The 144,179-nt window shown below is 43.4% G+C and overlaps 2 long non-coding RNA genes across 2 annotated transcripts; one reads left to right on the forward strand and one right to left on the reverse strand.

Moving 5' to 3' along the window:
• Positions 1-7,982: 7,982 nt before the first annotated feature.
• LOC125117534 (uncharacterized) lies at positions 7,983-87,655 on the reverse strand. Its single transcript, XR_007132646.1, has 5 exons — positions 87,171-87,655; positions 31,220-31,315; positions 25,404-25,506; positions 21,404-21,595; positions 7,983-9,337 (listed from the first exon to the last, which is right to left on the reverse strand). It is a non-coding gene; the product is annotated as an uncharacterized LOC125117534 (long non-coding RNA).
• On the forward strand, positions 77,465-80,516 carry LOC125117535 (uncharacterized). Its single transcript, XR_007132647.1, has 3 exons — positions 77,465-77,538; positions 77,842-78,036; positions 78,762-80,516. It is a non-coding gene; the product is annotated as an uncharacterized LOC125117535 (long non-coding RNA).
• Positions 87,656-144,179: the final 56,524 nt, after the last annotated feature.

A 144,179-nucleotide genomic window follows, 5' to 3' on the forward strand; every position in this document is an offset into this window, starting at 1 on the left:
AGGAGATGGGCAGAGTTCCTCTGTGAGGCCACTTCCCCGAGAGTCACCTGTGGTGAGAAATCAATGGAGGATGTGATTCCCAAGGCTCTGGACCAGACTCTAAATTGGACAATGCAATGAAATGAATGGGAATGTTCCACGGAAAGATGACCCTACCTGGGCGGGGCTGGGCTAAAAGCAGACGGGGACTATGTCCTGTTTACAGAGCTAGTTTAAAATGCTCGACACTGAGGGTAAGGGGTGGCTCTGACTTGCTTTATTGACCAGACAATAGGAAATTGTCTCCCACTCCCTGGGAGAATGGAGATTACCCACCAGTCAACTGTGGGTGACTTGGGGAACCAGCTCTGTCATCGGGAAGCTCCACTGGAAGTTATGTGGCAGAGATGACTTGGGGCCAATTACTTGTGGACTCGGCAACAGTAATAACCATGGCAGCCCACTGTGCTCCAGACGGCACTGCAAACACTTTGCATCCATCCTCTTGTTCACGCCTTACATTAACTACAATTGACATGAAGTGGGCATTACTCTTCCACACATAACACTTGGTGAGACTGTGGCTTGCCCGAGTCATCCAGCTGGAGAGGTGGAGCTGGGACTGAAATTCAGACTGTCTATCTCTGAGGTCAAGGGGCTCAACACACTGCATCATGTGCCAGAAAGGCGCAAGGAAGGATTGTGAAGGTACAATACAATCTCAGAATCAGTTACTTTCTAGGAGAAATAATTTATTTTGTTCTGTTGCTTTTTTCCTTTCATAACTGGCCCTAGTTTTATAGTGTAGTGTTTTGGAGATATTGCACATAGGGAGCCAGTTATCACCAAAAAGCAGTGCCTGCTTCTGCCCACTTCCACGGAGGTTCTGACTGCCCTTGGAATTGCCTGTGCTGGGAAGAGCTTCACACTGAGAACAGAGCATTAAGAGCAGATTTGAGCTCGGACGCATTTTCCCCAGGTCCATCATTACCTTTGCCCACGAGGGTTGGAATAGATGGGAGGCACTTGGTTGGTTACTTAGTTCATTGCAATGTCTCCCCAAAGATAATGAATTCTTCTCAACAACAATAAACAAAGTGTCTCTGAATCAATAATGAGGAACTCATGATACCACATGGTTATGAGAACAGTGGAAGATTCATAATTATTTTCTCTGCAACGAGTACAAAACTGGAAATTCAAATGGCAATAATGATTGGGCCTGACATTTATTGAGTACTCAACCTGGTCCAGCCACTGCTGTAAATCCTTCATGGGAAATGGCAGCGCCTTCCATTCTTAGAGCAACTCGGTGAAGTGGTGCTTTTGTACGTCTTATTTCTGCTCATATTTTATTGTCTGGAATGAGTCACATGGCACAGGAGCTTTAAGGGAGGCTCACGCTGAGCGGCTGGTGTCTAGATAAAACTCTGGGCGTTATGTTATTATAATAAAGAGGAAGAATGAATTGGGGGGACAGGGACCAGTCTCTGTTTCAACCACACGTGAGCAAATGAACTTATTCTTGGGGTGGGCCAAGAAAAGAAGCCTTTCTTATCCTTCCTTCCAACTAGTTTTCTAGAAGATGGATTCTGAGGAACATGATTTCACAGAAGTTCCTGATTTCACTGAGGTGCTGGGTACTCTGGGTAGATAGGAAAGGGCAAGAGAGAAAAATGAACAAGCTTAAGCACTGCCTCTTCTGTAAAGCTTTTTCCTTTGGGCAGAACCAATGCTTTTGTGCAGAAGCTTTCTGTAAAGCTTGGTCTTTGCCTGGTTCTGGAAGCTATAGAAGTTGTTCACCTGTTTACTCAACAAATACTTCTGAAAGCTTTGGATGAACCAGACTCTGAGCCTCCAAAGACACACAAGACAAACAAGGTGCTTGCTACTGCGGAGTTTATGTTCTGTTTGGAGGAGACAGTGATGAACAAGTAAACAAGAGGTAGATACTGTGCATTAAGAATAGAAATTAAAATATGTAAAACCCAGTGGCTTGGAATAACAAGGATTTATTTTTCTTTATTACTAGCTACATATTTTGGTGACCCAAAATGAAAATGTATGGCCCCTTATTTCAAAAAAAAATATTAAGAACTTCAAACCACTGAACCAAGCATGAGCCCTTCTATGCAAGGGGCAGGGAGAGAGTCTGGCCTGCGGGAGCCCATTGAGCCAGAACCAACGTCTACGAAGTCTGTAAACTTCATCAGGGAGGAGTCACAAAGCAGCTGTTCTAGGAGCATGGTGTGGAGTCAATACCGCTTTCACGGGCTTCCCTGACTCTGGCATTTTAAAGCCTAATCCAGTGGCTCCAGTTATCATCTCCTCCTTTTCTCTGTGCAAGATGCAGAAAGTCTGATCGGAGGTATTTCTGCCCTAGGGGTGATTACACAGCAGCCTGGGATGTAGTGCCCTGTGGCAGTAGCTAGACTCATAGCAGTCGACTTGGCCCTATGGACATTGGGGGCTGGGCAAGTCTGTTGGGCGGGGCTGAGTTGGACGATGGAGGATGGTTACCAGTATCCCTGGCCTTCACTCACTAGATACTAGTGGCATCTCTCCAACCATGACAACAAAATGGCTCCAGATGTTGCCAGTGTTGCTTGGAGAGCTGGAAGCTGAGAAGCACTCATCCTTCCTAACCCCTTCAGCTACAGTATACTAACACTGATAAGTACAGATAAACACATATTAAATATTTTTCCAGGTACTCTGCTGAGAGTTATTTGGATTATTATAATTCCAAAAAAAAAAAAATCTATGTGGAGGGTTCTATTTATTTCCCGTTTTAACAGCAGAAGAAACCAAGGCATGCAGCTCTATCTTTCTAGTCCTAAGGATGTCAAGTATATTCTAGGTGAATTTTAACCCCACCATCCAGAAAGTTCAGAGCATCTGCCCAGTAATTGGCCTGTTATCTTTGGAAAAATTGACATTGGGTCCCTGACTGTTTACTATATTTTACAAACACTTACTATGTGCCAGGTGCTGACACAAGCATCTTCCCAGTGTTAATTCAACTCTTATGACAACACAACAGGGTGGGTCTTACTATCACCTCCTTTTTATGGATAAGGAAATGGAAGCACAGAGTGGTTGAGCAATTCGCTTGAGGCCACACAGCTAATTAACAGCAGAGCCAGGGCTCAAACCCTGACAGTCTGCGTCCAGCTCTTATCCAGCCCACTATGCCTGCAGCCTGGTAGCAGCCGAGGCCGGTTGTGCTGTTGAGTTTGGGGGAATATCCAGGGGCCATGAGGAAGCCAGGAAAGGGGGTGGTAGCTGGGTCCCTGGAACTCATCACAATGTATAATGTGTGGACAGAAGACTCTTCACAGATGGCCTTAGGGTTCAACATGAGGGCACTAGAATCCCTTCTCAGGTGCCCTTCCTGCTCTCAGGTCCCTGTGGCTCCCAATGACCTTGGAGCGTTGATCAGGTTTACGGGGAGCTCTGTAGTCAGAGAGAGGAAGCTGTGGTTCTAATTCCATCCCACTGGTCTTTTGTCCAGATGAAGGCAAGGCTGCCCATGTTACAGCATCGCCAGGGAGCTCTCCATGACGAGAAAGGCAACACTTTCTCCATTATTACCTCTATCGGGTCAGAAAGAAGAAAAGCCCAGAAAAGTCCTGCTGGGCATTGTTCTCAGAACCGAGGAATAGTAAAGCCTCCTGTGGGCACAAAGCCAAGCCAGGAGGTGGGAAGGTGGACACATGGGTATGGGCTTGAGCAGGCTGGACAGAAAGACAGACGAGGTGGGCAGGAGGCCAGAACGGGCCAGTGACCGCAGGGCTTAACGAACATCAGGAGAAGCAAAACATTCATAGCACAGCCTCCAGAGGGGCAGGATGGGGCGATGACAAGGAGACTGGCAGTGGCCGTATCAGAGTAGACCCAAAGGGCCGCCTTCCCAGCTTGGGGTGACCCGGGAAGGGGCGCTTCAACACTGACCTGACCTTTGACCCAAACCTGAGCCAAACTTTCAGCAGCCCGAAAAGAAGACATTTTCAGATCGCCATGCCATTCTCTCCAGACTTCTACTCCCTGCCCAGTCCTGTGAGAGTTCAGTTGTCTTAGAATACAACTCAGAGGCGCCATCTGCGAGCCTGCTGGAGTGGGCCCGACAGGAAGCAGGGAAGAGTAAACAATCCATGAGGTCTCTCCTCTCCGGAGCTTCTCACTGTGGTTTCCAGACTGCACGGGTCTGAAGAGGCAAACGGCTGGGCGTCCTGGGCTTCCTCACGGTGTCCCCCAGAGCCTCCCAGGGCTGGGGTCAGGGGAGGGTTACACACACAACATCCAGCCTGGCTCACCAGGATGCCCGAGCAATTTGTTAAAAAGGTAAAAAAAAAATCATTCCTCTAACAAATACATATTGAGAAAGGCTCTGTTTCAGACAGGAAGCTGGGGGTGGACGGAAGGCTGGTAGATTGAGCAAATAAGAATGACAAAGCTTTTGCCCCATCCCAAGGGCTCCCAGCCCTGAACACTAGCCCCTCCGGGGAGTAAGGCTTCTTCCCTAATGTCTGGTAGGTACAGAAAGCCAGCTGCCTGTGGCAGGAAACCTCTCTGAAATCAGAGTTATTCACTCCAATTATCTCCCCACGCGAGAGTCAGTTACCCCAGTGGGTGCCCCACCTGAGTGGATGTTCCGACAGGTGTTTCCTTGAGCCCAGGAAAGAAGAGGAGGGAACAGAGGCAGGAAGTCCCTGCCTAGAAGACGGGCCATTGTCTCTGTGGTTCTTTGCAGCCTAAGCTGTACGTTCACACGTGGAGGATCTCATTGGCTCATTATGACAACCTCACGTTGAGAGAGAGCAGAGCCCGAGGCGTTACCCACGCGAGAAAGACGATGCCAAATAATAAAACCTCCCATCTACTGAATGCTTGCAATTGTGGGGCATTGGGCCAAGGAGTCTTTGACTAGTCACTGTTTAATATTCACAGTGACCCTATGAAGAAAACACCTTTTTCTTCATTGTGTTGATAAGGAAAAGAAAGCTCAGAGAAGTTGGGTGATTTACTCAAGGTCGCACAGCTAGTTGGTTCCAGAGCCAGGATCTGAACCTGGGTCTGACTGACTCTAAGCCTTTGTTCAAAGGCACTGAAACCTGTCTGCAAGGCAGGCGTAACTTCCTGAAGGTAGACGTCAGGAGGATCAGCATCCGGGGCTCCTGCGTCCTACTCCATGATTCCTCCCTCTGCCCATAGTTGCCTTGAGTGGGTGGCTTCCAGCTTCTCTCGTCCAGACAGGGACAGCTTCCTTTCTGTGCACACTAATGAGCTCTCTAAGCCCAGGCAGTGGCCTCGGGTGCCAGATTAGGGCCGCTGAGGGACTCAGTGGGGAACTTGGGCTCTCCTGCTTGTTTTGGGAAGGCATCAACTCTGGACCACCCAAACTGCCTTTTAGCCGGGGCTGCACTTGGGAACTCTGACATGGAGTTGGCAGCTTTCCCGCTCCTTCTCTACCTCCTGATAACTCCCCTGGGCCAAATCTTCAAGTACCTTAAGCCTCTCAAAGCTCCAAGACCAGTGCACTCCCGGGGCTGACAACACAGCCCTCAACCAGGGATGTGCAGTTTACCCCATTCAGTTAAGCGACAGCTCTAGCAGCCTGACTTAAAACAGTGGTGCCTGCCCTCTCCTTCCTGGTCCACCCAGCCTCACTTGGTTTCCACAAGGACTGCCCAGCGAGGCCAGCAATGAACTTCCAGCCTGCAACATCTCATGTTGGTGTTACTGCTGGGTGCAGATGGGAGGGAGAGGGTGAGGCTCATTGGGTGGCTTTAGAATCAGACAGGTCTGGCTCTGAATCTCACATATGCTGCTTAAGGAGCTGTAGGACCTTAGGAAAAGCTCATTTCTCAGCATGTTGGAGTGTCCTTATCTGTACAACGGGGCTGATCCCACCTCCTTTCAGGGCTTATATGGATTAAAGGCACGGTGCATGCCAAGATTCCTAGAGCAGGGCCTGGCACATAACAGGCCCTCCAGGGATATGAAGGCCTGCCCTCCACTCCTGCATGCTCATATTCCACCTCTTCCTGCTGCTTCTGCTCTCTTTGCTGCATGGAGCCCTTAGGGCTGATCATGCCACATGTGCAGGCAGAGGGATGAAACATTTATAATCAGTGCTCCTGGTGGCTCAGCGACAGAGGCCAATAGGGCAACTTCTCTACACGGAAAGTACAGGCACTGGAGATGTTCCCGCCAGACCCTGGACCGTGCTTTCAGGCTCACCGTGAATTTCTCCCATTTGTGGTTCCCACTAGTGCTGTGTGTATCCCTACCCCACGCCTTGGCATTCTGTTCTTTTTCCCTCTTCATCGGGAACAGCTTCCCTTCCAACCTTTGTCTAAAACCCATTAAGTCTTCTCACTGAAGCCCTTTCTTAGCTTCTTTGGAGGTTAGCCTTATAAATGAGAACCGTGGCTCCTGCCTAGAACCCCCAACTAGAAGGAGTTCATCCTGGACAGCACTGATTATGAGACGTTGTCCCAGTCTTGGAGGATGGTTATTTGTCTTGTCCTGCTCTCTTTGGAAAACTGTAAATTCTACGAAGGCAACTATTTATCAACTCTATCCTATAGGACACGGTCTAGGCCAGGGTTTCTCCGTCTCTCAGTGCTGTGGACTTTGGGGCTGGATAATTCTTTGTTGGGAGGTTTTCTGTTCATTGCAGAATGTTTAGCAGCATTCCTGGCCTCTATCCACCCATGGGATGCCAGTACCACTCCACCTTCCAATTGACAACCAAAAATGTCTCCAGACTTCACCAGATGTATCTAGGAGGAGTTCCCAATCCCTTTGTTGGGAACCACTCTTCTAGATTCTTACTATCTTTTAAAATATTTTATAAAAATTGCAAGCATACATAAAAATAGAAAGAAAGAAGGGCATGTGGTAATTACTGCACACCTCCACCACTCCTCTTCAATAACTATTAATATCATGCAAAACTTGTTTCATCTACCACCACATACTATTTTTCTGGAGTATTTTATTTATTTATTTATTGTCTTTTTTTGTCCTTTTAGGGCTGCACCCTCGGCATATGGAAGATCGCAGGAGGCTAGAGGTCTAATCAGAGCTGTAACCACCAGCCTACGCCACAGCCACAGCAACGCCAGATCCAAGCGGCATCTGCAACCTACATTACAGCTCGTGGCAACACCGGATCCTTGACCTGCTGAGCAAGGCCAGGGATTGAACCCAAAACCTCATGGTTCCTAGTAGGATTATTTCCGATACACCACAATGGGAACTCCTATTTTATTTATTTATTTTTTTGTCTTTTTAGGGCCACACCTGAGGCATAAGGAAGTTCCCAGGCTAGGGGTTGAATCAGAGCTACAGCTGCCAGCCTTCGCCACAGCCACTGCAACGCAAGATCCAAGCCACATCTGCAACCTACACCACAGCTCTGGCGTATTTTGTCTTTTTTTTTCTTTTTTCTTTTTCTTTTTTTTTTCTCTGCTATTTCTTGGGCCACTCCCTCGGCATATGGAGGTTCCCAGGCTGGGGGGGTCGAATCAGAGCTGTAGCTGCCAGCCTACACCAGAGCCATAGCTACACCAGATCGGAGCTGCGTCTACGACCTACACCACAGCTCAGGGCAACGTCAGATCCTTAACCCACTGAGCAAGGCCAGGGATCGAACCCACAACCTCATGGTTCCTAGTCGGATTCGTTAACCACTGTGCCATGACGGGAACTCCAGCTCTGGCGTATTTTAAAGCAAATCTCAGGCAACGTGTCATTCACTTCCTAAACACTTAGGTATATATCTAAAAGAAAAAGACTTAAAATTATCATAATAGCATCACATCTAACAAGATTAATACTTGTTCCTTAATATTCTCTAATAATCAACTGATGTTCAGATTTCTATGATTGCCTCAAATCACAGACCTTTTTTCTTACAATTTGTTGGTTTGAATCAGGATTAAATAAGGCCATGCGACACATTCAAATTTCTTTTTATTTATCTTTCCCATGCCTTTACTTTTTATGAATAATTAATACATATTTTTAATTACTAAAATTGAGAGGTGCTGAACAAATTTTGAGGCAAAGGAAACAGATTTTTGTTGCTAAAATTTGGGATGGAGTTTTCCTCCCTGATGGTGCGAAACATAACCACCCTCGTGACCGTCAGTGTGGGTTTAGTTCTGCTCCAAGTCGCCATCGACACACTCCTTGTCGAAACATCATTTACTTCATGCATTTATAAATAAATACATTCATTGCGTTTTTAAGTGTATTTGCAATGTTCGGAAATTAAACTGAACACCCTCCCATGGGGAGAGTGATGCTTTGTATAACTCAGAGAAGAAACATGATCTCCTCCGTTGTTTTCTCTCTTTGGTCTTCCAGTCCAAAGTCAAGTGGAAATGGAGAGGCATCTCCTAGGGATAGTGCTTGCTTCTCTAATGACCAGGAAAGTCAGATATTTAAAGCAATTGCTTGATGCCTTTGATCAGTGGTGTACTCATGTTTAAGCATATGTTTCCAGACTTTAGATAATGACTTTCTCTTTGTGTTTACAAGATTATTTCTACAGCAAAATAAGAGTACAATTTATTTTTCTCTGCAAAAGTAACCTCAGGGTGATAGGAAAAATTATATATCTATCATGTTGCTTTGCTGTTTGCTTGCTGAAGCTGCAATTTGTTTTCCTTTCTTGAAATGTTTGCTTTCCTTATGAAATAGAGAATATTGGAGATATATTATGTATGCATCTGCTCTGTGCATATATTCTTGCCCTTGGGTAAAAATCTAGTGTCCATGGAAGAATATGGCATTTGATTGAAAGCCAGCGAGCCTGGTAGTTTTCCAACAGTTACAATTCATGGTTCTGCTTGAAGCAAATACCTCCAACTGTGGATAATGGACCTTCCTTGAGAATCTGAGACAAGTTACTGGTTAATGTCTCTGAAACAGCCTGTTAAGACTGTTACTACAAATTAGAGTCTGGATCATTCCGAAACCCAAATAGACTTCTTTCATCTTCCAGATGGCCGTCTGATTGGGAGCTGGGCAGGATCACGTTTCAGGTTGTGACTTAATGATTCAGGACAATATTTATGGTTATTACTTGACAGAGGGCAGTGAGGAAAATTAAAGCCCAGCCCCATGTTTCATTTATGACAAAAAAACAAATTCATGACAGGGCTGTAGATTAGAGATGGCATCTCCAAGCTCCAGGCAAAACCCAGCACCATTCTGAGATGACCACTTGACCAGTACAGCTTGGTTTGGCAGGCAGGTCCCAATGTCAAAACTTCAGTTGATGCATTACGTCTGGAAATGACCACTTAAATCTTTAAACAGAAATCTTGGGAAAGGTGTAGCTCTGAGTGAGAGATTTCAGAGGAGACAAATAATGCAATTACATTCTTTGCTGGTAGGAAGACTACATGCAGCTGAAACAGGATGTTTGGGGGCACATTTTAAACTTTATTATTATGGGTGGTAACGTCAATAGGAGAAAAAATAATTATGCCTGCCAAGTGCAGCCATTATGTTTATGTCGTGTGTAATTTCTGCATTAACTTTTCTTTCTAAAACATGCTGTACCTGATATAATATTTATCTCTTACATTACCCAGAATTTTAGGAATTGCATAATTGGGTGCTACAGGGAAGAGAAAGACAAGATGGGAAAGACATGGTAAAGGGATAAATAAAGCTCGAGTCAGCTAATGAAAGTGTAGATTGTCTGAAAGAGAAGCCAGGAGAAAGTTTATCTTGCTCCATTAATCCTCTACCCACTCTGTGAAATGAGAATGCACATATTGTTCTAGGGGGAAAAAAAGAGACAGAGAAAACTAAACCATATGCCATTAATACATTTGACCAACTGTGACATTTTTTAAATAAGGTTTTAACTGGTTTTATTACACCAACTGCGTAATTTCAAAATGACTCCATCATCTATTATATCTATTATAAACAAGTACTTTGTTTAACCAAGCCCATAATAACCTTCACAGACAGAAAAAACTTGGGATTTGAGAAAACCAAATCCTCTGATTGTTTAGATAAAGGGAAAGAGATTCTTTGGCTAGAAATAGAAAAAGGAACGTGATCTTGAAAAACATTTAATTTATCACACTATTCCCAATAACTTGGTATTTCTTCTATGATGCGTGGGAGTGGCTTTCCAGTGTCTGAAGTCCACCCCGCGTCAAGTGCACACAGTCTTCGTTCCACACTCACAGGCTGGCTCCCAAAGGGTCGAGAGCAAAGCAGGGCTGGGTGAACACCCCTGGGACGGAGTTGCCAGAGAACGCGTGGTCAGGTGATGTGAACAGGAGTCCCTACCTCCTCTTTGGGCCTCTGCCTGGTCAGCTCAGATCACGGGCCACTGCTGCTGGCAGGTGGACCGGAGGGCAGAACAGGAAGAGTCTCCCTGCCTTGACACATCCTATAAGGAGCATGCAACTCTCTCCTGGGTTCAAAGAAAAGGCTTCAGCTGCCTGAATATTTCTTAGCTGGTGGCTTTTCTTCCTCTTGAAATGGTCTTTTAACTCATTGCTATGCTCATCATTTTTTTTTAACTTCTTTTTTTTGGGGGGGGGGGGGCGTGGCATATAGAAGTTCCCAGGCTAGAAGTTCCCAGGCTAGGGGTCGAATCGGACCTACAGCTGCTGGCCACAGCCACAGCCACAGCCACGCCAGATGAGAGCCGTGTTTGTGATCTACACCACAGTGAGGCCAGGGATTGAACCTGTGTCCTCATGGATACTAGTCGGGTTCCTTACTACTGAGCTTCAGTGGGAACTCCCTGCTCATCATATTTAGTTCCTTCTAAGCACTCGGCTTTGTCCCTGCCTTCTGGAGAAGCTCAGGCTCTTTGATCTTGCAAGATCACAGTGTGCTATGTGTAGCTTTTGTTTTCCTTGGTGTATGGTTATTCATGGTGAGTGAGGCCACAGTTGGCTCCTTTCCGTCAGCGCTGGTGTCATTTTGCACTGCTCCTTGGGGAACCCTGGGGGCTTGCACCACGGCTCAGGTGGATGGATCAAGCTAGGTTCACTCCTTGCTTCTATCTTCTATTTGACTGGAGGACCTAACCTAACCCTCTGAGCCTCCAGCTTCATCTGTAAAATGGGAACAGTAATTCCAGCTTCACAGGGTTGCAAGGATGGCATAAAATCACGTCCGAGATGTAGGAAAGCACTCCCTAGTTGAAAGGTTGACCCCTGATCTCCACCGAAGGAAAAACCATCCCATCAGGAATATCATACCATCTGTGCCTCATACCACGCAGGTACAGCAGGAACCATCAACCCCAGGCTATAGGATCAGTGCTCCAGGGTCCTGTAATCTCCTTCCCAGAGCCAACACCCCATGATACACCCCTCTTCTGACGTGACCTTGCATTTCTAGGTTCATCACTGTCAGTCGTGCAACACCCTTATATTGTTGTTTGATATTGTTGGAGTCACAAATATTGTCAAACTGAAATTGACCTAATTTGCCTTCTGGGCCAATGCTTCCACTTTCCAAGTGAACTCCAGGAGGCCCAGGAGGTTGTGTGACTTGCTATGGACACAGAGAGCTACCTGCTGGATGAGCTCCGTCTCCAGACACAGGCCAGCAGTTTCCCTACCTGAGTCTTAAGGTTTTGTTTCACTTCTGTGTTTTCATTTGCGATTCCTACCCAGGCCTCCACCCCTCGCACCCCTGCCCCCACCCTTCAGATTTAAAGTTCCTTGCAGGCACATCTGCTTGCAGGCTGTCCTGCATTTGAAGAGGGGTAATCAATGGAAACTTGCTCAGCTGGGCTAGTTGAGGGAAAGAGGAATTCCTGGACAGGTCAGCAAACAAACGTTTTATCAAGTAGCCTCCCCTTCAGTTTCACAGACATATTGATCTGAAAAGCAATGGCCAAAATGTTCAAGTCGGTATCCCGAGCCAATGGCCGCTGAACTCCTTCCCCTGGGAGTGCAGTGTCCTTGGGAGCGTGGCAGTCAGCGTGTGTGAGGGCTGCACACTGAGAACATTACTTAGGGCGCTTCGGTGTCTTCTCTACCTGTGATGACCAGGACCGATTTCTAACAGGTTACCTCTGTGCTCAAATTCCACCAAGCAGCAGCTCCTAACCTGGTTAACTTCTGGGCGTGCTGGCAGGGGATGAAGGTGCAAAACTCAATGGAAGCATCGCACACATGCAGTGAGAGGAGGATGCAGGCGGACCAGAGGCCAGCCGGCCAATTAGGGGAGAAGTGAAGCAGATGACACCTGACACTGGGTGGAGGAGGCAGGGGGTTTCAAATACGTATCAGATTCCGTTTTCACCAAGAGGTCAGCTTTAATCAAGTTCCCAGTGTAAATATTACCCATATAAACCAAATAGCGGAGGTTAAATGGCCACTCTTGGGGTCAGTTACTCTTGGTCAAGCTGGAAGATTTCACTTCGAATGGACCAGTTGGAATACACCTGGAGGGCCTCCGTGCCTGACCACGAAACCTGAGCCCACACGGACTCCTCTGGCTGTGGATGGCAGGCAGAGCAGTGTGAGCGTGGCGGGGCTGGTCTTTCAGCTCCCTGGTGGAAAACCAGATGCATTGGGGCCCAGGGTTTCCATAAACACAGGGGGCTGGGGTTTCTCTGTGGCTGAGAATCAAAGTGAAGGTTTGCTGCATGAGATGCAGCCTGCTCACTGCCGTCCCCAGAGAGGGGCACCTGGGGGTCCCGGGAGGGGACCCTTCTCCTACTTGGTTCTGGAAGCTGTGGTCCTTGATGAATCTTCAGGCATCCTGTTATAAGCTGGGCTACGAGATGTCTTATGAGATCTGGCTAGAGAGACAGGGCCACTGTACCAAACTAGAGGCAAGTCTGCCCTCTAAGTGGGGTCAACATAATTCTCATCATCTGGCATTTTTGTGCGTGTGCTCAAAGGTGCTTACTGCCCCTTTGCTTTCGTCTGGCTGTGTGGGGCGACAGGCCTGCAGCATCATTTGTCTCTGTCTCCTGCTGTGCCTGCTGCTCAGGCCCCAAGACCCTGGTCCTCAGCCCTCTGACGCACACTTCCTTGCCTTCGTGGAGTTCACAGTCTTCCAAAGAGAACAGGGCAAGCAGACAAACAGCTCCCTCACAAGCACTCCTCAGAGTCAGTGCTCTCCAGGAGGGATGGGAAGGGGGTGAACTCCTTTTAGCTCAGGGGTTCAGAAAAGGTGATTTTATACCTCAATGAATTTTATTACACTTAGAGTTGTACAGTGATCATCACAACCCAATTTTGCTTTTATTACTAGTTTAGAACACGATACTACAAAAAAGACGCTGACAAAGATCTTCACTGAGAAGGCACTTTGATGGGTTGAGTTTTAGACAAGGATCGGAGGGGAGAGTGAGCCTGACAAAGAGAATAAAGAGCAGAGAATGCCAGCGGGTGGCGAGGGGGAGACATGCAGCACTAGTGGGAAGCATGAATGGGGGGAATCCATGATGAGCCTGGAAATGCGGACGAGGGGTGGAGAGGGAGGTCTCCAGGCTGAGCAGAGGGGTTGGTGCTTGAGCTTTCTGTGTAGAGAAGTTTCCCTGCTGGCCTGTCTCCGAGCCACCAGGAGAGCTGCTTATAAATGATCCCTTTCATTCCCTCTGCAAGTGGATGTGGTGTGATCAGCCCCCTGAGGACTCCATGCAGGAGAGAGACAGTCAGAAATTCTCTGCTGCCTGAGCCCTGTGCTCTATTTTTTAAAGCGAAATGTATCAGGTACCTTTCTTTCACGGCACCCAATGAAGAAGGAAATCCTCGCTCGAGTCATTTTTTGTTCTTGCAAAGTGCTGATCATTACGCTACTTAGGAGCCTCACTGCATTTAACTCTCACAGCTATCCCACAAGGCAGATCTCATTCCCCATTTTCAGATGGGAAGACTGAGGCAGGGAGAGGTTAAATACCTTGCCCAAGGCCATACGGTGAGAGATACAGGGCTTGACTCAAATCTATTTGACATCAGTCTGTTCCTAACCATGACTCATGCTGCTTCCTTTTTTTTTTTTTTTTTGCTTTTTTGCTTTTTAGGGTCACACCTGCGGCATGTGGAAGTTCCCAGGCTGGGTTGAGTTGGAGCTACAGTTTTCTGTCTATGCCACAGCCAGAGCAATGCAGGATCCAAGCTGAATCTGCGACCTACACCACGGTTCACAGCAATGCCGGATCCTTAACCAGGTTCTGGGTGAACAGTCTTCTATTTGCTTGCCTTAGCCCTTTCTTCCAAAAATGGGCTTTTAATCAGAGCGGTGGAAAGATCCCCATGTATTTTCCCCCTGGAGGTACATCTAAGTGAGAACAGCACGGAGCAGCAGTGTGGCAGGCTGGCTAACTCGGCAGGATGCTGAAGCAAGTTTCATGTATACTCCCCCAGGATGCTCTGCAGCCTCCAGGGATGGATCATGTGACTCTCCGGGTGGGCGTGTCGCTCCTCGCTGAACCCGACATCCAGGAAGGGAGCGTGGGACCCATCCCTTTAGGGTAGCTTTGCGCCTCGTCTAGTTCAACAGCAACGGCAAGGGCAGTGCAAGGCTGCTGCCTGTGAAATGCACCTCTTGTCATCTTTATGGGCACGTCAGGCCATAAACCCCGCAGACGGGTGACTGGAATAACCACATGATCTCTTTCAAGGCAAAAAGGAGAGGAGGGTGAACACCGAGAAAGATGGATGTGCAAAAGCGCTAGTCTAAATAAACAATCTACAGAAATTTGCATTTGCGTGGGAGCATTGTTATAAGATGTGGACTTCATTAAAGAGAGGCTGGAGATGTACCTTAGGAGGGTCTGTCACGTGTGATTTCTGATCCTCTGGCTCCCTTGTCTCTTGAAAGTCAAATCCTGTACATGGAATATTTGCCTTGTCTAAATAACGCAGCAAAACCACCTGAAGTGAAAAACTGCTGGAATCTATAATTGGTAAATACTCTACAGACTGTGTAACTAACAGGGATTAAAGGTGTACATTCACAGGTACGATGTCCAGGGGGCTTAGGAACAGATGTGTCCTGGGGAGATGTCTTGGGAAAATGATACAAAGAGGGAATTCTGGTTAAGAACTAATGTAATTCACGGATCCCAAAGGAAAAGGGAGCAAAGAATAATCACGAGAGAGCTAAAAAAGTCCTTCATTGAAACATGGGAGGGAAGAGTTGCTCTATTCTCTCTCAACCCGTGAGTGAATAAAGAGAATGGCCTTCAACAACCACATATGGGGTTTAGGTTAAAAGAGCGGCAAGCCTTCCTTTCCGACGGTTGCTTCGTGCAGGCTGTCATCTGTTCAGGTGTGAAATAGAGGAAAAAAGCGTACGATGGCTTGGGACTCTTTCAGGAGAAGAAAGAAGGAAAAAGATGTGCTGAAGGTATTCCCAACAGAACCATGTTGTGCAACGGCCCCTGGAGGTAAAACTGAAGGACAGCGGTCCAGAGTCTCACTTTCCACGGTCAGCTGAGTGACCCTGGGAAGTTGCACGGCTGCTCAGGACTTTCCTGTCCTCGTCCGTAAGACTGGAGTGTTGAACTGGAAATTATCGAAGGTTGTTTCCAGTTCTAATAATGTGCGGGTTTGAGGTTCCTACGGCGAGAAACAGTATGTTGTGGTTTGCCTAGGATGGTCCTGATTTATGCCCATTGTCCCGGCATAAGTATTCATGAAGCACATTTTCTCTCTCCAAGTATCCTGGTTTAGACGGTAACTGAGTGACCCTACCTACAGCAGTTAATGTAACAATTCCCCTCGATATTCACTTAGCTTGTTTCCCACAGTACAGGTATTAATTAAAAATGCAAGGGAAATAGTTGGCCAAACAACTATCTCTTTTTACTCCTAGAAGCAAACGATGGTATTAATAAGAGCTCTTGTTTTTTGAGGTGACCACCTGCCTGGCCTTCTTGCCTAGGGCTTTCTAAGCATTAGCTAGTGTCGTTCTCGCTACAACTCCAGGAGTTGGATGCTACTCATTTCTCCTTTACGTTAGGGAGCATTGAAGAGAGTGTGATAACTTGCCCCAGTCAGAGTCTGAACTTAGGTGTCTCTGACTCCCAGAACAAGCATTTAAGCCTTCTGTCATGCTGCTTGTAGTACAATGCATTTAACTAACAGCCACAGTATGCCAGCCCCCACGCCCGACCCCACAGTGTCTTGACTGGTTTTAGCAGCCCATCTTCTTGGATGTGAACGTGCAAGTTTTGCAAGTTCAAACCATTCCATGTGACCTTGAGATTTACAGATGGAAATCTTCTAAAATCACTGTGACTTCCTATGAACAACATTTTTTGCTTTCCAAAAGAGAAATTCAGACCCCCTGGGTCACTGTGAAGGAGTCTTTGGAGCACCACCCTTTTTGATACTTACTAAACAAGGCCTGCCCAGAGATTATGGGCAAATTGTGATGTTGATTAAACCATGATGTTCCTGCTACCCAGCAAGGCAAACGGTTGAGTGATAAAAGCAGTCCCGTGTTCTAAAGCCATTTCCACAGCAAAAGAGGGTCTGAGCAAAATAAATGATTTGAATGCAAGACATAAACAACCAAACAGGCTGGCAAATGAGACCAGTAATGAGGCATCTGGGACACCAGTTCTGCTCCTGATGACTTTCAGGGCCAGCCTTGATGCCTTTCAGATTTTCAAAGAAAAATAAACTGGTGACAAAAGAACAGCAGCTGTGGGCACAATAAGGAAATTAGTTGGAGCAGATTTGTAATTAAGCATTGAAAATGGATCGGTATGATCCATCTTTGCATATGAGTACCTTTCGCTTTGTGCCTCTTTTCAAAATTCCTTTTTTTTTTGAAATAAACACACACTTCAGCTTCAGTCATGCATGTCCCGATGTGGGCTATTAGCTAAAGCTATTACCTTTTCTGGGGAAAACAAGAAATTAGCTCACAAGAAACACAGAACCCCATGAAGTAAAATAACATTGACTTTGGGTTCCCACTTCGTTTTTACTTTTGTCATTTTATAACTTTGGAAAGACAAAAGAGTTGTCTGCATTCAAAAGATTGTGTATTTATGTGTAATCAATGGAGGGTGCAGGGTCCTGAGGCATCGTGAGGACAATTAATTTTCATTTCTCAATGCAAGATGAGAATGAAATTTTATGATCTCCACGACTGTCTTGACATCATGTAACAATGGCATCGTAGATAAATAAAGCTTAGGCTCCAAAGATACTGTTGTACACTGAAGGGTTTTTTTATTATTATTTAAAGAGCATTATTTTGTGTGGAATGAACCCGAGTGTTAAATCTATTGATTATGCCTTCTAGGCTAGAGATGGCACCCCTCCCATGATCATGCTTCGTTCCTCCCACCTCTACGAGCCCCATTCAGATACCCTAGTGGGTGTCACAGCTGAGATTCCAGGCAGCTATTAGAGGGGGACAGACCTAGGCCCTTCTGGAACTGGAAATTAGCGTATTTCTCAGAGGATCCTTCTTCCTGGTCCACCCTGGAGAGCTCGCTCCCTTCCTCTTGCCTCCTGGATCCCAGCCCTTCTTGGCGTAAATCACTCTGAGCCCAGAGAAACGTCGGAGGAGCGGGTCAGCCCCAGGTGTCCTGAATTAGTAAGCCCACTGGCTCCCCCGGGGGGCTGGCCAGACCCTCTGAGCTTTGACAGCAGTGAAATGTGACAAGAAAGTAAATATCCTAGTGCCCCACTTATCCGGAGGTCAGGCGCCCCTCAATCTGCCCCTCAATCTGGAACTCGGTGGAGACGCAGGAAGGAAGCAAAACAGGCTGGAAGCAGCGGAAACACCAGTCACAAAGCAATGCACTTTAACTCTGTCTAATTGACTCTTAATTAACACACACGCCTAACAGGCCCATTTGTGTAGTCTCCCAGCCCACAGCGGAGTCAGAGCAGAAAATGAGAGGGGGACAAGGAAGGAGGGAAGAGAGACCAGTAGTGATCGCGCTGAAGTCGGGGAGAAATGATGGCAAACCGCCTGACAGCAAAGGGAGAGAGAAAAACAAGCCCCTAAAAGGCGGCCTCAGAATTAGCAAAATCAGCAATGCACAGCCCGGCGGGTCAAAGAGCGCGGCGCAGCTGCTCCCAACACCACGGTTCCCTTCAACGGCAAAGACGACCGCACGTGCCAAGGGGAGAGCCTGGCCCCTGCGCCACGGAGGCCTTGGCCACGCACCCACCTGCCCTCTCCTGGGTTCTCCACCCCTAGAGTGCTTGGAAATGTCCTGGGGACCTTGCTGTTACGGCAGACCTGGGAAATTCCTCAGCCTAGGACTCTGCATTTCCAGGAGGCCCCACCCACGGGGATGGTGACTCAGAATCACACTTTCAGCAACATCTCCAGCTCCTTCGCCACACTGGGCGATGGCTCAGGCGAACTGTTTATTGTTCTGGGTCTTGCTGCTTCTGTGAAAGAAGAGGTCTAGGGCATCACCGGCTGAGAGCATCTCCTAATTTTATGATTAACTCCCAAGCGGCTGCTGAGGGGCCAAGAAAGGGTCCAGCAGGATGACAGACGGAGGGCTTTTTTTCAAAAAGGAGGCCTCCCAAAATGTGCTCTGGATTCCTAACCTGTTTTCACTGCACACCTCATTAGTAAAAATTTGAAGGGTGCTCACTTTCAGCAGATGTGTATTTTTATTTATTTCTAATTTATGCGTGTGCTACTAAACTCGTATATCATTTACATCATAAAACATAGTCAGATAAAAGTGAAATGAGATGTCTAATATTTTCTTCACATACCTCCCTTTTTAGGAATTTCAGATAGATTTTAGAACAAATCCTATTCAAGATCCAGTAGAATGTAAAATATTTTGAGTGACTTTATTTGTCACTGTATTCTGAAGGTCACAATTCCTGGCTTGTGGTCTAGGATTGTTTTTGAGTGAATAAATGAATGAATGAAAGTATGTCTTGGGACTTGAAGTGGCTAAGCTTTGGTTATCAGGAGTATTCATCTATATGGAATATTTTTTCCTTCCATGGTAGTCAACATGTGATTGAATATAAAACATAAAGAGTAAAGTTGAGAAGCAGCTTTCATATTTAAGGAAATCGCCTGTTAGAATTTAGGGAGTATGGTCAATATTTATGAAGCTCAGAAAACCCTCTCTGGAGCAGGGGAATGACTCATAGTTCATGAAAAGGTAAAAGCACTGGTTGTTCGGTCACGGGTATGCATTAAATACCATATGTGTGCATGAAGGATTGTGTGTGTGTGTGTGTGTGTGTGTGCATGTATCTACCTGTGTGTTGAAGATATTCTTTAGGAAGTAGTGGAGATTCCCTCTTCCAGGTACCAGCTCTGTCAGATGCCATTTATTTACATTTTTTTTTTTTTGGTTTGTGGACACAAGGCAATATTTTAAAAATTATTTTAAAAATTAATATACTAGAACTTTATGCAAAGACATTTAAAATCTTATTGCTTACACAAAACATAGTTGCAGTTTGTCATATGAAGAGTCACTTTGCAAAGTCCAGAGGTGTATACCTTTAGCATTGTTTGTCAAAGTGATCAAGGCTGAGTCACAGCGTTTGCCTGTTCGGCATTGGCATGACAATCTCATAGTTATAAGAATCGCTGGTACCTGCTAAGATTGTGGGAAAGAATTTTCTTGGTAAGGAGAAAGCAGACTCATCTCTGAAAAAATCTGAAAGGTGGTGGATGCCTACTTCACTTAGTCTAGCCCTTCTCACACTTTCTGGTCTTAGAGCCCCTTTACATTCTTAAAAATTATTGATGACTGAGAGAGCTTACGTTTATCTGGATCATACTTATAAATATTAACCATATTGGACATAAAAATGGAGAAAGTTTTAAAATACAAGAATACATATTCCATTTGTTAGCCAACAGAACAATGAAAATAGCCTTTAGGAAACCACACTGTCAACTCAAGAGAATAAAAGTGAAAAACAAAAATAAATTTTTGGTATTATTACGAAAACACTTTTCATCGGATGAACCCACAGGAAGGGTCTCCAGAATCCCTAGGGCCCCTGAACTGCACTTTGTGAACCACTGATTCAGTGGATTCTAGCGGCAAAAACCTGACCGTGTCCACTCCTGCAAGAAGCTGTCAACCATGATGTAAGAGTGACATCTGGCTAGTGAAGACTGAGGAATTTCACTTGGATGGAGGCCCTGCTAATGACAGCTGGTGGCCCATCAAATTATGACGGAGCATACAATGGCGTGCTGAATCTGGAGGATGCAGTATTTATAAGAACAACCTTTCACCTCTGAAATATTTGGAACTGGTGACCTTGTCTTTTTGACATGATCCTTGACACAATGACCCATGTTCCTGTGAATTCTTTGCTGTGGCCATCTCTGGAAATCATTAGCTTCTGGCTGTGGGTGAGGTTTGCTGAAGGGTAGTTGCTCCAGAGCCCAGTCCTCGAGTTTCAATAGTGATGTTTCTTTGAACTGAGATCCCTCCATTTCAGCAGGAATTTTCTGCTATGTCAGAAACAGGGTAGAAGAGGTAGCTCTTCTCCTGGGCAAATATTGACCATTTTATTAATTAAAGTTTAGCTATCTAAGTACACAAATATTTTTTGAACAAATGAAATCTGAATCATGAAATCAACTGAATGTATTAACCATGGTCTTGGAAGGACAGATCTTTTCTTAGGGCAAAAATGGAGGGAGAATCTTCTCTCTTTGTTCCAGTGAGAGAAGGGAGTGGGATGGATTCATTCTTGATAGAGATAGGGTGTCCATCATTTGGAGATGAATTAGGAAATGGGTATTGTTACGTGTACAATACCAATATGAGGCCCCGAGTTCAAAAAACAAGAAAAAAGGTGATTAAGGTGCTAAAACATAGAATGTTTTCCTTTCTTCCACCAGTCTCTCATGGTATTTTTTATTTGCTGTCTGATGTCATTTTTGGGTACATAAAAATAAAAATTTTACATTATTAGCATGAATTATACCACTCACCTTTATGTTGTGGAATGCCAGTTTTAAATGCAAATATAAAAGCATTTAACTTGGGTGCAGATCACTGTAATTAAGTAATTTGATTTCATAGCACATACATGCATATGAATTTAATTCTTACCAGAACACTGGAAGCATTTGACAAAACTAACTCAATTGGCGCACATTCCACCACACTTGGAAAGCAGATGCCTCCCGTAACACGCTTACCTTGTACTCGCGTTGAGTCTTCTAACCTCCCACATGTGGTGGGTCCACCAGGATGCTATACTCGTGGGGCAATCCCAGAGCTCCATGTGAATGTGGCAGCAAGCAACAGGGACACCCCTCACTGAGCATATCTCTTACGTCACATGCTCCCTTGTCCCACTGGATCTCTCAAGTTCAAGGATAAAATTTTGCAGAGTTTTAAGACAGTGACAGCTGCAATTTAACCAAGCACAGCGCTCTTCTAAGTATGGGGTCCTGTCCAACTGCACAGGTCACTTACCCAAGAAGCTGTCTGACTTGGCGGTGATGCTCTTGTGCTGACAGTGGAGGCTCCTTCTGGCCCCAAGGACCTGCTCTTGGGTCACGGTGTGTGCACATCTCTCTCAAAGGTGGGACGTCCAGGTCCCGTGGGAGGACACTCTTCGCACAGAGCCAGGGAAGCTGGACAGCAGCAGCAGGAGCCCAAGATGATCTGTTGGGGTTCACAAAGAAAATGCTTGAGTTCCTTTTTCTATTTGCTATTTAATCTCATTCTCTAAACAGTTTCTGTGTGGTGTGTATGTGTTCTCAGAATGCTAAAACTTATCCTCGGAGTACTACAGGTCTGTAATTTATAAGCACATTAACATACACTGGGGTGTGCGGGCAGCGGTGTTTTATTGAAGGGAGTACTTGAAAAACCAATTGAGGGGTAGCACCCCAGAAGACAGCAGAAGGAATGAGTCAAAGAGGAGTGTCTGGGAACTGGGCAGATGCCCATTTTAATTACTTAGTAACGACTTCTTGAGAGAAGAGACTGAGCAGAAAGTGGAGCCAGGATACAGCACCCTGCCTGGGGTCAGTCTGCACCCTGACCCCCTTCCCCTGATATGGGATTATCAGAGCCATATAAGCTTCAGCCAGACAGGTGGGACTTGCATTGGTGGAAGCCCCTTAACTTCAAGGGGGAGAATTTAAGTTGTGTCCATGGAGGAGAGCCAAGGATAAAGTCAGGGCATCACTGGCTCCTGCTGGACTCCCAGGAACAAGACTGAAAATTCGAAGCAAAACGAGAGAAGCCAAGTCAGTAATAATACTTTATTGGGTTTTAGGCCATTGAACTCCCTATGAAGTGAGTCTTGCTCTTCCCATCTTACAGATGAAGAAGCCGAGGTTCAGAAGAAGGCTGTGACGCCCAGAGCCTGTCCTGGGTAGAAGTGGGTATGTGGTCCGTGGGGAGGACTGCTTGAGTCCAAGTCTAGAGATCAAATGCCGTGGCTGAGATGTTGGCCAGCACCCTGTTCAGAGTAAGCTCAATTGCCTAAAAGGGATTCAAGGGCTCAAACCATAATCCCTGGTTTTAGAAATGAGTGAACACAATCTTCAGCCACTGGACTAGAAATTATTGACTCAATTTCTCTTTCAAAGCAAGCTCAAGGATATTAAGAATCACGTTATAATGATCCCTTTAGTATCTATGATATCCCTGAAAGGTAACCAAGCTGCTTCATCTCGTCTTCGTCTCTCTGCAGAGCTAAGGAGCAAGGGCAAGGTCTTCCCGCAGGACTGAGAAAGACGATGTCCGACTCCAGACCCGGGCGCCGGCTCTGACACGGTGCTGCGAACAAGGCAGCTCCGCACCGCCTTTCCACTTCTTGTTTTACCTCATTTGGTTACACCACACGAGCTCAGTGCTTGCAACTTCCACCTCCTTATCTTGAACATCATGTACTGTTCCAGCTCCCAGCCAGCCACCCAGAAAGGAAGCATTTTGTTCTTTCAGACAGAGGCCCTGGCCAGCCCAGGGCCACATTGTTGAGAAGCTCTGTAAGTAACATTATCTCTGCTGCATTAAAAAGGTCTAGAGTTGGAAAATGTACAGTGTCAGAGTTTAACAGTCATCTCTGGTCGGCTTACTTCAAACTCAAGCATGAAAAGAAAAACTACAGAAGCAAGAGAGGGAGGGTAATGACAAGAAAGAGAGAGAAAGACAGAGACCGAGACAGACAGATGGAATCATGCTCATGCCTCTTCGCCTGTCCATTCTGAGTTTTCCTAAACCTAATTATAACTTAACAAATCAATATATCAGGCCTCAATCTATTTCATACTTGGACACCTAAGTGGTGCTAGTTCTTAGTGGTAGTCAATCAACAGTCAAATTGCTACCATGTGCTCGTCATTTTTAATATCTCTTGAGATATGTTTATAGTCATCTTCTCTTTTCTTTTGTAATTTTGATAACATGGTGAAGCATTTCATAAAATATGTAGATGTTTCAGCAAATGCATTCCTTGGGCTGGAAAAAAAAAAAAAGGAAATTTGCCCAGGAAGTTCTCAGTCGTAGGTTTTTATTTCTTTCAGGCTTCTGGTTTCTTGGAACCTATGCTTTAAACTAACTGTTTGCTTTCGATTTACATGGAGGAGGAGAACAATTGAGAAGTTCTAAATTCAATGGGTAAAAAATGTTCCAGGGGGTGAAAAAATATAAAGAAACGTGATAAGGAAAAATGCCTGAATCTATTCTACCTAAAAAGTCGTACTGGGAATGAAATTGTGAGTTGGGCAGAAACAATTGTGTGAAACCCCATGTTCATTTTTTCTATTGTAGGAAAATTTAAAATATGTGTTCAATTCTGGACCACCAGGAGTCATGGAAAGTTCATGGAAGGTCTCCAAAAAACATTCCGGCTTACTCATCTTTCACAGGTATATTTACACATGCATGAAGCATAAGTAAGACTGAAAATACATAAGGTTTCAAATAATAGTTTTACTCTGAGATCTTGATTCTGAAATGACTAGAAAGCTGCCTAGCTTAACTCTTCCTCCACCTGTTCAGCTCTGATCCTCTCCCCAGCCTAGAGATGGGGCTGTTTCTCGTCCTGACAGCCAGCGAGTGCTTCATTGGAATTCCTCTCTCTCGTCATCTCCTTTGCCTCCCTAGCTTTGTACCTTCTTGGTCTTCCACAGACAGTCTCTGAGGGGGAGAAGTGTCCCAGCAGTAATAATAGCTGTTGTTTTCTCGGCGCTTACCCTGAGCTTTTTCTGTTTGCCTTGGTCTAAACTCTTTAGGTGTAGTGCTCTTCACCACGACCTTGCCAGGGAGGTTCTGTTAATATCCCCATTTTAAAGTTGAGAAAACGACATCATAGGGGAGGTAACTTGCCCAAGGATGTACAGTTTGTCCAAGGTACAGCGATATTTCAAACCAGACAGGCTGCTTCTAAAGTACATGCTCACGGCCAAAGAGTCCACACACACCCCTCACCCTGGTGAAAAGGGGGCAGGAATATAAAGGGGGTGGGAAAGTAATGACTTGAAGGAGGGCACCAGAGAGGCGTATGGGCTGGAAAGGATCTGTTCCTTGATCCAGATGCTGGTTCCAAGCATCTTGTGAAAATTTGTGGAGCTGGATATGTATGCATGTTAGGTATGTGTTTGACGTAAAACATGCATCAAAAAAGAAAAAAAAGGAGAGCAAAAAAAATAAAGACCTAAGGCACATACATATGACACCAAAATGGGAAACTGAATAGCCACTGGCCTTAAATAATCTTGTTGAAAACACCTCTAACTGGGGGAATTGGTCTCATGAGCAGGTGGCCAGGTGGGGGGGTCTGGATTTGAGCGGAGGTCTCACTCCTGGGTAACTTTGGGATGAACACTTGATCTCTGTCCCTATCTCAGTTTATTCATCTGCAAAGGCGGGATAGCTTATGCCTATTTGCAGGGTGTGATTAAATGATCTACTTTACACAAAGACTTAGAGATAATCTCCTCTCCTTCAATGCCAAAGCGACTACAGTGACTGGGGTGCTCCCAGCAGGTACAGGGCAAGGAGCGCTGGGCCTCACAGCTAGCCACCACGACTCTTCTTTCTAAACAGATAACGTGTAGGTATGTATGTATTTATTTATTTGGTCTTTTTTTTGGGGGGGGGGCACACGTGCGGCATGTGGACGTTCCCAGGCTAGGGGTCAAGTCGGAGCTGTAGCCGGCGGCCTGTGCCACAGCCGCAGCAATACAGGGCTCCTTAACCCACTATGTGAGGCCAGGGATTGAACCTGTGTCCTCATGGATGATGGTCTGGTATATTAACCACTGAGCCATGAGGGGAATTCCAAGTGTAGGTATTTAAAAGCCATTTTGTTGGCTGGGTCGAGGTGTGTTGCTTCTCCAGGTAAAAAGCTCTTTCCTTCACAACAAATTGTTTGACCAGATCCAAGGTTAGCCAGCCTGACACGAATAAGTCCACTGCCTTCCTCTTGTTCAGACAGTGCAGACATGGCAAAGAGTACCTTTTCCTGTTCCTCATGTAAATCTGTGTTCCAAACGTCACATGCCGAAGGGGAAGTGAACAGGTCTGTCTTATTCTCCAGCATTTATGATGAAGGCTGAATTCTAGGGAGAAGCAAATGAGGAAAAGAAGAAGTTAAGTCTCTTGGAGGATATGACTGTTACGGTGTCTGCCCATTGGCCTGATGTATTTTAAACCTGTAACGTCTGAAATCTCCGTTCCCTTCTTTTGGACCCTCCATCACATGAAGCTGACCCACAGGTGTTTACAAGATTCCTACTCTGTGTAGCCCTTCGTCCTGTCCATCCACGCCTGACGTCCAGCCCTTCCCCACAAAGGCCCATTCTAATTTCGCCGATGGTCGGCTCCACTTGCCACAATCCTGTCAAGGCAGACAAATGAAACATGTCAGGAGACATGTGGAAGAAAAGAGTTACTGATTTACTGTGGAACTTTTTATGGATAAGAGTTATTTCTCTTGGCCTGGTACCTGCTCTTGAAGCTTGATCACATTTCAAGGTACTGCAGCCATTTACTCAAATATTCTAGGTCCTCAGATGTTAGGGTGCACGTGTCTGTTTGTGTGCGTGCATGTCTGAATGTGGTTGGAAAGCCACAGCAAGGCTGTTGATTGCAAAGCAGGAACAAAGGGGAAAAGTCAAGGCTCCCTCCCACCCTCACCTCTAATGATTATCAGCATCATTGCGGCTCTTTTGTTTGGGAAAAGGACTTAGGGTCACTTTGCAATGAAAAAAAAGTCTTTAGTGTGCACAAGTTTGAAAACATTGTCCTATTTATTTGGAGAAGTATACAGAAAGCTCTTTTCCCCTCTAGTTTGGTTTGCAAATAGAATGTTTTTGTGTCTATCTCCGTGGTGTCGTGCTTTACTGAAAAAAAAAGACCGAGTGGTATGGGAAGGTCAGATTTGGGGGCGATGATTCTCCCTCTAGCTTTTCAGATGTCACAACCAGATGAAGGATAATTTAAGGAGCACAGAGCCGGGTGATGGGTCTTGCAGAGCTGCCTGTCTGTTGGACCTGGAGGAAAGCTTATCCCCAGCAAGGTAATTTATGACAGAAGACGATCTTGGCTCCCTGCAGGCAGCACAACCTAGGTTCTGCGAAGAACTTCGGCTTTATTGAGAGAGCTGTAAGGCTGGAGACGAGATAAGTTATGGCTTTCCAGTGGCTTTCCCCTTTCTCCTTTTCCTTGTTGGGGTTGTTATTTATTATTTGTGGGTAGGGACGAGAGGGTTCACTTTGCCAACTTTTGAACCTTCTCTAGATTCATGGCTCTGAATTTCGAACTGTCCCTGAACTTTCCTGCTCTCAAGTTCCTGTTCTCTCAGCCCTCTGCAGTGTCCTGCTGTGAATGGAGAAAACTCTAAAAGGCTTATTTTAAAAGGCTGAAGTATTTTCTTAAACATCAAATAGCACTTAAAAAAAAAAGCAACCTATTATGATGAGTCAAGTGTAAATGAATTGAAAACACATGCTTCAAATCTCCCCCAGTGTATGCGGCAGGTTCGTGGCTGAATTACTATTCGGCTTTCTTGGATTCAAAGTTGATATAAAATGATGGGACAAGAGATGAGCCCAGACACATTAGTTCTTTTGGTTTCTACTGCTTCGTTCTTTATTTAATATAAAATGGCCTTGGGTTGCGCTCTGAAAGCTGGAGAGAAGAGGAAAGAGTGGGAGATTTTTATAAGCAGCTTTTGCCAAGTGAGAACTCTATTAGGAAATAGGGCATTTTGGCTAAAGAATTAAATTCTTGATTTAATGGCTGTAACATTAGGAGGTAGAACTCGCTTTGAAATCTGGGCAGCTTTGCTCCCACTACGTTGGAGCCCTTCTCGTCACCTTCACGCCTGCAGCTCATTTGGCGCTTGCTTCCCAAGCTTCAAGTCCTGTCCTTAAGAACCCTGAGAGGTTATTTGGGTCTAGTACTTTCTACGGCCAGTCACCTTAAATATGCCTTTCTGAAAGGGAGCCCTGCGGGTGCACAGTCAGCTCTGCAAAGGCAGCCTGGGATGAACCAGAGGAAATTCTCAGAAGTCCTGCTCTTCCTTGTGGTCCCTGTGTTCAGGGGTGTCCAGGGCTGCTTCAACCTCAGGAGACCAACGTGGGAGCAGAGCAGGCTTCTGGGAGTGCACGTACCCGTATGCGGCCAAGTTTACGAACTGTCTGCCCAGCGAATGTCTTGGCAGCTGGACAACAAACGCACATCTGATGCCTGTGGGAAGACACCCTGCAATGTGTGTTTGTGAGAGAAGCCGCGAGGCCACAAACCAGACAGAACCACAAAAGAACGTTTACTTTTGCGGCTCGCATTCCCCGTCGTACTTTTGGGAAAACTACTTGCCATGTTCTATGCATCTGCTCGGTTTCCCCACTTGACAAGAAAGCTGGGCTCGCCACTTGCCGCCTCCCTGCGGGCTGGAGGTAGGGCGATTGGGAGAACTCCTAGAGAGCTCAGGGGTCCCCGGGGCAACATCGAGCACCCACGCAAAGCGCCGAGCACCAGCGGGACAGACCCTCAGAGGGAAACGCAGGTACATTTCGCCACCCACTCCAAACATGCGTTCGACTCCCGCGTGGAGAGGGAAACGCAGTTGTTGAGTTACTTTGAGATGACGGAATGCGCCGAAAAGAAACTGCCAGCAAAACCCCTTTGCCCGGCCTGGCCCCGAGGTCCCGCTGCCAGCGGGGATTATCTAAAGCGGGTGTCCTTAGAGAACGCAGGAATTCTCTTCCACCACAGACTGTTGAAACCTTCCCATGCCACTGTTCTAAAAGCTGCAGAGAATTAAAAACAGAAGCTTTCTGGAGGAAGAGAGGGTCCTTTGGGGGCACTTTGTTCGCTTTGGTTTCTACCCCCTCCCTGGAATATACAGGAAAAACTGGGAGAAGTCGGCGCTCTGAGCCCAGACCTTCGCAGAGACGAAACCCCCTCACGCCGACGCGGAGGGTGAGGAACGCTTTCTGGGTTCTGGTTTTATAATCACTTCTGTTTATAGTAGGAAAGAAATAGCCCCCTTCTTGAATTCAGCAATGTAGTCTTTTCTTAATGGTTCCCCTCCTTATACAAACACTATAGGGCCTAGTCCTTCAATAGGTTATTATTGCGCAGCTAATGTGAAATTCAGACCAACGCTGTCAGTTGAATGGGGTGACTGTCACCCAGTGTAAGAGTGCCATTCAGGCAGAGGAAGTGGCAACTGCAAACGGTGGCCACCAGAGTCAAAACAGTGGCTGGAATGGGTGGGGAGCATAATGGCTCCTGAAAGTTCACGAGAGGGTATGAAGGATTTGCCGGGTATTTTGGAGCCACTGGTTTCTGGAGCCCTGATTTAAGTCCCTGAGGTCCTGAGAAAATGAGGAGGAGGAAAGATGTTGGATCTCAGGGGAGTCTTTAGCTGTTGTCTCTCTCACACACACAGACACACACAGACACACACAGCAGTACGACTTATTTCCTGAGCTCAAATTATATAAAACACCAGAACTACACCAGGAAAAGAAGAATTCCAAGTGTCCCCCAAAACTGTCTGAAAGAAAGAGGCTTTTGGTTGGTTGGTTGTTTAATCAGGGATCCTAGTGGGTTGTCTGACCCTGGGACTTTCAGCCTTTTCTCAGAAATCCCTGTGGAGAAAGGGACCCACAAAGCACGTAAATCAATGCACAGATTCTGAACACACTGGCTTAAGCGGGGGTTCACCGTGCCCTCCCTGCCTTGGCTCAGCAGCAGAGCAGAGGCTCCCCTTGGTTTCCTTCTTCCTCAGTCCCTGCCTGGCACTGGGGATGTTGTGTGGCCCCTGGCACGACGCTCTGGTGGCCCTGCTGAGGGAGGGCCCGTTTTCCCGCCTAGGGGCAGAACGCTGAGCTGGATCTCTCTGCGCCCAGCGGAGGCCTGTGCAATGTACAAGATGCCGAGTGGCTAGAGCTTAGCTACCTTACCTACACTCCCAGAGGAAAATGTCTTTTGTCTTTCTGCAGTGAAAGAGGGATTATGAGAAATGTCCCCCCTCGCCTTACCCCACAAGGGCGACATGAAAATGGAAAAGTTAATGTTTTTGATGGGCGCTGTCGTACGCAGGTGACAGACAAAGCAACACGATGTCTATTGCTACGGTTCCTGCCATGTCCCAGGGTGCTACTGCTGTCTCTTTCTCACATCACAGGGGTAAGGATGGTCCCCTGTGGAAAAGCCAATGGTGCAGACTGCAGATGAGAAAATTCATGGGGCCACACAAGACAAATTTCAAATTAGTTTCCTTGGGCGCTGGTCATGCTTCATTCCCACATGAGGAAAATCTGTGAATTCAGCTACCTTGAAAATAATGGAATGGGCATGGAAGGGCTGGGACAGACCTAAATATTTTAATTAATATTTCAAGAAATGCAAAACGTAGCTAGCTCATGAATATTTGATTTATGTAGCCCTGTGCTATGGTAGCCATGGGCCGCATGTGGCTAGTAAAACATCTGAAATGCGGCTCGTCTGAGTCAAGATGTGCTGTAAGTGCAGAACATACACTGGGTTTGAAGACAGAATTTGAGAAAGACTGTAAAATACCTTACCAATACTTCTTCCATCTGATTTAATGTTGCAATAATATTTTGCCCGTGTTCATTTGAACATTTCACTAAAATTAATTGTACGTGATTTCTTTTTTAAAGTGGTATTTGAAGGTGGCAGCTCCCCTGCAGTGCTTTTCAGAAAACTAAAAATGTCATATCTGGCCACAATTGTGGCTTGCATTATATTTCTACTGGACAGCCCTGGTATAGGCTTTGTGAACGGACAGTGTGCGAACTGCTGTCTGGAATTCAGTATCTCCTGCCCAATCTACAGTGTCAGGGACGGGAGAGGCCTGGAAGGACTGGTGTTACAATGTTGCCGGGAATGACCGTGAAGCGCTTTAAACGGATGAGACAAGTAACAGCATGTCCTGTGTGATGCACTATTGTGGTCATCCACCTTTCACTGCTCTTAAATTTCTTTCTAATTCTGAATTTGTAGACCACTGATAATAGTGAAAATGCTTCCTACCTGTAAAAAAGCAAAGTAATTGGGTCTGGTATAATGTACCAGATCACTGCCGTATGGATAGAGCCTTTTGCATTTCTGTGTAAATTCATCTCAGCATTCCTTATAATCCATGTATGTGTGGTTTCCCGAATTCTTTGACCCTGTGGTAACACCCGACTTGTTGGCTAATTAATGAGGTAACAAAATCTTTGACACGAGTTCATTGTAGATTTGCAGCAGAGTTATAATTTATCTTCTTAAACAATACTAGAGGGTTTAGGAGTTCACGGTGGTTAAGATGAACCCTTCCCTGTCCTTCCCACCTCCTTCAATCCCCAGCCACGCCTGGGATTGAAGCAGTAGAAGCAGAAGGTCCCAGCAGTAGAAGTACTTCTGAAAACCCGAGATGGGGTCTGGAGTGCATTTTTCTATAGGAAGTATTTTACCTGAGGTTCGATTGCCACTTAAACACTACTCACATATGCAGCAAGCTGACCTGTGGATTGTTTTGAATTTTGTGAGCCAGCCAGGGAATCCACCCAGTGGAACATTTGATTCTAAGAGATGTGCTGAGTTCCAAATAACAGAAGAGAAACCTAGGATGTAACTCATTCGTAAGGCGTACGCTGCGGATATTGATCAAGCAACCATAAAGGCCTCAAGTTTAATGGCAAAAAACATACTTGAAAAAAAGTGGGTTGTTCCAGACTTTTTTGCCCACCCTCCCTTTTTTCTTTCTTAACTTAAATAAACATTTTAAAAATAGTTCTGTTTTTATTTTACCTTGTCATTTTCCCCAGAGGAAGGGCCTTTCTTCAAAGCACTGTGTGACCAGATGGGGCAGGCACATCAGTATTTATTTCATATTTCCACTTACTCCTGTGAATAGAATGAATTTTAGTAAATATGAGAAAATAAAAATACAAAATAAGTAATTTCATGCACACTCCTTTTTTTGAAAACTTGCAAATACAGCACTTAAGATCTATATGCTTTGCTTTTATTCTTTTTTTAAAAAAGAAGTTAGCTTTTATTAGCAGAAAGATCATTAAATTTTGTGAGTATTGGCCTCTAGCATTTAAATTTTTACAGAACATGTGAAAGTTTACTAGTCTTTCACCAGCAGAGATGTATGATTTTTATATATCTGTAATTCTGAAAATGAAACATTCACTCTACAAATGCACAACAGTCCACTTATAAATTTTATGTTTTGTGGGCTATTTTCTTATATAAAGCAGCCACTTTGGAGACTAGATTTAAAGTACAGTATACAATATTCTTAGCTATATAATCTGCCTGTATATAATTATTTTCTTTTTTGATTCTTTAGGACATAACACGAGGGGGCTTTGTGGCATAAAGTCCTCGACCTCGGTATTTTAACATTATAATTCACTTGGTGATGTTATTGAGGAAACCAAAATATGCCTTTTTATAATTTTCAACTGTTTGAAATTAATTTTGAAGTTTAACTTGACTATAAGATGCTTTTGATTTTTTATATTAAGAAACTGTCTTGAGAATTGTTAACAAAGAAGAGTATGAATTTATGCAAATATTTATTTCTGATTAAGATAATATCTCTTTTTAAAAAGTGAATTTAATTAAATAAAAGCTTTTGATAAAATTTGAAAATCTTCATGTGTTTTTAACGTATCTTATAAAAGAGTTGTGGTGTATCAATTCTCAGTAAAATGGGGATGAAACAGTAGCATATTAAATCTTCCATCATTATTCAAAAGTAATAGAATACTGTACTTTAAAAATAAAACGAAGATTTCCATCGTATGAAGAATTTCTTTCTTGTGGAAGAGCTTTGGTCCTGACCCATTTTCCATAAAAAGGAGTTACTATATTTTTCGGCTCTTTCTTTATCTAGGATTTCTCTAATTGGTATTTTCTCTCGGGTTGATTTTTCTCTCAGGTTGTTTCTTATCTAAGAAGGAGATCTGTTGCAGTGATGACTGCCTGTTACATAAACAGATGAAAACATACAGACTCTTTTCTGGAAAGCAAGGGGTTGGGGAATCTTTTCCGGAAAGCAGTTTTATTTTTTTTAACTTGACAATATTGAAAGATTAATAAAAGGATGATGTCTTTATCATCTGCTGTCTTTTCAGGACTAAAAAGGTTTGGAAACAAATATTTACTATCTATCACAAATGATCGTACTATTTATCAACGCTATTAGTCACATAAATAATATCACATACTGTTTATAACACACGGTTTCCTATGTCAAGAGATTCTCTATTGCTAACATCCATTAATCATGCGAAAAATAACTAAGAAAGGGGTAAATTCAGAAGATACTTCAGATATTGGCATATGGAATCCATGCAATCCATAAAATGCCTGGAAATAGCTGGACAAAATCTGGTATTTATTTTTATCCTGGAAGAGGAATCTTCATCAGAATTTCAAAAGTCTTCTTGACCATCTCCCTCTGGAAAAGGCTCCGAATGCTTGGCTGCAGGACTGCTAAGCCTAGCTGCTTGTCGCTGTAACATCTAGGTGAAAACGAAGATTTGATTTGATTTGATTTTGTCTTTTTAGGGCTGCGCCATGGCACATAGAGGTTCCCAGGCTAGGGCTCAAATTGGAGAGGTAGCTTCTGGCTACACCACAGCCACAGCAACATCAGATCCTTAACCCACTGAGTGAGGCCAGGGATCAAACCCATGTCCTTATGAATACTAGTCAAGTTTGTTAACTGCTGAGCCATGATGGGAATGCCCAGAAAAGGAAGATTTTAATGAACGGCTAATTGGTTTGTCCATGTGATGCCCAACGCAATCCAGACTACGATTTTCATAGTTTTGACGGTGTATGACTTTAAGGAGACAGAGTTAAACAACAGACTTCTTTTCTCCAAGTGTAAGGGTGTCTTTCTTTTGCCTATCATACCTTCTTACCTCCTGTCTCCTGGCCCTTTTTACTTTCTCCCTCTGAATTAACCAAAGAAATCCTCATGATACTCCCGATTTACAGAGACATAGATAATTCTGACTCTATGGGTAGAAATGCAGTACTGTGATCCGTTTACGAATGTAATCAATATATGTTCATAAAGTGAGACTATGTCTGCAATACGTTATTAAAGGAATACTGTGCTGTCAATATGGGCTCTTATTAATTTAGAAACTCGGGACTGCAGTATTTCTAACAATAATGGGAGGAGAAAGTGATGAATCATTACAATCTGCCACGACGAAGACAATATTGTCCAAGCTTAAGTTTGCTGGTGCCGCTCTGGGAGTTTATCCACAATTGATTCCAATTTTTCATTCTTCAAAGGTCTTCCCATATCCTTAAATAAAAGCAGAGTTAAACCTGCAGGCAAGCAGAAGTTGGAGGCAATCGCAAAGTAACTTCTAAATAACGAGCATCTTGCCAGGAAAATGCGTGTGAGCTCCAAGGAAAGGGCGTTTGAAGAGATACGAGATGGAAGGAGGATTTTCTCTGACACAATTTTGAGTTCTTGACAGCAATTTCTCCCTGTTTATAAAGCATATAGAACTACATTCAAGAAGAGAGGAAGTTTTGGAGACATAACTGGAAAAAGAAATCTGCAGATAAGGAAGTTATTCAAACTAGATCATTTCTTATCTCAATATTTTCTGTATCCACATGAGGAATAACTCATGCGAAAAACAAACCTTTTCCAGATGCTTTGGTGAATTTGCTATTTTTTTTCCTCTATAGATAATTAACTTTCAATTAGGGCTTTCCAATTTTAAAAGCATGTAACATTTCATTTTGACAATAATCCTTTAAATAAAGTTGCTATAATAATAACAATAATACTTGCTCCTGTTACTATGCTGCTTTTTATATTGTTTTCTGGTTAAAAGAAACATTTTATTCTAAGTGGGTCAATATTTTAAAATACTGACATGTTTTCCCCTTGCAGTCCCATCCCTTTTAAAAAAATGATCTTATTTTTTCCATTATAGTTGGTTTACAGTGTTCTGTCAATTTTCTACTGTACAGAAAAGTGACCCAGTTATACCTACATATATACATCCTTTTTCTCACTGATTTTTATAAGTAAAAATGCTCAGATTCTTTTTGAAACCATTCAATAATAGGTGGAGTAGGAATTTTTTTATTTTTTTGTTTGTTTTTGTCTTTAGGAGTAGGAGTTTTTAAAGACAAACTACCAAACTCAAATTCCATGCTTTCCTCCCTCCTTTTGGAAGGACAATGGGATAGAATACAACATGCATATTTTAATAAATTGTATTTGCTTTTTGTAAGAGCTTGGAGGAATGTAATATGTCATTTTGTATATTCTTAAAAATCTTTTGTTCAAATTTAAAGGACTTTTATGTTTATAGACTTATACAACATTTGCACTGTTTTGAAGTATTTGAGGAGGAAATAAAACTTTTGACTATGAAAATAAACTCACATCGTCAGGCCAGGAGTTCGTACCAACCAAAACATCTTCACCAGTGCTCTACGCCCTGTTGACGGTATTTCTGAAAGTTGGCGATTGGAAGAAGTGGACTGAGCTGTGAATCTATGCCATCCATCTAGGGTACACCAAGGCGCCCTTCTTCCTCCTGTCACTTCCTTCTACGCCCCACTCAGTGTCTTCAGCAGCACATGGCAATTCAGCCTGGGCCGTTAAACTTTGGTTCATAACGTGGACACTCATCGCCCCTCTTCTACAAATCGAAGAGGTGAAGCAAAGAGTTGTTATCAGACATCTACAGCAGCTCAAGGGAGGATGTCGGTATCTTCCCACGAGCTGTGCAGTTGTTTCAGATGGCTTTGTAAGAGCGCCGCTCGGCTAAATTCAAAGACGAACATCAGAAAGAAGAATATTTGCAGCCGTTTTTATCTCAAAGACTGAGCTCCTTTTCCGACACGGAATGGCTCCTCACTTATACATGGTTATTTTTCAACAACAGATGGGCCTATAAGTGAAAAGAGACCTCCTCATTTGGCTGGTGGCACGTGGACGTCTTCACATTTACGTGCAGTTCTGACTGTTGTGAAGGGACCACATGACATTAATGCAATTTCCTCTTTAATGTGCCACCGTGCCATCAGCCTTGATGTTCAGGCATCCACATTTAAGAGGCAGCCTCCATCAGACCAGCATGAGTGCCATGGAGCTTTGTGGAGATTTGCCAAAACAACAGGCCAGCACTTGGGAGAGGGTAAGGATGATGTGATTTCAATTTCATTCCATCTGTCCCCAGATTTCTTTCATTACCAAGCTGGTCACTGCTTGGAGAACAGTCAGAACTCCAGGGCTCTGGAATGCTCAGCATAAGTTGAAAGGAGCGGGCATTCCTGTGAACCCCATGGCTAGTTGTTGCCATGGGGAAGTGGGCAGAGACTGCTGGCCTCCATTAAGGCATGTATTGAAAAAAGTCCTAATGGAAGCAGTGATAAGGCTTCAGGAGCTGGCTTTTTGTCTGAGAGGCTGGGCAAGAGACGTCAGATAGCTCCGCGGGCAAGAGAGAAAATACAGGCAACCAAGGAACAGGGAGCAGAGATGTGCTGGCATTCTTTATTCTTAAGAGAAAAGCCTGACTCCTTATTGTCAAATTGTAACCACCCCCCAGCCTCTTTCTCCAGGACTATCCCACCATTCCAATAAGAACTAAACCATGAAAAAATTCACTTGGCCAGTGAATCCGAGATTCTTTTTTAATGGCGGATTATTTTACACAAATTCTTGAATGATTATTTTCTGTGCTCCCAGGCAATCTAGATTAATTAAGACAATAAAGGTCTGGAAGCTCTAAAATGTTGGTTCAATTCCCAACTCTGACACAAAGAAGCTAAATGACTTGCCAGAGAATATGCAGAAAAATCAACAACAATATTCCTATTTGCAAAATAAGGTTGGGGTGCCACTGGGACGCTATGTGGCATTTTTAAAGATCGTGTTCCAAGTGCTAATTATTCACCAGTTGGTTTTCCAGATCCTGCCTCTTGATATCAGGAAGTTGATTGCTAACAGGATGATATTGGTTTAACTTTTAAATGTGAGTTTCGGAAGTATAACTTTTCAAAGTCATAAGAGAACTAGAATATTAGAAGTAGGAAAAAAACTTAGGCAAGAATCGTGGTATCTCAACTCGATCACTTTACAGGCCCAGAGAGGTTAGTGACCTGGCCAAGGCCACAGAGGGGGTTAGTGACAAACCAGGACAAAAACCCTGGCTTTGTCTTTGATCAGCATCATGATCCGTAAACCATATTGCTTCTTGTATGCCTGCTCTCTGTGATGATTCTGGGGAAAGGACGTCTCATGACATGGGTTTTTCATGGCTCGAGATGGGTGATTTGGGGGCAACGTGAGAGGGCACTTTTTGATACAGCTGCTTCCCCACCATGTCCACCTCTCACGCCCAGATGACAGAATTGCTAGGATCTCCATCAGTCGCAGGAGTCTTTGAAGGCATGAAATAAACACAGCCTGACAACTTTGTTCCCGTGTTGTGACCTGTTCACCTCCCTGCCACTTCCAACTTGACTTCTCTCTGAGTAGCCTCCATGTTATTCAAGTCAGCAGGATTTTCCGAAATCAGGCATCTTGTGCTGGGGCTGCCAGGAGGAAGGGCTGTGCGGCTGGCATGTGTGGCTCTGAGCTCTTTAAACTCTCAGGGTGTGAGACTGGCATGCAAGGTGCTGAGGCCACTCTGAAGGTCACTTCCAAGTTGTTCTTAACCACTTCATATCTAGGAATCGCTATGGTCCCCACTCTGATACATACTATTTCTTAAAGCACTCTGAAGTCTACTTAATTCTGGAATGTTCCCATAGACAGCTTTAACAAAAGCATGGATAACCCCTTAAAAAAAGTAAAAAAGTAAATCCAACATCTTACTGTGAATGACACTAACAATTCCACATCAAATTCATTTTAAAATGCCTGTTTGTACACGAATGTTTACAGCTGCATTTTTCTTAGCTGTCAAGTGAAAGCAACCTAATGCCTGTCAGCTGACAACTGGGAGGAACAAAGGGGGTCTATCTAGACGACGGAATATTCGCCAACAACACAAAGTACTGTACCCGCTGAAATGTGGATGAACCACAACAAGTTTATGCCAAGTCAGAGGAGCCAGGCAAGAAAAAAAATCACCTACTGTATAATTCCATTTATAGAAATGTCCAGAAAAGGCAACTCTATAGAAGGCCCAAAGCAGATCTGCGATTGCTGAGGGCTGGAGGTGGGAATGTGGAGTGACTGCAAATGGACACAGGGTTTCTTTTGTGTTGATGAGATAATTTTCAAAGTACGTTGTGGTTGCATAACTCCAAAAATTTACTAAAACCATTGAATTATAAACTCTGAGTGAATTTTATTGTATGAAAATTATACATCGGTAAAGCTGTTAAAACGAACATGCAACAGACGCCCCAGCTCTTAGCATGGAGGACATCTTTGGAATGGAGGGATGTCTGGGGTGGTTGGGCCCCCGGACTGATTAGCATTAGATTTCCCTAAACCCAACACTCATAGAGAGCCAGCCACCTTCAAATCAGGGCAGGAAACCTTGACATGATGCAACAATTTACAAAATCAACTGGCTGCCCTTGTGAGGTGAAGTCTGACAAGAGCCTCGGTTCAGGGACAAATACACTCAAAGGGAAAAGCCCGTGGCAGTGGCAACAATTTGGATCTGCAATTAAGACACTTAAAGTGTTTAGGGCTGACAAGGAGTTAAAGTAAATGTTGCTTCAGTTGTAAAGTTTTCAAAGCCCTAACTTGGCAAAAGCTCTTGCACAACTACAGGATTTTATTTATTTATGCATGGCTATTGTTTTTAAAATATTCTTTTTTTTTTTTTTTTTTTCCAGAAAATTTCCCAGCTAGCACTGGGACCCTTAGCAGGGGAGACTGAAAACAGGTCTGAATAATGCATTCAAGATAATTTCAAAAAATCACCCTTTAACGAGTACCATATTCCCTCCAATTTTCCCTTGCATATGATTCACCACTTTGCAAGTACGGATGTATAAAGAATGCATTGAATGTGGCAAAAGTTGAAGATAGCCCCTGCGGATAAGACCTAATGGACACCATCCTGAAATAATACATACAGCTCAGCCTCTAGACATGTGTCTTCAATTTAAAATAATTCAGCAATCATGTTCAACCAGAACCTGATTACACAAAATGGGACTTTTCAACTCCCAGACTTGGATCGAATTTTGAGGCCACAAAAAAAGGGGGGAGATAATATGTGCCATGTTTATATACTCCAGATACTGTGATTAAATGATCCACACACAGATTTAACTGTTTCTTTGAGCTTATCAAGGCACTTGTTACCATTTTCTATCTATAAATATTTGCCTCGCCTTTATGAGAACTGTGTGAAAGTCCTGAGCTGAGATGCAAAGGAAGGAAGCTGAAAAATCAGTTGGGTTCCTCTGTCAGAATGTTTTAGTTTCTAAAGCACCGAACCAGGCCTCGTTGTCCATTTTCCGTGGAGGCCCAGGGGTGTAACCACAGCACCGCTTTCGGGGGGCACTGGGAAGCCCAGCACATAGTGTCTGCTGTGGTCTCTAGAAGAGGCTCCATTCCCCTTGGATCTTTTGTTTTATTTTTACTTATTTTTAAATGGAAGTAGAGTTGATTTACAATATCGTGTGAGTTTCAGGCTTGGAGCAAAGTGATTCAGTTATGCAGCATATAAAATAGATAAGCAACAAGGGTATAGTACATAACACAGGGAACAATACCTAAAATCTCGTAATAACCTGTAATGGAAAACAGCTTTAATAGTCTTTCCTTGGATCTTTTACTTTGTTGAGGGCTGCCTCTCTTCCCCGCCTTATAACTATGGCTGGTCTCCTTTCTCACCGGCAAGTTGGATTGTGCCTGTATGATGATTTCTGAGATGCTGAGAAGTCCCAAGTCCTTTTCTTTTGATAGACTGCCCAATACTGGAACTGCTACCATTACTAGGTATTTATTACTTCCAATTCCTTTGACCAGAATAAATAGTGGATATAAAAGTGCTTGGTGAATCCCAAGCAATAATTTTTAGTGATAAGATTGCCAGATAAAATACAAACACCCAATTCAACTCAAAATTCGTATAAGCAAATAATTTTAGAATGCGTATGTTCCAAGTGTTACATCTGACATGGACTTACTCCAAAATTATTTGTTGTCTAACTGAAATTCAGATACAGCCAGGTACCATGTACTTTTATTTGCTAAATCAGGCACCTTTCCTAGTGTCCACCAATGTGCAAGTATATGGGTAAGGGATCTCTTGGCTGGGATGGTGAGAAAATTATGTTGCAACATAGCCACCTCCATTTCACTGGAGGTGAATAATTCCCCCAAATTATTAAAGGCTCAATCCCTAGGATTTGAGGGTCTGAAAATCAGTCTTCATAAACCTGGGCATACTAGAAATACAGGTTTTTGTTTGTGTGTGGTATTTTTCAATAAGATGAACATATTTAGAATGGGTGACTTTCTTTTTAAATTAGTAATACTTCTACTTTTTCTTTTGTTTACAGGTCTTAGGGGTATTTTATGAGTTAAAAGATGTGGGACCATTTTGGGTACTTGCTGAGGGAAGAGTTCCTGTTACTTTGGACTCTGACTTCTGGGTCTGAATTGAGGGTGGAGACAGGGAGTGACAGGCAAACTGGTGGAGGGTGTGCTGGGTAGGGGCTGCCCGTGGTGTTGGGGCATCTACAAACTGGTTTGTCTCAAGAAATCTCTTGCTAAAAATAAAACCGAAAATTTGCTAGTGATTCACACATAGCCCCATAAGTTAGAGTGGATTTAATATAATCTTTTTACTAACTTCCCTTTTAATCTCTTGCACACCAAGTAGGAGAGAAAGGTAGCTTGAAAGTCAAGGTTCTGAGAATTCAGGTAAATTGACTAAGCCCCAGCCTTCCGTCATTCATGTGACTCTCAGCTGTCACATGTGCTGGGGCAAAGGTTAGGTGGAAATGCATTCTCTCAGACAATACATCCTAGAGGGAAACCTCAGAGCTGAATTTTCTCAGCACTCTGAGATATCATTTCCTTATTGTGGGGGCCCCCCAGTTTCTTTCCGTTATTACACTTACATACTCAAGAAGAGAAGCTATCTTTTCCTTTCGTTCTCCTTCTTCCATGCTACAGCAAAAGTTATTTTTTAGGATCTACAAGAATTTTTTTTTCTTTCTTTTTTTTTTTTTTTTTTGTCGTTTTAGGGCCACACCCATGGTGTAAGGAAGTTCCCAGGCTAGGGATTGAAAGTGCATCCTCATGGATACTAGTTGGGTTTGCTAACCACCGAGCCACGACGGGAACTCCAAAGATGAAGAATCTTGAAGGCAATTCAAAGGTTTGGGAGGGGCTGAGTGGGGAAGAAAAAGGGCAGCTCATCATGGAAGGAGAATGGGGGTAAACGCAATAATGACAGGACCTACATTTGGGTGGAACGCAATGATAGCAGTTATATGAGGCCTGGAAATTTTGGCTGATTGTAAAACTTTCAAAATACATGGTCCCTGCCATCCCACAGGCAATGGCAGTTAGTCTTTAAAAGCAATGGAAGGGCGGCTTTGGGACACTGTTTGGGGGCCCACCTGCGGTCTTTTTCTCTAACGGAGCCAAATTTCTGAGGAAGGGGGAAGCAGCCTTCATTTTGCTATACTGAAAGGTTAGTGTGATGCTGTGGTGTGATGTGGCTCTCATGTAGATGTCCCTGGGTCGTGGTTAGAGGACTCATTTCATCCTTATCTGAGCATTCATAGTTTACAGGCTCTCCCCTCCCGTTTAAACTGTAAATCTCTTGAAGGCAAAAATAATATCCCATGGTTTCTGCCCTCCAACAGCACTTTGCAATGTATCACAGCGACTCTATAAAAGTTTGGATGGATAAAACACCAGAAGAATTTTCTTTGCTTGATTAAAAATATATCTAACTAGTTTCTACTGGCATATAGGTAAGACATCCTAAGAAACAGTCTCCTAAAATTATGGCTTAACAATGGATCAAGAATCAATTTCCAAATGAGTTTTTTGGTATAAAACACCACCACCCTCTCCACATACACTATGGCAATAAAAAAAAAATCACCTGTGAATTCAAAAAACTACAGAATAACAACAGATAATCCATATAAAGTTATGATATGTTTTCAAGGCCAGGGAGACTATGAATAAATGAAACACACAGATCACCTTCAAAAGCTGATGATAGTGAAAAGGCTGCTGGTTTGTAAGTTTTATTTTGCATATTCTTTCTTCTTCTTCTTCTTTTTTTTTTTTGTCTTTTTGCCATTTCTTGGGCCACTCCTGCAGCATATGGAGGTTCCCAGGCTAGGGGTCGAATCGGAGCTGTAGCCGCCGGCCTACGCCAGAGCCACAGCAACGCGGGATCCGAGCCGTGTCTGCAACCAACACCACAGCTCACGGCAACGTGGATCGTTAACCCACTGAGCAAGGGCAGGGACCGAACCCGCAACCTCATGGTTCCTAGTCGGATTCGTTAACTGCTGCGCCACGATGGGAACTCCTGCATATTCCTTCTTTTGGTGAAATCAGAGAGGCCTTGGATAATGTGGTATTCCATAAAATCTAAAAAGCCATTGATTGTAAGATGTGGAACTGTTTTTGGTGCCACTAAGAAAGAGAAAATAGCAGTACCGTGGCAATATCCTGAATTCGGACATTAAAATGCTAAAAAAGGCATGTCTCACAATCTGTGAAATACAGGTAATTCTGCCTAATGCTTGGCCCAGAGCTTTGCACAATGTAGCTGTCAAAAAATATTTGTTGAATGAGTGAGTAAATAAAAAAATGAATGTGTAAAATAAATGAGTAAGAGCAGATGACAGGCATCAAGTCCTTGGGTTTATGGTGCTTAGAATCAGTCTCTGAGGACAGTGGACCAGACCTCTTCGTGAGGTTTTAAGTAATCACCGAGAAAAATCAGAAGACTTCTCTCTGTAAAAATAAAGCAAAACACAAACAAAAACTAGGTTGCAGACTGCATCCTGCCAATCTACCCCTGGAGGAGTTGAGGCCTCATGTGTTTTTCAAATACGAAGAGTGAGGTTTTCATCCGCATTGTCCCTGTCGAAGGGATTTCCCCCTGAACCATCAAATAAGAGACTCTCTGTACAGGAATCCCACTGCAGGGTGTAAGAATGTGTGCACGAGTGTGTACAGGTTAAGGAAGGCAGGTAGATATAAACATGCAACAGAGGTAAAAAATCCCTAAAGAATGCTTGCCGAGTTTAACGCAGACATCAGAAAGCAGCACACATTCCTGACCGGTCCCACAGACCTCAGAACTGCTGCTTGCAACTCTGTGTCTCCTGTCCGTGATACATATGGGCAGCCCTCGAAAATACAGCCGACTCTGTTCAACAGAGCTGGTCAGACTGCCGCAGGTAAGTCATTCCCGGATCGGAACTCCACGTACACATAATCTCCTGAGCATCTGCAAAGTCTAAGGGCACAGAGTGACGGATCTGGAATACTGATATCACTCCCTAGCCTGTCCTATTTGAGTTTTTTCCCCCACCAGCAATGAAGATGCGTTCTCTGATATGGACCTCCTTAGGACTTGGCTTTTAGTTCTTTTCAGGGCTCCTGCAGGAGAACCAAGAAGCCATTTCACTTAAGAGCAGAATTCTCACTGTTCTGGAACAATGACCTGACTTCTGAAATACTCTTTTATTCTTCTATGCTTGTGCTATCTTCAGGAGACTACTGCAGGAACCTCACTATTTTCATCCAGCAGCGTGTCAGCCAAGGCCAGAGCCGAGGAATACGATCTTTGTTGGGCTCCGTAAGGACAGGATTAAATTAAAGGACTGAATCACCATACATGCTTCCCGCGGGTATCTCTCAAAGGCCTGGCACAGGTTTCTGATGTTTATCAAGTGACTGACTGAGTGAATGATGTTGCGGGTACATACCTCTTGGTACCACAGTGCGGCAATTAGGATTTTCAAGCATATCTAAATTTTTGTTTTCAGAACTGAAGACTGTGGATAAGCACTGTGCAAGAAAAGGGATTCAAGTTTGAAAAATAGTGAGGCATGATGAATTTTACAGAAGTTTTCAAATACTTTTGCTCATGTTTCTCCTGAAGGAATTTCAGAACTGTATACTTGCTACACTTTTAAGTTGGCATCTAAATTTTTTCATCACAAATTGTAACAGTTATAAAGAACATAATTTCAGACATGTTTTAAATACTGACAATAAAAAAAACTTTTAAATGTGTCCACAGAATCTAGGTACCACAGCAATTTGATACCCATCTTATCACGTTTTTAAAATATTAAAGCTCTTGCAATTTTACATTTATTTCGATAAATGTATTATTTATTTTTTACTTGCCCTCTGTAACCTCATCCTAATGGAATTATTTTTATGCTTAAAAGTCTAGTTATTGAACATTTTATTTCACTTCTTTGCAACAAAAATATGTGTATCATTTGAAACAAATATTTTTGTATTGTGCCTTTAATGCCCTACATTCTAAAATTCTACTGTAGATGTTTAACAAATAACTATCTATTATAAACTTTGGTTATTTTATTAAACAGGAAAGTAAAGGTTACTGACTGTTTACCTCTTAATGAGATGAAATAAGCTTTTTGCTCAAATCAGAATGCAAATAATGTTCTTACATGGCAATTACATGGTTCTATCTCTTGAGTCTCTTTCAGTCTTTAAATCTCAGTTTCCTTCTCTCTCTTTCCACCCCTCCTTTCCAATTTATTAAGGATATCAGGGCCCCTTACTCTCAACTTCCTACGGTAAATTATTAGTTAAATCTAGAAGCTTGATCAAATTCAAGTTCAACTTTTTGATGATACTATTATATTTAAACCAATAATACTTCATTCATGCACCTTTTTTAGGATTTTAAAATTTATTTATTTATTTTTTGCTTTTAAGGGCCACACCCATGGCAAAGGGTCAAATCAGAGCTACAGCTGCTGGTCTACGCTGAAGCCACAGCAACGTAAGATCCCAGCTGCATCTGAGACCTATACCACAGCTCATGGTAAGGCCAGATCTTTAACCCACTGATCAAGGCCAGGGATCAAACCTGCGTCCTCATGGATATTAGTCAGATTGGTTAACCGCTGAGCCATGATGGGAACTCCAGGCTTTTTAAATTTATATCTGTATCTGCCTTTCTATCCAAGCTACAAAGATGGGTAAGCAAACATCATCATACCAAAAGGATGGGAGATAATGACATTCGATAAGATTGAACTGGGTGATGGGCCAGGAAGGATGCTGTTTAGAACTCAAGGAATTCACTGGGGTCTGCCCCCAAACTTCCCGATGATGGGGAACTGAGGCGACCCGGTAAAGGCGAGCCCATCAAGCTCTCGGATCATCCCGGACCAAAGGTTTGGTGATGCCATCAGATAAGGAACCTCTCAGGGTCGGGGGGTTGCTGACAAAAGACAGGGGGACTGTGGTCGGGGTGGTGGAAGAGGCAGCTGTGACTGCCAAGCTGGGCTTCCTGACCAACTACGGAAGTGAGCATTGAGGAGGAATCCTATATTCTGCTTCCGTCTGTACACATGCCCGAGTCTGAGAAGTGAAGAAGCGGAAAAGGACTTTTCACAGCACAATGAATGGTGGCACTGCCATCCCCAGCCCCATGGGAGAGCAGTGCTGTTGGTGGGAGTGGCATATAAAACATACTTGGGTGAATATGGGCTCATGTACTTGAACCTCCTCAACAGCTTGAAGGTTGGACATTCTGTTGTCCTAAATGCACACATCTCCCAAGACAAGCACGGATTTTCATTCTCGTACAACTGAACCCCTTAAGAAGAGCAAACATTTCCCTGGATACTCTATCTCCATGGGTTCCCCAAGTCATATTGCTTGGTTCTTTTCTCCACACATTCTTCCTTCTCTTTGGATCTCTGGTGGCTATTCCCTAAGTTTTCAAGAGACAATTTGAAGATTACTATTTTAATAAGACTTGCTATGTTTTTAGCCCAGAGTCCTTGATCTCCTGCTAGTTTTTCCTTTTAACATTTTAAAAATCCATTCCTGGGGCATAGGGAAGGAGATTGGCTGCAAAGGGCCCTGATGCATGTTTTTGGAGTGATGAAAATATTTTTATCTGCACCACAGTGATGGTTCCAAAACTATATGCATTTGTCAAAACTAATCCAATTGTACTTTATTATATGTAAATTATACCTTAATAAATCTTGACATTTTAAAAAGCTTAAAAAAAATAAATAAAAATCCATTCCCCTAATTGCACGAGAGATCACAGAACCTACAGACTATATCGACGTGTGGATATACAAACTAAATACATTTTTCAGCTGTGTGGATAAAATGTTTTGTAGCAAGAGGAAGATAAAGAATTGAGAGTGAAAAGGGAGATGGCATTATGAAGAGAGTGAAGTGAAAGGAGACAGAAGAAATACATAATTATAACCAGCAGATGACCATTATTCCTTAAATCCATTTCCTTCACAGACACTTGAATGAATTCTATTTCTGACTTCATGGGAAGGGCTGAGTTTCCTGCGACCTCAGCAGACCACTGCCGTGGTATTTCCAGCATTCTGGTCAGGTCAAGGACAGACATTTAGGAGGGCCAACCGATAGTTCTAACTTAAAATGCTCAAGACTAGCTGTCTCACACTGTCTGGAATTCTTCACCATATTGGCCTCACTGCCTGAAATTCCATGATAGGAAATTACCCCTTGGAGTAATTAGCATCCTGTTGTATAACGAGAGATGTATTGCAGTGACGTCTCACAGCTGCCCATGCCTTCCCTCCCACTATGAGCTGAGACCCAGCGCCAGAAGGGTGGAAAAGTGGAGGTAATTTGGAGTATGATCACTTCCTGTGAGGCCATGTCAGGACTAGGCCCACTGTGGGCTGTGGTAGAACATGAAAACCCTGTGTGGAAAGCAAGGTTCTGATAAAGAAGCTGCTAGTGAGTTCCCGTTGTGGCTCAGTGGTTAATGAACACAACTGGTATCCATGAGGACTCAGGTTCGATCCCTGGCCTTGCTCCGTGGGTTAAGGTTCCAGCGTTGCTGTGAGCTGTGGTGTAGGTCACAGATGCAGCTCAGATCTGGCATCGCTGTGGCTGTGGCTGTGGCTGGCAGCTGCAGCTTCGATTCCACCCCTAACCTGGGAACCTCCAAGTGGCACAGGTGCGGCCCAAAAAAACAAAAAAAACGAAAAAGAAAGGAAAAAAGAAAAAAGAAGAAGCTGCTGAATAGACAGAGGTCTCTGCAATCTGACAGGGCTCAGCCCCACCAGCTCTAGGCAGAGGTTCTGGACCGGAGGGTTGAGGGCGTGGAACTTCTTCTCAGTGAGGTGAGACAGAGGTTGCTTAGCTTTTGAATGAGCTAATTAAATAAAACAAGTAAACCAAGAATCTAGTAAAATGCCAGAAAGTTGAGGACACTGAAATCTAGTATCAGAGACTTTCTCAATATGACAAGCACTATTATTTCATAGAAGAAAGGATACTTCTTGACTTTTCTTTTTGCCCTTGATATAAATTAAGAGAAAGAGCTTATAGTTGTTGAATAAATGACATTTCTTTCGAGAAAGAACATTCAAAAATTTATAATCTCTCTCTCTCCACACACAGGTGTTCACTCACACGCACACAACACGCACGCGCGCGCACGCGCAATATCATTGTCCTTATTTTCCTGGGTCCATGAAAGGTTCATTGCGAACTGGCATTTGAAATAACTGGCTTAGAGAATACAGTTATCACTTATAGTTTCTGAATATATTCCATGATCTGATGTATAAGTATGTTGGAATTATGCATATGAAATATATCTCATATATAATATTTAGGTACTATCTTGCAGGAGTTTCCTTATTAAAACCACTATTGCCTCTTAACACGGTCATACCACAAAACGTTACATATGTCACCAAAGAAAAACATGGCTCATTATTCAATACGAAACTCCCAGTGTTCACAGTATTTGATTCACAATATCCTGAAGCTGTTTCAGTATTGCAGGGATGTGAGGTTCAGACGCAACTGAGGAAGGGAACAACGGCAGCTGCAAACCCTATTGTACCTGGCTCACATGAATCCAGAGAGTTCCTGCGTAAGCAACTGCTGTGTGGACTGAACATATGCACTTCAGCTCCTCTTGTCATTTGCCAGCAGGCTCCCTATGTAAGAGCCCGTACATTTGGTTCGAGTGCCACCTAACCCAGGGAGTGGTATCTGGCCCTTTCTTTGCATATTTTCCTCCCGCCTTGATTCATGTCTGGGCCGTCAGGGAGCTATTGCTCTGTTGTCCATCACTTGAACCCTGGGTGGTGAATATAACATCAGAAAATGGAATAGGACAAAAAAAGAATGTATATATGTATGTGTGACTGGGTCACCTTGCTGTACAGTAGACTGTACTGTACAGTAGACTGTCACCTTACTGACAGAACACTATAAACCAGCTACGATGGGAAAAAAAATCATTTAAAAATTAAAAAAAAAAAAGAAAGAAAATGGGATAGGACAGAGCTCAGCCGGGAAGATAAGAAAGTTTGAGTTGGCATAATAACCCGTTGGCTGCCAATAACTCCAAAGTGCATCCTCACCTCCAAGAGCCCTCATGGGAAAGAAACTCTTGCTTCTTCTTGACAGTAAAAGCAGAAGTCACTTTCCAGCTCATGGGCTCTGATATTACCACCCGCCCAGTTCTTAACTGCAATGAGATGTTCTAATTTTCCAGGCCTGGGTCGCATGCCTTCTCCCGGAGCCAAGAGAATCTCCCCAGAAGAAAACCACAGTTGTGCCCTGGGAAGGGTGGATGCCTCTCAGTAGCCAAACCATAGTCCTCAATACACCTGGTGTTTGGCCAATCACTGGGCGGTCGGGCTGAGCCTCAGGTTGGACTACATCGTGGTTGCAGCCAAGATTAAAAGGCGTAAGTGCCAGGCCGGGAGGAGACCAGTGCATGATTCTAGGTCTCTAAGAACAGACGGCATCTACACACCAGTCTCAGATGGCACAGCGGCCACTTGGGGCAAGAGGAGCATGAGGGCGTGGAGAAGATCCGGGCCCTTGCCTTGTGTCTGGTCCCCTATAGCTTGCGGATCCACCCTGCGGCAGAGCTGGGCGTGTGACTGCGCTGTCCCGCGTGGTGCCGTGGGAGATAGCGGGGTCCCTTCCTGGGGGGGCATCTGCAGTACAGCGGCTGGGAGTGTGCCTGAGGGTCATGGACGCTCGGCTTAAGCAGAACCGAGGAGCGTATGCTGAGTCCGGAACAGGTGAAGCTAGTCCCACCAAGGCGATAAGCCAGTGCAGGCTGTGCGGACTTGGCAGAGAGGGCTCCAGGCCCAGGGCCCATTCTTCCATGGCTGAGCAGGGACTGTGCAGAAGACAGCCTTTCCCAACACTGGGCTATATTTTGGGGAGTGGCTGAAACGATGCTGAGAAAGTCAGGAGGGCAGGATCGTAGAGGGCCTTATGTTGCAAAGCAAAGAGTTTGGGGCCCTGTTTTATAAGCAAAGGGGCAGCTTAAAGAGGTCTTAGAACAGAGGAAGAGAATGGTCTAATGGGAATTCTTAAGGAAAGCTACCTGGGTTTAAATCCTAGCTCTGCTGTTTGGTACTGTGTGACCTTGGACAAGTTACTTAACCTCTCTGTGCCTCAGTTTCCTCATATGAAAGGAGAATGACAGCAACAAGTCCTCGTTTATGAGTCCTTTATGAGGATTTCATGAGATAACATGTAAAATGCTTAGAACAGTGCCTGCCTCTATGTGACAGTGTTGTTTTACTGGAAGAAATTTAAGGTATAACATGATACGACTAGCTGCTTGACAAGCCATTTCATGTTTCTGAGCCTCAGTTTCTTCCTGTACTAAATGAAGAGATGAAGTCAGATGCTCTAGGTCTGCGATGCAGTGACAGACTTGCATTTGAACTTTAAAATGGGCCTCGGGCCTTACCCCACCCATTTAAAGGCAGGAGACTGACAGCCTAAATGGAACCAAAGCTCTTTAAGCAAAAAGAGCTCACTTGACTGTCAAGTGTAATCCAGAGAACTCCCCTGAGAATCCATCTTCCAATTCTCAGGGGGGAAAAAAAGGCAAAGCTGCCGGATAGCTTTTGAAGTTATACAAACCAGATCTCCCCCGCCCTCTGTTCGAGTATCTCAAGGCCAAATGAATTCTCAATGTCAGCAGAATTTCACATGCTATACAAAAGCACATCACTGAAACACGGGGAAAAGAGAGGAACAACATAAACTGAGCATCCCTCCTCGCCCTGGCCAGCTGAAGTGGGGCCATACTTAGCTAGTCAAGGCCTGACCGTGGTCACTGGGCCACATCACCCATGGGAGGCGTCCAGTTAGACCAGCACATCTGTGAGGCAGAAATACAGTACCCGACGAAAGGGAGGGACAAGGGACGATTGTGAGAGGCTGTGACACAGGCTCAGCAAGTGTGGGATGAAAAGAAGAGGCGCTCGCAGAAGCAGGGCCAGCACTGGTTTCGAGCAAGGACAGGAAATGGGGGCGCCACCCTCCAAAGCGTCACCACGGCATCTGGGCCGAGCTGTTGTTTCTCTTTGAGCCCGAATTACAAAGGACTGTGAATTATACGAGGAAAATGGTCTGGGCCCGTCCCTTAGCGGATGGGAAAACCATGGTGGCAAATGAAGTGAGCAGGCTGCCTCGTGGGAAAGAAGCTTCTGTGCCTTTGGTCCTTGACGCTTCGCGAGACTGCGCGGCGCAGAAATGCCAGGACCACCGTGTGGAGGTTTTTCCCTCGTGAACAAAACCACCATTAAAGACAACAACCTTCTTCACTTTCGCAGACTCTTCAGAGGCAGATTTCCTTTTCCAAGACGTTGCCAACTGGTTTCAGTTCTCGGAGGCTTGGGTTGGAGTAGGTGTGAGACGAGGCCCTGGGCACCCCGAGCTATCTCACGGCCTCAAGAGGGTTTGACACTGGGCACAGACCAAACAGTGAAAAGGAGCAGAAAACCAGCCATCCCAGGAGTGACGCCCGCTCCCCTCCTCCAGGAGGCATGCTGGCCCAAACGAGAGGTTGCTGTTGAGACCAGCACTAACCCCAGTGGCTTGGAGGGGTCCAGTTAAGGATGGAGCCCTGGGAGCTCCAAGCAGCCAGCGCAGCACAAACTCAGAGAGACGAGCCCTCACCAAGCAGCCATAGGGAAGCAGAGAGGGAGCTCCCTGAAATCACTGTCCCCTGATCAGCAGGTTTCTGGGGAGCCAGCCAGAGTTTCCATAAACCTAGACTTTTGGACTTTTGCAAACCATTTCCCTAGACTTGTATCCTAGGGGGCGTCACATCCAACAGACAGATACTCAAAATCACAGTCATCATGGTAACAACTGTAACAATGATGATGATAATACCAGCTATAATCATAAATACAAGCATAATAAAAGCTAATACTTATTTAATGCTTCCTACGTGCCCACCACTGTGTGAAATACTTTACATGCATTTTCTCATTTAATCCTCCAATGAGACTTGGAGGTAGATACTGTTATCAGCTTCATTTGAGAGGTGGTGAAACCATACTGCAGGGAAGAGAAATGTCTTGCAAAGGTCACAGTGACAGACTGACTGCCGGAGTGGTCACAGTTCTCCACTCTTCCCAGTATCCTCACTTTGGAGCAGGACTTTGCTGATTTTGGCTTGCCTTGTGGCTTGCTTTTGGCCAACAGAAATGAGGCTTTGCTGACAGTATATCAGTTCTGAGCCTGGACCTCTGACACTTGCACTTTCTCTTAGAAACCTGCTGGGCTGTCATGTGAACAACCCGGACTAGCCTGCTAGAGGATGAAGGACCACACAGAGCAGAGAGAGAGAGAAACTGTCCCGACTGAGCCCATCCTAGACCATCCAGTTTCCCGCAGACACTTGAGCGTCCAGATGCACCCAGGTGAGCCTAGCCTGGATTAGCAGAACCACCAAACTGATCTGTTGACCAGTGAGCAATAACAAGTGGTGGTTGTTTTAAGCTACCACATTGGGGGCGGGTGCTGTTACACAGCAGTTAATAACTGAAACCATGACCCAGGTGACGCTGGCATTCAAAACATGGTTTCTTTAGTCCAAAGTCCTTTGCCTGTTAGCTTGTAATATCTAATGACGCACTCCCATCTCACTCACCAGCATCATCTTCTCCAATCCCGCCTTTCTCCTCCCAGGAGCTTCCAGGAGCAGACACGTCTGCTTGCCCACTAACATGCATTTGCTGGCAAATGCCAAGTTGGGATCCCGATCCAACTCGAGGGGTTGACTGAACAAGCCAGCAATGGCAGCTGCAATCTCTTCACTGGCCACTGAACAGGAGTGAACACAGGACCCACTCCTGACTATGAGATAGGAGCGTGGGTACTGTTCGTCTTTTGAATTTCCTCTTTTGTTCAAGTCAGTTTTTTTTTTTTTTTAAACTAGTAGCCAGAAACATCCTAAAGGATAGAGTTCCAATCATCCGCTGAAAGGATCCAGCCGTCTGGTTGTTGAGTCCTTCATTCCTACCAAAACCAAACTAAGAGCCTTTTATTCCCAGAGTAACCAAACCAACAATTCAGAGGACAGTGAAGGTGATTCCCAGGAGAGAGACTCTAACTTCTTGGAGCTCTGTATTTATGTCCCATATTTACTTCTTCCCACTGACTGCAGTGATAAGTAGCTTCTCTGGGACTCAGAGCTGGATGACCCCAGGATGGGGCTAAAGGCAGAAGACTTTGGGAAAGTTCTGGGGAGCATGACTGAAGCATGGCCAGAGGTCCAAGGAGACAGACGTTCAATCAGTGCATGTTTTGGGGGGTATTGTCTCTTCAGTCGGTCCCAACTTTTCCTTCCCATTTCTCTACTCCTAGGAACGCATGGTATGTGCTTTATTTAGAGATGACAGTCAAAGTATTTAACAATTGCTATGCTCAGATGCAGACTAATCAAAACAGGGCCACTGCAATGCTAGGTCTGGTCTTGGCAGCCCTTGCTTTGGGATCATGGGGAAGGTGTGGGTGAAGGAAATGCTTAAGGAGAGATTAGGGCAGAAAGGGTAAGGGAGTGGATAGTGGGGGGCAGGAGGAAGGGTGGTCAGGACGGTGAATGTTTACTGGTTTGGACTTTAAAAAATTTAATGCAAATTGTAACAACTTGTTCAGCCATACACGGCATACCAGACTGTCCTACCATAATGCACACCACATTCTATGTGCATCTGTCTGCCCCGCCAGCTTGCGCACCCCAGAGGCCAGAGGCACTGTGACACCCATTTGCATATCCCCAGCACTTTGCATAATCCCCAGTGCACACGCCATCTCAACACAGTTGGATGACTTGAATAGAATCAGCAATATAAACCGCCAGACTCATTCTCCTCATCTAGTCCAGATTCTGAATGAAGAGGAATCTGACTAGTCACAGACATTTTCCTCTGAAACAACGATTTCTCCGGAGCAGAGTTATGGAGAGTTAAGGTGAACTCTGACGTGCTGACCTCCTTCGCCCTGCGAGAGCTCAAGATTAAACAGTCTCATTGAGGACAGCAGATGGCAGAGGGACGCGGAGGAAAGAGCAGCCCCTGTGCCTTGTAGGCCTGGAAGCCTGCTGTGCCTGAAGCTTCTGGGCTGCCAGCATCAGGAGTGATTCCACAGCTCTCATTTGACTGAGAAAGAGAGGAAAATGCTGCCTCGCACACCCTCGCCCTGGAGAACTCCTAAAAGAAACCTGGAATCCCAGGGCTTGGACGCTGTCTGCTTCTTTGAGGCCCTGTTGTATCCTATTCATCTTTCCTTCCCTCAATACCAAGCCTGGCCCGGGGCTCAGCGGCCAACTGCGGAGAGTGAGGGAATGAGCGAGTGAGCGAGGAAATGAATGAATAAGTGAGGCACCTCCTTTGGGCCACAGAACATAAAATGCACTTGGGCGTCACATTAATTTGGATTCACACACAGGCTTTGTCATTTAATGGCTACCGATTCTGGTAAACTCCGTAACTTCTGTTTCTGTTTTTCATGTACAAACAGGTAAAATAAAACCAACATCAAGGGCTCACAACTCATGTAAAGCGCCTCACAGAACACCCGGAAGTGTTCAACAAATTGTAACTCCTCCATCTTTTCTGGCTTCATTTTCTTTTCTTTACCTCATTTTTTTTGCTTTATTGTTGTTGTTATTATTAAACTATGCAGAGATAGACCCGCCTCGTTTGAGTATCTTCACCTATACAACATCCAGATGAGTCAGCATATAAGTGGTCTTTGGGAAGAGTCTTAGTTGTCTACCATTTATTTCACTGGCAGGCACTAAGCGGGAAGACGGATTTGAAACAAGCCTGTGAGAGAATGTACCGTCCAAATACTACGGGTGCCAACCTTAGTTTACCTTCTTCCTCATCTTTACTGAGCACTCACAGGGTGCCAGGCACAGGGCAAAGCTCCTTATGATCCTCATTCCTAATCTCTGCCTCGGCTGGGAGGGTGGATCCCGAGGTCATCTTTACTTTGTAGATGAGGAAACTGAGGTTCAGAGAGGTTAAATGACAGGTCAAGGGAATGCAAGTAGCAGATGCAGTGTCATAAACACAATGTCGTCTCCCAACATCCCTCCCTCCCTCCTCTCGGGTGTAGCATACTTTTGCTTTTGGCACATCAGCTCCATCCTTAACTCCAGCGAGTGACTCTAACTGGATTACATCAACCACAGTAATCCTACACCTTATGCACAGTGATTGGCTCAGATAAACCTGACTGGAGCCAATCAGTGCAGAGTGTTCCTCCAGCCAATCATATTGAAGTGACTGGTTCTCCTTCACTGGACAGGGAAACGGGTTTTCCTTCCCTTCTGGACCTAATGAGGAAGTCCTGATTGCAGTCTGCAGCCGCCAGGAGCCCCTGGAACAACCAACTCAGAAGTCTGCTCTGCCTCTGGTCCAAAACGAGCCATTAAACTTCCTTTCCTGGAGTTCCCGTCGTGGCGCAGTGGTTAACGAATCCGACTAGAACCATGAGGTTGCGGGTTCGGTCCCTGCCCTTGCTCAGTGGGCGTTGCCGTGAGCTGTGATGTAGGTTGCAGATGTGGCTCGGATCCCGCGTTGCTGTGGCTCTGGCATAGGCTGGTGGCTACAGCTCCGATTCGCCCCCTAGTCTGGGAATCTCCATATGCCACGGGAGCGGCCCAAGAAATAGCTAAGAAAACAAACAAACAAACAAAATTTCCTTTCCTGCTAAACTATTTTTTTGGGTCCTTTTTTTGGCGGGGATGGGGGGGCTACACCCTCAGCATATGGAAGTTCCCAGGCCAGGGGTTGAATCGGAGCTGCAGCTGCCGGCCTACACCACAGCCGCAGAAATGCGGGATCAGAGCCGCATCTGTGACCTATGCCACAGCTCAGGGCAACCCTGGATCCTTAACCCACTGACCAAGGCCAGGGATCAAACCCATGTCCCCATGGATACTAGTCAGGTTTGTTACCACCAAGCCATAATGGGAACTCCAATGCTAAACCATTTGAATTACCTTTTCTGTTACTTGCAATGAAAAGCAAATGATAGAGCAAGAATCAAACCCAGATCTGTCTGACCCATGACTGGTGGGTATCCCTATGTGACAGTGCTTTTACTTCTCTAGCTGATGGTCTTGAAACTCACACCTTTAACAACAGCCTGGGGCATCCCGGCGTCTCAGCCCCTTTGAGACGTTTCTGGGGAAGTTCGTTCTCTGGCTGGAAGGATGATGCCCCAGGAAGTCACCGGGGGGCACTTAGGATCACTCTTTCAAGAGTGATTGGAGGCCAGCTGAACAAAGCTGATGGCTATTTCTACATACGTAGTAACGAAAACCTCCTCTTGGATGACTCCAGCCAGGGAAGGCTTTAGAGAAGTACAGACTTCAGTGGGACCAGAAAAGCAAACCGACAGCTACAGCGGCTGCATATCAGGCCTTGACATATTGAACGTGTAAAAATGCTAACCTTCTCCAACTGCAATCGAATTTGTCCAAGTGCTTAGAAAGAACACTGAATTTATCGGAGCTTAAAGTGCAAAATATTAAAAAATAAATCACTGCTAGTGAAATCCTAGTGCTATCAGGAGATCCATTTGAAGAGACTTAGCAGTCAATCTGAGGCACATTTATCAAGCTTTGAAATCATGGAGGCGGTTCTGTTCTACTGAGCTTCCCGATAGCCAGCCCAAGAGGATCGTAGAATTTAAGGGTCAGCTGAAAACTGACAACTAGCAATCAGATCATTGGAAATATTAATAAGAATGTTTAAAGAGATAAAAGAAAATTCCAGTCCCAATAGCTGAGATCAAGAGGATGAGTTCTCTTTGCTTTCTCTTTTCCTGGGGGCACCCACGGAGGGGATTGCTCTTGGTTTCCACCTACAGAACGAATGAGTCACGCCCAAGTTTCTATCAAATATGAAGTCCATTTCCAGACCTGGGATTCAGATGAATCTGTAATAGCTTAGAATCTTCTGCATTGGGTCTCAGCCTCCTTAGCTGCCTGTAATTGACGGATCCAATGTTGACCTCACCGAGAAGTAGCCAACCTTCCTGCTTACCTAATGTGACCCTTGCAGAGAACTGGGCATCTTAAATTCTGACTGGTCCATTTCTCTGATAGACCTCCAGCCTCAAAAAAGCCTGATGTGTGGTGTCACACTCAGGGGCCTTCTCTACAGCCTTGTCTGTTTCCCCTGGGCTTCCCCAAGTACAGAGTACCAGGCCCCTTTTATCTCCCAACTGGCCTATACTATATCAGAGGGGAGGCCCTGACTCATTTGTGTTAACCTTTTTTTTTTTTTGGCTTTTTCTTTTTAGGGCCACACCTGCGGCATGTGGAGGTTTCCAGGCTAGGGGTCAAATCAGAGCTTCAGCAGCTAGCCTACATCACAGCCACAGCCACACAGGATCCAAGCCGTGTCTGTGATTTATACCACAACTCACAGCAATGCTGGATCCTTAACCCACTGAGCGAAGCCAGGGATCGAACCCACATCCTCATGAATCCCAGTCCAGTTTGTTAACTGCTGAGCCACAAAGGAAACTCCAACCTCTTTTTTTTTTTTTTAAATGAGGAATTATAGCATAATGACTTATTTAAAAAGCAATGCTTCTCAAACTATCTATGGTAAAACCAGTATTTAATACTTTCAATCTATCACAGAATGAAATGCAGGCTCCCTGTGCAGACTAGCATCTAGCTTGTACCATGTGTGACTCACAATGCAAATCGGACATCCCTGAGCTTATCCATACTTTTTTTTTTGTAAGATATACCCACTGATATGCACTTGGATGCCATGGCAATGTCAAGTTTTAAAAAATGTCAACACTTCCTTTCAGTTTCTGCACTTATCTTCTTGCAGACTGCTTCAGTCTGTTCACATCTGCACTTGGCACTTGTGAGAAACATTTGTTTACAGCAATGGTTCTCAAAATGTGGTCCCTGGACCAGCAACATCAATAGCACCTGGGAACCTGCTAGAAATGAAAATTCTTAGGCTCCCTCCCAGACTTAAGGACTTAGAAACTCCGAGGATAGAGCTCAGAAACCTTTTTTTTTTTTTTGCTTTTTAGAGTTACACCTGTGGCATATGGAGGTTCCCAGGCTAGGGGTTGAATTGGAGCTGCAGCTGCTGGCCTACACCATAGCTACAGCAATGCCAGATCCAAGCCACACCTGTAACCTACACCACAGCTCATGGCAACGCTGGAACCTTAACCCACTGAGCAGGGCTGGGGATCGAACCTGCATCCCCATGGATACTAGTTGGGTTTGTTACCCCTGAGCCACAACAGGAACTCTGAAAATCTTGACTTTTACAGCTCTCTGGGTGATTGTGTGGTTGTGTGCCAGGCTGAGAGCCTCTGCTCAAGCAGGTGGATGGCAGAAAAGAGCCCTTATAGGCATGTATGTTAGGAGACTTCTGCTAGAGCTTTCGGTATCATTCAAAGGAGACATTTCTGTCTGTCTTAGTGACTACTGAGCTCAGTTTTTAAGAGTTTTGAAATGTAAATGCCCTGAAGTCAATGAGGAGTGCAATTCCACAGAAATATATGCTCAACTTAACCAAGCCCATAATTTGGGTTTCCAAAGTTAATTGTTCAGAGATTTAAGAGAAAGTGATCATTTTACAGCGACTCCTCACCCCACTCCCATATTTTGTACAAATTGTCAGCAACACTTCAATAGCACACACACACAGATGCTCAGAAGGAATCAAGGGGTGGCAGGAAGATGAGCCACTGAGCAAGGCCAGGGACCGAACCCACAACCTCATGGTTCCTAGTCGGATTCGTTTCCGCTGTGCCACGACAGGAACTCTGATTATTTTTTTCTTTTTTGGCCACACCTGGAACATATGAAAGTTCCTAGGCCAGGGATCAAATCTGAGCCACAGCTGCAGCAATGCTGGATCCCTAACCCACCACGCCCGGCCAGGGATCAAACTCATGCTGTCACAAAGACAATACAGTACCTTTTACGCACTGCGCCATAATTAATAATAATTAGTATTATTAATAATAATATTTTTATTATTAATACTTAAGCACTGCCATGTTTGCTAGTCCCATGAGCGTAATTGGTAAGATGGCTCTATTACAAGGTAAAAGCTGTTCAGACAGGATTTGTCAAATAGAAATAGGAAATATAAGCAAGCACAACCATATAGCGTTAAAAAAAAAAAAAATCAGAGGAAAGTAAAAACATCAATCAAATGGTTTGTGTACAGAGGACCAAAGCGCTGGACTGATGGATTCACAGAAACTAAGTTTTTGTCTAAAACTTCCTGGGCACAGTGCTAAGATAACTCAACGATTTGAGCAGTTCTTCCCCCCGTCAAATGAATGGACAACCTGGAGGATCTGTCTGTAATGCTGCCTCCAACACGGCGCCTTGTCTCCTTTAGGAAGGTCTTTAGTCACACACCACCTCTACCTGACGGAGAACGAAAGTTCTGTGGCAACCTAAACAGAAGGAGGCCTAGAAGTAGCAATAAGGAAGTTCCAGGGCTGGAACCTCTTTATGACCCAGGCCAGCTCATTCTGGAGAAAGTGATGGACTTTTCTAAAATAAAATTTTAAAACATAACCTTCAAATTTTAAAGGGTGACTTGGGTTTAAATGTGAACTCTCTCTCTTTAGCCTTAGGGTAAGATGGGAATAATAACACAATCTGCCTCATAAGCACCTTTCTTTTTTCTTTTCTTTTTTTTTTTGGCTGTGCCTGAGCCATAGAGAAATGCCCAGGCCAGGGATCAAACCCACACCACAGCAGTGACCTAAGCCACAACAGTGGCAACGCCAGATCCTTAACCCACCATGCTACCAGGGAACTCCTCATAGGCTTTTTTTTTTTTTAACAGATTAAATAAGATAGAACATATAAAGCACTTATTGGCATTTAATTATTATTAGCTATTATTATTATTAAGCATAGAGCTTTTCTTGGTTTGGCCAACATCTCCTTGGTGTTTGATACATGTGTTAATAGCCAAAGGCAGAGATTAGATGCAGAATGCCAAACTCGTCACTCCAGCGCTGAGCTTATATTACACTTTATGAGCTGGCTGGAAAGGAAATGATGCTTTTCCCACCCAAAGCTTATCATCCCTAGAAATATTCCAACTGATGGCCATGAAGCAAAAAAGCCATAGTAATAAAAATAACATCAGCCTCTAAAAGAGGGACAAACTAAAGAGAATTTTTAACTCATGCCTGCCAAGTTTTTCCTTATTTGGAAATAGCCCATATGAAATTCTAGAACCCTCTACAGGTCACTCACAGTCTGTCCATTAGCTTTCCTGTTTTCTGTCTTCTTGTCTACTTACGTCAACCCTTCTTAATATTTAAGAACTTTTCAGGAAATTCAGTTTTTAAAAGACAGCAAGGGAGCTTTGAATTGGCAAAAGCTTCACATATCAGAAGTGATACTAATCTAAAGAAACACACCATTATCTTAGTAATTTCCAATTGTTCCTGGAAGCATTTTACTGCAGAGACCACTGCCAGCTATTAAGTAGAGGAGACTCGTTTTGGTTGCCAGAATTAGCTGAAATTAAGATCCTTTGACATCTTCTTACAGAAAAAAGTCAGGTTCAGTACAAACAATTCGGAATTTAATAGATTGTGACAGGTTATAAAATTCTATGCATTTGAAAGAAAAGCTTTGCTGGTGGAATAATGTGTTTCTAATTTACACATAATAGGCCCATGAAACTATGACTAGAAGGACATTAAAGTAATGAGGAAATTCCAGTTGTAGACACCTTCTGGAGAGATCTTAAAGATTCTGATTGGGGCAGTCGTTTTCCCGACTACCTTCTGCAGCTAAGGCCAGAATGAAGGTGGCCAGGACAAAGACAGAGACTGGAAGAACAATGGGTCTTTCTTCCTCTAGAGGGTAGGAAAAGCCTTTTGGGAATAGCTGCTCAACCCCGAGCTGGAGGATTTTATCAACCTAAATAAATGCTAAATCTACTCAATACCCACCAAGAGCCAAGCACTGGGTGCCTGTCCACGAATGGGAAAAGAATCCCCAATCACAGGGGCAAAAAGAAAAGCAATATGATTTTTGCGGACCCAATTCCTCCCCAATAAAGAAGAATTCTACTTCGCCTCCATCCTTTGTCCCCCGAGCTGTCCAATCAAGCCCTCTTTTCCGTCTCACTCATGATGAACTCAGTGCAAAATGGGTTCATGGAATGCTACCCTATTTTTAAAAAGTTTCAGGGATACTATATTACTTTAAACTGTATACTAGATGGCACAGAAAATCTGGAGTGTCATTTGCTCCGACTTTGGGTGGCGGTTCTCATCCCGCACAGTGACATGGAGATGGGGAAGTGGCTCAGGCCCCTAGTGAAAGGCACACGCGTCACTTTACTGCCAATTAGTATTTCCCTGCCCTTGTTTCGAGATCAGTTCCTCAGGTATACGCTGCTCTCAGCCAGAAACCTGCTTACTGCCTAGATAATGGTTGAAGTCTCATTCTGCTATTGTTTCTATCTTGGGTGTTGCATCTAGCGTATTATAGGTGGTTGATAAATACTGACCACGGGTGGTGGAAGATCTGACAATTTTGTTTTTCTGTAAAAATTTCTCCAGTATGAATTTCGTGGCTCTCCTCTTCTATCTGTATTTCATATATATATATATTTTTGTTTGTTTGTTGGTTGGTTGGTTTTTTTTTTTTTTTGAGCACTCTTTATATACCAGGCATGTTTAGGCCCTGGAGAATGAGATCCCTGGGTTCACGGACTTTCCATTCTGGTAGGAGAGGTAGGGTAGCAGAAGATAGTCAACTCAGGAAATAAGATAATTCTTTTCTTCTTTGTGCCTCGTTTTCTCATGTATCATGTTTTAGTTCTAGTGCTCTTTGGTCTGTTGGAATCTCAAAGACCAAAGAGGCTTTTCTTAGCCTTGGCCTTAAAGGAGCCTGCAAGAATGAGAGAGAGGGAGGGAGGGAAAGAGAGGGGAGAGGGCGAGGGGGGAAGGGGGAAAAGGGAAGACCGGGGAGGCGGGAAAGAGTTTACAAAGGAAGTTGGTAGATGTCGCCCCCCACTCAGAACCCTGACACTGGGCCAGTCTGAGAAGATGAGGGGTTTGCAGTTTAAAGCTCATCATATAACCAGAGAAGAGTCCAACACTTTCGAACAAAACAAAGAAATGTTTATGGCCAGCAGCCTTGTTCCCCCAAAGCCCATCCCTTCCTGACCTATCCAAGGAATGAGGTTTCATTGCAAAATTCTCTGCCCTTCTTCATCCTCCATAATGAAGAGTGTCTTTGTGACACTAAATAGTTGGGCAGTCAGGTCCATGCGGCCAGAGAAAACAAACCCAGCAAGTTGTTTTGATCAAATAGAAAGATAATTTTTTTAATCTTTTAGCTGGTCTGTTATCTTTAAGGTGTTCTGGAGTCTATGTGTCTATAACTTAAACTTCTGTCAAGACATGATATAACAGGATTTTTTTTCCTTAGCCCTCCGTGGTCATTGTGTCTCAGCCATGAATAAAGTTTCCATAAATAAGTTCAAGAGCCATGGTGGCTGCACTTACTTCAAATGTACCATGTTTTCTCATTGTACTCAATAGAGGTTCTTGCTAGAATAACACGAAAATGTCTTTGTTACAGGAGAACTAAAATCCAGGTTTTTGCTGTTCTCAGCATCCTAAGGACTAAAAACTTCAACTTCACTCAAAGTGAAATAATATTCTGAAAGAATCTGGACATAAATTTGGATTGTTGAATAATGAGGAGCTGAAGTTATTTCAATGATTTTAACATGAAGAACCAGCCCTGGTTTGTGGTTGAAAGATAAGCTATTGTTACTTCTTGGGATTCTAGGAAATTAAACTCCCAGCAGATTGAAATTTAGCCTCTGGGCAGGTCTGTGATTTCTTCCAGAGTAGGCTCATACCAGATAATCGTATCCATTTCCTTGCAGAACCGATCACATGGAATTTTAGATTTGGAAAGAAATTTAATAATCTTTTAGTTTTACCTTCACCTCCTAATCTGAAGTTTGTGTCTCTGTAGGGGCTAAAAGTAGTTACAAAGAAATCACCAATTTTAATACATGAAAAAAGGCATAGCACAGATATATACAGTGAGATTCATACAGAGAATCTATGGAGGAACGAAAAGATGCAAAAAAATTGTAAGTAGCCAAATGGATATCAGCAACCCATACTGGGGGAGGTATGACTCTATCCATGACAGCTAGAAAACTAAAAGCATCTTCTTTTTAATAGCAGCTAGACTGACTCTATCCATGACAGCTAGAAAACTAAAAGCATCTTCTTTTTAATAGCAGTTCATAGCCAAGCACAAGATGTTACTTGCCACCATTTGTCTATAACCTTTGTTTCTTGAAAGTGCCTATACAATTCATGCAGTTACTAAAATCTAGACTTCAAAGTCATTATTTTGAAAATAACAATATTTCTTTGTGCATATGTATTTTGAGCATATTTGAATTTGCTTAATACTTAACACATACCTATGACCTACGAGATATTTAGAAGCAAAGTGAAATGCCTCCAATGGCTTCCCATCCAGTAAGGAATATAAGAAGTCTGAAAGGAACTTTGCCAAGTTTCCAAAAGTCATGAAAATATACATATCCTTGACCCTGAGATTCTACTTCTGGGAATTTATTCTAAAAATACAGATTATAATAACAAAAATGGGAAGTAATCCAAATGTCCAATACTAGGTGTTAAGGGAGTTACACACTAGTTACTAGCTTGCTCTAGCAAACAATATCAAATCACAGAAAAGTAGTTTTTCTCTCATGAAACAGTTGGAGATGGTTGTTTGGCAGCCTTTCATGTAGTGATTGAGGCGTGCTGCCTCCTCTTGTCTTGTACTGTCTTTCAGAATCCCCACGTCCTTATGTAGATCCCTGTATTCATCCAACAGATGAATAAAGAGAGAGAGCAAAGAGAGGTGCCTGGATTTATTATGGGTGGGATATGAATTACATCGTTCTGACCACATTCTATTGGGCAGAACCTGGTCATGTGACCACAACTAACTGCAAGGAACACTGGGAAAGGTAATCAACCACTATGCCCAAGAAGAGGAAACAGGATTGGGGAGCACCTAGCTGATCTCTGGCACATTTACAGATTGGCTGAATAAGATATGGTATATTCAGAAATAGGACACTTACTTAAGCCATTAAAAATGAAGCAGTTGAAGAATATTTAATGAAATAGAAAAAAACTTATGCTATCTTAAATGAAAAGGCAGTCAACAAAATATTCAGATAATCCTGATTTTGCAAAAAAATATTTTGTCAAAAATATATATTCACAAAAATATGGTTTAAAAATAAAAAATCATAGAAGATATACATTAGTGTTTCTTCCTGAGAAGTGGGATAAAAAGACTTTCTTTTTTTACCCTGTATTTTTCTACACTTTCCCAACTTTATATCATGAATAGGAATTACATTTTATAATTAGAACAACTGTTAAAAATAATTTTACCTTAGAACAGTGTTCTTCGAAGTTCCTGTCATGGCTCAGTAGCTAACGAATCCGACTAGGAGCCATGAGGTTGTGGGTTCGATCCCTGGCCTCACTCAGTGGGTTAAGGATCCGGCGTTGCCGTGAGCTGTGGTGTAGGTCACAGACGCGGCTCGGATCCTGCGTTGCTGTGGCTGTGGTGTAGGCTGGAGGCTACAGCTCTGATTAGACCCCTAGCCTGGGAACCTCCATATGCTGTGGGAGTGGCCCTAGAAAAGACAAAAAGACAGAAAAAAAAAAAAGAATAGTGTTCTCCAATAGAAATATAATGAAATTTGCGCATACAATTTTAACTAAAAAGGATTAGGTGAAATTAATTTCAAAAATATATTTTATTTAACCTAATATGTCCAAATATTATCATTTCAACATGTAATCAATAAATATTAAAATATTAGAAAAATTAAAATATAATGTAATTTTGGGGGTTTTTTTTAGGGCCGCAGCCGCAGCTTATGGAAGTTCCCAGGCTAGGGGTCCAATCGGAGCTGTAGCTGCTGGCCTACGCCACAGCCACAGCAATGCAGGTTCCGAGCCGTGTCTGCAACCTACACCACAACTCACCACAACGCCAGATCCTTAACCCACCGAGCGAGGCCAGGGATCAAACCCATGTCCTCATGGATACTCGTCAGGTTGGTTAAACACTGAGCCACGCCGACAAGAACTCCTGATATATTTTTAATGCGTCCTTTTATATTTGTAGAGAGTCTCTGGAAGATGGATGTATCGCACAGCACAGCAGATTTCAGTTCAGACCAGCCGCACTGCAAGTGCTCAACAGCCATTGGACTGGACGGCATAGCCTGAGAGTATGTGAGGGGCCGACTTGGCAACAATCTGAGGTAGCTCAGAGGAGGAGGATGTCTTAGACATATGGGAATAGGGAAAAGCTTCATGAAAGAGGTGGCTGTGGAACTGAACCTTGAAGGATATTGTTCGTAATACCCTCCATAACCGTAATATGACAGACCTAACGTTATTCTAGGTAAGCTTGCAATACCCATTACTGTTCTCACCACAAGGGGTCGCTAGAGAAGAGGAGACAGACTTTTCCGACTAAGGAGAACACTAGTGGCAGCAAAAGTAGAGACCTGAAGGAAGATCTACATATTTGCAAGTATTTGGCGGGGAAACTGGAACAATTGGCGCTGGACTCGTAGGAAAATAGCAGCAGAAAAGACAGGAAGGCCAACTGGAGCCAAGTTTATAAGCACCTTGACAGTTAAGGGAGAGACTTTATTTATAATATGTTCAGTGAGAAAATGTAATAATAATAACACAAATCACTCCCTAAATGTTTTGTGGCAGGTGCTATTCCAGCGTTTAACATGCATTTATTCTCTACGAGATAAGCACTAGTATTGTATTAATATTGTCCCTATTTTACGGATGAGGAAACTGAGGCATAGAGAGGCTAGGAAATGTCTCAAGGTTAGACAATGTATAACAATGTTTGGCAGAGCCTGGACTCTAACCCAAGTATTTCTGGCTCCAAAAGATACCCCTTGAACACTCACAGAGACCATGAATTTTGGAACCACAGACCCAGATTTGCATCTCAGACTCTTCCCTCCCTTACTGGGACTAGAAGCAGTTCCTTAAACATCTAAGAATTTCAGCTTCCTCCTCCATAAAAAAAAAAGGCATATCCTGCCTATCTAAAAATGCCATTGTATGGATGTAATGACACGGCACAGAAGGCATTCATAATATTCTCTGGCACAGAGTTGATTCTTATAAACACTGGCTGCCCTGCGAAATGCCACAGGGAGCCATTTTTACACCTTTAGACAGGGGAATGGAATGACTGGACTTGTATTTTATGAAGTTGATGCTGGCACTACCCATCTTTCATGATTATTCTGCTGGAATAGAGCTAGGAAAGATGTGTTTGTAAGATATTGCCACAGTCTGGACAAGAGGTAATGAACACCTGTGCCGGTACGAAATGCAACTGTATGGTCTAGGTCGAGTTATAGGACAGGAGAGCCAGAGCAGACCCTATGGCTGATACACTCCAAACTATCCTCAGTTACGGAATAAAAGAGCAGATATCAGACTTCAGTGACTTATCCCAGGACAAGCCACGCAACTAGCAAAGTTGTTCCAGTCCCTGGTTCACTATTCTTTTCTGCACTCGTAGCCGGGCCGCTGTCTGACATCAGCACCAATGTTTTCAACTCAATGAAAAATTCAAAAGTATCTCAGTTTCGTCTAAATCATATACTTTCTACTCTTCAGTAGCATCCATGGACATTAATCTCATTTAATCCTGTCAGTGGAAGCTCTGCCATATCCTTAAAGAAGGCAGACCAAAGTCAGAACAAGTTCCACAGGCAGGTGGGTAAACTTGGGCACAGGGGAAGGTGACTCATTTCTGGCTCAAATCCTCTCATATATACCTCTAAATTGGCTTCCTAAAAATGAAACTTTGTTTTTGGCTTTAAAATGTTACGAAGATGTTGCACCAGGATGATATTCATAAAATTTCAAGTTGAACAGAATCTCATGGGGACAGAAAGGCGTAGCTCTTTTACAATTATTTAGATTTTAAAAGTTGATGATCAAATGCTTCGCTTGAAATGATGTCCAAAGACGTGTGACCAACAGGAAAACGGATAGAGAAGGTATAAACATAGAGAAGGTACATCTTGCTTGGAGAGTAGGTAGAGAGTCTATAGCTTTTCTTCTCCCATTCAGAACGGAGAAAGAAGCCCGTATTATTTTCCTGCCTATGCGCAATGCTAAATTTTCCCACAGGAGGGCGCACGAAATAGCCCACGCTTTTTCAGATAATAGACACTAGGTGGCGCCGCTCTGCTAGTTTTCTTCCCGTCTGTTATTTATTTATTTTATTCCTTTGTTTGGGAGCAATGTTAATGGGTTGGCTTTAGTCATTTTTAAAAAAAGGATTTTTATTTTTCTCTCCTTTTCTTAGTATGTCTGGACCTGTCATTATGTCTTTATAAAAGTATGCTAAAAAAGTAGAATTAGTTTTTCCTCAGTATACTTGCCTCAGAGTAAACAAATTAATTATATTTAGCTTTTCAGTAATTTTCAGGACATTCAAATATGAGTCCAAATTGACATTTCCTTTTCTGCCTGTCATTGTCTCAGGTTCTTGAGAGTGTATTGGAGACTTCATTTTAGTTAATTTTAAAAGAGACATAATTTTGAATTGGAGCTGCAAAAACATAACTCAAACACTGGAGAGAAAAATACATATCATTAAAGGAACTGAAACTGGATTCTCCCATTTGGGTTTGTGTAAAGAGGAATTCTGCAGTATTATTTAGTTAATTAGTTGTGTGTCGGAGCTATACCCCTCTTTGGAGTTCAAATTCCTAATTATAAAAATAAGGAAATTCCTCTAAATGTCCTCAAAGAATTCTTTAAAATTTGGTAGTTATGATTTTATGAGTATATAAACAGAGTTGTGTCCCCTGCTTGCCCCAAACATACATGCATAAGCTACGACCTAAAAAAAAAAAATCTGGGTATATCTCAGTGGCACGATGTATGCAGTTAGGGTCCCTGGCTGGCTTTTCAGTCCACGTTCCTTGATGGGAGTTCCTGTGAGAGTGAAGTCTGAACACGGGAGAATAAGCTGACTGCTCTGGCAGAATCGCACCCTCGGAACAGACCTCGGTCAGCAGACTGAATCCAACTCTGGCTGCACCCCGTACTGGCCGAGAGATGCTAATCCATTAATTAGCAAACAGGCACTGAGGTCTGTGCTGGACACTGGGATGGATTGTTGAGACGTAAAAGGCCAGGTACCGGGTAGCTCACGATCTGGGGGGACACGAGCTCTCTGTTATTAGTGAGTCAGTAATAACGGGGAATAAGCGCCAAATGAGATCAGGCCTATGCCTTTGGCCTAAACCCTGCCCATGCTTGTGACTGCTGAGGTCGTCCTGAGACCTGAAGTCACTGTGGAGGACTGGGGGGTTGTGGAGAAATCAGTGAAGCTGGGGTGGAAAAGAACAGGGAAGAGCAAGAGAGAGGTGGTAGCGAAATGGTTTAACTTTCTCTGCCAACTGGTAGCAACTGGCAGATATCACGATGGGGGGGTTACATTTTCTAGGAGATAAAAGCAAAAGGCAGTGACATAAACGTATGAGGTTCTCGTGGACTTCCACCAGCCTGGAAGCGAGTGTCCGGAAGTCTGAAAGGCAGTAGGCAGACATGGGGTAAAAATCTGAAGTCACCCATAGTGGTGGGGTCCCCTGGAGTTGTTAAACCACCAGTGGGAGCTCATCACACCAAATGGTTCATACGGAATCCCCTCAAATGGAAGACTGGCAAAATGGGGCTCTTTTCTAAGCTCTTCGAAATGTAGGCAGAAACAGTCGTGCATCTCTATGGATGCGATGCCAAGAGAGTGGCTAAATGACCTGCTGAAGGCCCTGCAACTTCTTAGTGCTACAAAAACATCATGCAAACTCGGGATCATTTTGTACCTGACGGCATACAGGCTTTGGAACACATGGTATGAACAAATTTTCTCACGAGTGTGAGCTACGTAATGGAAAAAGTGGCTGAACCCAGTAAAGACAGTGTAGGCATCAGTCTCCCTGAGCCCCACTGCACTTCCGAGGGATGGTGATGTGGCCAGTTCTCCTGGGGCAGGGTTGGGGGATGCAGGAAACTGGAAGTGAGTCCCACAGAACCTGAGTTTGGAAGCTGAGGCAGTGAAACAAGGGAAAGGGAGACAGATGAAAGCGCAGCTACCTAGGAGCAGAAGTTCATGAACCAAAGCTTCGTACATCAGGAATGGCTCATTGCGGCTCGAGATGGTGGCAACGGTGGCAGTCCACAAAAGTGTGGGACTCCTAGGAATGAGCTGGCCTTCCTTTTTCCTGGTCTAAGAGCTGTGACTCCCAAAGGTTGTTCCTCAGTACACCAGCCCTCAGGGATATTAATGGGTGGGGAGAACTACTCATGTTTCTGCATCAAATTAGTTTGGAAATGCTGGATTAAACAAAGTCAACCAAATCTGTTTCCTGCCTGAAATTTTTAATACGCCACCATATGACTCCTGAAGGAGTTACAAGGAGGATACCATACAGGGTTTCCTGGACTTTGGGGGAATATATATATATATATCTGAAGCATAGAGTATCTTGAGACAAATGCTCTGAGAAATGCCTCTTAGAAAACAATATTCTCATGCATCTTTAGTTCAGATTAAGTTCTACTTTAGCAATCCTCTGTGTGAAAATTTCAGGATAAAAGAATTGACAGAAAAGTAAGATTCATTGAACCAACGTTTTTGATGACAGGTGAGCAAAACCAAGGAATTTTTTGATTCCTTTATTTAAATCATTCATTTGTTTACGTAGACCCACACTTAAAAGGAATCGTGGCACCATTTTTTTTTTTGTTTTTTTTAGATTATTTTCCCCTCAGTCAGCTACATTTGACAGCTCTGCGCCGCCAAAATTAGGTCCTCGCCTAAATGGTGCCACCACCTTGGAGCCTCTGTCACTGTGGCTCTGTCTAAGCATATCTTCTGCTATGAGAATAAGAAGAATAAATACAGTTCCCGATTTCCAAGTCAGACAGTGTGAATTGATATTACACAGTAAAATGCAATGAGATTAAATCAATAACATCTGCAATAAGGCATAATGAAGGTAAAATTATATCTCTGGCTTCTTGAACAGCTGTGAATCTATTTTTAATGATCCTCATTTTTGGCAGTCAGCTAACAACTTCTAAAACGTCCTAGAAATTGGATTGTTAAGCAGATGAGCACTGCAGTGGCTCAGAATGTCATTAATTTCGGCTGCCTTATCCATCTGCACAAGTAAGACAGAGACATCATGAACTCAGCCCCCCACTCACCCCACTGAGCACCCCACTAACTGGGCCTCAGGTGGCCCCCAAAGTGCTGGGAACGGCAAGGCAGGAGAGCTGGAGGGAGAGGGGCTCTCCTGGGGGGATGGTGGGCTGCTGAATCAGAGAGAGAAAGGAAAAGTCCTCCTCGCTTTTTTAAGGCCCGTTGTAGCGCACGATCGGCTTTCCTGTCCACACTGCGATTGGGACGTCAAAGCCACCCCAGAGAGCAGGGCACTCTAATGATCCCTGTTGACCAATGGGGCACTTGGGTTCCATGAGCTTGCTCTGCCCGGGACTTGGTCAAGGTCATACCACCAGCAAGTACAGGAGCCAGGATTCAACCCAGGTCTTCTCATTCCAAAGCCAGGGCCATGTCCATATCCACGGTCCAGCAGGTCCCTTGCTGAACAGCTGTCGTGGGAAAGGCAGTGCCAACGCTTTGTGAAGTTGAGGAAACGTGAACATTCGGGATCACCCTCTCTTTCTTCGCCGCCTGGCATGTTTACATTTTGCTGCAGGTTTTACTGAAGTTACGTCTGGGAAACAGGCAGCCGATCCCTTTGGCTGATTGGCTTGGGGCCCCTTCACCTCTCTGGTCTGGCAGGGACAGGTGCGGGGTGGGTGGCTCCCACCAACAGATTCTCAGATTCCCAAGTGAAGCTCACTGGCTAGGAGGCTGAGGAGACCCCAGGTTAATCCAGACGATAGCAGCTGAGCGTAAGAACCTGCCATTCAAATTCTTCCTGAGTGAGAGCTCAAGGCAGGAGTAAGAGTTCCTTCTTCTCGGAGTTCCCATCATGGCTCAGTGGTTAACGAATCCGACTAGAGATCTTGAGGTTGCAGGTTCGATCCTTGGCCTCCCTCAGTAGGTTAAGGATCCAGCATTGCCATAAGCTGTGGTGTAGGTTGCAGATGCGGCTCGGATCCTGCATTGCTGTGGCTGTGCTGTAGGCCAACGGCTACAGCTCCAATTAGACCCCTACCCTGGGAACCTCTATATGCCGTGGGTGCGGCCGTAGAAAAGACAAAAAAAAAAAAAAAAAAGCAGAGTTCCTTCTTCTCTTCCTTGCACTGGGAAACCTGAGCCATTGAGAGAGAAGGCTGAACAGACGATAGAGGTGCAGCTAAGATAAGCCATCAGTTTATGGGGCTGACCCCGCTCCCTGGCTTGCCTTCAGCAGTGGGGCTGATCCTTTGCTGCCTGAAACAGCTGGCCGTCAAGAAGTTTATGGTCCAGCGTGGAGGGCTGTGCTGTGGCATGTGTTGGGAGTGAGTGAAGTGAGGAGTCTGGTTCCAGGAGAATCATCTACACATAGGGCGCTGAGTGGAAAACTCTAAATGAACACCTCTGTTAAGCAAGAGGAAGACTTCCAGTGGCTGATGTGCTGGTCAGGAATACTGTAAAGAGAGCTGGAGACAGACCCGAGGGAGGAGGGGGTTTTGTGATCATAAAAGGATATCACAGCATGCTAATGATTAAAACAGTGCCTGCAGTGCGAGAAAACTGAGGTTTGCATCTGAAGATAGTGGGGAAGTGGGAGGGATCAAGGTTCACGTGAAGATGGACAAGTGATGCTCAGAATGAGAAGGCAGGGAGGGTCCAGGGAAGAAGGGAACAGCTGGCACAATTGGGCTGAGGCGGGAGGAAACCTCAGGTGTCAGGAGGCGGGGCACTGAACCAGAGGGACACGGGGGCTGCCCCCCAACACGCCAGGGGGACGCGGTGGTGAACCTCCCGTTGCACAGGAGACTGACACGTTTCTTCCGGCTCCTCTTCCACAGACAGCCCCTCCGGTCCACATGTTAATGGACAGTGTGGACCTTCCGTTGTGGCTTAAAGGAAGCTCTTAGGCTCACCTAGCGTGCTTGCTTAAGAACACCTACTGACTTCAAAGCGTTCGCTGGGGGATGCAGCCCTTCACTGCCCTACGAGCTAATTGTCAAAGACACAGCCTCACTCCTTCCCTGTTCATTGACAAGGGTTTAACGCGAGGTTGGCAGGTAGGTTTCCCCTTGTGTGCGGACCTCCATCTTTTGGCTTGCTGTGGTCAGAGGACTCTGAGGCTGGATCCAGGTTCACAGGGAAGAGTCTTGCATTCAGTTGGTGAGTTTGCCCGGGATAAGGAGGAAGGAGGGCAGTTGCCATGCGCCTGCTTCTCCACCTTCTGGCTGTATCCGATGAGCTATTCGCACTTTATTCATTTAGTTTTTGGCTGTGCCTGCTGCATGTGGAAGTTCCTGGGCCGGGGTTGCACCCGCACCACAGCAGTGACCCACGCCGCTGCAGGGCCAGTGCCAGGTCGTGACAAGGCCGGATCCATAACTCCCTGTACCACAAGAGAACTCCCAATGATAGCTTCTTAATAAACTTCATTTCGCCAGCAATATACTGTGATGCTAAGAAACACTGGGATGTGTTTTTAAAAGGAAAAGCCACACCAAATTCTGCATTGGCTAATTTACCTTGTGTGTTAACTTCACGCATTTGGTGTAGAATGTACTCAGCAGACCAGAATCGCTGATCAAGGCAACTGCTGGCCATGAGGGGCTGCAGGTCTAGGAAGAAGCCTCAGCACTTAGAGCTGGGAGTTAATAGAAATAGGGGGTCACCACTTCGCCCCTTCCAGTCTCAGGAGCAAGACATCAGTAATCACACTGATCCCCCCCAGAAGTCACCAACACCTCTAGCAAGGAACAGAACCTCAAAACTGTTGGTAAGAAAGCAGACTAGCATTCCCTGCAACCTGACAGCCAACACAAACAGTGAAGCCCATTTGCATATGGGGGACTTATCTGCCTATTAAGTGGACAGTTTTTTATGCATTCTTCATAGTATGAGCTACTTAGATGTTCCTTCTGCTATGTGATAATTGCTGAGGCCATCCTCCCTCATGAAATGATAATGGCTTATTAAACATGTTGAGTCCTTTGCACTTTCTCCCAGATGTCCTCCAAAGTGGTGCAATATAGGGTTTCTTATCTGGGGGTCTATGAACCCGCAAGCAGCTCATACACAGAATTTGAGTCCATGTTGGAGGTTAAAAAATTGTATTTATATTTTTGCTACCTCTTAACTGAAATTTAGCATTTTCTTCAATTATGAGTGTCAGCAACAAACCAATATTAGTATTGGTGATTCTGTCATTAACAGAAATCTCAGATTTCATATCACATAACAGTTGTTTTGGACATCTTGTAAAATCGCGTATGTGCATCACGACTTTGAAATTACAGTAGTTCTGAGGCCAGCTGCTAGTTCTTGTTGTTTAATGTGCTATTATGGAAGCACATATATTAGTAGATCATGCATTTGGCTTTTTAAAAAATCTGATAATGGCATTTTAACATCATTGGTTTTCTTTGTCAATGCATGCTTGGTATTTTGTACATTAAAGCTTCCAAGAAGAAGCTCTGTGAACAGAAAGGGCAATCCCTTCAGAGGAGGAGGCCTAGGTTATGGTTCTTGGTAAACAACTGTGGTCAAGTTCTCCCACCTCCTTTTTTCTTTTTGCCTTTTTTCTTTCAATTTAAAAAATTTGAGATAAAATTCACATATTACACTGTGCAGTTAAGTGGGCTTTAGCATATTAACAAGGTTTGGCAAAGATCATCATTATCTAGTTCCCAAACATTTTCATCACCCCCCCCACCAGCAAACCCCCCCCCCATACCTGTTCGTAGCCTCTGCCATCCTCCCTTCCCCAGCTCCTGGCACCCGCTACTCTGCTTTCTGTCTCTGTGGATTTGCCCATCCTGGACATTGCTTATCAACGAAACCATCAAATACGTGGCCTTTTGTGGCCTTGCTTTCACTTAGCATGTTTTCCAGGTTCACCCATGTTGTGGCATTTATTGGTACTTTGTTCCTTTTCTACAGTTGAACGATATTCCATCGTATGGATGTACCACATGCTGCTTTATCCATTTGGCCAAGTCTTTTTTCAGTCTTTATGTCTACACTTTCAAAGTGCAGAGATTAGGGCAGACTATGGCTAAGGTTTCCTCCAGCTTCAAACCCTGTTTCTGCATCTCCCTTTAGCCCTGCTGTGTTGTTTTGCATCAAGTTCTGCTTAGACTCAGTCCTGGGTCTCCCGTCCCCAAAGACTGACCTGCCAAATTCCTGAGCATCCAACTGTTTAAATCCACCAACATTTTTTTTAATTGGCTTGGAGATATTATCTAATTTAAATGTTGTGTGTCAACGATCTGAAATGGAATGCTACCTTCTCTTCTCTGTCTACAACATTAAATTTCTGTTTACGACAATTTCTGTTTACAACATTACAGGAACCAACGAAACTACAATGGCCCAGGCCCATACAGACTGAATTTTTTGAAGTGCAAGCAGCAGAAAAAAAGTATGGCCTTTTGTATGCCTAGGGAACAATTCAAGGTCTTAGTCTGAAGTTCTCACTCTGCCACTCTCAGTGCTTAATTCTGAAAAAAAAATTCACCTGTCACTTTAAAATTTCAGCAGATCACAATAGCTTACTTGCACAAGACTGTAACGGATCGGATCAGAAGATAAAGGAGGAAAGGGCGAGTGGAGATAAGGAACTAGCAATAAATCCTCAAACTGTGTAAGGAGAGAGTACTGTTAACAGAGTTCATTTGAGGATCTGAGACAACTCAACTCATAGGTTTTCGCTCTCATCTTCATTAGATGATAAAATAGCACCCACCAACTACAGCCAGAAATAACACAAAGGTGTGTCATGCAGAACCACACATACACGTTCAATGTAAGAAAAGAAAGAGTAAATTACTTCTTATTGAATAGTATGCTATCTCCCCTCCCCCACGTACATAAATAAAAAGCAACCGTCCAGGTTTTACCCCCTGACCTTTTTCCACATCAGCTAAGCCCCGTTCTGCTTTTCAGCCTGTTCCTTTGTTACATAATCACACTCTTAGTCCATCCTTTCATTTCCTTCCAAGTGCTTTCCATCACTGCCCCCGTGTCTGAAGCTCATTCCACCTACTGGCGTGTGGATGCTGAAGCATTTACTGTCCTCAGCCCAGCACAGTCTTTGCTTGCAAATGCTTTAGATTCTTTTCATTGGGAGATAAACCAAGAAATCTGCAAATTCATACTTAATCTGTCATAGCCCTGTCACCCAACTCAATCCTCTCCAAACAAAATCCTTTGGTGAGAGGAAGACAATACCCTCGTTTCATAAATAATTTTTCCACCAACCTTAATCTGCTGTCTATGAATATTAATGAGTCTCATTGATTCATGTCTCCATTTTATGTCTGATATTAGACACCTTCCCAGAAAGCTAGCTGTCAAGGTTGCAAAGGAATCTATTTCACTTTCACATTAAATTAGCAAAATAAAAAAGGGTGGCTTCTTTGGCTTATAGATTTCAAAAAATACCCCTTTAGCCCTAGACTCTGATTTCTTTTACGTTGTTCCCAAATTACAGGGCAGTCCTTGCAGGACAGAGAGGTAGGTCATGTCTTTTTTGTCTGTTCTGGGCAAAAAGTTGACTGGTAATTGGTGACATAGTACGAAAAATTTTCAGAGACCCAATAAATGCGTTTGTTTTACCAATCTCCAATTCTTTGACTGCCTTCCCCCCCCCCATGATTTTTGTCGAGTGTAGGTCTAAATTCCTATGAGATTCTGCTTCTTTTGGCTATTTTTACTTTAAAATTTTCTCTAGGCAGACCACAGATGAAGAGGGATAGGCTGCCACTGGCCTATGAGAAATCCTGGTGAAAATTAAGAGTGTTCCTCTGACACACTAATTAGAAAGCAGCATATGCCCTTCAGGTGGACATTAGAAACAGGAGCCCCTCTGGGTGAACATTATCTCCGTACCAGTATCCAGGGTCTGGCAAGGGGACGGTAGGCTGCCTTTTGTCATCTGCTCCCTCTCCGCTGGGCAATTCGGTTAGTTTCTCTCTTGAATCTTTCACATGCCTCCCTTAGCTGGTTTCTCAGACCCAGAGTTTTTGGGGACACCAGGGACTGGTGATCTTCCTCGAATGCAATTTACTTTTTTTCTTCTTTATTCTTTTTTACAGCATTAATGTTAAACTCCTTATTTATATGCCAGGTTTTACTGAAGTACCCTTAATTCATCTTTCCATCTTTGAGCAATTTGACTAGGAATTCAAATGACATCCTTGGGTTTTTTGATTATGTTGTTGGTTGATTTTTTAATACATTCTTTCATATATTCAAATACTTGTTTGCTGATGGTATTATTTGTTGCTTAAATGACAAACATATGGCCAGCTGCCAGAGGAGCAGTGTTATTCAGGCGGGTCCAGGAAATCTGCTCTAGGTCTGACCATACCCTTCCTTCCTTACCACTCATGCCTGAAATGCTATCTTAAAGCCACATCCTTTTAGACTAAGTACAGCCCTGTTGCGATGTACTAGTTGAAAAGAACTAGGTAGACCATGTTGGTCATTGACACTTTAGTGAGAATTAGTTTATCAAATCCTATCCCAAAGGCAGCTATGTAAGAGAAGAAAGATGGATTTGGGTATATAATGTAAAATCCCCCTAGTTAGAAGCTCTGGCTAGGCTAGCAGTATACACCTTGGTCATTTTGAGAGATCCCTCAGAGAACAAGGGACATGGAAGTCATGTCCCTGCCTTTGCCATGTCTTTGTCTAGGGTAATCCCAGGGTAAATTAAGAGGTTTAATTTGGTATCAACTATTCAACAGTACTGATGTTTCCCAATGTGACTAAGGGTGGGACTCTCGATAACCTGTTGGAACAGCTGAGAACTCAGGTTCCTTCCTTTGGCTTATACCAATCACTCCCTGTTTTGACCTTGACCTTTGGTGCGTGTATTGAACTTCTTGAAAGCCCCCGGCTGGTGATACTGGCAGAGTAGGACACACATTTAAGGAATTCCCTTCTTATATGAACATGACCATCTGTAGAAAGACTTACGGGAGACAGGTCCTAGGTGCAAAAGGAATACTGACGAAATAAGGACTTTTTAAGATCATCGATCAAGTCCTGGACCTCTCAAAGTGGGCTGCATACCACATCGGAAGGCACAAAGCCATAAGTTATGTACAAACTAAACATGGTACATTTTCTTAACTGTCAATTTTACTAGATAATGAAAAAATTTGAATGTTAGTTTTAAATTAAAACAAGCTTGACTGTATTAGGGAATGGCATACAGCAGCCACAGGAATGTGAACAAGCACAGAGGAAAATGAATACATGATCACACAAAACAGATCTGAGATCTTAGAGATACTCTAGGTCTGTATTTTCAGAAATGATTATGTATAGAAACCTGCAGAACTTCAAATGAAACTTCAAATGAAACTTCAAAACAATTCTGTTGCTTTGTCCCTTTCCAAATGGATTCTAGAACACTGCTACTTCTCGAAAGTCCCTCAGGTGATTTGAAGGGGATATGAAGGTACAGCCATTGTTCTATCTATGACGTAATTCTCTACAGGATCAGCTACATAACCCGTGGGGCCCAGGGCAAAATGGAAATGCAGAGGCCCTGTTATAAATTATTTAGAATTTTAATATAGCAACAGCAGAGGGTTAAACCAAGCACAGAGCCCTTCTGAGTGCACCGCCCAGGGCTCATGCCCATGAGGTCGATCCTGCCCCCTAAGAGCCTGAAGGGTGTATGCAGTGCTACAGCCATCCTCGCAGAGCCTCTCCCCTAGGATGAGGGAGGAACCATGCCTTCTTCCCCATGTCCTAGTTTATGGGACCAGATTATAAGCATATACACACACACACACCTGGACAGGTAGTTCAGAGATGCCCCCTGGGAGAAGTGTTCAGCAGAGATTAAATGAAGGTTTTTTTCTAGTGTAAAAGCATGTTTGCTTCAAGTTGAGATGAAACTGTCACCTTTTGACTCTAACCTACATTAGCTGGATTTTAAATTCTAGTTTATGCTTTTCCCCCAAATCACACCCTCCTCCCCATTCCTACATAATTTCTCATACTTATAAATCCAGAATTGTAGACTCAGATTACTGAGAATGATTTTGTGATTTTTCTATCACAACTAAGTTAGCTCAGGTCCCTCACTGAAATGACTATGTCTGCTGTGTTGGGGGGTGGTGAGAACTAGGGTGGGTGCGCGCACGCGCACGCACACGCACACGCACGCGCACACACACACACACACACAGAGTAATATCAGAGAAGGGGAGCCCAGCAGAGCCTAGAAGGACTCCAGAAGCCGAGAAGCAACGTCGTGGTGGGGAGGTGAGGAGGCTGTCCTCTCCTGGAGGGGGAGCGCACACTCCATGCCTGGATAGAGACCTCCGGGAGGGGCAGGAGCAGACGGACTTGTGTGGTCCTGAGGCGAATGCAGGGAGGGGAGGACCAGGGAGCTCTGCCGGAGGAACGGACAGTGCATTTGTTCTCCTGATATTCGGCAGCCGGGCGAGGGACACGGAGTTAATGAGCCAAGGGGAGGGTGGGGTACACCAGGGAGTTCAGAGTAAGTGAATAAAATTCTCAGTACGTCACCTCTGGAATTAATATGCAAGCTTTCCTCTCTCCTAGGGCTTCTTTTTGGCGAGGCTGCTATGGAATACTTGGGGCCAAAGACGGAGCAAAGCCCCAGAGAAAAGGCAATGGTTCATGTCCCCAGGAATTTGCATCAGACCCAGCAGACACAGCCTGCAGGGTCAGAGAGGCGTTCTCCAAACCCTGGAAATCACTGGCCAGCCAGTCCTGATGGCAAGGCCATCAGCCCAGGTGGGTCTGCGGAGAGACCAGGTGTGGTCCTTTTATGAGGACCATCATTTCCCTGGTCAGCCTTCTTCATGCCAGACCCTTGGCTGTGTCTGACTTCTACAGGCTCACCCCTAATGTCTAAAGACTGTCTTTCCATCCAGAACTTTATGAGACTTTAGAAAAGCCATAGGATGGAAGACACCATACGCGGTTGGCTAAATACATAACTGTAGGCCATGCGCATGTACAGCTAGGTGATGACACAAAACAAGCCACAAACCCTGCAGGAGGGTTCTGGCTACAGAAAGGACTTTCAGCTCAGGTAAGGGTGGGTTCTGCTCCCACATCTGCGTAGCTGGAGGCAAAGAACTTAACCTCTCTCAGACTTTCTCCAAGAGTTTTCTTGTTTTCCCCAAATAAAACAGAAGTTGTATTGACTATGTGTTTTATAAACTTGCCTTAAGGATTAAATGAGATGGGGTAGGTAAAGGTCTTAGCATAGAACCCAACAGGTATTCAGTATGCATATACCTATATGCTATGCAGTAGGCATACAGCAAGTATTCATAACAACTATTATTAGCCATGAATCTTTTCCTTTCTGTTGCTCCCACTTTTGAGAATTAATGGAAACCTTTTCCAGGAGTGACTTAAAAAGGAGATGTTTCTAATCAGGTTCTGTTCCAAACTTTTAAGATGTTCTTGTCCTAATTTTGTGTTCTTGGCTGGTTTTCTATGCCCCACAGGTCTCCATCCACAAAAAGCCGAACAGGCTGGGTCAGAACCAAGGCCAATATATTCACTGAAAAGACAGATTTCTCAGCCTCTGTCTCCTGCCGTTTTCAAACATCACACTGGGAGCGTGAATTGAGACCGGAATCCTGATTTGCTCCCTGATCAATTTGGACAATGCTGGACAATGCAGTGGTCCCTTCTGTTTCTTCCAATGTGTGTCCAGCGAAGTGACCTCAGAATTACGTCTCTCTGAGCCACCTTGTAGCAGCTAGAGAGAGAACTCACACAGATCAGAACTTCTCAGGTGTACATGCCCCTCAAAAATGCATCTTTGATTGGCACAACATTGTAAATCAACTACAGTTTTAAAAAGCGTGGGGGAGGGATGCATCTTTGAGCATCCTGTTGCAAAGTAAGTAAGGACAATGAAGTATGATTTTTTTTTTCAACAAAGCTTTTCATTGAAAGGATTGTCCTCTATGCTGAGATTACAGTTTGCTTATCTTAGGGTATAATAATGTGCATTTTGTGTGTGTCAAGTGCATGCCTGGACTTGACAAAATAAAAAGTAGGCAAACACATGTTTCCCTGCATTACCACTTAATTTAAAAAAAACAATAATTTTACCAGCTCATGAAATAAAAAAGCTGGAAACACTGATATGGACCACCCTGGGTGTTTGGGGAAAGCAAATAACTTCCAGATTAGCAGCTACCTGGAACATTTTCCCCCAGACTGTAGTCCCATGGGCTTTTGTTGCATAAAATATTTCATGTCTCTTACACATGTGACTATGGCAAATGAGGGTGAAAGGAGCTTAACGAGAGTTCATAGGTCCCCAATAAACCAATGGTGGACTAGTAAGGAGGACAAAAGGTCAAGTGTGCTGCCTCTACTCCCATCCCTGATACAACCCTGCCTTTGTGCAAAAAGGCCTGAGTCCATTTGCTGTTGATGCTGATCCAGTACTTCCCAACACTATGTTAATACTTTAAAATTTTTTAAATGAAACATCTTTCACTAGAGCTTCAACTTCCACCAGGATTTGTTTGGGTTTGAAAAGATCACTTTTTTTGGTGGGGGTCCAATATTGTAAATTACTCCTCTGATCACTCTAACTAGCAGGTTCCAAACTTGGCTGGCCATGAGGCCTCACTGTTAATAACATCTCCTGAATTATGCAATGTTTTGCCCTATCCACTCATGTTTGCCAATGCTGCCTCAGCAAGTATTTCTAGAACACCCTGAGAAGAGCTGATGTGGTTCTCTGAAGCTTTCCTGGGGGTTACGTGATGCTGCAGCCAGGCTGGGGCCTTCACACACATGGCCCTGGGTCATGCCCTTGTTCCAGGCCTTTCCTTCTGAGTACCAGTCTCCCTTATCCTCTCCCTTCCCAGGCCTTTGTGATTAATTTCTGCGGCCCCTTCCTAGAATGACTACTTGTTCAAATCCATCCCTTCCTCCAAGGTTGACCTCAAGCCACATTTTTTCTCTAGGAATTCTAAGATCCCTAGCATACAAATAGCCTCCTCTTCTCTTTTTCTGCTGCACTTTGTAACCCCCAAATCCAAGGCACAGGTAATGAATGCTGCAAGAGTTATTTAGCTGACTGTCTTCCACCACTTCCCACCATCATACGAGCCTCAGACACAGGGACTAGAGCATGCTCTTCTTTTTTTTTTAAACTCACCAAAGCACTGACAGGGTATATTGAATGCAGTAAGTCTGGTGAGTACTAAATAAAACTGAATCGCCTTGAATTCTCACTAAGTTGTATGTGACTGATTGTCATACCTCTCCAGAATGTGTAAGAAAGAAACTTTGTTTCCACAATAGGAATTTTTACTTTAATCAGTCCACAGAGGGAAATAACAATTCCTGGACCTTCCAGGAAACCACACAGGATGGGTAGCCTAAACCACATTCGGGTGCCACAGAAGCATATGGATTCATGATAAGAATTCCCACTGTGGCCCCACCAGTCAAGCTAAACAGCAGCCCTGGCAGATTTTGCACAATATTAGCCTCATTTTACCAGCCATCACTTCCTCTTTTAAAAAAAAAGAAGAAGAAGAGTTAAAAGCAAGTAGAAAAAAAAATGCCTTTGAATTAAAATCCTAGCGTTTCTTTGAACATCCAGATGATTAAATGAGATCCAGACGAAAGCAGGAAATTTCCAAAAAATAAAACCCAGCCGGGGGTATCTGCATTCCCTCATGTTTCTCCGGGTAACCCCGTGGTAAAGTAAAGTAGTGATTGATTCGGAGAGAATTATGGTTATTATAAACTGTAATCAGTGGTGGACGAGAACAATTACACAGGGAGAGGGGGGAAAAGCTGAAACACGGCTGAGCAGTGGTCTGATGGATGGGGAAGTCATTTCCTGGCCGTTAATGACTGATTTTTCAACAGTCAGCACACAAGCTTTAATCCCAGAGGTGAGAAGGAGAAAGAAATGGCCACACGATGAAGGAGGCTACTGACGTAACCTTAACAGTTCTAATCTGCATACAGTTGGTGCCTGGCCCGGTCTGTCCTTGCTTTTGTTCCTGCACTTGCAGACATATCCCTGGGGGTGAGGCTGGGGCTGGCCTTTACCTGACAGACACCAGAAGGAGTTTCGGTTGCGGAGAACTCCCCTGCATCAGGGTAGTGGATAAGCGTCTGGACGTCCCAGCATCGCAGGCTGTTAGAACTAGTAGGACCACAGACACTACCTCATCCGGTCTGCCCATTTTAGAGATGAGCTCAGAGAGGTGAAGTGACTTGTTCAAGTCACACAGCTGCTGGGCTTGAGGGGAAACTGCTCACCCAGGACCAGAAGGGAGATCGGCCTTAGCTAAGAAGCGTGATGGGATCTCCGAGGGAGACAGCTTTGCTAAATCCACTTCAACTGGGCATCGGTTTAGGCTCTTTTCCTCTGAGACAGGTGTGGAGTTCAATAGTCTGCCCGCACGAGCTGTTACTGGGTGACGTGACAAGAGAGCTGAGAGGGCGCAGGCTTGTGGAATGATCTAACTTGGTTTACAGACCAGCAGTGAGTCTAACTTCAGACACAGACAAGGAGAGGGATGGAGGGAAGGAGGGAGGGAGGGACCCCGAGAGAGTGGGGGGACAGGGAGGGAGAAAAGCCCATTTATCTTATCATGCGCAGCCATAAAACAGGATAACTGATGGAAAGAGATTAGAAGTCATAAAACTGGGTAAAGCAAGACGGCCAGGAGTCAGTTGGTGACAGTCATCCCCCTTCAGAAGCCACCGACTCTGAAGAGCCTTGGAATATTTCTGTGAAGTACTGGGTCTCTCTCTGGCCTCCAGTGCAGCGTCCCCTAAAGCCGAGAAGATGGGCAGTTGTGATGAGCATGTGACAAATTCCAGTGGCCTCTCTTCTCTCCTCACACGAGGACAAAGTGCATCAGAGGAATGAACGGATCATCTTCTAAGAAAATACGACTGCCTCTGAGGCTAAATTGTGTCAGGATATAAGATCAGGAATGTCCAGATGCTGTTTATCCATCCTAATTAAATTTGGACTTCTTTGAGGGAAAAATACCTCAGTTCCAAGAAAACTTATTTTGACTTGGAGGCTATTTGGACTCTGTTTCATGAAAACAAACATTTTGATCAAGATAATTCCTGGATTTTTACTGTGAAGGTATTTTCTGAAGCAAATTCTCTTGAAAAAATAATAATTGAGTAATATATTCTATTCAACACTGTTAAATCATCTCAGTTTTTTCTCTGTCCCCATTTTTAGGTTCCTGAGATTATTTTCAATAGGATCAATTCCTTCTCAAGTAAATTTTACAATGAAGCTTTGAGAAAGTGTTTGTCCATCTGGCATTCCTTTCCCCTCCTTCAGGTAAGTTCATCTTGCTTTTTCTTTTTCTTTCCTGCTTTTTAGGCCGCAGGTGCGGCATATGGAAGTTCCCAGGCTAGGGGTCGAAACAAGGCTACGGCTGCCAGCCTACACCACCACCACAGCAACGCCAGGTCCAAGCCAAGTCTGGGACCTACACTGCAGCTCACGGCAGCGCTGGATCCTTAACCCACTGAGCGAGGCCAGGGATTGCACTTGCATCCTCATGGGTCCTCGTCAGGTTCGTTTCCACTGAGCCGCAATAGAACGCCCCATCTTGCTTTTTCTTGAGAGAACCATGATTCCCCAGTTCCGCAGAATCCTGATATAGCTACAAATCCCAGAGTGTCATCCTAGCCACCGGCACTCCACCCCACTCCACTCCACGTCACCCCAAGTGCAGAAGGGGGCCTGCAATCCTGATGGGCCCCCTCTCTTCCAGAGTGACTGACTTTGAAACAGTGGTCTTCCTTGAGCTTTGTTATATGGATGCTGACAGAGTGTGCATGTCTAATCAATTTGGAGAAATAGTTCTAAGAATAAGGATGGTTTTTGAGCTGCCAGTACTATCGTCCCATCTGTTGAAAAAGGGTAAGAGCAGGGGGCGGGGGGAGAAAGAAAACTTATATGTCACCCAAGCCCCTGCATCTAGCAGAATGTGACTTTTTTTTTTTTTTTTTTTTTTTTTAGGGCTGTACCTGCAGCATATGGAAGTTCCCAGGCTAGGGGTGGAACTGGAGCTATAGCTGCTGACCTACACCACAGCCACAGCAACACAGGACCCTTAACTACTGAGCGGGGCCAGGGATCAAACCTGCATCCTCATGGATACTGGTTGAGTTCATTACCCATGAGCCACAACAGGAGCTCCAGAACCTGACTTTTTAAATCCCATAGCCATGGATGTCCTGGTTCTGAGAACTGAACTTCCCTTTGTGCTCTAAACGAGATGGAACCGGGTCACCCTCTCTGTTACTACCCAAAGTCCTAACAAAGGCTGAGCATTTCTGTTGGGCCTGCTCTGATTTAAATTTTGAACAGAGCATCTCGTACTTATTTTCAAAACTGAAATATTTATAATGAGTTATTTTGCTGGTAACAAAGGCCTATATGGTACTTTATGTAGCAGAAAGCAAACCTATCTTTTGAATACAACTTGGATTGCTAAACTCAGTACGCATCTAGTTACAAACAATCTTTTGAGTCACACGTCTGGAAGGAAAGAATGAATGAATGATTGGACAGATGTGTTGAAAGTCTTCCAGATATCATCCAGTACCTACTGGAAGCCTTCGTCCTGCCAATGAGTTATTGGAGTGAACAAGTCTTTTTCCTAACCATGAACACAGGCACACACTCTACACACACACACACACACACACACACACACACACAAAGCAAAGCTGTGCTACAAGGATTAATCAGAAAAAAAGCAAAAGCTTTCTGAAGAAACTACTGGAATGACTGTTTTAACGTGTGATTTGAGGAAAAGTGCCCATCCCCCATAGGTAACACCAAAGGTGGGCTCAAACTCTAAGAACTCCAAAGGGATGCAGAAACCCCAGAGAGGAAACCCAGACACCTGGCTCAGCAGCCCTTCCCCTTTCCTCTGGGGCCCAACCTCTGCGTCATGCATAACAAAGCCCAAAGCTCCTTATAGGCTCCGCCCTCCTTTGGACAAAGCCTCCAGGAGAAGAGTGGGGCCTGCAGTGAGCTGCCAGCCCTGAGAGCTCTCCTGCGTGCTCAAGACTGTCGGTCAGGGCGTTCCTGGCTCTGCCCCATAGGGCACCCTCAGAGGGCCACCCAGCATGAGGGGTACTTGTCAGAGGGAGCACTGCAGCCAGGACAGCCGAGCACACAAGCTGTTCTGTATATGGCACTGCTCTGCTTTCAGTGGAAACATCCTACCCTGCCCTTCTTTCCCAGTGAAGTGCAGTTTCTCACTTGGGAGGAGAAAGGGGAGAGAAGCTGCCCTTGGGCACAAATATCAGTTAAGCACACTGTCACCGCGGTGGCACACAGCTTCTGCTCCAGGCAGGGCCTTCTCCATTTTATTCTGTCAAGATGGCCATCTTCACAAAGAGTAAATGGATTATTTTGCAACAGTCACTTAACCCCAGAAAATGAAGACAGACCCCGTCACAGCTAGTGGGTGCCTCTTTGTCTTATCTGTTGTTGGCCTCCCAGGTGTGATATATTTCTGTGAGCTTACTCGTAGGTCAATTCTCTGTACTAGTGAGCCTTTCAAGAGAATCATGAAATTATATCTATATTATATATAGATATAATAATAATCACAAAATTATTATGAAGATAATTATGAAATTATATCTGTAACATATATATAATGTATCTAATAACTTAGTCATAGACACACACAAGTATATACACTTGTTCACATTTATTTATATATGTGCATGGTGTGTGTATCTATAAAAGCATTATGTACACACACACACACACACACACACACTCACATAACTATCTTATCCACAACTGTCACTCTGTAAAGAGGTGTTTAGCAGATTTTTGAACAAATGGCTTAGTGACCTTTTCTGCTGATAAAAGTGAGAATGCTCATTTTAGAAAAATTAGAAGCAGCAGAAATCTGCGAAGAGAAAAATGCATACTTGCTGACAATCCCACTCCATAGAGAAGACTGTTAAGCTTTAGCCGTTCCTGTTTTTCTCACGCATGTGGCAGGGGTATCCTTTTGTGTACAGTCAGAATCGTGCTTTGTCCAATTCTGCAAACTGCTGTCTTCCACTCAGCCCTAGGGAAGGCATTCTCCCTATATCTGTCAAAATACTTTTAACCCTCCCTGTGCGTCTCTTCCCAGGAGTCTTCGTAAATAAGAATGTGTGATGTCTGGGTGGGCAGGGACTGGGCAGTGGGTGGCATCTCATGCACACACTGTCCCTTTCAGATGGTTGCCAGGTCTGTCTGAAGGAGCCCGGGAGTGGACAAGGTGCCACTCACTGGCATGCACCCCTCCCAGAACCCCCTCCTCGCCCAGCACCAGTGGTGAACCCACCGCTTGCCATGATCCCAAGGAGGCCACCTGCATAGCCCTGGGAGGGTACAGATCCCCTTCCCTAGGGATGGCCCCAGAGATGACCAGCCCTTTGCCCTGCAGAGGAAAGACCCGTGAGGCCAGATAGAAAGATGCCTGCAAACTGGAGCTCAGACGGGGACTTGGAGCTGGCACTTTCCATCTGGCCTCCTCAGAGCATCTGCACACTTAGTAGCTAAATAGTAGTCCAAAGGTGCTCATGGCCATTTGGATAAGTGATGGCTTTCTATGAGGTGTGTGTGTTATTCAGAGAGTGGCAGGGGGATGAGCCGCCTGGAGGCAGAGCCTTGCCGAGTGGCTGAGTGTGTAATGGGCCTGCAAAGGCAGCAGCTCTTGGCTGCAGCCGCAGGGCCTGGCTGCCCCACCCCCTCCACATCATCTCCAGCCTTTACCAGACCCACTTCCATTTGGCTGGACCCAGAAGCACTGAATTCAGAAAAGGGAAAACCAAAACCAAAACCCAGGACAAAGAACGAACAGGGTGGAGAAGCCTGTTAAAGGAAGATTTAGGCACAAAGACATTTTTATACTTTTTAAAAGCACCAATAAATTCCTTCTCATAAAAATGACAGGAAACCAACGTGGAATGAAAGGGAAAAACCTACAGAATCACCAAAGATACTTGAAAGCAAATAAATACAAGAGAAAGGAGCTCAGGACGGGTGGCATTGATGGAGGTGAGAGGCCTTTACTGGCCCAGCTTGAACTCAGCAATGCCCTATTGTAGCCTGACTCCAGGCCATCAGCACCAGCCCTCTTAGAGGCTGTGCAGGTGGAAGCAGAGAAGGTCAAGGTGTGCTGGGATCCCAGGACCAACTCAGTTCTCTTTTGAAGATCTGCCCAGTGAGGTATCTGCTGAGATCCTGCTTCCCACTCCTAGATCCAAGCCCAGGAGGGCTTCTTGGATCAGTGGGGCCAGGTAGGATTAGGTGCCTTGTTGAGAGTCTTTGGGTGCCTCTTGTCCCTCTGAGTCTGCTATTTTAGGATTGTCCAGGGGAGTTCCTGTTGTGGCTCAGCAGGAACCATGAGGATGAGGGGTTGATCCCTGGCCTCGCTCAGTGGGTTAAGGATCCAGCATTGCCGTGAGCTGCCCTGTAGGTCTCAGACGTGGCTCAGATCTGGCAATGCTGTGTCTGTAGCATAGGCCAGCAGCTGCAGCTCTGATTCGACCCCTAGCCTGGGAAATCCCATATGCTGCAGGATGGCCAAAAAAGCCAAAAAACAAAAAAGATTGTCAGGGACTCTGTGTTCATTAACTAGAGCCTTCTGTGTTTCTGTTAGTTCACAATGTACTGAATATTTCTCCTCCTAAAATTGCAAAACACTATTTTGTTTTAAAAGTCTACTTTCATTTTCTGTTCTCAGAGCTTAGCTGAATCTTAAATATGAAAAAATTGTTTTAAGATACATGTTATCTGGTTTTCCTGATTATAGAGGTAATGTACTTTTATACATTTAGGAAAATTGATAAGAGCACAAAATATTTACCCTTACTATTATTTGCAGGTTGTACGTTCTTTTCTTGTCTTGTCTTTCCTTCTCTTCCTTCTTCCCAGTTGACCTGGGATGGGCAGTTCTAGACTCCTGGAGCGTCCCTTGGGATGAGGCATTTCTGAAAAGTCCCAGGAGGTAATCTGAAAAACACAGGATGCTACGGTTAAAAATGGGCGAATCCTACCGTCTCCTCCTAAGAGATGCTCGGAGAAGTCCTGCAGAAGAATGTCACCGCTGAACTTGGTTTACAAGGTCTCATGACCTTATCTGACTCCGGAGCACTTTGTTTCACGTAACATATGTTGCCATCCTGTGGAACTATTCTCAATACACAGTTCTGAAACTGCTACAATCTCATGAGAAGTTTTAACAGCCTGCTGTCTTTCCTTGTGGCGCTGGCTTGCATGCTCTGAAGAGCAGCTGGTTGGCATCCCCAGGCCCTCATGTGATGATGTTAATTTAGGGGCTGGCCTTTAAAATACCATTGATTGCAATTCCAGTTTGATATATTGGGTAGTTTTATTATTGGGCCTCCTCTGACTGTTCTGTTAAAAACAGTCAGTGTCCTGTTTCCTAATGATTCTCATCATCATTATCATTAATGACATTTATTGAACATTCACTGCTTCCAGGCCCTGTGCTGAGCCCTTGACGTGAATTACCCTATTTAACCTCACACCAGCTTTATCAGCGAGACAATATTATTCTTCTCATTTATTAGATGAGAAAACTGAGGTTCAAATTGGTTAAGTGATGTGCTTGGGGTCAGTCATCTACTAAGTGGTTCAACTGGGACTGAAATTCATGTGGCCTGTCTGTTCTTAGCTATCATACACTGCTCATTCCAAATACCTCAGGTCCAAGGTTTGCAAACATCTATGGCACATGCTAAGATCTTATGTACTTTTCCTCAACATATTTATAGCCCTGATCTAATTACCTAGCTGACTGCCCTTTCTCTTCTGGCCCTTTCCTCTTGCAAGTATTTATTAAATTTTTACTAGATTTGAAACACTGAGTTAAATGTAAAATAAAAATTCAGTCTGAGACTTGGGCTCTTTCCTTAGGAAACTATAGTCCAACGTAAGAGTCCAAGAAATAAATCATTGATTAAAATAGAGCACTTATTTCCTCGAAAACCCAGAGGAATAGCATATAGATCAATGGGAGTCAGAAAGAATCCTCCAGGGAAGGTGACAAGACAGGTGAGTTTTAAAGGGTAGGTGTCCACTACCTGGGCCAAGGATTGACATTCCAAGAAGACAGCCAGGCATGCTCATGGCCGAGGAATTTTGGGGAGCCATGAGCTGGAGCTGGGTTGGGCTGGAATGAAGGCAATGGTGCCAGGCGAAAGAGAAATCAGGCATAGGGAATTGAATGAGGAGGCAGGAATTTAGGTGAAAAAATCATGTAGAACTGCCCTAAGACAATGATAGTGTGGGTGGACGAGAAGGGATAGAAGAGAGAAAGATGCAGGAAGAAAAAGAGGATCTGATGGACGTTCAGATGTGCAGAGTGAGTGAGCAATAAAAATGACCCCCGGATGTTTGCGGGGATGACGGAAGCGGGCACTGGAAAGGACAGAATGATGGCCTCAGGGGATGGACAGTACCAGCGACTGCAAGAACCCAGGGCGAGACAGTGGTGGTGGCAAGGAGCCTGTGTGTCTGGCTTGGACAGCCCAGTGGGTGACAGCGCCTTTGAGACAATTTGGGCTTTCATCTCAAGAACGCTGCTTACTATTTGACTTGTCCATTCTCCTAGAACTGTGAAACGCTGTGAGTTTTTTTTTTAACTTAAATATTTTTATTTTCTGTTCTCAAATCTTAGCTAAATCTTAAATTTGACCGAATAAGATTAAATATAACTATTTTTTATTATAGAAGAAATACATTTTCATTTTATACCTTTAGGAAAACTGAGAAAAGTATGAGATGTTTGCCCAGACTATTACTCAGAGAGATATATTTAGAGGTTGTATATTCTTTTTTCCTCTTCATTCTCCCCCGCCTTTCCTCAGTTTCTCTTGTATGTCTGCATTTTAGTCATTTATTCATTCATTCATCTGTTTATTCACCTGATATTTACTGAACATCAACAGACGCCAGGCACCGGGCAAACAGCCATAAGCAAAACAGACCCTCAAGGAGCATAATTTTTTTTTTTTTTTTTTTGCCACACTTACAGCATATGGGAAATTCCCAGGCCAGGGACACCAGATCCTTAACCTACTGCGTCACAGTGCGAACCCTTAGGAGCATAAATTCTAATGAGAGATATTCTGACAACAAATAAGCAAATGGATGTATGCTGGGTGGTGGCACGTGCTATGGACAAAACAAATAAAACTGGGCTTGGGAGATTTAAAATACTGGATAGACACTCGCCATTATATGCAGAGTGGTCTGGAAAGATCTCTAACAACTTGAGGCATTGAGAAGAGCCATGGAAGAGTAGTAGGGCAAGCAAGCCCAGGGAAAGAATGTTCTGGGCAGAGGGACCATCAAGTGCCAAGGCCTTGGGGTGAGAGGACGCTTAGTGTGTTTGAGGAATAGCTCACGACTGGCACAGAGGGACGAAGAGGAGAACAGTAGATGGAGACACGGAGGGAGAAGGGGCCCGATCAGGCTTACCAGGGAACAAATTCTCGGAAGGGCACACAGAGACCGCTTTAGGAGCCTATTTCAATATTCTGCGGAAGAGGTGACAGTGGCCTGGGCTGGGGGGGTGGTGAAGGGAGAGAAGCAGTCAGATCTGGAACCATTTCCAAAGCAGTTTGGAGGGATGTGTGAGGCAGGGGTCAGAAGATAATGCTTTGAATGGAGCTTTTGCTCAACGGAATGTATTATATTTATTTACATACCTGCCTATGTTTTTATATAGTTGAAAATAATTTTGTATCCTGCTCTGCCCCACCCCCCTTTTTTCTCTAAAAGCAGAAAACTAAAGGACGCCAAATGGAAGTATTTCCTGTTCACCATCTTACTTTTTCAGCTGCCCTCCCCCTTTTTCTCTTTTTTTCCTTTTGGAAAAAAAAAAAATACACGAATTAAGCTGTGCGTTCTGAATTTTGCTTGTAGGGGGACTTGGCTAGAGGCTGCACTTTACTTGAACTGTGTGGCCCGTGGCCAAGGGAAATAAAGTTTAATTAATGCTAATTTCTCTAACCCCTTTCTTTGCCTTTTCAGCAAAATAAAGCTACCTTTGGGAGAACTGGCAAAAAAAAAAAAGTTAAAACAGACATCACACTACTAAATCTAGCCATTGCTATAGCAAAAATCTTTTCCTACATTGGCTGTGTTTGGTCACAAATGATAAAATATTTTATCTTTCTCCTTCCCCTGCCTACCTTTTTTTTTTTTTTTTAAAGCTTGAACAAGTCAGTTGATTTTCATTCATCTTTATTTCTTTAGAAGATTTAGACAGTCTGTGAGTCTGTTTGCTTTGGGCTGTGATCTGAGTGCTGGGCTTGGCTGGCTATTACTGCAGCAGCTAGACTGCAGGGTGCAGAAAGATCTAGCAGGGTGGGCCACTCACCAGGGTACTCATTAGGGCTCATTTCTTGGCCTTGCTCGTCTGTGAGATTACATTAGACCAGCTACTTGGAGCCCAGCTACTAGGAAGTAATCTTTGCCCATTTCCACAGGTAACAGTTTTAAGTTTAAAAACAAGGCCTGTCCTTGTCGTTTCTACCTGGAAGACCATTAACTGCGAGAGAGTTTAAGGAGATGCTTTCTGGCCTCTGGTCTACCTGCTGAACATGTTCAGGCTACATTTACAAAGTAGTTGAAGTGTAGACCGAGCAGTGGTCTCCGGAGGTTACAGCATTCCCATGAGAAAATGCTCTAACGCAAAGCCTTAGAGTCTTTTGTCTGGATAATCATTTGAGAGAATCTAATCGGGTCCCATTCTCTCCTCCATTTCCTCACGTCCAGATCAAAAACCAAAGCAAGTAAAACAACCAAATGAACAGAAACAAAAGCCTCCACTCCTTGGAGTTCCCATCGTGGCGCAGCAGTTAACAAATCCGACTAGGAACCATGAGGTTGCGGGTTCGGTCCCTGGCCTTGCTCAGTGGGTTAACGATCCACGTTGCTGTGAGCTGTGGTGTAGGTTGCAGACGCGGCTCGGATCCTGCATTGCTGTGGCTGTGGTGTAGGCCGGCGGCTACAGCTCCGATTTGACCCCTAGCCTGGGAACCTCCATATGCCACAGGAGCGGCCCTAGAAATGGCAAAAAGACAAAAAAAAAAAAAAAAAAAGCCTCCACTCCCTACCCCCACCCCCACTATTACTTCCACCCTATTTTTAAAATGAGGAAGCCCAGGCCCGGAGTGTGAGGCTCACCTGGCCTGTGAACAGCACAGCCTGGGGCCTTGGCTCAGGAGCCTGGTGCAAAGGAGTAGTGGCTGCCATGGAAATCCAAAGACATTTGCTGTTTGGTTACTCTTTGGCTGTGGCTTCAGTTTAAGTCATGACCAAGGGCAGTGACATATCTCACTGGACCACTCCAGTGGCCTCCAAAAATCCCTTTATAATCTTTTTCCTCCTCCAGTTCCTTCTGGAAAGATCTGGAGCATTGAGAGCCGTGGGAGGTTGGAGTAAAGCAGTGGAAGCTCAGAGCCTCACAGAGATGAGGCCAAGAGCTGTGACACGGGGTTGCCTTCAGTAGGAGAATTTGTTTATGAGACCCCATTCCTGCTGCTGGTGGGAAATACTTGATCTTCTCACTTCTGATAATAACAGCTTCTTTGAATATTATAATATAATAGGAATATTATTTTCCTTCTCTCCCGGGCCTCCCCTACCTCCTCCTGCACCAGGAGGCACCTTGGTTAGTTGCAGAGAAAACCCATGTATCCTCCTGGCATTGGGATATTCTCTAGGACTTTGGTGAATCTGTCGCCCAGTGCTTAAGGCTGAGGAATCTACCTGAGACCAGGTGTGCCACAGCCTGACAGTCCTCTCATCCTCCACAGAACTGCTTGAGGGTCCTTAGGACATGGCAGATGTTTTCCTGAAGTGTGAGTGATCCAAAAGACCAAAGCAAGACTCAGGTGCCTTTAAAGCAACATTTATAAATAAAGTCAAGTGTTTTCACTTCTGCTATATTCAGTTGGTCACACAATCAAACCTTGGTGCGTTGTGGGAGGAGCCTATATAAAGGTACAAATGTGAGGAGACAAGGCTCACTGATGTCCACCTCGGAGGCTGGCTTCCATGGCAACCGAGGTGTGTATGCTTTAAGATGGAAGGAACAGGTGACCCAGCAGACAGTTTACAGAAATCCGTGTACCATCACCAAACTCACGGCTCTGTCAGTGCAAGTTGCAATAACATATACACTCTGGAGAGGACTTAAAATCAGGAGGAACTCAAATGTTTTTCATGTGGAAATACTCTTACAGCCTCTTCATGTTCCTTAGTCTTAGAATTACAAATAACCCCCCTCTGTCATTTTTGCTATGCCAGATGTAAATATTTAGAAATCCATTCTTGGAAAGCATCTGAGAGGGTAATAGGTCTAAGTGTCACTTAGTACCACCATCTCAGCCAAGGCATCCTCTAGACATCAACCTTGTTATTTAGTAGGTGGTCTGTCATTGCGACTTACTGGGAGAAGAAAAGGAGGACCAGGGGAGCCATGAGGCCCTTCCTTCCACAGTCTTTATTTTAAATAAAGATCACCCTCATTTTTAGTAACACACATTATGCAGTGTGGTTTATACTCACGGAATGTTACCATGTTAGAACCAGAGGAGATTTTAGCAATCATGCATTCCAGCTCCATTCTTTCACTGGGGAGGAAGCTGATGCCCTAACTGGTGAGGAGATTTGTTCATTAGCAGACAGCTTATGAGAAGTAAATCCAGAATTAGAATCCAAACTCTTGAATCCCAGTCCGCTGTACTTCCTACTACACCAAGGTGTTTCTAAATCTTCTCATTTCAGACATTTTCTGATGGAAGATGTTCTGCCCTTATCACAAGTTTTCTAATGTTGATAATTCTTTTTTTTTTAGAAAGTCATCATTAATTCTTTGGGCATTGAAGTCTATTTTGAGAATTCAGTGACAGGTACGTGCTCACTTCCAGATACGTGCACATGCTCATAAACACACAGCATTTGGTGTGCAAATCCAGGGGATTTGGACACCTGAATACTATCCTAGGGGAAGGAGCAAGTCAAGTCAAAAAACTCTGTTTAAAAGTTTATTTATAAATGTTGCTTTAAATATTAATGTGTTCTGCACTTCCAAAATTATACTGTAAAAATATTCTTGATGGGTTTTGTTTCCTCGGCATTTAAATAACATTCTGATTTAGATTATGTTTCCTCTTTTGGAAGCTGCATTATCTTTTGGCCTCTTCACTTGCAGCGATTTTTCCTCAAGGCTGAAATGCTTCTTAATGCATCTTCCAAAGTGTTCTATTTCAGGTTTATCCTGGTCTAGGAAGGCCGCCTTTATTTTATTTAATTGAGAATACTTTTGTTTTATAGATTACTTGATATATGCAAGAGTGTGAGGTTAAATCCACCACCTACAGACCTTCCCCCACTGTGCATCAGGCATTATTTCATCAGCACATGACAATTCCAATCGGAATTCAAAGCTTGTAGTGACAGCTTGAGTCTGCAGGGTCATGTTTATCACCTAACAATCCAGAAATAGGCCGCTCTGGGTTGTCCATTTAGGTCATGCATTCTGCCACTCAACTAGATGACAATTTCCTATCTTTCACATTTTCCTCCCTCCTCAAATTCCAATGCCCCTTCCCTCATCCTCATCTCAAATGAACGCCTCATTTTCTATTTCACTAACAAATGGAAGCAATCTGAAGAGAACCTTCACAGGCTCCTATCACCATATCCTCCCATCTCTCCGCACCTATACGGTGGGTACCACGTGCCCTCTGGTTAGGATGAGTGAACTGCCCAAGGTCAATCCCTCCACTCAGGCACTAGGTCTTATTCCTTCTCTCTTGTTCAAGGACACAGCTCCATCAATCTCCTCTTCTTTACTCAAGCGTCAGCTCTTCTCTCTATACTGACTTGATCCCAGCAGTATGCAAGCTCTCCACCGTATGACAACTGTCACCTCTCTACTGTACAACAGAGCAAAGAACACGCTCCTGATCTCAGATCACCTTCGAGCGATGGTCAGATTTCTCTGCTCTCAGTTACAGCAAAACTCCTTGAAAGAGTTTTCCCTACCATCACGTGGCCCTTTCTGCTCCTCTCATTCTCTTTTGCATCCATTCCAAACCAGGATTTCACCCCCACCACTCTGCGGAAACAGCTCTGGTCAAGGTCGCCAGCGACCTTGGTTAATAACCAATATGTTGGTTATTAACACAACTACTCACCCAGCCTCAGGTGTGCCATCCATTGCCCCTCTGAGACCTATGCCCACACTTCCTATTTGTAAAATGCTCAGGCTATCACATATGGAAAGAAAGCAATTTTACCTATGTGTTTCCCAAGTTTGATAATGCTGTGTGTCTAACCTCAAAGTTGTACCATGAGTTTTATGAGATAATTAGGCCCATTCAATTGAAAATATACAATTTTTCCTAGATCTATACCCAGAGAGGGGCACACCAGCAAGTATCTAGTAACTTTGTACTGTTTAGGCAAAGCGGTAAAATAACTGCTTCTCCCCCAGCCCCCACCCTCTTGGCCTCAGTTGGAGCAATTTGGCCTTGAAGGATGGGAGCGGTGGTCTCAGTGTTTGCTTTCCCTTTGCCTGGGGAGAAGGGCCCAAGGTCTAGAATGTCACATATTTTACTTCAAAGGAAATGCACAGCATGAGGGTGGAGTTTCAGGAGCCAAGCAAGCTGCACCCTGTCTCAACAGACAGCAATGGTCTCTCCTTGGGCCCTGGAGCAGATGACTGCACATCAGACCCCAGGGGAAGCTCAGACAGACCAGACAGTGCTGGTGGACTCTAGGGGGTGGGGAAGGCATTCCTAATAGATCTACATTAGAAAGGGCTGCCTTATAAGTGACTCAGGATTTATTGCCCTGGGATATATATGTCTTCCTCACCAACCAGGAAGAGGGGGGAAAAAAGTTCTCAATCCATCTTTTAAGAACTCAGACTATTTCTTCTTTGTCTCCTGGTGAGGCATTCTCCATTCTATCTCCTTCCAGAATGAAAGGTTCATTTATTTCCCTAGATAAGGTCTGAATAAGGGCAAGATATAATTTAAATGCAGTCAGGCTTAAGATAAATCAGTCATAAAGAGGCAATTATTTTATATTAAATCTGTGTCCTTTCTCAAAAGGAATTTGTATTTATCAATTAACTCATTTTCACCATTTAATTTTTCTAAAGGAGATCATGAACTTAAAAAAAATCATGTTTTTTTTCTATTTGTAGAAAGATTTAGATAACTGGGAGGCTCATATCATGTTATAGTTATCTTTTCCATCAACATTTTCTAAATACTGAGAAGTGCTATAAATCTCATTTTTAATTTAAACATTCAAAAGCTCATGCTACATTTTTGTCATACTTCTAGTAACAGGAATGTACAGCAGTCAACTGAGCTCAGCAAATAGTCAAGTGTCATTCGCAGTCAGACTTGAGTTTGAATTTCAAGCCTGCAATGCAAGATGTAGGACTCGCTACTTAATCTTACAAAAGTTTCAGTACCTTCAACCAGAAAATGGGGATATAATGACATGTAATTGTAGTGAAAGGCTACCGGTTTTGCCTATCTATCATGTCTTTTCTTTTCTTCTGGACCAAGTCATTTCCTTTTTTTTAGCAACTGTCCCTCCCCTGTTCTTGGTGCATAAAGTGCCCACCTCCCTCTAGGCTTGGGGTTGGACACATGACTCAGAACTGCCAATCAAGGCACCTGCTTTCTTTGCCTATAGTGACAGGTGACATGTATGTGCTCTAAACTGGAGCAGTGACTTCTGCTAATGCTACTGGAAAATCAGTATACTCTCTTCACAAATAGAGTTAAATGGATAGAATGCAAACCTAGGGTAATGGGTGCCTATTTTGGCTACCCTGTAAGGAAACCTTCTTGAGAATGAAAACAACAAAGAGAAGAGCAAAGTCAAAACAAAAAAAACAAACAAACAAAATTAAAATGAAGAAAGCCACTCTCCCAGAGATATGATTTGTGTTGCTGGCTCCAACTATGCCCAAAGCTCAGTTCAGCTCTGGATTTCCTAATTGTGTAAACCAAAAAATTCTATCTTTTGAAAAGCAGTTTAAAGAGGTTTTCTGTCTCTTGCAACCAAAATAATCTTGAATACTACAGATATTGACACCTGGAGGTGGGGAGTTGCCAGGGATGAATATAAAATATGAACTTGGTTAAGTCAGGATGGGGATGCAGTGCTAAGCCTTCCATTTCTCCTGGATAGAAAGTTGGCAGAACCTGCAATGTGGTAACAGAACTTACTGTTGCAGGCATTAGCAGCTCATCTAGCATTTGCAGCTCTCTGCCTTGCACGCACAGGTTAGAACTGAATTTTCTGGTTCCTGTGGCTGGGTGGGGCCATGTGACCTACCTATTCTGACCAATACATTTTGAGCAAAAGTGAGCTCTTAATTGTTAGTGGAAGATTTTCCTGAGCACAACTTGCCCTTATCATGGCAAGACATACTGCTCAAGAAGTGGACTGTTCCATCAGCCAGAATTCCTCAGTGGGGTGCCCCCTATTGACCAGCAAGTGGCATAGAGCATGAGAAAGAATCAGAACTTAGTAGTTGTCAGCCACTGAGATTTTGGAGGTATTGATTAATATAGTGTAATTTAGTCTTCCCTGGCCAATGAGCTTACTGTATTTTGTGGTTTAAACCATATTACTTTCACAGCTCAAGCCCTAAGAGGCTTGATAGGAAATGTCTGGATTATATTTTGCAGGCTTCAGTATGGCCTGACAAGAAAGACAAAAGCTTTCCTACAAGCTGACCCATCTGAAAGCATGGTGGAATTAAATCCAACTTTCTTAGGTGAGGCCTTGTTAGCCTGCGGTCAGCAGGCCTAGGTGACTGCAAGTCAGCCATTCACCAGCTTGAAGGCTTGGCAAAATCTGATCCTCTTCCCCAAGTCACAGTGCCAGCAGAAGCAGGAAAAAACACTGGAAACTTGGGGAGATGAGAGTAGGATCTGGGAAGATCCCAATCCCTCGTTAGGCTCCCAGCTGACAAAAGATGTGACTGTTAAATTTTACTCTGCCAAGTCCTGCACTGGACCAGCTTCTGGACACGAGGGCAGATGGCTGTGCCGCCCCACTGTAGCTATTGCTTAGCAATCCTCAGGGGCAGAGGCCAAAATGAGACCACAGGAGCACATTGCTAAGGGACGGAAGCTTTGAGGTCTGGGTCTGTATTCAAGACACCATCACTCAGGCGAGCTTTGGTTAAGCAACATGACAGAGGTGTGAAAAATCTTGGGCTTTGCGGTCAGTTGGCTGAATTCTACCCCACTGTCACTAGCTGTGTGACTTTGGGCAAGTTATTTAACTTCTCTCTGCCTCTATCTCCTTCCCTACAAAAGAGGGGCAATAATACTATTTACTTCATGTGGGTCTTTCAAAGATTTAGTTAAGACAGTCTCTGTAAAGGGCTAAGAATAGTGCTTGAACTTAGAAAACACTCAGTAAACATGTTCATGCATGAGATAATGGACAGGTAGTTTTCAGCAGTAGAACTGACAGAGAAATCTCGGCTTGGCATTCAAAAGCCTGTAATTGCTCAGCACCTAAGTGGAGGACCCCCAAACTCATACTAACAGGAAGTGGGCAATCCAGGAATGACTGCAACCTCTGGAAGGGAGCCTCTTCCCTAAAAACCTCTCATATGATGCCATGCTGGACAGTATACAGAAGGGAACCTTCCAGAGAGCAGAATTGGTGGCAGCCAGGTTGGCTGGGCACAGAGCTCACTCCACTGCCAGGGTAGCCTGGACAGGCCACTCTGGTCCAGCACGAGATAATGCCAGTTTTAAATAGTGGCCCTGTATGTTGTTTCACTTTTTTCCTTTCTCATGTGAAATATGTTTATTGTAATTACTCTGTTTTTCTTCTACCACTGAATGGTGGGTGTGATTTAGATTTGCAAAGGTGGGGGCCGGAGCTGAGCTTGGTGATAAGGGTCAGAGAGAATAGAACTGCTCTGATTAACAGAGGGAGAGAAACACATGTCCCTTTCCTGGGCATGGAAAGGCACTGAGAGGCTTGCAAGATAATGTGAGGCCACAGACAAGTATAGGGGATAAAGTCATCCTTAAAAAATCTCTGGGGGTGGGCAGAAGACAAGCATCAGGGAAAGAGGGCGGAAATAAGAAATAGGTTGCCTACAGAAGTTCCCATTGTGGTGCAGCGGAAACAAATCCAACTAGGAACCATGAGATTGTGAGTTCAATCCCTGGCTTTGCTCAGTGGGTTAAGGATCCGGCGTTGCCATGAGCTGTGGTGTAGGTCACAGACAAGGCTCAGATCTGGCATTTCTGTGGCTGTGAGGTAGCCTGGGAGCTGTAGTTCCAATTAGACTCGATTCCACCCCTAGGAACCTCCATATGCCGCAGGTGCAGCCCTAAAAAAGACAAAAAAAAAAGAAAGAAAAAGAAAGGAAATAGGTTGCCTACGAATTACTTGGAAACGGTTCACGTGCTGCAATGAAACCCCACTTAGGCCTCCTCACAACTTCTGATGTGTTCGCGGAGACTAATGCCCTGGCGAGCAGATCTTTGTGGACATTAGGGAAGGGCTCAGTTCTACCTCTTGGTTGACATGGTCACATGTCTGCATGCACATAACTGAATAATTAGGAGGAAAAGCCCTCAAATCCTAAATAGTCACCTTCCAACTTTTGAGAAGTCACAGAAATGTGAAAACAAGGCCTTGGCTGACCAGGAAGTGGAACGGCGTTTCCAGCCCAGCGTATCTGGCACTAAGGGCAGAGAAGCCTCGCTGACAGTGGGCTCTCATTTGGCCCGGCATTGAAAACCTTTTCTGAGATGGGAGTGAACTTTTCAGAGTCCCAACGAATGAAATCAGGAATAAAAAGTTCTCGTGTCCATACAGCACCCCAAAGTTGATAAAACTCCTGCAAGGCTCCTCGGACTCCCTGGAAGTTGAACAACTCGTGTCTGGTTTGGGTAGGCCACTGCAGCCTGGGATCACTTCCTTGTCTTTTCTCTGTTGTGGGATTTCCATTTGTCTTCGAGTTACATCCCAGACCCCAGAGACATCTTTCATGCTTTCCCATACAAACAGCAGAATGATAACTGTATCAGGGGTGATGAGTGAGTTAAAGGTTTAAAGGTGAGTGGTCCATGAGTGGCCCTGGCCTAGCTGACAGTCCTCTCAGCATGTGACATTCAACTGTAAATTGCCGGGATGTACCCTGCAAATCAAAAGCTGGTGGCTCTGTCTCCAGCGCCATCCTGGTTCTCTCTATGGACGGCTGAGAGCACACAGTTTCTACATGGATCAATTTCCCCTACCCTAAGAGGGGCACAGAAAACCCATCTCCTATCCTGGGGCTGCTGGGGGATCTGGCATGGGGATTAAGAACAATTACCAAGAAGCCTCGTTGAAGAGAAAATCCAAGCCTCCCAGTCGCAGAGCTCCTTATACAGCTTCACAATGCATTTCCACATACACCAGAAACTCTCTTAACCAGCCTCTCAACCCAGTCTGCTTGCCGGGCACGCTCATCCTCTCTGTGCCCTCCATATAATGTGCTGGCCGGGGACCACATCAAACCCAATACCCCTGACTAAAAATTGGCTCTCTAGGACAAGGTCTTTGCAAATACCTGTTAAGATCCATGAGTGCATCGTGAAAACAATTTAGAAGGTTCCATCCAGAATTGCTTTTTAAAAGCATATAAGCCAAAGAGAAGAAAAAATATCAGCATGCATGACACATCATAAGGGTTAAGATAAGGTGTGCTTTCTGAAATTTTTGTTTTAGGGGTATGTATGTGTTTGTATTTTTGTGAGTGAGTGTGTGTGTGTGTGTGTGTGTCTGCATCAGAAAATGCCTTTCTTACTCTGGATGTGCATTGAAATACTTTGAAACCTACTGCTCTAAAATGCTCTCACGCCTCTATTCCTACCTCTTGTGTGGTACACCACCATGTACAGTTATGTCTCAATTTATTTTTAGCAGTTGTACTGGTTTAACTTGTATTAGTATTTATACTAATTTAACTTAATTAATTTAAAACTGATGAGCTATGAATGTGAAGAGGCAGAGAGTTAGTTCTACAAAAATAGAGTTGAATGATTTGGAGAGAGTTCATAAAACGAGCTGCCAAAAAAAAAAAAAAAAGTGCTGTCTGTCAAGTTAAGTTTGGGTGAGACCACTGTAAAATACGGGTGAAAAACATTTTTAAATTTTCAAGAATCTCAGTTCATATCATTTTACAAGGGTCTTTAAGTTTCACTTCTTTAAAGAAATGGATCCGAGCCAGAAAGACCATGGGACCACCCCACTGGCAAATCCATACTGAAAGAAGAGGGCCATGTCTCAGAGTAGAGGTTGTCAGCAAAGGTGCGGGCCTATGTTTAGATAAACATTCAGATGAAAGCCTGTGTTACATGGTGTCCTCTTCGATGATTCTCTGCCATAATGCAATTTACCAGGCTAGATAAAATGTGGCTTCTCCTAAAAATCCATCTTACGAGACCCTGAGAGGAGGGTAATGCAGATGTTCGTATCCCCATTCTGCCGGTGGGGAAAATGAGGCCAAGGAGTGAGCAGAAGCAAAGTCAGGCCAACGGGGAAAGTGCGGCAAAAGCCTTAAAAGGTTAGTCTAGTGATGGTTTTCAGCTGAGGAATAATCCATTATTTGCTACGTAAATTTTAAAAAGACATTCACTACCTTATTTTTCTCATATCAAAGAGGTAAACAAAGACAACTAAAGTCCTCCCCTTCAGTTAATGATGTCCCTGCTGAGCGAAGCGCTTATCAGCGGGCTGGTTCCATTCTACTATTGCCTACATCCACTTCCTATTTTTTTCTACTGCAAGAAAAGTCTTTCTTGGCTCTACAACAATGGAGTTTAAATAGCAAAGGTGTCACTGGTAGATATTCAAACACAATGAACCAACCAACAATTAGCTGCACAGACACTAATTCTGTATCGAGTGATAGCCGTTAGTTGATTCATTCAAGAGCCATCTTTTCGTGGTCTGCTATGGTCCAGGACTGTTCTGGTTACATTGGGGAAGTAGGGAAAGGTAGAACAAATTAAACTTGAGAAGCCTGAGCCTCAGATTCTGGCTCTTTCACATGTGTACTCACTCTTCAACCACAACAAAAATTACTGACCATCTTCTATATGTCAGATACGCTATTAGATCAAATTTGAGTGATGCCAAAGTAAAATATGGGGTGTGTGTGTAAAAAGTCAAGACTCTCAATTCATGTAGCTTTATAAGGGTCTTTTAACTGTAAAATATCCTTAAAGAAAAGGATTAGCTCAAGAAAGATTCTGGAGAACTTCCATCAGCACATCTACTGCTTATCTTCTATGAACCTAGACACTGAAGACTCAGTGATAAACAGGACCTGCCAGGAAAATGAGTGAGCAAGACCCCCTGCTAGTCTGCCATCGTGGAGCTGCAATCCAGCAGGGAAGACAGACTTTAAGTAAATATTCACACAAATAAATAATTATGGCTGGAGAGTCAGGGCTGGGGGAGGGGAGAGTCAGGGCTGGGGGAGGTGGGAGCACGTAGGAAAACTGAAGGGTTAGAAGTCACTTTCCTGAGACCATCTTCAGTCTTTGTCGTCATCCATAAAATAAGATGGACACAACTGTCCTTCCTATTGTCCCTAACGGAGTTTCAAGAGGATGGAATAAGAAAACGAATATGAAAAAGGATACCCTGCACCTGTAGAAATATTATTAGAAATAGCCTCTGGACCAGTTCATGGTCCAATGGTACTTAATAAATGCAGCAGAATGGAAAGAAGGAATAGAGTGAGCAATGATATATTTATGGACAATTAAATCAATTACTAGGAGGAAAATGCATTATATATTTGAATAGCTAGAAGGTTTAGAAGCTTACTTTTCCTGCTTCTTTTGACGGGGGCTAACCTCTGTTGAGATCGTTCCCAAATCTGTTAAGTGCTTTTCTCCCCCTTCACTCCTCTTGCACCTGAGTCCTGAGCAGAGAAAACCTGTTGGCTTCTATATCCAGCCAGGGTTGAGTTTTATTCTTTATTTCTCAACACTACCCAAGATAGCGCCAGACATTTGTACTGAAAACCTACTTCTTGTACAGCCCTTTCCTAAGAGCCCTGTGTGATGCGACAGCAGCCATCTCAGCATGTTCCATTTGCCTTCAGCCGTAGTCCTCCCTGCCCTCCCTCATTTTTGGCAGGTGAGCTGCCTCCACCTCCCACTCTCATACCCCTATTTTTCCTGAGAAGAATGAGGCTGTGTGGACAGAGGAGTTCCCTCCTCCTCAACACAACTGCCATGTCCTCCTCTACTGAACCTGTCTCAGAAGTGTCTTGTTTTTCTCCCAAGGCTGAACGTAAGGCCAACTCCTGTCCATTCCTTCCTGACTCCAGCCTTGGTCCCTTGTGTATTCTCTGGAACTCCTCCTTTTGCTCATCACGACAGGCATCCTCTATTTTGGAAAGAGACTAGCTCCTGACCCCACTGCATCTTCAAACCTCCACGTGATTTCCCCCTTCCCAGCTCTGCCACTTTCTGGGTGACTCCTCCATACCCCCACGACTAGCTTTTTCCAAGTCTGCTTTCCACCTCTCCTGCTATTGAGATTTGCCTTCAAGAAAGGCTCTGTGACTTTTTAACAACAAACCCAACGGTATTTTCTCGTCCCCCTCCTCTCTGACAAGAGCAAGAATGTATGAAGGGGAACCAAATATTCAGGCAATGCAAAGAATCAGAAGGGGCCAGAAAAAGACTGGATCAAGAGAGTGGGTTTATGCATGGCCACAGTTTCCTTTCTTTTCCTCGGAGGGGTCATCAATAGTTACCTTTGTGCATGATCCCAGGTTCTCCAATTTCAGCCTCTTGGCCGTTCTTAGTCTCTAGGGATATTAGAGTTCAGCATTACAATGTATAGTGTAGCTTCCGAATAGCCTAAACTACTTGCGTGGCTTTCAGATATTCTAGCTAGTATGTCATCAAAACCTGGGGACTTAATTAAAGCACACCACCCAAGGCTTATGAGACTTCTTGTCCTATTAAATCCTATCAAGTGCCTGCCTCTAAAAGGTAAAGAGATTTACTCAGGAATGCATGGAAAGTAATCAAGCCTGTCTGAAAGGAGTAAGTGATCAAAAACACAGGAGCTGGTACGAGTACTAATGAGCACACAGGCTAGTAGTGGAGAAATGTCCCCCTATGCCTTCATCAACCAATCTGCTTGTTTTCTCCATTTTCCAGTAAGCAGAAAGAAAGCTGGTTTGCAGTAATGATTGCCAAGAGAATATAATAAAAGAACAGATTCTTCTCTCTTCTTAGATGCCAGAAATGAGAAACATCCTGTCCTTGCCCAGCCTCTATGAGGTTGTTACGTGTCCATTTCTTTTTCTCAACCATCATATTGACATGCTGCCTACCACCCCGACACTTGCATCGGCCTAAACTACTGAATCAGCCATTTCCTAGATCAACCATTTTATCACCATGGCCACAATATAAGCTCCAAAATGTGGTCTTTGTAAATTATGTGGACTGAAACTTCTGTATATAAACATAGGGAGATTTTAATATTTAATATTGATGTTTATACCATGAGTAAATCATTCAAACTTTGTACATCTCAAGGCAGTTATAAAATACCTCTTGCTAGTTACAAAATGCCGTAATTTTTCTTTTAATCAATTCATAATTCCAGTTCACTTTCTCAGTCTGCTAGAGAATTCCCTAAGGTTTCAGTACTAAAAATAGATATTCTTCTAAACAACATATTTCTTTTTATCTTTTGATACTATGAAGCATGGAGTGGTCCATATTTCCCTTTTTGCAATGGCAAAAAGGAAGCTCAAGCTCAAATTTGCAGCCTGATGCTGGTAGTAGAGTGCATGGCCTATATACACTAGCAAACCTTGCCCTTGATTTTGCTTTATTGTTTTCCTGAATTTACCCTTACTCCTAGTCTTTTCCTCACTTATCCGATTTTGTTTTCATCCTTTATAACATCAGTAATTATGTAAGCTAAAATAAAATCCAAATTTTTAGTATGGCCAGATAGCAACCCACCTCTCATGTTGCCCTGATCACCCTCTAAATGCATCCTCCATCACGCTTCCTTTTCTTCACACTGGCGGCTGCCATTTCTTACAACGAAGCACTTTTCTATCTCAGAATTTTGCACTTGCTGTTCCTTCTTCCTGCCATGCTCTTCCCCACCAAGGCTCACGGCTCCCTTCTCTCAGGCCTCCAAAGGCTGCTCTTGCTCAGCATCCCCTACCCTTTTTGCTCCCTTCTCTGCTTTTCTTGTTTTACAGTCTTTATTGTGACCTAATGTTATAGAACATTTTATACCAGGCAGACTGAGGGAGTGGTTATGAGCACAGACTCAGGAACCAGACTGGGTTCATAGTCCAGCTCTACCACTTCCCAGTTGTGTAACCTTGAACAAGCGATTTCACCTGTGTTTCAATTTCTTCATCTGTAAATGAAAAACACACAAGACAGCACCTGGCACACAGTAAATGCTACTGTCTCACTTGTAAATAAATAAATTAAATAGGTACTGTTTATTGTCTACCCCTCACTTGATCCGTCTTACGCATCACCTATATTCTTAGCTTAAAGAACGGTGCCCAATATAAGACTGGCGCTTAAATATCTGTTGAATAAATCCCCTTTTGGAATGAAGTAAGGACATTAAAAGTTAAAGCAATGCATTGTAAATCTGCAGTTAAAGGGAAAGAACACTGAGCTGATATTTGGAAGACAGAGATTTCAGTTCTTGGTTTGTCACTTAGGAGCTAGTTGGTTTTAGGCAAAATAGTGAAAAGTTCCCCGAGTCAACTGCGAAACTGGAATAAGCCAAGTCAGCTCTGCTCCAGAGGCGTAGAACAAGTAAATAAAGGCTTTTACAAACCTACATTTGCTCCATAAATAGAGACTACAGTGTTCCCTGAGGAAAACGTGAAGCTGTGTTTATTAAGCGCTTCTATGGATGGGCTCTGAATTAAGCCCTGGGAATACGGAGACGAATGGCTTGGTTCACCTTGGGAATATGAGAACTAAAGACCTTTTTTGTCAGCTCTAAAGGAACTGACAAAATCAGAAAGACAGAAAAGGCCGCAACTGTAATAGACTGATGAGAGCTCTGGTTGACCTAAGTTCTGGAAACAGAGAGGAGAGGAACTTCTAGGTGTGACCTTCACACTGAAACCTGGAGGGTGACATGGAGACATCTGGGTGAGGAGACTTGTTATAGACAAGAATGTGTGTGTGTAGACACGGAGCTGTTTTCCCAGCACATTTCAGAAACTGAAGGTGGTACAGCCTGTCATGTGGCAGGTGCCTATAAGAGGAAGATGTGAATGATGGTGCAGGACAGGTAGGCAGGGGCCAGATCTCACAGGGCGATGCTAAGAGTCTCCTCCTTGCTCTCCCACTCTTCTCGCAAAGTGGCCTGAGTATCCTCTGCAGCTCAGACATCCCTCCTTGGCCAGGAAGCCTTCTGACTCTCATTGGCCTCAAAGCTGCCTGCTGAGATGTGTGTCTGGCTTCCCCTGGGGAAGCCAAGAGCCTTTCTCAGAGAGGAGCTGGATGATAACCCAGGTCATCATACCTGGCCAAATTTTTCCTAGGCAAATATGCTTGAAACCTTCCAATACTCGAGGAGAAGGCTGAAGAGAGCACATGGGCAGAAGAGAAAGAAGGGCAGCAGGTGTTAGGTGCAATTCTATTCTTTTAAATACCTTGACCTATTTCTCCTTTTCCCCAAATTCTTTCTTCGCCTTCTCCCATCCTGGCAAATGAGTTACACTGGCAGCCCCAATTCTCTACCCATCTCTGCAGCTGTACAATTTGCCATGTGAGCTGTGGCATGAAGAGGCTGGATGTATTTCCCACTCCTTGAATAAGGCTTGGCCACGTGACTCTCTTTGGCCATTAGAAATCATTGCGGGTGCCGGTGTGCAGGTTTCAAGCCTAGCCCTCAGTTCCCTGGTGGAACCTTGCCTCTGCTGTGAGGACAAGCCTGGGCTACAAGATGAGAGAATGAGTGAGAGTTGCCAAGTCACGCCCACTGAGGCCATGCTAAAGCAGTGACCTTCACCCCCAGCTAGCCTGGCAGTTGGCTGCAGAAGCATGAACAAGTCCAACTGAGATACGCCAAGCTCTGACTACTGCAGCACCACTTACCCAACCCTTAGACTCAGGAGAGATCATTAATGGTCGTTGCTTAAACTACGATGTTTTAGAAGGTTTGTTATGCAGAATGGCCAGCTAACATGCTTACTAATATTCATTTCCTTTTTGTCCTTTCTTCCCCTAAAAGGGTTAGGGAGTCATGACCCTGGTGCATAAATCAGAGAGAGAGCTCGAGTCACTATTTGGGGATTTTTCTCTATACTCTTTCATACCAGGGTATAAAGTTTCTCTTTGTATGAGTAATAATGGACCAGAAGAGACACAATTTGTGCTGTGAGGTGTGCTTTCCGTTCTGATAAACCATTTTTCCTTTTACCCACAGCACAACTCCTCTGTGCTTCTGAGGCTGAAGGTCAGTGCTAACTGGCATGGCTGCTCAAATTTTCTATGGCCATTGCCTCCCAAGAAAATCCTTGCACAGTGGAGGACCCAGAGGGAAATGGCAGAATTCTGATCATGGGCTGCAGAAAATTTCACTGACTCGCCACAGGCCTTGTTTGCTAGTGATAAAATAAAGGCTGGGAGCTCAGCAAGCAAAGTGGCTCCAGAGCTGATATGTGGCCAAATTGTCTTGATGAGAAGGCAGGGAGTTGTAAGGCCAGCTCATCCTTTAATGGGTACTTTCTGCTTGCCTGGCTCCTCATCTAGAGATGGGGAAATTCTACACTAGTGAGATCCACGCCATTCACTTCTCATGCTAGAGCCATCTGGGAGACGCTGTACTCCTTTCTTTTCCTATCACTTAATTAGAACTGCTGACTGACATATATGTACCTGAGTGGCTTAAGATGGGGATGCTGAGAGCTCTGGTACCAAAGCATTTTACAGGGCAGCGGGAGATGTCATTCATATTGTCTGCACATCTGTTTTGATGGACATGGATGGATGCCAGGAGCAGCCTGCCTGGAAAGTCGCTGTGCAAAGTTTGCTGATTTGCGGTGACCTCTAACTGCACTTCAGCTGCTAAATCCTACTGACCCCCGTGAGTGGAGATTGTTTGAAGTCAGCTGACAAATAGCTGGGGCTCGTTTTTTGAGCCTCCTTCAGCATCTCAGGGAAACACAGGCAGTATGTCTTCTGGAAGAGGCCTTCTGACTCTAGTTTTCAGTGGCAGGAGGTGGGGGCTACCTCCAAATTTTACATGAGAAACAGTTCAGACGTGGTCAGTTGGTTCCAATTATTCATCCTTATGGCTCTACAGACAACTGAAGGTGTTACGGACCAACCTTTCGGTTAATGATTTACACTCTCCCCATTTGCTCATTTAGTCAGTGATTCCCCGGAAGGCTATGCCTGTTGCTGTTTGCAGGTAACAAGGCTCTGCATCTCCATGGGAACTTGTGAGCATACATGGAGCCAGGAAGGGGTCAAGGGAAAGCCAGGATTCCTCCTACACTGAGTTCCTTTGCATTTCACAGAGTAGGCTCTCTCTAAGGAAGGCATTCAAGTCATTCATCAAAGTTTTATTGGGCACCTACCCTGTGCCAGGGATTGCTGTGCATAGGAATGCAAGGAAAAAACCCAGCATGGTTCCTGCTAGTATATTGCTCAAGAGGCACCAGGCATTTCTCTGGAATGCACTGTTCTTCTGATTCTCCAGGTACCCAGCACAGCGGCCCTTCACTACCTGCACCCATGAGGCTTTCTCTAATGTGGCTGGAAGTACCTGGGAGGTAGGGGTGGGGGCTTTTCCTTCCCCCAGAAATGTGATAGGAGACTCTTCTTTCTTACCCATCTGTGAAACTGAAATATTTTGCATTTTGTTAACTTTTATTCCATTGCATTTCAAAATTGATATAAAGATTATAGATGATGAAAATGAAAAAGATATGAGGAAAAATATGGGTAGGAAGAGAATTATAAGTCTTGTATCATAAATTCCTATAAATTTGATTGAGGTATGTGAGGGGGCACAAATTCAGCTCTGAGCATCTTGGATTTCTAGTGAAAAGAGAAAACCTGGCTGGAATGTGTGGGCAGAAGAGTTTACAGATGCAGGTGTCCCTTAGTCTCTTAGCATCTTGCAGCGAGGTGGGCTGGGTGCACCAGGGGGCTGTGCTCCAGGAATGGGACCAGCCCCTCTGTTGTTTTCCTTTCACCAGGGTGAATATGGGAGTCCTTACACAGGAAGCGTTAGGCACAGCTACCAGTTGTGCTGTGGCACTAAAGGAGTGCTGAGTAGTACCAGCTGCCTGGCACTTGGAGCTCTTGGGTCCTGGCTCTTTGAAAGTTAAGTCAGGGAGCAGCCTCTCCAGCTAAAAGCAGGGAACTTACTGTCTCAACTAGCTTGCTGCCATGAAACCCAGGGAATGTCCTGGGGTCATTCTTAGAACAATCTTCTTATTTCCAAAGCTCTGTATTTGTACCTTAGCACTTCCTGAAATCAAAACCTTCATCTCTGGGTAAAATCAAAATAATGGGACCATCAGGCCACACAGTATGTCATAGTAGAAAATGACATGGGGCCAAAGGATCTTGTGTTGGCTCTCATTTCACGCTGTAAAAATGGCTGCCCACAAGATACCATGTGAGGGCCTGCCTGTGGGCATCTCCCTTCTCCCCCACCCACCAATACAGAAAGCATCCCCATAATGTCTATTAAGTGGAAGAATCCTGGGAACTTGCTCCTGGAGCCTCCTCTCCTTGTGCCCTGAGGCTCTTATTGCCTTTAATCCTCTTCCCTGCCTATATATAATCTTTATTCCTCCTTATCACCTCCAGATAAAGGAAGAATATAACTGAACAAACTCTCTCTGGGTTTTTCACGAGGCTGGCTAATGTGTTGGGTCAGTCACGTATTTTTCAATCCAATCTACTACTGAGTGCTGGAAAATCAATTTCTTAGGTAATAAAATTAATTTCTTAGCAACTAGATGAGTCTGCATTACCTATAATACAACTGTGCCAAGGTATTTCAAAAAATCTACAAAGCGATGATAAAGTATCTACTCATTATAGGTTAATAAACTGATAGTATAAGACATTTATTCATTTTCATATAAGTGTAGGGGCTACCCGTTATCATGATTTATCCCCCAAATGTAGTCTTGTGTGCTTAAATTGAGAAGTTACAACGTAAAAGTTTTACCTTTATAGCTGTCAATGGTGTGATATTTATATACATGCTCCATTCACTAATGCTTTAACAACTGAGTAGCAATATAAATTGAATAACTTTAAAGACTATATATGTTTCTCTCTAGTACAAGTGTACATTCATTTATATTACAGCCTCATTTTCGTATAGGCTTGGCTGCAGCAGCATGGAATCCAAATGGATTCGACCATTGCACCCCTTTATCTACTTAAAACAAAAAAAAAAAATTATATCATTGTGGTTTCCTTTCCTGTCACTGTAAAAATGCACTTAATATTAAATAGAAAGGAGTGACTGATGAAGGTATATGCACAATGAATTGTTAGTTTGAAGGTAAATTTCTACGTACATTTTCAAAGTTATAGTTAACATTTTCACATTTCTCCACATTTTTTGAATAGTAAGACCCTACATCCTATGATATAATCATTGTTAGCAAGTGCTCCAAAGTCAATGTGCTTAGATTTGAAAGAGCTGTGTGGACTGCTAAAAGCCGCTTAATTTTCTAAGCCTCAGTTTCTTCATCTAATAATAACAGTATATTACATAGTATGCATATTACATCATAAAGGAGATAATATTATTTACCTCACAATGTGTTGTAAAGATCAATGGAATAAAGTATTACAGCATTAATATTTAGAGTATCAGCTAAATTGATACATGCTAATCAGTGTTGTAATTACTGCTATTATTTTAAAAGCTGAGGAAAAGGATCCTAAATCAAGCTCTTTGTATTTTCCCTGTAAGTTTTTATAAAAAGAAACTCTGTTTCAACATCCATTCATGGTAAAAATTCTTACCAAAGTGGGTATAAAGGGACTAAACCTCAACATAATAAAAAGCTATTTATGATAAACTCAAAGCCAATATAATACTCAGTGGTGAAAAGCTGAAAGCCTTGCTGCTAAAATCTGGAACAAGACAAGGATGCCCTCTCTCACAACTTCTATTCAACATAGTACTGAAAATTCTAGCCACAGAAATCAGACAAGAAAGAGAAATAAAAAGTATCCAAATTGGAAAGAAAGAGGTAAAATTGTCATTATATGCAAATGACATACTATATACAGAACACCCTAAATACAACACACAAAAACTACTAGAACTGATAAATGAATTCAGCAATGTATCAGGATACAAGATCAACATACAGAAATCAGTTGCCTTTCTTTACACTAACAATCAAATAGCAGAAAGGGAATATACAAAAACAATCCCTTTTAAAATCACATCAAAAAGAAAAAAGAAAACTTAGTAATAAATCCTAACCAAGGAGGCAAAAGACTTACAAGCTGAGAATTATGATATTAAAAAACTGCAGATGAGGCGTTCCTGTCATGGCGCAGTGGAAAAGAATCCAGCTAGGAACCATGAGGTTGCGGGTTCGATCCCTGGCCTTGCTCAGTGGGTTAAGGATCCGGCATTGCAGTGAGCTGTGGTATAGGTCACAGATGTGGCTCGGATCTGGCATTGCTGCGGCTGTGGTATAGGCCGGTGGCTGTAGCTCCAATTAGACCCCTAGCCTGGGAAGCTCCATGTGCCGTGGGTGCAGCCCTATAAAGACAAAAGACAAAAGACAAACAACAACAACAACAAAACAACTGAAGATGATTCAAAGAAATGGAAAGGTAGTCCATGAGCTTGAATTGGAAAAGTTAATACTGTCGAAACGGCCACACTGCCCAAAGCAACCTACATATTTAATACAATCCTATCAAATCACCCATGACACTTTTTACAGAACTATAACAAATTGTCCCAAAATGTACATGGAACCACAAAAAGAACTGCCAAAGAAATCCTGAGGAGAAAGAATAGAGCAGGAGGCACATACTTCCCAGACTTCAGACAATATTGAAGCTACAGAAATCAAAACAGTATGGTACTGGCACAAAAGCAGACATATGGATCAATGCAACAGAATAGAAAGCACAGAAGTAAACCCACACACCTAAGGTCAATCTTTGACAAGGGAGGTAAGAATATACAATAGAGAAAAGATAGAGTCTTTGGAAGGTGGTACGGGGAAAAATGAACAGCTGCCTGCAAATCAGTGAAGTTAGAACACAGCCTGACACCATACAGAAAAATAAACTCGTAGTGGCTTAAAGACTTAAATATATGACATAATGTCATAAAACCCCGAGAAGAGAACAAAGGCATAACACTCTTTTGACATAAATCATACCAATGTTTTCTTAGGTCAGTCTTAAGTCATGAAAGTAATCTAGATGTCCCTCAACAGAGGAATGAATAAAGAAGATGTCGTATATATAAAAAATATACAGTAGAATACTACTCAGCCATAAAAAGAATGAAATAATGCCATTTGCAGCAAGATGGATGAACCTAGAGATTATCATACTAAGTGAAGTAGGCCAAAAAAAGAAAAATATTACATGATATCACTTTATATGTGAAATGTAAAAAAAAAAAAAGATGCAAAAGAATTTATTTACAAAACAGAAACAGGCTAACAGACACAAAGAACAGATGTGGTTGCTAAGGGGGAGAGGGGTGGGGGAGGAATGGATTGAGAATTTGGGATTAACAGATCAAACTATTTATACATAGAATGGATAAACACCAAGGTCCTACTGTATAGTATAGGGAACTATATTCAATACCCTGTGACAAAACTTAATGGAAAAGAGTATGAAAAAGAATGTATATATGTATACATGTATATATGTGTACATATACATATACATATGTAACTGAATCACTTTGCTGTACAGTAGAAATTAACACATTACAGATCAACTATACTTCAACAGGATTGTTTTAAAAATTTTTTCTTTTATTAAAAAAAGAAACTGGGTAAGTCTGATGGTTAGTTTTAATCTTTTTCTAGCACTCAGATTAACTAAAGGAAAGAGTTGGAGTTCCTAGGAGTTGCTTCCATATGATAATTTCCTTCCATGAGCAGATGTAAATATTAAAGAAATTAAAGGCGGGGAGGTCTGTCTGCATTAGTATTTTTGGTTGTTGTGTTTTATTGGTAAGAAAAGGAGGCAAAGGAGGTTTAGACTTATTCTCCAAGACCACAGAGTGAGAAGCAGAGCAGAGACTAGAATATAAGTACTAACTCCCAAGTCAATTTCTCTCAGTACAAATTTTCGAATGGTTATTGAATTAAACTCATTTAATATGAAGCTCATCTAATATGAGCGTGGGGTCCTAATATTCGGATCTATTATTAGGATGTTTATAATAGGAATTGTATCCATGTGTAGAGAAAACTCTCTTGAAATTGTAAAAGCGGTCCTGCTACATTATGTGTGTTAATTTATTATGTATCATCAATGCCTAACAGCTGCATTTCTATGCTGTATAACATTATGTAGCGTTTTTGAACTCCAGCAAAAACAGAATACTCTATTTTCTGGAGTTGTCGTGGCTCAGTGGAAATGAATCTGACTAGCATCCACAAGGACGCAGGTTTGATCCCTGGCCTCACTCAATGGGTTAAGGATCCAGTGTTGCTGTGAGCTGTGGTGTAGGTCGCAGACATGGCTTGGATCCCACATGGCTGTAGCTGTGGTGTAGGCTGGCAGCCACAGCTGTGAATGGACCCCTAGCCTGGGAACCTCCATATTCCTCAGATGTAGCCCTTAAAAAAAAAAAAAAAGACAAACACCACCAAAAAACAAACAAAAAAAACCCCATCAAAAAATATCCTATTTTCTGATAACGTTAAGTCCCTCCTCTCTTTACTCTTGCCAAAGGAGAGAGAGAAAAGAGAGTTAGATATATTTTGGGTTTTTTTTTTTTTTTTAATTAAAAAAAGATTTTGTTTGTACTCATGGCATGCAGAATTTCCTGGGCCAGGGATTGAACGTGAGCCGCAGCAGTGACAATGGCGAATTCTTAACTGCTAGGCCACCAGGGAACTCTATTTTGGTTAATTTTCATCAAGTGGAATTCAGATAAAAGTAGTTGCTAATTCCTAACAAACAGTTTTTCCTTTTATTTTCAAGTAATTTTTAAATTCCTCCAGTTGCCACTGAATTGAGAGAATGAAATGGAAAACTGTGTGAAGGTGCTCCAAGTACCAAGTGAAGTGTGACCGGTTTGTACAGAGCAGAGGATGTATTCTTAATATGCCAGAGGTTCTCAGCATTAAATATCCCTTCTTGTCTTTGCAGTTGATATAAGTCTGGAAAGTGCACTTTAGGTATTACTAACATGAGACTTGACTTGATTGTCTGTATCCCAGAATGATAGGATCTTCTTAAAAGAGTGTGAGAAACAAGAAACGATTCTGAGGAAGAGGCATCTCCTGACCCACAGGAGTATCTATTTGCAGGGCCCACCACATGCTGGCAGCGAGTCTTAAGCAGCAGACACAGCACCATCAAAAGCTCCAGAGAGACCTGTGCAAACCATGTAACCACCTCTGTCTTTTAATCTAGAAACTGAACTGTTGATACCTACCCTACTTCTCAAGATTGAAATGCGATCATTTCATTATGTGACTGAGATCAATGATCATGGGATCATTGAAATACATATATGCAACATACCTGTTGCACAGAAGGAAGCTATTATCATTACCAGTGGTGGCGTTATGACAATAAGTAACATATTAAAAATCAGTATGTCAGGGAATGTTGCCATCGCAGCAGAAGAAATGTGATCTCAGAGACCATGAGAAGTAAAGGATGAATGGCCTGTGCTCAAAATGCTGAGAAGAGGGGAAAGGAACATGTGACCAGCACACTCTTGGCACCATCTTTGTCAACCCAAAGACACTGCTGTCAGGCAGATATTGGAAAGCCCTGGAGAGAAACCGCTGCATCATATCTACAAGACTAGACTATAACAGAGAGCCTGTTATATGTTCTTCCAACAAAAGTGGACACTCGCACGCATCCTCAGGCATCTGTTAAATTGCAAAGGAACAATTATGCCCCAAAGTCTGCCTGTGACTTGAGGTCTTCAGGGCTCCCATTTTAACGTGCCTTATCTCAGTATAGCCCCAGGAGCACAACTTTAAGGGGCAGGATTTCCCTCTCCAAGAACGTTCGGCGTCCAGATAAACAATTGAGAGCCAGAGAAAAAAGTTGGGCAAATCCAAAAGAGATACGTTTTCTTAAGAGTTCTAAAAGTAAAAATAACTGTTATCAGTCATATCAGCAACGTCCTTATGCACAGGAAGAGAACCTGAAGTCAGGTTTACATTTTGAGACCTCATGCAAAAACTGTTAAAAAGCACCCTCCCCGGGCACAGACACACATTTACTCAACATTGACAGAATTACGCATCATGCACCCAGCACACTCCTGTCTCCTGGACCTCAAATCTGCCACACTAGTTACATCAAGATAGTTATATACTTCAAAGGTAGTTATAGCAAGAAGATAGGAACAATGAGAGGAAGGGATGGTGAAGAGGTACCCACCTGTCACAGACCTGGAAGCTTGAACTGGGTAGAATCAAGACCCTGGCAAAGAGACATGATGTTTCTTATGTCTGATATTGTTGAACCAGGTCTCCACACAGCTAAACGTTTACAGTATAAGCCGCCTCCTCATCTCTCAGGACTTTATGCATCAGTCTGACATAAAATGAACTACAATCCAACAATAAGTGAATGCAGCAGAATTCGGATGGTGAGCAGCAGTGTCCTTCAGAGTTTCTCGAACAGCTTTTCAAAAACCTGTAGTTTGGCAAAGCTAAAAATGTCTCACTTTAACTAAAGATACTTCTCCTTTTGTTTTTAAAATTTTAAACATGCATAATATAAAATTTATCATTTTAACAATTTAACTGTATAATTCAGTGGCATTAAGTGCATTCATACTGCTATGCAACAATTATCGCCATCCATCCCTAGAACTTATCACCTTAGACTGAAACTCTGTACCATTAGATAATAACTCCCCATCTCCTTTTTTTTTTTTTTCTTTTTAGGACCCCACCTGTGGCGTAGAGAAATTTCCAGGCTAGGGGTCAAATCAGAGCTGCAGCTGCCAGCCTACATCACAGCCCAGGCAACTCGGGATCCCAACTGCATCTGTGACCTACACCACAGCTCACAGCAATGCCAGATCCTTAACCCACTGGGCAAGGCCAGGGATGGAACCCGCGTCCTCATGGATACTAGTCAGATTCATTTCTGCTGCACCATAACAGGAACTCCCTCCCTTCATTTTTAAAGCCATTCATATTGCAAATGAAATGCAATGTTAGATAGTTTTGATTCCCATTTGCTTCCTTATAAATTTGTATCCCCCTGCCCCCTCCACCAAATTATTTCCGATGCCCTTACGTGCTGCTACACAAGATACTGCAGAAGGCCTCTGGAAATTGCTATTTTTCATCACTGAATATTCACCAGATACATTAAAACACTAAACTAGAGTAAATTCTGCTTCCTGTCACTCCTGAGTGGCTTCTAAAAGGGACAGAGTGATATAAACCATTACTAGTTACTACTCCAGATACACTGTGACACAGACTCTCCTGGCCGGGAAGAGGGTGGGGACCTCAGAGGCCTGAGCTGGGAAAAGGCGCCAAAACCCACCATCACCATAGGTAGCATTATTTTCCAACCTTTCTTCTTCCAAATTCCCACACTGCAGACAATCTGCTTTTCCCAAGACCCATTCCCTCACAACCATTCCTCACTAGAATATTTTCATTAGTAACAGTCATTTTCATAGAGTCCAGGATTCAAAATGCCTCCTACACTCCCACTGCGCATGGAATTAGCTATGCCTTGAGTCCCTTTTAAAAATATTACACAGATTAGATGTACCATTTGGGTCAGTTTAACTTTAGGAATTGTCTTATAGTCAAAATGAGAGTTTCTATCTTTGTATATATTTAGCTATTCATGTCTTCACTTGTCCCTTCATTAATTCATACCAGCATTTATTAAACACCATCTTTGTGCAGAGATGCTTGAGTTACCATCCAATGGACAGAAACTTCTAGTCAGAGCACCACATCGCTCGCCGGAGACACACTTTAGGGAAAACAAAACGCGGGGGCGGGTGGGGACCAGTAGGAGAAGGGACAGATCATCTCTGACTTCTCAGAGGGATGGCCCCCTGAACTCTCCCCTGACCAAGCAGAGAGCTGCTTGAGAGAGAAGGGAAGGAAGGATTTCACTGCTTATCCATTCCAGAGTCTATTAATCCCCAATTCCCAGTTCACCCCCCTCCCTCCCTCTCCCCCTTGGCAACCACAAGTCTGTCCTCCAAGTCCATGATTTTCTTTTCCGTGGAACGGTTCATTTGTGCTGTGTATTAGATTCCAGATATATGCTGTACAGTAGAAAACTGACAGAACACTGTATACCAGCTATAATGGAAAAAAATAAAAATCATTAAAATAAAAATAAAATAAAATTAGAAAAATTCTTTAATCTTAAAAAAAAAAGAAGAAGGGGGAGTTCCCATCATGGCTTAGTGGTTAACAAATCTGACTAGGAACCATGAGGTTGCAGGTTTGATCCCTGGCCTTGCTCAGTGGGTTAAGGATCCAGCGTTGCCGTGAGCTGTGGTGTAGGTCACAGACTCGGCTGGGATGCTGCATTGCTGTGGCTCTGGTGCAGGCCGGTGGCTACAGCTCCTATTACACCCCTAGCCTGGGAACCTCCATATGCCACGGGAGTGGTCCTAGAAAAGGTGGAAAAAAAAAAAGACAAAAAAAGAAAAAAGAAAAAAAAGGAAGGAAGGTGTTCCATGCAGAGGAGATGACAGGAATGGGGTCCTCCTGGTGGTCAGGTAGTGCCTGCCACCTGAGTGGGGAGGAGAAGCCAGACTCAGGGGATATCACAGCTGGTGCCCGGTTGACTAGCTGTAGGGACTGGGGGTGGAAGAAGGGAGGAGTTGAGAGTGAATGAACCTACTAGTTTGGGACACTGTGTAGACGGTGACTATACTCATTACTATTTTATCACAAATAACAGCTTCAGTTTTAATAGTGGTTTAGTCTATTTTTTTTTACCCTGAAAAAAAAAAAAAAGAGCTGTAGGAGTTTTCAAGTAGATACATCTTCTGCCATTTTTAATAAATCTTAATGAAATATTGCCTTGAGAGCAGGTTACAGAGACGTATGACTGTAACAACCTGTATCTTCACTTCACAGAACTACGAATGTATGACCTTTTCTCCAACTTTTTATTTTGAAAAATTTCAAACTTACAGCAACTTTTGAAAGACCAGTGCAATGAACACCCACATACCTTTGCCTTGATTCAACAACTGTTGATGTCTCACCACATTCTCTTTCTCCCTCTCGCTCGCTCTCTCCCTCTGTCACTAATGAGCCCTTTGAAGTGAGTTGCACTGATTAGGATACTTTAACCCTAAATGTATCTTTTTAGAACAAAGACTTCTTCCTACGTAACCAAAAAATCATGATTGTTCTATTTTCTTTGTGTTTCCTCACAATTATATTCAAGTTAAGCATTTCTGTTAAGTATACTAAATAAGCGATGTTATATACGTCCCCATTAGATCAGGAAGTACATCATAAAAGTCTGACTTATTGAAGATGCTCATCTGGACCACTTGGTTACATAACAAATATTATTTCTATTGTAATTAGTAGGTAATTAGCATGGTGATAATTTGAGACCACAGAGCACATACAGCAGTTGAAGAATCTGTTGATGACTTGTCTGAATCAATTATAACACTGGTAGGCATTATTTTTAAATTAGCTGTTGTTTAATAACCTTTCCTTCATTCCAGCACTTAAGGTCAGATAGAATTTTTTGCTGTTGTTGTTTGTTGTCAAAAATTTGAGACCCAAGGAGATCATCCAGTTCTATGAAAACATTTCTCTTGAAATAGAGCACATGTTAGGAAAATGTCCAAAAAATATTGTGCCACTACATTTTAGAAATCTACATGTGTTTTTTAAAAAGGATAACTCTTGCACAAGATTTAGTGTTGTCTGTGATGTTCAGCTTTTGTAGTCTGTGGAAGAAACAATGCAATCTGTCATTCAACATCCTAAAGCAACCTCACCTCTGTCCACTGACAACTCACTGGCAACACACCACAGCTGTTAAGAGGCAGCTCAGAAAAAAAGGGGAAAAAAAAACAAAAACCCGAAACCTACAAACCAACCATCTGACTTTAATTAGGAAAGAGAACAGTCCCCAAATGTACAAGGAAGAGTTTTTTTTGTAGGCCAAAATATTATAGTAGAACTTTTTAAAAAAGAGGTAATATAATGACACTACATGTGAAGGTTAGTTAATACTTTAAAGGATCTTATAATATGGAGATTTTAAAGGCTATTTTAAAGGATCTTATAATATGGAGACACAGCCTCCACCCTTTCCTGACAAGGCATCTTGTCCTATAGCTATAGTAAACACCCATCTAGGCACGAAAATCCATGCTTTCTAATTACTGAAAGATACCATTAGATACCAGGACAGCAACACCATTAGCTGGGAAGGTGAAGGCTATACTGGTAGAGCAGCTTCTGGAAAAGATAAGAATTTCATTTGGGGGCAGATTTGAGACATTCCCGAGACTCCGAGTGGAGGAGATAGAGAGTTGACAGATATGTGAGCTGATGCTTGGGGAGCGGTTATGACCGGAGTCATGCATTTGAGTATCATTTGCAGTTAGATGCTACTTAAAGCCATGGAACTGGAAGAGAATCAGGAAGGGGATGAGCAGAGAGAGAGAGAAGAGGCTGAGAGATCCACGGACCAAGCCTTGGGGCACTTCAGTGCTATGAGCTTAAGGCACAAAAGAGGAAGTGGCAAAGGAGGCCAAGAAGGAACAGCCAGTGGGGCTGAAGGAAATGAAGTCTGCCTGTCTTAGAGGACACATGAGGAGGGAGCAATTACCTGTGACAGTCAACAGGTCAGTGTTGATGGGGACCAAGACTGGGATTTAGGAACTTGGAGGTCATTGGTGATATAACGAGCACCGCGTGGTGGGGCCCAAATTCCAACTGAAGTGGGTGTAAGTGAAAAGGGGAGAGAAGACGAAGCAGCAAGACTGCATCACCTTCCAAGGGGTTTTTCTACAACGTGGAGGTGGGGAGAGAAAGAAAAAGGATAGTGGGGTCCTGGAAGAGAAGTAAACTCAAGACAAGTTTTGTTTTTAAGATTAGAGAGGTATCAGTATGGTTCACATACCGACAGAGATGAGTTAGGACAGAAGGGAAACAGTGTAGAGAAGGTAGGGAGAATTGCTGGAGCAAAGCCTGTGAGGTAGGAACAGAGTGGTGGGGGCTCCAAACCCTGGTAGGTCGGAAGACGGTGGTGTCGAAGTTTGTGGAACTTATCTTCTGAGTGTTTCCATTTTGTGTCCCAGTAAAGTGAAAAGCAAGCTTATCGGCTAAGAGCAAAGATAGAGAAAAAGGTTTTCGAGATTTGAGGAGCCACAGACTTGTGAACTGCGTATCTATGAGAGAAGAAAATGTCCATAAATTCCAAAAGTTGGAAAAAATACAAACAACGCTCTCTTGTCACAATGCAGTAAAGCTGGAATTTATGAATTAAAACAAAAAATTCCTACTCTCTAGATTTTTTTTTTGTCTTTTTTTGCTATTTCTTTGGGCCTCTCCCGTGGCATATGGAGGTTCCCAGGCTAGGGGTTGAATCGGAGCTGTAGCCACCGGCCTACGCCAGAGCCACAGCAACGCAGGATCCAAGCCGCGTCTGCAACCTACACCACAGCTCACGGCAACGCCGGATCGTTAACCCACTGAGCAAGGGCAGGGACTGAACCTGCAACCTCATGGTTCCTAGTCAGATTCGTTAACCACTGCGCCACGACAGGAACTCCATACTCTCTAGATATTAATAATTCTCGCTTAAATAACTTGGACAAGAGAAAAATCAAATTGAAACTCAAATATCCTGAAAATAAAGACAATGAGAATATCTACAAAGTCTCTGCCACAATGACCAAGTGGCATTTTTTCCAGGAATGCAATGAGGCTTCAATTTCAGCACATCTATTGATTAATAAGAGTCCAGGAGGAAAATCATTGATCAACCCCAATGATGCTGAAAAACACATCCAATTTGATAAAACTAAGTATCCATTCAAATTTTATGCTTAATAAATTTAATATAAAGATTTCAATTTTGCTACTGTTAGGGGAGATTATTATGAGATGGAGGGAACATGGGCCCTGGGGTGGCAAGGAGCTGGGTCCCTTGTTACTTGTATTGGCTGACTTTGGGCATTTTGCCTTTGTATTTCTCATCTGCAAATGAGGAAAAAAGCATAAAGAACAGGAAAACAAATTGTCATGTGAGTGTCAGTTACTGCTGTTGGATGTGAATCAAAAAAGTCTTTTTTCCCCTTTCTTTTTATTTTCGTTTCTTTCTCCAACCTTTGTCCCTTTACTTTTTCAATCTAATTTTATTGTGTCCTACTCCGACCTTTCTCTTCTCTTTTCCTCAAAGCTGCAGCAGAGGAGCTTGCCACTGTTCAGTCCATGAATGATATGGTCCCAAGAACATATTCTCTGCTAATTTGACTACCTCTCCTAAAGCAGCTTCGGCGTGGTCTTGAGCCTTTTAATGGGAAAGGGGTTTTGTGCAAATCATTTCTGGCTGATAGTTTGAATAGAGGCAGGAGATGCAGGTCTGTTGAACACTGAAAGAAAAAGATCCACACATGGCAGCCATGGCCTCATGCATCATTTAAGAATGAGAATTTAAGAATTGAAGCCCAAAGATGCTCTGAGTCAGTGATGCCTCTCCGTCTTGACAGATTTTTTAAAGTCTTTAAGTTTCACCCTTAATAGAAATAAACTCCACAGCCATGTCACCCACAAGAATAATTTCAAATCTTTGGAAAATTATTCTCTACTCTTTGATAGCTGATGCAGTAGAAGTGATATTATACCTACCCACTAATTCTAATACTCAGATTATAGGAAAGCAATCTATTTTATATTTATGCTTTCTTTTATGGGCATGATTGAAATAAAATGCTGGCTGGAGGTACATTAGAGTTCTCTGAACAGAGTCTCAACAGAATTGGAAAGCTTATAAGCTGGTTTTTCTGAGCAGAGATTTGGAGTATAGCCGTTCCGTTTGTTCTTCCACAGATACTTTTTTTGTGGTTTGTTTTTGGTTCTCTTCCAATTTGCATCTTTACCAAAATCCCAAGGAAAGAAAAAAAACCATTAAGTTTTTTTTTCCTATAATCCATTTAAGTCAAAACTGGAGAAGAGAGAGAAAAATTTGTAGCTTTCAAACACCATTAGTTTGCTAATGATAGCTTTCATCCTATGACAGTTCTCAGACTGATAAGATGCTCTAAACATCCACCACGAAGGAAGAAGGCCATTTACAGGCCCCCGCTCTGTCTCTGCAGCTTGCACATGTTTTCAAACATAATTTCATGCCTGCTTTCTGACAGCTCATTAAACAAAGGCCTCTCGGTGCCTATATTGCCCGTCTCCCCGCTGAGAGTGTAACGTATTTATGGCCTCCGCAGATTGCGGGCTGCTGGCGCCTTCTCTTCTCCATGGCCTGCCTGCCAACTGCTTATCAGTCTCCCCCAAAGGTGACATCCTCCTCGTTTGTTTAGGTAGCAATGGTCCCCTGTTTGACCCTTGGAGGCCAGCAGCAGCGTGATTAGGAGCGGCTCCTGCACCAGCCAGATAAAGGCAATCACCCAGGCGAAGACAGCGCAGGGCGGCTCAGGGGAGCCTTGCCAGGCTGAGGGCTCCCATTCAGGAACACGCTGGCAGTTCGTTAGCTCGACAGCTGGCAGTGTGCAGACCTTGTGGGATTTCTGCCTCAGAGAAAGCAAACAAGGTTTCTGGAGTGTTGAGGAGCTATCTGGGGCTGTGTACAAGGGTGATCAGAGCGGACTGCTCCTAATTACCTGTCTCTTGACTGCCATTAAACCATCATTACACATCCAAAGCCATAAAAGCCCCTATGAATGCAGCACCTTATACTTAGTTTTTATCCTTTCCTCCTGCTTTTGCCAAAAGCATTTTGCTGGGGTCCTGGGAGGACAGATGAAGACATCCTGGATGCAGGGAGAGGCTGTAGGCTGCATCCATCTGCCATTTCAGGATCTGACAAAACTGGTAACAGGTTTCTGCCACTGCAGTGCTGAGGGTGATACATCATTTCCACTGAGGGGAAACAGAGAGAGAACAGGGAAGGGAGGAAGGGAAGAGGGGAAGGAGGGAAGAAAAGACAGCAAGACCTCTTTTTTCCCAACTGGGTCTCAGTTAATTCAGCCGTTAGCTGTTGTGGGTTAATACCCAGACTCAAGGGACAGGGTTTTTGTCAAAGCTTCAGATGACCTCGGCCCCCAAATGACTGCATTGTGCCTCTGGGATCTTATTGGTGCCAAAGCAGACCAAGATTATGGTGTGCCTGCATTTGCCTCCTGGGCAGGTGACAGCTATGGGTACCGCTTTTCAAACATCTCCCATGAATGAGGCAGTTCACTGAACATTTTCTCATGGAAGGTCATCTCATTTAATGCAACACGGCTCCAAGGTAGGGAACATTAGGCCCATCAGCAAGTGAATCCTGATCCATTGGTTCCCAAGTCCCCTCTCTTAACCTCCCAGCTTCCACTGAATCAATGGCTGTGCTGGAACATCACTGCAGAATTAATTGTAGCTAAGTCTGTTTCCCCCAGGAAGTTCTCAAACCCCAGCATGCATGTCCATCCACCAAAGAGGGGGTGAATAGTGGACACTCCCAGACATTTTGCATTTGGAGGTTCCCCCAAGCAGGGGATGAGTGTTCTTCCTTTCATTATTCAGACACATCTTGGGTGATTCTACACAGGGAGTCTTCAGGTCATACTTCAAAAAGCCATTTCCCAACTTGAGAGATTCTGGGGGAGAGAGCCATCTCAATTATTTTCCAGTTCCTTTCCTGACCCACCAAGAGCTCCCATCACATGGTAGGTGCTCAAAAAATGCCAAACAATCAGAAGAATGGTTCTATTCAACTTTTTTCCTCTGTCTTATTTTAAATTGTATTGAAACTTCCATATCCTTTAATCTTCTTGGAAAGAAGCAGGGGATAAATCTTATCCAAATAAAATTTATGTTTCCAATATGCCCTGAGCACTGACGAGGTGCAACTTTAATAGTCACACTGCCTCTTCTTTACGTGCAGACCGCGAGACCTCTGACCTCCAGCAGTTCAGCATGGAGATGGCTCTGCCAGACCTTAGTGTTTTGTTAAATATTTACAATAGAATTGTCATTGCTTAGAAAGCATCCCTGTGTGCACATTTGTTAGCTGATCACATAAGCACCGCTATCTACTACATATAAAAATTATTTGCTATACTACTTATAAATGAACTGTAACGTTTTCTGGATATAGTCTCTAGTTTAATGCATACTATAGTTTCTGTGGATGGATCTGTGTGCACTTTAATTCTTCAGGCACGCTATTATTGATGTATTCTGACTTGGAAAATGGGTATCACTATCTCCACTTTATGGATGAGGAAGGTGAGGCTCACAGAAACTGAGCGGCTTTCCTAAAATGGCATAGCTAGCAGGTGGCACAGATAAGACTTAACAAGAGCTGTACCAATCCATAATAAAACACTATTTCTATTTCACTATGTTGTCAAAAAAACAAACTGATTATTTAAAAACTGAATAGAAAAACACTGCAAGGAAGTAATAGTAATTATTAACTGTGGCTGCCTTTGGGAGAGGAGGTTTTGGCTTTTTTTTTTTTTTTTTTTGTCTTTTGTCTTTTTGTTGTTGTTGTTGTTGCTATTTCTTGGGCCGCTCCCGCAGCATATGGAGGTTCCCAGGCTAGGGGTCGAATCGGAGCTGTAGCCACCGGCCTACGCCAGAGCCACAGCAACACAGGATCCGAGCCACCTCTGCAACCTACACCACAGCTCCCAGCAACCCCAGATCCTTAACCCACTAAGCGAGGCCAGGGATCGAACCCGAAACCTCATGGTTCCTAGTCAGATTCGTTAACCACTGCACCACGACGGGAACTCCAGGTTTTGGCTTTTTATACTTTTCTGTTTTTTAAATTGTATGTGTATAACTTATAATTGTAGCAAAATTTAAACACACATTACCTTGGAGCAAACTATCTGATTAATCTTAAAAATTAGGATTTTTTTTGTCTTTTGTCTTTTTAGGGCTATACCTGCGGCATATGGAGGTTCCCAGGCTAGGGATCGAATCGGAGCTGTTGCTGCCGGCCTATCCCAGAGCCTCAGCAACACCAGATCCGAGCCTCGTCTGTGACCTACACCACAGTTCATGGCAATGCCAGATCCTTAACCCACTGAGCAACGCCAGGAATTGAACCCACAACCTCATGGTTCCTAGTCGGATTCGTTTCCACTGTGCCATGATGGGAACTCCCCAAAATTAAGATTTTTTGATTTTGTTCATTTGAATACGTAAGTTTTCAATAATGAAAAAAACAGAGCGAATATTAAGGCAGAGTAGGACTTGTTCCTAATTAAAAACATTCTCATTCCAATGTAACTAGATTTTTGCTAGCAGAAGAAGTTTTAATTTGGTTCTTAGCAACAGACAACAGAATAGTATTTGCTGTAATTGAAACGTCACTATTTTCACCAGTTAAGATTGCCTGATGTTTAAGACTGAGCTGAGGATAAAGCTAAGGTCTTATGCTTTTTCCACCACTTTGCAAGTTCACAAGGGACTTGCTCTCCTGTCATTTCCTATTGGTTTCAATATCACTGAGTCAGTGCACCCCATGCACCAGGCATGCACAAGTGATTCCCTGAACATTAATTACTAAATTTGAACAGGAGTCCCAGCAGCCTCATAAGGTAGGTTAGGTGTGTTCTCCTATCCCCCACCAAAGAGGAAACTGAGAGGCAGGGATGAATTGATCTGCTCAAGGGCTCCCAGTTAGCGGGCACTGGCAGAACTCTAATATAAACCATGTAACACAAACCTAGTTTCTCCTAACTGCACTACTTCCAGGTGCTTCTTGTTCTTGGGCAAGACTATAAGAAAGGTTATGTTGGATCTTCTGTTATTTTTCCAAACGTGGTATTCCAGAAACCATTTTCCACTCTCACACTCACCCTAGGGGCCACTACAGCACCCCGTGCACCATCCAACCCCCTTATAGGATGATAGCTCAGGATTCCAGACTCTCCTTTTCTTCTCTTTCTTCTTCTTCCCTGCCTCTCAGTCAGAACCTGGGGAATCATATCCCATTTGCTCAGGAAATAAATGAGTCTGTGATGATGCATGATGCAGATTCCTAGGTAACCTTCTTGCTGTTTTAAAGAGGAGATTTACGAATGCTGTGCCTTTGACCAATGGAGGACCCTACTGGTAGGATAATTAGACAATATAGGAGGTCATGGGGAGAAAAATGAAAGGGAAAAAGTAGCACAGAAATATACTGCAAGAAAAACAAATGACAGTATCATTTCATTTTTAGAGAAATACTTTGTCAGTAGATGCCCAAATTTTACAATTCCTAGAGAGTCATTTGGCAAAGGATAACAAAAGTCCTTAAAAAGTTCATAACCTTTGGCTTGGTAAACCCAGTTCTGAGAATCCATCCTAAGGGGTAATTCTAAATACAGAGAGAGTTCATGCATGAAGTTCATCACTTATGATATTGAAACGTGGCAAAAGAGGCCCTGATTACGTAAACTATGATATAATGGAATTGTTATAACAAACCATGACTGCAGTTGTTTGAAATAATAAGCAAATTTTTATACACCGTAAGATAAAAAAATGAGACTAGAACACAATTTAAATAGGCTTTGTGATAATCATGTCCAAAATATTTAGAAGGTGATTATCTGAAAGTAATTATGCTTAGAAATTATGTTTAGAAACTACCATATTTTTTTTTTGTCTTTTTGTTGTTGTTGTTGCTATTTCTTGGGCCGCTCCCACGGCATATGGAGGTTCCCAGGCTAGGGGTCGAATCGGAGCTGTAGCCACCGGCCTACGCCAGAGCCACAGCAACGCGGGATCCAAGCCGCGTCTGCAACCTACACCACAGCTCACGGCAACGCCGGATCGTTAACCCACTGAGCAAGGGCAGGGACCGAACCCGCAACCTCATGGTTTCTAGTCGGATTCGTTAACCACTGCGCCACGACGGGAACTCCAGAAACTACCATATTTTTATGTTTTTTTTCAAGTTTTCTTAAAAGAAAAATTCACTTTACTAATGGAAAAAAATAAACTTATTTGGGAAAATATTATTTGGCTTAATTCCAGTTTTTACATAACTCAGGTAATATACAAGTGGCTATATCCGAGAGTGATTTAAGGAACAAACATACTGTGTATCTGTGCAGGAAATAATTAATACAGCAAGTCTGACTGCTATCCTTTTGAAAGGCCTGCTTACAAAGCTGCCCCTTGCCTAGGGCCTGGAAATTTAGATTTCAGGAGGGTTCCTGTCACAGTCTGATTGGGCTGCTATTACAAAATGCCAGCGACTGGGTGGCTTATAAACAAACAAACAAAAAAAAACACTCATTTCTCAGAGGCGGGAGGCTGGAAGTCTAAGATCATGGCACCAGCTGCTTCCTAGACGGATATCTCTCCCTAGAAGAAGGGATCTTCCTTGGGCCACTTTTATAGAGCACTGATTTCATTCATGAGGCCTCCACCCTCACGACCTAAGCGCCTCCCAAAATCCTCTCCTCCAAATACCATCACACTGAGTGTTAGGTTTCATTGTATGAATGGGGGGGGGAGAACACAAACATTCGGTCCACAGCAGTCCCCACCCCCATTAACTAAAAGTGGCTCCCTCTGTTTAAACTATTTGTACAAACCATGCAGTTTATGCCGAACACCTGCTTTCCCTCTGGGAGGCTGGAATTTGAGTGTGTGCCAGACAGAGGCTGTCTCTGTGACATTCCTCCAGCAAAAACCCCGGGCACTGAGTCTCTTAACACACGTCCCTGACTGACATTTTGCACACATCACACTTGTAGCAGGAAATTCAGTGCATCCTGTGTGACTCCCTGGGGAGGACGTCGGAAGCTGTGCCTGTGTCCCCTGGACTTCACCTGTGTGCTTTTGCCCTTTGCCAACTGAGTCTGGTTTTCTCTTCCCGTAATAAATTAAAACCCTGGGTACAATTACATGATGAGTCACGTGACTCCTCCAAGTGAATCTTCAAACCTAGAGGTTGGTCTTGGGACCTCTCAGCATAATCATCACCATGACGTAGCTCTAGAAAAGTTACTTTCTTCCCATTTTCATCCTTAAGAATTTAACTATATATAAACCATAGAATGATGCATTTCTAAGATATATTAAATCTGCATAATTTTAGTGATAGGAAAGAGAATAATGCAATACTTTTGCTCTACAGATGTGAAGTGATATATTCAAAGCAGCATCAGAAGCCAGGACTCCTGATTCTTCAGTTCTAGAATATTCTACCCCCTTCAAAGATCACTGTTTTCCCATGAACAGGAGACCGTGAAACCTAATGGGCAAAGGATAAACAATGCTAACAACATAGTGTGGAATGAGTGAAGAGTAATTGGGGATATTAGATATAAATCAGCTAATGATGGTAAAATGGGCTTTCCCTTATTTATGAATCATGTATAAACAGCTGGTACTAGAACAGGGAGCACACCCGGTGTGGTCTCAGGCTATAGATTCAGCTACTCTACATAGGAAATATTTTTAAAAGATAAACCTTACAATGAAAATGGGACCAGGAGTTCCCGTTGTGGCTCAGAGGTTAATGAATCCGACTAGGAACCATGAGGTTGCAGGTTCAATCCCTGGCCTTGCTCAGTGGATTAAGGATCCGGCGTTGCCGTGAGCTGTGGTGTAGGTTGCAGATATGGTTCGGATCCCAAGATGCTGTGTAGGCTGGCGGCTATGGCTCCAATTAGACCCCTAGCCTGGGAACCTCCATATGCCACGAGAACAGCCCAAGAAATGGCAAAAAGACAAAAAAAAAAAAAAAGAAAATGGGACCAACTTGCTTTCGTTCTTTCAACTGGTAGTTAGCTCAAGCAAATGAAATGAATTTTGTTGGCATTTTCCCTTGGAAATACACATGTCCATCTCAGGCTGACTACAATAAAAATGAATACTTAGATGCTTATTTAAAGTAGCTCACACCTTCCTGCTTGCTTCCTAATGGGGAAATGGGAAGAGAAAGGGAGAATCTTAAAAAAAAAAAAAAAAACTGGGAGATTTCAATCAAAGGTCTATTTCTCACATTTCAAAGATTTTATTCATAATTTCAGAAACATGCCAATATTTATGCTTATTACTTAAAGCCTGATGACAGGATATTGTTTTCAAAGATCTATGTTGCACTTTACACAATCCTCTTCAATCAAAGGGTAAGATCATTGATTATATAATTAAGAACAATTTATTATTCTTTTATTGGAAAGCTGAAGAGGAAAATAAGGAATGTTAAAGGGCATACATATACTTTTTTGTTTCCAACAGGAAACTAGTACAAAACTTGCACATAGTAATTGCTTAGCATACGTCCTTTAAATCGATGGCTGTATGAATTCTGCCTTAAAGGAGCACGTGAAATTTCCTCCCACAGTGTATCCCTACACTTCCCACCAAAAAATCCTAATGACATGAAAAATGCAGGAAGAAAGGAAGAAACAAAGTAAGGAAGGAAGAGAAAGAGAAAAGCAGAGAAGGGAAGAAGGGAGGGAGAGACAGAGAGGAAGGAAAGAAGGAAAGAAGGAAGGAAGAAAGGAAAAAGGAGGATGAGCAAAAACCTAATGAGGAAATGAGCATTCCATGCTGGAAGTTTTAAAAAGTGGCAACAAATAAAACGCACAGTATTCAAAGCAATATACAGGTTTAAGACAATCCCTATTAAAATACCTATGATATTTTTCACAGAACAAACAATCCTAAAATTTATATGGAACACAGAAGACCCAGAATTACCAAAGCAATCCTGAGGAAAAAGAACAAAGCTCGAGGTATTACCCTCCCAGACTTCAGATTATACTATAAAGCTGTAGTAATCAAAACAGTTTAAGAAGATGTGAAGGAAAATGAACCTTCCTACAATGTTGGTGGGAATGTAAACTGGTGCAGCCACTATGGAAAACAGTATGGAGTTTCCTCAAAAAACTAAAAACAGAACTACCAGATGATTCAGCAATCACACTCCTGGGCATATATCCGGAGATAACTCTAATTTCAAAATGGTACATGCACTCCAATTTTCACAGAAGTACTATTTATAATAGGAAGACATGGAAGCAACCTAAATGTCCATTGACAGATGAATAGATAAAGAAGATGTGGTGTGTGTGTGTGTGTGTATATATATATATATATATATATATATATATATCTTCTTTATCCATTACACACACACACACACAAACACACACACACATATATATATACAATGGAATATTACTCAGCCATAAAAAGAAGGGAATCTTGCCATTTTCAACAACATAGATGGATCTAGAGATTATCATATTAAATGAAGTCTGACAGAAAAAGGCAAATACCCTAATGATATCACTTATATGTAGAATCTAAATATGGCACAAGGGAGTTCCTGTTGTGGCTCAGTGGAAAAGAACCCAACTAGTATCCATGAGGATTCAGGTTCAATCCCTGGCCTCACTCAGGAGGTTAAGGATCTGGCATTGCCAGGAGCTGTGGTATAGGTCACAGAGGTGGCTCGGATCTGGCACTGCTGTAGCCGTGGCACAGGCTGGCCGCTGCAGCTCTGATTTTGACCCCTAGGCTGGGAACATCCATGTGCCGCACCTGCAGCCTTAAAATGAATCTATATACAGAACATACAGAACAGAAACAGATTCATGAACATAGAAAACATATTCATGATTACCAAAGGGGAACGGGGGAGAAAGAGGGATAAATTAGGAGTGTAGGACTAACAGACACAAACTGTGACACAGAAAACAGGTAAACAACAGGATTTACCATATAGCACGGGGAACTATATTCAATATCTTATAATAACCTATAACGGAAAGTAATTTTATATATATATGATTTTATATATATATGTGTGTATATCTGAATCACTTTGCTATATACCTGAAACTAACGTAATTTACAAATCAACTATACTTCTATTTGGAAAAAAAGTCATAGTAGAGGATGACATTCCTGTATCAATTCATCAAAGCCATTCTAGTGAGTTGACAAACTGCTGGAACTTATAACCAATGTCTCCATATTAGCCCTGGGCTGTCTAGCAAAACACCATAGATTGGGTAGCTTAAAAAAGAGAAATTTATTTTTTTCACACTTTCGGAGCCTGGAAGTCCAACCAGCAGAGTTGGTTTCTGGTGAGACCTCGCTCCTTGGCTCATAGATAGCTACCTTTTCCCTGGGTCCTCTTCAAGCCTTTCTTTTGTGTGCACATGGAGAGAGAGGTCTCAGGTGTCTCTTCCTCTTCTTATAAGCATATCAGTCCTGTTCGACTTGGGCCCTTGTGAGCTCATTTAATCATAATTACCTTCTTTAAGGCCCTTTCTCCAGGTATGGTTATATTGAGGATGAAGATTTCAACAGATGAATTTTTGAGGGAGCAAAACTCAGGCCCTAACAGTCTGCAAACGGAATGGATTTACTCATCCCCTCTAATTCCTGTATTCATGAAGCATTAGAATTAAAATTGTTGCCGAATTAATGTGAAGCCTTTGGCCCAATAACCCTGGGAGCTGAACAGTAACATTTGGCCAACCCAGACTTCCCTGTCTTTTTAAGCCTTCGGTAGCTACAGAGATACAGAGATACTTTGGGCAAAAATGAGAAATTCTGTGGAGTTCCCATTATGGCTCAACAGAAACAAATCTGACTAGTAATCATGAGGACACAGGTTCAATCCCTGGCCTCACTCAGCTCAGTGAGTTAAGGATATAGCATTGCCATGAGCTGTGGTATAGGTCACAGATGTAGCTTGGATCTGGCATTGCCGTAGCTGTGGTGTAGGCCAGCAGCTACAGCTCCAATTCGACCCCTAGCCTGGGAACCTCCATATGCTGCAGGTGTGGCCCTAAAAATAGCCAAAAAAAAAAAAAAAAAAGAGAGAGAGAGGGAGAGAGAGAAATTGTCTTCAACTGATAACACTAATATTGTAACTGACAATTGAATAATTTGCTGGTTTTGCCTTAGCAAAAAATTTAAAATCATAAATCTTGGAGTAGGCCAAATCAGACTGGGGTTTAGTTACCCTAATCCAAAATCTGGGCTTCTCTTCTTACAAGAATATACATATACAATTGTTCTAAGGAGGTTAAGTGAGAACTATATTCAGTTACCTTAGTACAAATGTGGACAGACAAAATACAGAGCACTGAAATCTTGCTTTTTGTAGAAAAAAAAAATATTATGGTCCTTAAGTCCAAAGGGAAAAAGTTCCAAACTCTTTCTACCTCTCCTAAGATCCATTTCTATTGATTCTAGATCTCACCCCTATGTTCACTACTTCAGAGCATCAATATATAACTTTAAAACCTAATTGATTATTAGTGTTTTATCAATCTTAATAATTAATGGTTAACTAGACACTTTAAATTTTTAACGTGATATTTAGATTCTTTTAAAAAATATTAGCTACAAGAAACTTCCTATGCTGGCCATTTTTTCTCTTAATCTGTACTTTTAAATAAATACAAAGAACAAGATGTCTGGATGTAAGATATCTCTGGGCAGAGTTAAAATATTGTCTCTGTTTAACGGGAGAGGGTGAGGATAGCTTGTGGTCCTGGGTCAGGTTTCTCAGCCTGAGTCAAAGATCTGTGTGCAGTCAGTTCACTGGGGAAGGAACTTGAGAACAACATTTGCAAGGAAGCGAGGAGGGCAGCAGGACCGAACTGAGGGAGGAGATGAACTGTGAGGCAGCTGCCAACAGAGACCTCAGCCGATTGCCCTGGAGCCCTGGAGCTGGGATGGCCGTCAGATTTGCCACAAATTGAGGCAAGGAGTAGGGTCTTAATAGCCCATCTTTAGACTCAGTCTACCTCTGGGGAGTGGGCAAGGCTGCCTGCTTTGGCAGAGGGACAGTCCCAGAAAGAATCACAGCTGTGATCCTTCAGTAGCCAACCCTCCTGCCAGCTGAGGGACTGAGTGCCTCAGACCAAGATGGGAACTGAACAGGTGTGCCACATTTGTGTCCTTTAAAATCTTCTTGAAATGTGTACACAGCTCAGAGGAAATCATTGGATCATCCCTTTATTCAATATTGTACTAGTTTTTTCACTCCTGGTCCTCAAACTCAGATGTGCAAGAAATATTACCTTTGATGTTACCTAATATCAATTCCAAGTCTCCATCCTGCCAGGATATATTGGAAATGTAACTTCAGAGGTTCTTGAGCCTTCCTTTCCAAATGAGGGCCATTTCTAGGCTGCAGAGCCTTAAGCAGGACCAAGGCTTGGTGGGGAGGGGGGAAGTAGGGGATGGTTATTTATAACCTGGTCATTCCGCTGTCCCCAAGAAAACCACTGGCCCCTTTTGTCTGTTCCCTTCAAATCTGTATTTGAGAAGCACCTCGGTCCTATTTATCTAGCCACTCCCTCTGGAAACGTGCCAGCTCTCCAGAATGCTGACAGGGAGAGGGGCCCCTTTCCTCACCGCCCCGCATGCATCGCCCTCTTTTTTTTTTGTCTTTTGTTGTTGTTGTTGTTGCTATTTCTTGGGCCGCTCCCACGGCATATGGAGGTTCCCAGGCTAGGGGTCGAATCGGAGCTGTAGCCACCGGCCTACGCCAGAGCCACAGCAACTCGGGATCCGAGCCACGTCTGCAACCTACACCACAGCTCACGGCAACGCCGGATCTTAACCCACTGAGCAAGGGCAGGGACCGAACCCGCAACCTCATGGTTCCTAGTCGGATTCGTTAACCACTGCGCCACGACAGGAACTCTGCATCGCCCTCTTTATTCCTGTGGCCCTCGGGAATATCTTTCTGATCCAGAAGTCCTATCTACCAACTCCTCTGACAAGGCACTCCACTCTTCCCATAAACACCAATTCCCTTGAATCGCCAGCAAACAAGTACCAAATGCTTTTCTTTCAAAGGCAGGGAGGGCTTAATCTTCAAACCCTTCTTGAAGGAAATATTTTCAGTCTACCTTTCTCAGGAATCAAAGAAAGGGGGAAAAAAACAGTTCAGTTCCCATGTTAAAACAGTCTGAAGATTAATTTTTGCCAAATCACTTAGAGAGCTCTCATTTGCTCCATATTCTGGCTAGAAGAAAAAAGTAACGTATTTTTCAATAGTCATGACTGATTGGGTTTTATACACAAGACAATTTCAAGAAGAGCTGTCCAAAATGACTCTTAAGTTGAAAGGTTACCTCTTTGAGGCTGAGTTTGAATATAAACACATTGAAACATTTTCTTTTAAATGTATCCAAATTTTAGGCTGGTATTTCCCTCCAACCTAGCCTGTGTATTGTAATGATTTCTGTTAGCAAGCATTTTGAACTTAAAAACCCTAGTTCTGACATGCTGGCAATGTAATCAGCTACAGGCAGTCCCCAATCTTTGAGCGTGTTGCTTGCCAAAAGATTGTTTGCACATCTGTTTTTATTAGAATATATGTTCTATGTGTCACAAAACAATAGCATAAATTGTGTGTGTGTGTGAGAGTATGTGTGTGAGAGTAAAGCTTTTAAGTTCTTTGTGGCAGAGATAGTTCCTTTTTCCCTTTCTCTCTCTTTTGTGTTTAATACTTACACTATAAAACTAATATGCTCATGCAGAAAAACATAGGAAACAAAGGGTAAACATTTTAAATTATCTATAATGCCATCATTGCTAAAATTAGGTATAGATCCTATTATTTTTCCCTATGATTGGGAATACGTATTATTTATTTTCATCGAAAATTATTGTCATATTGTCCACTGTTTTACAGAAATCTGTATTTCACTTCATAATATACTGGAAACATAAAAGGTGGATATTTAAAGAAGAAGGCATAGTCTCGCTTCCCTTTCTGTGCCTTTATCCCAGGTTTATCCTAGGCTTGTTCTCTTCCTCCCCAGTTTTCTACTTTCAGCCCCCCTGCCCAATCTGCCTTCCCTCTCCCCCTACCTGGCTCTCTTCTCAGTCTGTCTCCTGAATAAAACTTCTTCAGTATGGCTCTTCTTATTTAGGACCTGGAGAGAAACGGAGTGACAATATTCGCATCCATAGTACAGGACAGGTAGCACCTTAACACCCATCTCCAAGTTGCTCTTTAACAAATATGTATCAGGGCTCCTCCTGATCCTTGCCTGCTCCACCCACACTACCGCCCAGTCCCGATCGATCATGTCCCAGGCCTGTTAAAATTCCATATGCTCCTTCCTGCAGTGACCTTTTCTCTCTACGCCTTCTGTCTCTATGTAGCTGTCACGAGCTCCACAAAGATCAGGAGCATCCTTCTCCCGGCCGTTCCTGGCTCCCGTCTTTGCTATTCCCCTTGGTCTTACATACTGGCAACAGTGATCTTCCTGAGACTCAGCTCAAATTGCGCCCTACTGCCCACAGAATAAAGTCCAAATGCTCAGGCCGCTAGGTACCACTTCAGCCTCATTGTCTACGACATTTGACTTCATTCATACTGTGCCACTGAAACTCAGCAGGACCCTGCAGGGACCTCCTGGGTACAGAAGCCTTTCTGTTTCCCAGTTTCTTGTCTGTAGGCTTCCCAAAGTTCCAAAGGCAAGATTCAAACAACTACTAATTAGGGAAGGAAGGGAATGCAAAACAAAGGAAAAGCAGTCAAGAAACAATAGTGCAGAGATAAAGCACAGCCTAGTTCCCCCTCAGCAGATATACCTAACAATCTGACACAATGCTGAGTTCTTCTACAGGAACTAAGGTCCCCATCCAGCGGGAAGCTGAGCATTAACACACAAAGCTCAGACTGTCTGGAACCAGAAGGCTGATGATGAAGTTTCTTGGAACACCAACCAATCGGGAGAAAGTCACATACCCTGTAGCCGTCACCTCAAATCTTTAAAAACCCTTCCCTTGAAGTTCCTGTCATAGCTCAGTGGAAACGAATCTGACTAGTATCCATGTGGATGCAGGTTTGATCCCTGGTCTCGCTCGTGGGTTAAGGATCTGGCGTTGCCATGAGCTGTGGTGTGGATTGCAGATGTGGCTCAGACCTGGTGTTGCTGTGGCTGTGGTGTAGGCCAGGGGCTACAGCTCCAATTCAATCTCTAGCATGGGAACGTCCATATGCCGCGGGTGTGGCCCTAAAAAGCAAAAAAATAAAAACTCACTGGGCCACCAGTGTACAGTAGGAAAAAAAAAAAAAACTGTATTGGGGAAATAACAATTTAAAAAACAAAACAAAACTACCGTGAAAACTACTGGGGAGCTCAGGTCTTCGGAGCCTAAGCTGCCTGTACCCCTTGCTTGGCACCCTGCAAATAAATGCTATACTTTCCTTCCCTAAACCTGGTGTCTCTATCTTGGCTTTGCTGCACACCAGGCGAGCAGGCCTAAGTTTAGTTTGGTAACACCACAACCAAGCCTATCTATTCTCTGTTCCCTGTGCATCCCTCGAACTTTCCCTGGTCCTTGCTTTTGCTCTTCTCACTGTCTCAGTCTAAATCCTCCTTCTCCCTTAGGCCCACTTTCATTTTTCACTTGTACATTTGTATCTAACGAATACTTACGTAATGTTTGCAACATGACAAGCACTGTTCTCATCGGTTTCTCTACGTTAGCTCACTTAACCCTCATACCAGCTCTAAGATGTAATTACCGTTATTATTTCCACTTTAAAGATGAGCAAACTGAAATGCAGAGTTAATCTCTCTACTGCCTATTCAAATACTATCTAAATTTTGAGCCTCAGAGTCAATGCCACTGTCCAGAAAGCATTCGCTATTATTTTGAAATGAAATTACAAGAATATGATGTGATAGAAGAGGATATGAAGGGGCAGGAAGAGAATTTTTAAAATGATAACTACATGCCAGGCTTTATGCTTAGCATTTAACTTGAATATTTTAATCCTTACCACAAAACTATAAAATTATCCTAACTTTTCAAGTGAGGAAACACGCTCAGAGAGGTTAAGTGTCTTTTCCAAAGTTAAACAGCTAGTTTCTAAGTGGCAAACAGCAAAATCCAGGATACCAATTACTTCCCACTATATGATGTATCACCTATCCCATATACAATGCATTGTGTGTGTTTATCTCCCTGTAATAGATTGCATTGTTGTTCCCAACTATTTGTTGCACTTCCTGCAAGAGGACAGGCATCTCAGCCTGTGGATACGTGACTTTCAGCGCCTTCCTGTAGGAGAACATTCATGCCCCTTTCCCATCAGGCTTTGCCACATGACTTACTTTGGCCAGTGAGATGGGAACACAACCTTTAACTGCCATTGTGTGATAAACTCCTCTTGTAGACAATAAGCATTCTGAGGGCAAGATGTCTGATTCATCTTTGTACCTTCCTGTACCGCTCCCTCTATACCCATTCACACCGAATATAAACTTTCATTTGGGAGTCTCTCAATAAGTATTTGTTGAATAAGTGAATGCAAATGAATGTAATAAATAAGTCACTGAAATGTAAAAATATAGGGACAAGAATATAAAACCAAATGCCTTCCTTTTCTCCTTCCCCCTTCTCTCTCTTATCTTTTCTTCCTTTCTCCCTTCCTCTCTCTCTATCCCTTCCTTCCTTCCTTTTCTCCGTCTCTCTTTCTCTGTCTCTTTCCCAATAGGGGCAACTTGCAACTTGTGCCATACCTAATATTTAACAGATAGAAGTGGTCTCTAGAATTGGGTGGAATCCCAAACCTAGATCAACTTGTGCATCACTTTGGAAATTGCGACTTGTTTTAAAAAAGCAAACAAAGACCAACAATAAAATAGCTCTCTAGTCATTCAACATTCTTAGCTGAGGATGCAGGGAAATGAATTCAGGTTTCAGGTGTTAACTTCTTCACACATTCACTTGTCTTGACTGACATGTGAAAGGAAGAAAGATATTCAGAGTCTTCTAAGTTTTCTTCACTTTCAAGTCCAAAGCATTTGGATGCTGTGACACATCAGCAAGAAAAAATAATTTTATGAATTTGGTGGTAAATGAATAAACTGTCTCAGAAACATTTATTAAAATTCCCACGCTCTAAAGTACCAGTGAAACAAAACTTCTCAACCAATATCTACCGCCCAGGAGGGTTTAAAATTTTTTGTGATACTCTCTGTTTCCACTTGCGACAAATATCCCATAAATTGGCCATGATTAAGACCAAATGGAAGAAAATTAGTGATCTTGATTATATCCTCTATATTAACCTGGACTTAACCTGGCTTGCAGAGTTTACAGCAGACACTCTACTAATGAACAAAGAAATGAGGACAGTATGCAAACTTTCCCTTGGATTTCACTAAGACTCCTGAAACATTTCCCCCCCATTTATACTAGGAAAAAAACAACCTTTTACAAGTACATTTACTTTTTTTTCACATTTAGACCAAACTGCTCAGATGTTTTATAGGCCTTACAAGTATAGACGAGATTTCCACCAAACTATTCAGACAGCTTTGAGCAGCATTTTGACCAACACATCACAAACTGATGCCGCTGTTCTATCACTAAATACATTCAATAATATTAGCTTCTCCCCCTTTGTTCTGAAAATTTTTGTAGCAACTATAATTATTGGTTATTTACTATTACTATTATTATTACTATTATTATTAGGCACCAAACAGGGAGCCCTTGATCATTAAGTGCCACATATAATTTTTTTAAATTGATTTAAACATGCGTTTAATTTGATTTTTCTGTTTTTCATGCTCCCTTTCTCTCCTCACGTTGAACCACGTTTAGATTTATAGTCACTGAGTAGTGACATATTTTGTGTCATAATCCTAGCTGTCCCTCTTACTGACACTCAGCCAGAAATCCTGTAACTAACCTTATCAAGCATAGTATTGTTAATTCCAATGTGTTTAGTAAAAACCTCTACTATGTGTCTCTTCTGGGATTTCCTCCTTGAGTATATTGAATACAGCCAGAATTAACCTGATGGAAACACTAAAAGAAGACTTCTTTCCACTGTCCCTTCCACTCAGAAACACCCAGCTCCACAAGTTAGGGACAGCCTGGATCCTTGCTACAATGACATATGGAGGCCGAGTGACAGCAACAAGCTGGCACCACATCTGTCCACCAAGACTTTGGTTATAGAAAGAGGGCTTGGCTCCATCAAAATATTAATTTGGCACTTTTCATCTTCATTCAGATGCCTTTGGTAGAGAAGAAACTCTGAGCCAACCCTGAATAATAAAACGGTAATAAAAATGAGAATCATTATCATTGGAGCCTCTGGATTTGATTCTCAGCAAAGAAAATGCATAGACAGTGCCTTTGAGGAAGAGCCAACATTCCGAGCTCTACCTTTGTCCTCCTCCCACCAGCCCCCTTGTCAATTCTTTGATGTTCATGGGGAAAATCCTTTATAGGGGCCAGATCCTCTCCTACTGCATCCCTCAAGCCCTTATAATAAGAGCAAGAGCTTCCATCCGTATGGTGCTCTTGGCTTGCAAACTGCTTCCACTTCCTCGGCCATACCTCTGCAGTCTGCTAGAGGAAAAGAAGCCTCTGTGTTCTCAGGATGCAGACTCAGCTTGGGTCCCTGCACCAGCCATCTTGCTTAAGGTTAACAAAGTCCATGTTCCCCATAACTCTGTGTAACCTGGAATTTCCTTAGCAGCTATTAGGGCAGTGACTTTTCTCTCATCCAGGTTCCTCTGACCTGACAGTTTGAGTGGCAAAGGGAAGAAGCAGGGAGAATCCCAAGGGCTAAAGGAACAAACCATGTGTGCTGGACCAGGAGATTTTCTGCTATGGCCTCTATGTTTACACACGGGCTGGCTCATGTTTCCAAAGACAGTTGACCTAAAGTCTACCTGACCTAAAGTCTACCTGTGCCCAGAAATAAAGGGGGCTGAAGTCTACTTGAGCCTGGAAATAAAGGGGGCTGCAGTCTCTCCATTTCAACATCTATAACCCATAACAACAAGGAGTAGTGGGATTTGAGCCTCATGGTTCCAACAGTCCCCCCTGCTTTCTGGTGATGTGGTTCCTCGTGTAGTTCTTTTTACGAATTCTCTTTTATTGGTAAACTGAATCTCATACAAAAACAATTAAAAGAGTACAAAGTTGTACACAAAGAAAAACGTATACCTCCCTTCCACCCAAACTCCCCCATGCTGCTTCCCCAAAGTTACACCTGTTAAAAAATGGGCAGAAGGTCTAAAACAGACATTTATTCAAAGAAGATGGCTGGTCAAAAAGCACATGAAAAGAATACTTAACATCACTATTTATTAGAGAAATGCAAATCAAAACTACAATGAGATATCGCCTCATACCAGTAAGAATGGCCATCATCAAAAAGTCTACAAACAATAAATTCTGGAGACGGTGTGGAGAACAGGGAACTCTCCTACACTGTTGGTGGGAATGTAAATTGGTACAACCACTGTGGAGAACAGTATGGAGATTCCTTAAAAACCTAAATACAGAAGTGCCATATGATCCAGCAATCACACTCCTGGGCACATATTCAGAGAAAAAGCATGATTCAAAAAGATATATGCACCCCGATGTGGGTGCAACACTATTTACAATAGCCAAGACATGAAAACAACCTAAATGTTCATCAACAGAGGATTGGATAAAGAAGATGTGATACATATATACAAACAGAATATTACTCAGCCATAAAAAAGAATGAAATAATGCCCTTTGCAGCAACATGGATGAATCTGGAGATTATCATATTAGGTAAGCCACAAAAACAAATATCATATGGTATCACTTATATGTGGAATCTAATAAAATGATACAAAAGAACTTATTTATAAAACAGAAACAAACCCAAAGATTCCAAGATTAAATTTAGGATTACCAAAGGTGAAATCATTGGGGTTGGGGGGGATAAAATGGGAGGATGGGACTAACATGCAGACACTACTATATATTTTTATAGATAACTAACAAGGATCTACTGTTTAGTGTAGGGAGGTTTACTCAATGTTCTGTAATAACCTATGGTGGGGAAAGAATGGATATATGCATATGTATAACTGATCCATTTTGATGTAAACATGATGTTAATACCACATTGTAAATCAACTATACTCCAAGAAAAAAATTTTTTTAATTTAAAAAAATAAAATAAGCATTACAAAAAAGAAAAAAGACATTTAAACTATTAATGGTTTCTTACATATCCTTCCAGGATACAAGAAATATATATACACATACACAACTATATACCCATATATATTTATATAAACTAGAAACTCTTAACAGAATGAAATAACCTGCATCAACATAAATCCAGAAAAGAGATAGCATGAGACTTTTCGGCATCATTCAGAGGCTATCTATGGGCCAAATTCTTCATCAGCGTAAAGATACTCATATCATTCATATGTTAAAACTTTTCAAATGATAAGTACAATATATAATATGCACTTTTTTTTTTTTTGCTAAGGCTAACAACCACAGTGAATACTCTTTCCTTATCAATGTAATTCTTTCCTTCCAACGGAGCTGTTATATGGTATCAATCAACTTTTAAAACTTTACGAATACTTCATTTCTGAAAACATACTGGCTTCCTGTAAATTTGTTACTGAAACTTTGCTTAGAAAACAAATCTCTTTTTTGCACACTCAGTAGAAGAGCCTCTGAGAAGTGTGCCTTTAGCTTCACACGGTGTCCTACTTTGCTTCTATCTAGCCAAGTGCTCACATGCTTTAGGAGTTGGCTTCTGCTCACTGGAGAAAACTCTTGGGCTGTGCACACACTGGACAATACTGAGTCCCGATACTAACAGCTAATATTCACTTAGAACCTCCCTGTGCCAGGCTCTAACGGAAAACTGCATGTACACATACATGTACTCTGACCCCTTGAGGTAGGTATGTCTAGTAGTCATGATTTACAGATGGAGAAAATAGGTCTTAGTGAGGTTAAGTAAACTGGCCCAAGAGCAAAACCCCGATTCAGTAAGTGGCAGGCAGGGAATGTTTTGATTCCACAGCTTTAACCCCTTGGTGCTTTCAACCCCTCGGATCACTAAAGCTATCCCCTGCTTTCCGAAAGCTCATATTATGCCACTTTGCTTTTACTGGAGACCTACATTAGCACGTGTTTCCGATAACAGAAAGAAATCCAAAGAGGATTTTTGTTTTTCCAAAAACAGGTGAAAAGTGAAGACAGCATTCAGCACTGGTTTTGCAGCGAGTCGTCACACAGGCAGCACTCACCCTGAGCACTCAGAGTGGCACCACCAAGCTCCTTTCCGGGAGCCACTCGGCATCAGGCCACCATAGCTTTAACCTATGTCTGTGAGCATCTGCGTTTGACCCGAATTTATTTTGTGCACTCATTAGCAAGATGTGTCCTAAAGGTAACGGCTTTCACGTTATACCATTTCAGCTGAGGAAAGATTCCGCAGGAACGCCATGCTTTCGGAGAGTGGGGGGAAACCTGTGTATCATGCTGGCTTTCAGGTAGATCTTGATTCCCATTCACTGCATTCACCAACCTCACCAGCAATCCCACGTGTTATTCTGTACATATCATTTCCCCTGCAAGGAAAGATTTCCTTTCTTCTCCAGCAAAGTTTTCTGCTAGGTTCTCAGGCAACCCTCTGACACCCGCTCTTAGATCATAATAGGGGTCTCCAGGTATGAAGGTGCACGTTAGATGTCTCCGTGTGGTTTTATTGCTTATTATTACAACTGGTGATGTGTATGTGCTTAAAAGAACTTTCACCCTTGTGCACTGACTAGCTTGGACGCCAGTCCTGTCTCAGTGAACTGGTGCCATCAGAGAGATGGGTGCCCTTTAATGTGAGGGATAGCTCAGTGACAGGGTGAGGGATGAGCTCCACACCAAGCCTTTCTTGCTGCTGTTGCATGAATGTGTACTCTGGAAAGCAAGATAAGATATTTCAAGAGTTCCTGTCATGGCTCAGAAGAAACCAATCTGACTAGCATCCATGAGGATGCAGGTTTGATCCCTGGCCTTGCCCAGTGGGTTAAGGATCCAGGCGTTGCTGTGAGCTGTGGTGTAGGCCAGCAGCTACAGCTCATATTCAACCCCTAGCCTGGGAATGAACCTATATATGCCACTGGTGTGGCCCTAAAGGGATATAAAAAAGAAAAAAAAAAAAGAAATTTCACCCTGGCTCAGGAGGTGACACGTTCAGAGAGAAAAGGAAATGTCTTAATTATGGAGTGTGGGCTGAACATGGGCAGTGGCTTCTGACAAATGCTGCCTCTGCTCTCATTAGTATTCCCAGCATGGGCCACGCTACCACGAATCCAGAAACTATGTCCTTATCTGGGAACTCCTGCTCCTGCTCCCCAGAGAATCTTTGCCTTTTGAGGAAATATAGCCCCCATGATCTCTAGGGCATATTCTGGAATCACTATGGCTACTGAGGTGTGAGGTGAGAATGCCTATTTCCGTGGATCCCAGCCATTTTGGTGAGTCATTGAGCAATTAATTTCACCTCTCTTATTACTCTCACTGTTCAGTATTCACCACACTCTCATGGCAGCGAAAATGCAACTCAGAAGGTCTCTGCAAAGAACAGGCCAGGCAAGCAAGAGCTGCTGCAGCCTAAAGTCCTGGAGGGATCATATACCCCAATGACAAATGAAGGCCAAAAATAGCAATTTGGGGTCATAACTTATTTCTGGGTGAATGGCTTTATCAAATATCAAAGGCCTAAATTTAAAAAAAAAAAAAAAAGGTTTGAATAACTGCACTTGGCAAGGAAAGCAGACAGAGAACCCAAAGGATTAGGCCAACTGGTCTTCTGTTCCCTTCCACAGACACAGTACCAACCCCTTCCTTTTCAGCTTCCCCTTGGTGGCCCCAGGACGGTTAGCATTCCCTTCTGAGCTTGAAGTGCAGATTAGTTAGAATGACTATGGGGGCAGCACAGTGAATCTGGCACCTCTTTGGGGAAAACACTCAAAGTTATTTGTCATCCTTTAAACGTTAGACGTCCAAGTGAGTTTGACACACAGAGAAAGAGCAGTGATAAAAAATGGGGGGTGTGGGCTGTGTTTTTCCCCTGGCCAGATACATACTCCCTCTCCTCCAAAGCTGAATTTGTTTTTGATATCTTTTTGGTTTGGTAAATCCAATATTCTTTCAGCCTGAGAGATCTGCATGTAGCGCAGGTGTAAGTGTTGGTGAAGGCACAGGTGCAATGCAGGCGAGAGTGGTGGGGTAAGTGTAGTTTTCTCCTGGTGCCATTACAAGAGTAAATGAGGATGAGCAGCTCTGTCCCAGTTCACTGACAACCATTAGGTGGCGAGTGCAGCTGTCATATTCAACGCCCTCTTTGGAACCAAAGAATCTTTCTGTCCTGTACTCTTCTCCCTAATCCTTACTCTGTATAAAACTTTTGCAAAGCTAGATCTGAACCTTCCTGCTCCTTTGTTTATGAATTCCTTACAGCCCTTTAATTTGGGCTGCCAGTTTTCAAGATAAAGGCCAGCTGCACCAATGGAAAATAGCATAAATGAAAATGCTTTTAGCTGC

This window comes from Phacochoerus africanus, chromosome 16 (genome assembly GCF_016906955.1).
Source record: "Phacochoerus africanus isolate WHEZ1 chromosome 16, ROS_Pafr_v1, whole genome shotgun sequence".
Classification (NCBI taxonomy): domain Eukaryota; kingdom Metazoa; phylum Chordata; class Mammalia; order Artiodactyla; family Suidae; genus Phacochoerus; species Phacochoerus africanus.